This window comes from Budorcas taxicolor, chromosome 6, assembly GCF_023091745.1.
Source record: "Budorcas taxicolor isolate Tak-1 chromosome 6, Takin1.1, whole genome shotgun sequence".
NCBI lineage: Eukaryota > Metazoa > Chordata > Mammalia > Artiodactyla > Bovidae > Budorcas > Budorcas taxicolor.
This window is the reverse complement of record NC_068915.1, coordinates 65,862,293-65,984,188: the sequence shown is the minus strand read 5'-3', so window position 1 is coordinate 65,984,188 and position 121,896 is coordinate 65,862,293. Positions and strand designations below refer to the sequence as shown.

General features: G+C 37.8%; 1 protein-coding gene across 1 annotated transcript; it reads left to right on the top strand.

Moving 5' to 3' along the window:
- The first annotated feature begins 13,579 nt into the window (after positions 1-13,579).
- On the top strand, positions 13,580-89,760 carry GABRA4 (gamma-aminobutyric acid type A receptor subunit alpha4). The gene is made up of 9 exons (XM_052641946.1): positions 13,580-13,665; positions 14,052-14,170; positions 28,664-28,731; positions 29,650-29,870; positions 30,030-30,112; positions 32,448-32,591; positions 34,052-34,204; positions 44,533-44,792; positions 89,227-89,760. Exons 1-9 carry the CDS (start codon positions 13,580-13,582, stop codon positions 89,758-89,760), a joined length of 1,668 nt encoding a protein of 555 aa, XP_052497906.1.
- The last annotated feature ends 32,136 nt before the right edge of the window (positions 89,761-121,896 follow it).

Genomic DNA, 121,896 nt, shown 5'->3' with positions numbered 1-121,896 from the left:
TCAGTTTTTCCATGAACTATTTCAGGCCTAGAGGAAAGTATATATGACAGCTAGTCTTCAAAGATGGCCATTCAATGAACCATGCCTCCCATGGGTATCCTATTTGCATGATGTGGTTTGGTCCTGTAACTTGATTTGACCAACAGAATGCAATTGTGGTGACACTCTGTCTTCTAAGGCTTGTTTTTAAGTCTCACAGTAGACAATTGCCATGTAAAAAAGTTTGGCTGTCCTGAGACCATCATGTTGTGGGGAAATCCAAGCTAAGTAAGTAATGAAGCAAAAGATAGAGGAAGAGAGGGATCCAGTCAGCCCTCCAACTGCTTTAGGTATCCTGGATGTTGTGTCAGTGATGTGAAGCCATAAGTTATCTTCGTAGCCAGCTCAGTCAAACCTTTAGATATCCAGGGCCCCAGTTACCATCTAACTGCAGCCCCAGTTACTACAACAAGGTGAGGTACTTCCAGAGGTGCCAGATGTTCTGGGAGAACTGCCAGATGAGCCTGGTCATACCATGAACACTGAGAGATAGTCATAAATTTCTTGTTTCAAATCACCGAGTTTTGTAATGGTTTTTTATATAGCAATAGATGGTCAAAACAATACCTAAAAGTAATATTATGGAGGCTCAGGTCTTTACCACTGAATTTGTCAATATGTAACATTTTGCCATATGTGCTTCATTAGATAAATAAGTCAAGTAGCCAATGTTCTATTCTGTTCCTCTCTTCTCCACAGAGAGCCATTGTCTCTAATTTGGTGTTTATTTTGCCATGCAAGTTTATCACTACATGCATACTCATAAACAGCATACAACATATTCTTGGCATATATCTAAATTGATATATATATATATATGCACATGATTTTCTTAATTTTAATTTCTTTATAGTGCTTTATTTATACCACAATATAATGTATCCATTTCCCTGTTAAAGGACATTTAATTAGTTGGTATTTCATGGCTCAGATAGTAAAGAATCTGCCTTCAATACAGATCTGGGTTCCATCCCTGGGTCAGGAAGATCCCCTGGAGAAGGGAATGACTACCTACCTAAGTACTCTTTCTTAAAGAATTCCATGGACAGAGAAGCCTGGCGGGATATATAGTCCATGAGGTTGCAGAAGTCAGATACATCTGAACAACTAACATTTAACAGTCTTCATTGTTACAAATAATACACTGTTTTGTAGGTCTCCTTTGAGAGCTTCAGTTCAATTCAGTCTCTCAGTTGTGTCCGACTCTTTACGATTCCATGAACTGCAGCATGCCAGGCTTCTCTGTTCATCACCAACTCCCAGAGCCTGCTCAAACTCATGTCCATTGAGTCAGTGATGCCATCCAACCATCTCATCCTCTGTCGTCCCCTTCTCCTCCTGCCTTCATTCTTTCCCAGCATCAGGGTCTCTTCCAGTGAGTCGGTTCTTCATGTCAGGTGGCCAAATTATTGTAGCTTCAGCTTCAGCATCAGTCCTTCCAATGAATATTTAGGACTGATTTTTTTTTAGGATTGACTGGCTTGATCTCCCTGCAATCCAGGGGACTCTCAAGAGTCTTCTCCAACACCACAGTTCAAAAGCATCAATTCTTCAGCACTCAGCTTTTTTTACAGTTCAACTCTCAATACATGACTACTGGAAAAACCATAGTTTTGACTAGACGGACTTTGTCAGCAAAATAATGTCTCTGCTTTTTAATATGCTGTCTAGGTTGGTCATAACTTTTCTTCCAAGGAGCAAGCATTTTTAAATTTTATGGCTGCAGTCATCATCTGCAGTGATTTTTGAGCCCCCCAAAATAAAGTCTTTCACTGTTTCCATTGTTTCCCCATCTATTTACCATGAAGTGATGGGACTGTCTGCCATGATATTAGTTTTTTGAATGTTGAGTTTTAAGCCAACTTTTTCACTCTTCTCTTTCATTTCATCAAGAGGCGCTTCAGTTCCTCTTTGCTTTCTGCCATAAGGGTGGTGTCACCTGCATATCTGAAGTTATTGATATTTCTCCCAGCAATCTTGATTCCAGCTTGTGCTTCATCCAGCCTGGCATTTCACATGATATACTCTGCATGTAAATTAAGTAAGCAAGGTGACAATATACAGCCTTGATGTACTCTTTTCCCAATTTGGAACCAGTCCGTTGTTCCATGTGCTTCTTGACCTGCATACATATTTCTCAGGAATCAAGTAAGTGTTAGTCACTTAGTCCTGTCTGACTCTTTGCAGCCCCATGGACTATAGCCCTTCAGGTTCCTCTGTCCATGGAATTCTCTAGGCAAGAATACTACAGTGGGTTGCCATTCTCTTGTCCAGGGGATCTTCCTGACCCAAGGATTGAACCTGCATCTCCTACATTGATAGGCAGATTCTTTACCATCTGAGCTACCAGGGAAGCCCATCTCTTTAAGAATTGTCCAGTTTGTTGTGATACACACAGCTTCAGTGGGCTATAAAATAGGCATGGGATGGCCTGATCATACGTTATGATCATGTTCAACGTGTGTATATGGATCACTAAGTGACTTCCCAAATTTGTTGCATTAATCCTGTGTTACTCTTGAAACAAGATAATTCAGACAGAGAAAGACAAATACTGTATAATCTCACTTATATGTAAAATTTAAAAATTGAACTCATAGGAGCAAAGTGGATTAGTAACTGTCTGGGGCTGGGGGTGAGGGAAATGAGAAGGCATTGATCAAAGGGATTTCAAGCTTTAAATTAAAAATATAAGGTTTAAGGATCTAAAGTATAGTGTGATACTTATAATTAATAATGCTGTATTGTATAAATGAAATATGCTGAGAGTAGATCTTATCACACACACACACAAAAGGTAACTATGTGAGGTGATGGATGTGTTAACTAACATCATTGTGGTAATCATTTTACAATATACACATATATCAAATAAAACTACAAAAGTAAATTTTATTAAGTAGTTCCACAGACCTTCCCTGGTGGCTCAGAGGTTAAAGCCTCTGCCTGCAATGCAGGAGACCTGGGTTCGATCCCTGGGTCGGGAAGATCCCCTGGAGAAGGAAATGGCAACCCACTCCAGTATTCTTGCCTGGAGAATCCCACGGACGGAGGACGGAGGACAGAGGAGCCTGGAGGGCTACAGTCCACGGGGTCGCAAAGAGTCGGACACAGCTGAGCAACTTCACTTCACAAGGAAATAGAATAAAATCTTGACCTTTCCATTTTCTGGTCATGTAACTACAAGCAAAATTTTTTAGCATTTTTAAGCTTTGGTTTCCTTATCTATAAGATGTGGGAAGTAATACCTAACTATAAGAATTTTTTGGAAGATTCAAATGAGGTTAGCTATTAATAACTAATCGATACTATCATGGGCTTCCCAGGTCGCCCCAGTGATAAAGAACTCACCTGACAATGCAAGAGATATAAGAAACAAAAAAACTTAGGTTTGATCTCCCTGTGTTGGGAAGATCCCCTGGAGGAGGGCACCTCAACCCACTCCAGTATTCTTGCCAGGAGAATCCCATGGACAGAGAAGCCTAGCAAGCTCTAGTCCATAGGGTTGCAAAGAGTTGGACAGGTTTGAAGCAATTAGCATGCACGCATGCATGCATACTTTCTTCAATGTCCAACTTCATCATGGACAATCACAAAAATATTTAATCAATAATTTTATAATTTTAATATAATAGCTAACTTTCCAAATTTCACGTATAGAAATTATTCAGATAAGATACACATACTGCAAGTAATCACACTGAAACAACTAAATCTGCATTAACTATATGGCAAAGAAAAATAAATATTTTGGGAGAAATAATCAATTAATTTTATGATGTATTTGTTCAAATAGATTCTGTTAAGATGCCCCAGATTATGCCATTTTAAAAGTAATAACCATTAAAACAATAGACACAGTTTTGAGATGCCTCAAGAGCAGAGATACAAATCTACAGCTAGACAATAACAATAGGCCAGCATGCTGGTCAATTTTTGTAAAATCATTGTTTTAATACAAATAAGGAAAGACATGACCAAAGAGCATCAAACAATTCCTCTCGCCTATCCTAAATATTTAGTGCAGAGAAATGCATTAATGTAAAAATAGTCAATAGCTTTTACGTTCTCAGAACTGAAATGTTTCAGCTAGGTGGATATCCATTCCTTCAGAATTTACAGTAATTCACACCATTACCCTCTTCAAATAGTTTAAATTGGTTCAATATTTTACCAGAAATAATTAACAGAAAGAAAGAGAAACAGATTGAAACTTTTCAAATCATTCATTTTATTATTGCTCAAAATTCTGTGTGCCAATTAAGACCATTGAATAAATTGACAAAGATTGGGCCAAGCACCTTCAGTGTAGACTCAAAGTCTACATAACAGTCTATAGAAACTGGTTGTTGTTTATCAAATGAGGTAGAGATGTTTGTCACACATTACTTACAAATGGATATTCATTTCTTTGGTTGATTTTTCTATTATATATGCCATCTTTTATGTGAAAATATTAGTCCATACTGTAGTTGTTTACAGGCTTTCAGAATCTAATAAAAATTATGAAGAGCACACAGAAAAATGCACATATTTACATGAATACAAAATTTTGTATTAATTTTCTGGACTTTTTTTAGGCATCATAGACATAGGGTCCATCCTAAGACTTTAACAATAAGGTGATACGCATTGTTTGCATCCCTCCATACCAAATATAAACCTTTATGACACATTTATAATATGTTGCTGGCTTAATGTCATGATGTTTGGGGGGCAGTGCATTTGAATATAGCAATCAGAGACAGGTTAACGTTAAAGAAGGAAATTATGGGTATAATTTTAATTTCTTCATATTTCTACACAGCTTTTTATAGGAAAAATTTATTTAAAGCCTGGATCTTAATGAATAGGAACATTATATCATGTTCATAATATAGCACATAATATCATGTGCTGTGATGTTTTTAGTTCCTCAGTCATGTCTGACTGAGCATGGACTGTAGCCCTCCAGGCTCCTCTGTCCATGGGGATTCTCCAGGCAACCATACTGGAGTGGGTTGCCATGCCCTCCTCTAGCGGATCTTCTCAACTCAGGAATCAAACCCAGGTCTCCTACATTGCAGGCAGATTCTTTACTGTTTGAGCCACCAGGAAAGCCCAAGAATACTGAAGTGGGTAGCCTATCCTTTCTCCACGTAAACTTCCTGACCCAGGAATCAAACCAGGATCTCCTGCATTGCAAGAGGTTTCTTTACCAGCTGAGCTAACAGTTCAGTTCAGTTGCTAAGATGTGTCCGACTGTTTGCGACCCCATGAATCGCAGCACACCAGGCCTCCCTGTCCATCACCAACTCCCGGAATTCACTCAGACTCACTTCCATCGAGTCTGTGATACCATCCAGCCATCTCATCCTTTGTTGTCCCCTTCTCCTCCTGCCCCCAATCCCTCCCAGCATCAGAGTCTTTTCCAATGAGTCAACTCTTTACATGAGATGGCCAAAGTACTGGAGTTTCAGCTTTAGCATCATTCCTTCCAAATAAATCCCAGGGCTGATCTAACAGGAAAGCCCCAAATAATGGCATATTGAGTGATATTTGCAGGAGTAAATTGTAATTTTTGAATACTGGATTTATTTTAAAGTTCATAGTGACAAGATATATATGGGGACCCAAGGACGAAAGAGCAGATAAAACCAAGGAGGGGTCTTGGATGCAGGAACAGAAAAAATAGACCCAATCGTCCTTCCCTCCCCCATGTTGTCACTATTAACAGATTTCAGGTTCTCCTGAGCAGTATAACCTGTCTCCCTTCCTACCCCATAGGGAGAAGATATTTTCCTTACTCTTCCCCCACCCTCAACACAGGATATGTGCCTCATCCAATCAACAAATGACTCAGAAGACCCCTATCCCACTTCTTGTACCCTGGGCATAAAAGTGGATTAAGGACCCCTGTTCAACATTGGTTCTCCCTTGAGCTGGCCTGCTGTTCTAATAGTGTCTCCCACTGTAATAAACTTTATTTCTCTCTCATTCTGTCTATTGTCTAGAAATTCTTTTCCAACTTGCCCCTGGACCATGACAATATATATATCTAATGCCAGGCTGGTGAAGTACAAGCTGGAATCAAGATTGCTGGGAGAAGTATCAATAACCTCAGATATCAAATGACACCACCCTTATGGCAGAAAGCAAAGAACTAAAGAGCCTCCTGATGAAAGTGAAATAGGAGAGTGAAAAAGTTGGCATAAAATTCAACATTCAAACAACTAAGATCATGGCATCTGCTCCCATCACTTCATGGGAAATAGATGGGGAAACAATGAAAAGAGTGTCTGACTTTATTTTTTTGGTCTCCAAAATCACTGCAGATGGTGACTGCAGCCATGAAATTAAAAGACACTTGCACCTTGGAATAAAAGCTATGACCAACTTAAACAGCATATTAAAAAACAGAGACATGATTCTATCATGTATACTATCATGTAAGAATTGAATCGCCAGTCTATGTCTGACGCAGGATACAGCATGCTTGGGGCTGGTGCATGGGGATGACCCACAGAGATGTTATGGGGAGGGAGGTGGGAGGGGGGTTCATGTTTGGGAACACATGTAAGAATTAAAGATTTTAAAATTAAAAAAAATAAAATTAAAAAAAAAACAAAAACAGAGACATTACCAACAAAACTCCATCTAGTCAAAGATATGGTTTTTCCAGTAGTCATGTATGGGTAGGATAGTTGGACTGTAAAAAAAAGCTGAGTGCCGAAAAATTGATTTTTTTGAACTGTGGTGTTGGAGAAGACTCTTGAGAATCCCTTGGACAGCAAGGAGATTCAACCAGTCCATCCTAAAGGAAATCAGTCCTGGGTATTCATTGGAAGGACTGATGCTGAAGCTGAAGTTTCAGTAATTTGGCCACCTGATGTGAAGAACTGACTCATTGGAAAAGACTCTGATCCTGCTAAAGATTGAAGGTGAGAAGAGAAGGGGATGACAGAGGATGAGATGGTTGGATCGCATCACCAACTCAATGGACATGAGTTTAAGCAGACTCTGGGAGTTGGTGATGGACAGAGAAGCCGGGCATGCTGCAGTACATGGGATCGCAAAGAGCCAGACCCAACTGAGCGACTGAATTGATGATACATACAAGTGTACAGATATATATATATTTTAAACATTTTAGACTGTAAATCCAACATGCAACTTCTTTAATAATATATGAAAAAGGTGAAATTGAAAGTTGCTTGGTTGTGTCTGACTCCTGAGACTCCATGGACTGTAGCCTGCCAGGCTATTCTGTCCATCGAATTCTCCAGGCAAGAATACTTCAGTGGCTAATCTTTCCCTTCTCCAGGGGATTTCCCCAAATTTGGGATCCAACTGAGGTCTCCTGCACTGCAGACAGATTCCTCACCCTCTGAGCCAACAGGGAAGCCCTTCAGTTCAAGGGATGTTGGCAATTTGATCTCTGGTTCCTCTGGCTTTCCTAAAACCAGCTTGAACATCTGGAAGTTCATGGTTCACATATTGCTGAAGCCTGGCTTGGAGAATTTTGAGCATTGCTTGACTAGCGTGTGAGATGAGTACAATCGTGCAGTAGTTTGAGCATTTTTTGGCATTGCCTTTCTTTGGGATTGGAATGAAAATTGACCTTTTCCAGTCCTGTGGCCACTGCTGAGTTTTCCAAATTTGTTGGCATATTGAATGCAGCACTTTCACAACGTTATCTTTCAGGATTTGAAATAGCTCAACTGAAATTCTATCACCTCCATTAGCTTTGTTCGTAGTGATGCTTTCTAAGGCCCACTTGACTTTACATTCCAGGATGTCTGGCTCTAGGTGAGTGATCACACCATCGTGATTATCTTGGTCGTGAAGATCTTTTTTGTACAGTTCTTCTGTGTATCCTTGCTGTCTCTTCTTAATGTCTTCTGCTTCTGTTAGGTCCATACCATTTCTGTCCTTTATCGAGCCCATCTTTGCATGAAATGTTCCCTTGGTATCTCTAATTTTCTTGAAGAGATCTCTAGTCTTTCCCATTCTGTTGTTTTCCTCTATTTTTTTGCACTGATCGCTGAGGAAGGCTTTCTTATCTCTCCCTGCTATTCTTTGGAACTCTGCATTCAGATGCTTATATCTTTCCTTTTCTCCTTTGCTTTTCACTTTTCTCCTTTTCACAGCTATTTGTAAGGCCTCCTCAGACAGCATTTTGCTTTTTTGCATTTCTTTACCATGGGGATGGTCTTGATCCCCGTCTCCTGTACAATGTCACAAACCTCCGTCCACAGTTCATCAGGCACTCTGTCTATCAGATCTAGTTCCTTAAATCTATTTCTCACTTCCACTGTATAGTCATAAGGGATTTGATTTAGGTCATACCTGAATGGTCTAGTGGTTTTCCCCACTTTCTTCAATTTAAGTCTGAATTTGGTAATAAGAACTTCATGATCTGAGCCACAATCAGCTCCTGGTCTTGTTTTTGCTGACTGTATACAGCTTCTCCATCTTTGGCTGCAAAGAATATAATCAATCTGATTTCTGTATTGACCATCTGGTGATGTCCATGTGTAGAGTCTTCTCTTGTGTTGTTGGAAGAGGGTGTTTGCTATGACCAGTGCATTCTCTTGGCAGATCTCTATTAGCCTTTGCCCTGCTTCATTGTGTTCTCCAAGGCCAAATTTACCTGTTACTCCAGGTGTTTCTTGACTTCCTGGTTTTGCATTCCACTCCCCAATAGTGAAAAGGACATCTTTTGGGAGTGTTCGTTCTAGAAGCTCTTGTAGGTCTTCATAGAACTGTTCAACTTCAGCTTCTTCAGCATTACTGGTTGGGGCATAGACTTGGATCACTGTGATACTGAATGGTTTGCCTTGGAAATGAACAGAGATCATTCTGTCATTTTTGAGATTTCATCCAAGTACTGCGTTTTGGATTCTTTTGTTGACCATGGTGGCTACTCCATTTCTTCTAAGGGATTCCTGCCTGCAGTAGTAGATATAATGGTCATCTGAGTTAAATTCACCCATTCCAGTCCATTTTAGTTTACTGATTCCTAGAATGTTGACGTTCAGTCTTGCCATCTCCTGTTTGACCACTTCCAGTTTGCCTTGATTCACGGACCTGACATTCCAGGTTCCTATGCAATATTGCTCTTTACAGCATCACACCTTGCTTTTATCACCAGTCACGTCAGGGCGGTGGCCAAGAGGAGCAACCCCAAGTCTAAGGAGCGGTGGCTGCATAAGCTTAGGAGGGCTGAGAGGATCTACTCTACATTCAAGGTCAGAAGGGGTGGCCATGAGGAGATACCTCTCATCCAAGGTAAGGAGCAGTGGCTGCGCTTTGCTGGAGCAGGCTTGAAGAGATACCCCACGTCCAAGGTAAGAGAAACCCAAGTAAGATGGTAGGTGTTGCGAGAGGGCATCAGAGGGCAGACACACTGAAACCATAATCACAGAAAACTAGCCAATCTGATCACACGGACCACAGCCTTGTTTAACTCAATGAAACTAAGCCATGCCGTGTGAGGCCACCCAGGACAGGTGGGTCATGGGGGAGAGGTCTGACAGAATGTGGTCCACTGGAGAAGTGAATGGAAAACCACTTCAGTATTCTTGCCTTGAGAACCCCATGAACAGTATGAAAAGGCAAAATGGTAGGATACTGAAAGGGGAACTCCCCAGGTCGGTAGGTGCCCAATATGCTACTGGAGATCAGTGGAGAAATAACTCCAGAAAGAATGAAGGGATGAAGCCAAAGCAAAAACAATACCCAGTTATGGGAAGCCCTTAGATAGCATAAATAAAAGTCTGTGATGTAAAAAAAAAGAAATATAAATGTCTCTATTATTATCTTCAGTTGATTTTAAGTACTAGACGTCAGTTAGCAAAAATAAAATTGGAAATATCTATATGAAGGGAGAAATCTTCTTTTTATTCTTTGTGAGGTTTTAGTTTTACATACTTAATATTTTAAAGATAATTTGTTTTAACAATATGGAACTTCTTTTCCCCAAGGTCATAGTTTTCTATTCTTTATTTTATATATGAATAAGTAAGTGTTAGTCACTCAGTCATGCCCGACTCTTTGCGACCCCATGGACTGCAGCCCACCAGGCTCCTCTGTCCATGAGATTTTGCAGGCAAGGATACTGGAGTGGGTTGCCATTTCCTTCTCCAGGGGATCTTCCCAACCCAGGGATTGGACCCTGGTCTCCTGCACTGCAGGCAGATTCTTTCCCAAGTGAGCTACATGGCAAGGCCTGTAGTTTTGTATATGCATGCATCTGCTGCTGCTGCTAAGTCACTTCAGTCATGTCCGACTCTGTGCGACCCCATAGATGGCAGCCCACTAGGCTCCTCTGTCCCTGGGATTCTCCAGGGAGAATCCCTGCATATTTAATGGCAATTGTAAAGAAAAATAGAGAATTTTGACTTAGATTTTAGAAAGTGTAGGAAAGCACTAAGATTGGAGAAATAATATAGTTTGATATAATACTAATATAATGTATTAGCATCTTTTATGTAGATAATCTGAGGAGACAAATGTTTTCATGGCTTATTTGGGAAATACACTAGTATTTCCATTTTTTTTCCCCCAAGAGCTTGTTTGAACTTGATTTCATTCAAGTTAATTAAGATGGACTTGGAAACAAGCTATTCATTAATTTAATTGTTCATTCAATAAATATTTCTTGTCCTTGTATTAGGTGTCTTGCACTGTAATTAAAAAAAGAAGTAAACTCAGATAGGAAAAGTTAACCAGCTCAGGACCTCCAGGAGATTACAATCTTTAAGAGAAAGATAAAGACCGAATTAGAATAAGATATAATAAAAGCCAGTTAGGAAGTAGTACAGAATGTAGTGAGAGTGCATACCTCTGGCTCTTAGGCATTTTTGGCAATCAGGAAAGTCTTCCTCTTTGCAAGAAAAAATTGAACTAAGAGGCTGAAACAAACAAGTGTGGACTCAAAAATATAAACACAACCTGAAACTAGAGTTATTTTATTTGGTGGGAATGTTTAGGACTCTGAGCCCAGGAGACAGCATCTCAGTAGCCCTGAGAAAACTACTCCAAGGGGGCAGAGGGGAAGTCAGTCTACACACTAGTTTGTAACAAAAGGAGCAGGCAGTCTGAACATCAAAGACCACGTATTAAGGAATTTAGCATTCTACATATAGGAAGATGCAACCCTCTAGGCTCCCTGAATTCATTCCTTTCATATGCATCTCAACTATCTGGAGCCAATCCTGTTTTCTTAGGTCACCTTGCTTCTAGCATTCCCCCAGCTCCTCAGCAATCACCCTGGGGGTGGCAGCATCCAAAGGCTTGAAGCTAGGGAAGCTTGCATTCACATTTGGAGGCCAGAAGTCGCTGATGGCTGTGACATTTCTTGTTGATTAATATGGCAGGAGAAATTTGCATTTTACACACACACACAAAAACCCCAAACTCCCTTGCTTTGATCGTTTCCATATCAAATAAGTCTACCAGTCCTCAAATTTTGAACAAATCATCAAAGTTCTAAACAGGACATAATTATTGGTGGTTCTAGGGACCTATACATAAACTTACTTAGGTCATTGATTCAACATATAAGTATTTCCACAGGAATCACTATTAAGGTGAAAGACACCTTTCCTTCTTGGAATCAATAACTAAAGTTTTTAAAAGTTCTACTGAAAGTGTTTATCTCTGTTCAGTTCAGTTCAGTTGCTCAGTCGTGTCCAACTCTTTGCGACCCCATGAATCGCAGCACACCAGGCCTCCCTGTCCATCACCATCTCCCAGAGTTCACTCAGACTCACCTCCATCGAGCCCGTGATGCCATCCAGCCATCTCATCCTGAGTCGTCCCCTTCTCCTCCTGCCCCCAATCCCTCCCAGCATCAGAGTCTTTTCCAATGAGTCAACTCTTTACATGAGATGGCCAAAGTACTGGAGTTTCAGCTATAGCATCATTCCTTCCAAAGAAATCCCAGGGCTGATCTCCTTTAGAATGGGCTGGTTGGATCTCCTTGCAGTCCAAAGGACTCTCAGGAGTCTTCTCCAACGCCACAGTTCAAAAGCATCAATTCTTCGGCGCTCAGCTTTCTTCATAGTCCAACTCTCACATCCATACATGACCACTGGAAAAACCATAGCCTTGACTAGACGGACCTTTGTTGGCAAAGTAATGTCTCTGTTTCTCAATATGCTATCTAGGTTGGTCATAACTTTTCTTCTAAGGAGTAAGCGTCTTTTAATTTCATGGCTGCAGTCACCATCTGCAGTGATTTTGGAGCCCTCAAAAATAAAGTCTGACACTGTTTCCACTGTTTCCCCATCTATTTCCCATGAAGTGATGGGACCGGATGCCATGATCTTCGTTTTCTGAATGTTGAGCTTTAAGCCAACTTTTTCACTCTCCTCTTCACTTTCCTCAAGGATCTCTGTTCAATACAACACTAACGTTATACTGCTTAGTGTTTCCTTTCAAGTCATTAGTGAACGCTCAGGCGTCCCTTTCATTTTCGGCTCTCTCTCTCAGACACACATATACGTACACACACACACACACACACTCACACTCTTTTCCTGCTTTCTCCTCTCCCTTTCCCCAGACATTCTTTCCCTGCTCCCTGATGCCTTCTGGATGTGAAGTCAGCTCTGCTGTGAAAGAAAAAGTGTCAAGTGTCTCAAAAAGTGAAAGTGATTTTGACCTGCTGTCCCTTGTTTCCACTTCTCTTCCCTCCGGAGAAAGGATGGAGCAGCAAAGCAGGGGGCATGCGCGTGCCAGGCGGCGGCGGGTAGCATAAAGGAATTTGTTATCTTTGTAGCAACAGCTTGGCAAAGGAGTTGACAACACAATGAGGCTCAAGTCCACCTTCTAACAGTTTGGCGACAGAGCACCAGTGAGTTGCAATCCCTTTTACTAGGAAGATTTTTCTTTCCTCCGCCGCCCCACAACACCTGAAGGGGAGAGTCCCAGAGGTGGTTTCTGTCCAGACTTGGTTTCCTCCCCCTCATCAAGATCTCCCACCCCTTCGCCCAGAAAGCCCATCCATCTCGCCCTTTCTCCATCTCCAACCTTGAAAATGGGTACAGACAGGTCCTCGACAACCTAAAGAGACAAGAGCTTCAGGGGTTAAATCCAAATGCCACCGGAGGGAGAAGCGGAGGCTAAGCTTAGCCGTGGGCGGGGACACACTTGGCGCCGGGGCTCCAGAGCTCGAGAAGAGGCTGCAGCCCCTGTCTCAAGCCCAGGAGTTAAACGTCGGAAAGAACTCGGTTCAGCCTTTCGGTATCAGTGCTGCAGGTGTTAACTCTGGCCGCTTCGGGGTGCGGGCAAGAAAGAGTGTGAGCGGTATACACAGCTCTCCATACACTGGAGAGCTCGGCGAGAAAAGGAGGGGGCGAGGAAAGGCAGGATCCGCCTCCCCGGCCCGCGTGCACACACGCGCCCACCGCGGCTGGGGCTGGCTGAGCGCGGGCGAGTGTGAGCGCGAGTGTGCGCACGCCGCGGAGAGCCTCTGCCCTCGCCTCGCACCCTGCTCAGGGCATCTGGAGAGCCTGGAAACCTGAACAGGCTTAAAGTATGGCATGTTGCAAAGATGGTTTCTGCCAAGAAGGTACCCGCGATCGCGATGTCCTTCGGGGTCAGTTTCGCCCTCCTGCACTTCCTGTGCCTGGCGGCTTGGTGAGTTCCCCGAGGTGCTGCGGGTTAGGGGAAGATGAAGAAGGGGCCAGTTCTGCGTCTCCTCTGCCCCTCCCAAGGCGAACCAGACCCTCCGGTCTCCGCTGTAACGTCAGGGGCGCGAAGCCCGGCTTTGCTCTGACCGCGTAAACGCCAAGAGCAGCAGGGGCGCGGGGTCCGAGAAGAGTGTGGATACTGGCTGGGGTCCGTGTGCGCGGGCTGCGCCTCCCCGGGCCATTTCTCTCTCCCTCATCCCTCAGCCCTGACTCCTTTAGTTTGGAGCGAGAGACTTCCTAGAACATAAACCTGTTTCCACCTGTTCGTTGATCAATTCTTAAAATAACCCCTCCGCCTGTTTTTATTTTTTGTTTGTGTGTGTGCGTTTGCAGTTTAAACGAACCCCCAGGACAGAACCAAAAGGAGGAGAAATTATGCCCAGAAAATTTTACCCGCATCCTGGACAGTTTACTCGATGGTTATGACAACAGGCTGCGTCCTGGATTTGGGGGTATGAACGATTTCAAACGCGCAAGTGTGTCCTGTGTATGTCTCTGCGTCTGCCTGTCTGTCTGTGGGAATATCATTAGGTATGCCTGGAATGCAAAAATGAAAAATCTGTCTCTCTCTTTCTCCCCCTCCGCCCCCCCAGCCGCCTTTCCCTCTCCGTCTCCCTTCTCTCTCTCTCCCCTCGTTTGACAAGACCTCTGACAAGAAGACCGCCCCCACCGGTACTTTCCCATCTCCCTGCCCCCTCAGCAGCTTTGCGTCTCCCCCACACTAATTACCTCCTGGGACCTGACTGCTGGGCGGGGGAGGGTGAAGGGAAAGAGTCAAAAATGGGAACCTGGGGCTCAACTGGCCCGCTGCTCTGCGCCCTGAGAATGGACTTCTCCCAACTTGGCCACTTTGCTCAGAGCAGGTTGCACTTGGACAGCTGATTCTAAGTCCCCTGTCCTCCCACGTGGTGTTAGTTCCTCAGCCAAAACCTCGACCCTGTTCTACCTAGGACATGAATCTAGGGCACAAAGCTGTCTGCTCTCCTAGAGAACCCAGTCCTTGCCTATTGTTTTCTACCCTGGGATCAAATTTTACTTTATTTGGAGAGGGGGCTGTTTACGTCCCTCCTAAGACTTTGAAGTCAGGGATGTTTCTGCTTTATTTCTTCCTTAAGTAAATATGTATAAAGGGTCTGATAGAGGCACATCCATTCACAGCATCGTTGCTCTTTTTTTCGTATTCATAGTCCCTTTGCTTATGTAATGAGAATCTCAAGCATCGTGCTAGGCACCAGGTTCACAGAAATCTCAAGGTACTATTCTTAACCTCAAATACCCTCTCAGTCCAGTTCAGTGAGAACAGTCTTCACCTAAAGCCTCAGCCCATGTCTCCTGACCACCAAGTTCCTGTTCTTTCCACTACTCTGATCTAGTTACTTCTTGGGAAATGAGTCGAATAAGACTTAGGCTCTACCCTAAAGGATAAGGAACCTTACTGTTTAACCTTACAACAACCCCGAGAGAAAGGTATTACTATCTCTGTTTTACAGATGCAGAATTTGAGGCTTGGGAAGATAACCAACTGGTCCAACTTCACAGTTAATAAATGGCATGGGCAATATTGGAACCCAGATCAAGTTGTGTACTTAAAAGACAAACCCACAAAGATTGGGATGCTATCAGATACTCTGTGATGAATATCATAGTATTAGAAGCTCTGAGGCATTTGTGCTTCCTTTTGAGGGTTTTAGGAGATAAGAATGGGGAGTGTAGAAGGTAAATGGGAGCAGGATGTTCCTGGGAAAAAGAACAGAATTAGATATTATTCCAGAGGTGTTTGGTCCCAGCTTACAAAGAATTGTTGAAAATAAAAGAGAATTGTATGGGTTTTAGGAGTCTAACCAGTCTTGTTCTTCTCTTATAACAAAGGAGAATGTTTGAAAGAGAAAGTGATTTATACTGAGAAACAGAGCATATTAGGCTTCTCTGGTGGCTCAGGTGGTGAAGAATCTGCCTGAATACAAAGGGCACAGGAGACTCAGATTCGATCCCTGGGTTGGGAAGATCCTCTGGAGAAAGGGAATGGCAACCCACTGCAGAATTCTTGCCTGGAGAATTCCATAGACAGAGGAGCCTGGCAGGCTATAGTCCTTGGGTTCCTTAAGAGTCGAACACGACTGAATGACTAACATAGCATGTTAATGATAGACTGGAATCCAGTCTTCTGGAACAAGGAGCCCACTTTATTCCTTATTGCTGGATTTTGTTGAGAAGGTTACTGGTAGCCATTGAGGGACTTATTTTTTTTTTTTCATTTTGACAGTGATAAAGATGGGTGAGAGGATGAAAGATTCTCCCAGTTCTTCTCATGTTGCTTCTCTAGGGGTAGGATGCTTAGCCCTGCATTTGCCTTCATGGAAATCTGAAAAAAGGCTTTCTTACAGAAGTGAATCATTTGTCAATGCACGATCTTTCATAAGTGACTGGGAAATTATCACTTTAGATCAAAAATAACTGTGTGGAGAAGGTTTCAGATGATGTGATGCCATTTAAGGCTATATTATATCAATAAAAGAGGATTTATCTGCCCATAAAGTTTTTAAACTTGACATTTTAAGTAAAGGAAAAAAATAATAGAAGTATCAAATCACATGTAGTTTAAATATTCATTAGTGAATTGATGTCCCTGAACATAAATTAAAGCAAAAAATTATTGAAACTGTATGATTTTATTATTAAATGTGGAAAATTAAAACCACGTCTGCCCAGTTGGTTGTAATGCAAGTTGTAGTTCAAAAGGAAGAAGGGATCCATTGTAGATGCATCATTTTTTTTTACCAACTACCTTCTCCCATGATAGTATATAGACAATAAAATAAATGAAATCCACCTATAGAAACCTTTGCTGGAGTTTGGTTAGCTGCAGGGTTGCTAAAATGTTTCAGGGGCGTTAGTCATCTTGTTTGTCTCTGCCAAGTTATATTCATGGAGGTTATATCCACTTGGAGGTTCTCTTATAGCTTTATGGGAAGGGGTTGAATTCACATTATTTTAAGTGTTAGTAGTTGATTCATTATTAATAATTTACCATGTAGCACAATTTCGTGGGTTGTTGCTCATAAATATTTGTGGCAAATGTGATTCATTATTTAGAATGGGTCATTCTCTGTAAATATGTAGTATTCCAGATGTAACAGAGGAACAGTAATTCTCACCTGCAGAAAAATGTGTAATCTGTTTACGGGATGTTATAAATGAACATCACAGAAAATAATAAGAAAATTCATTGTTAGCAGAAACTCTTAAATGCCACAGGTTTGATGCCTTCCTTGACATTTTATATCTTGTGGAAAATTTGGCATTTTTGAAATGAAATGAAAATAATTCAGATTGTGACCATTGTGCTATAAATACAGATTTACTTCCTGGTTCCCTTAATCCTGCTTCTGCTCTTTGTAGATCGTTTACTTTATATCTGTTTATACAACTTAGCAGTGTTCCCTTTAAAATAAAGCTAAAAGCAAAGATCTGAATTGAAATGGGAGGGTTTGCGATTGCTCAGTAGGCCAGGCAAGGGTTGAAATAGACTTGGAAATGAAATTACATATTTTTAACTCAGCAGCACAGCTTGCAATGGGGAAGTAAAAGGGACTGAAATGGTTCTTTCTTTTCATCCCTTCAGGATTCCCTCTCCCCGTCTCTGTTGGAAGAGGAAAGGGGAAAGGTGAGAAGGGAAGGATGGAGGCAAAGTGAGGGCAACTAGATTGGGACATCTGAAAAGGCAGAGTTCTTCCAGCCTGCTACCATCTGGAAGGAGCCTGCACCAGCCTAGAAGTAACACACAGTAAACCATTCCACAAAGGAGCTAGAGAGCCATCCCCTGGGCTTCTAGCCACTTCACCACTGTTATACGCCTTCTTAAAAATGCGTAGCTAAGGTTCTAACCACCTGGAGATAGCCTAGGAAGCCAGCCCTTATCCACTTCCATTGATCAAAGGATTACACAATCTTTTTGTGCATCTCTACACAAAATCTGGAATAACTGAGGCACATGATCTGGAATCATCCAGAGACGTATAGATAGAGATAATTGCCTCGGCTCATCTTCCACAATCTCTCTGAAATGGCACTGGAGCACTAGGGTTTTGCAAGGTTGTTCACCAACACTGTAGGACTTCATGTAAGTAGGGTTTTCTGCAGTTTTGAAAACATTTTCACATACGATTTCTAATAAGATGATCAAAACAATGCAAAAAGATAAGCAGGGCATGCTTCTTTCTTCTCTTAGAGAGGAGGCTGGGAAAATTGCAATGAATTAGCCAAGAATCCTGCATCTTCTAATTGACAAGACAAGATCAGAACTCACACTTGACTCTTTAAAACCTTAGTCAGGCAGCTTGTCTTTTGCTTCAACCACTTCTAAGACATTTATTGCATCCTTCTGTTGACCAAGAGTCAAATTTTCATGAACGTACCTTCTTGTTACTAAGTAGGTCATTAGAGTAAGCAAAATGCCATTTCCCCCAGAGGAGTAAAATGAGAACTTTTATTTTAAAGACTTAATAACATTTTTAAATGGAAAAGCAAACATTGGGGGAATATATTGTTGTTCAGTCACTCAGTCATGTCCAACTCTTTGTGACCCCATGGACTGAAGCACTCCAGGGTTCCCTGTCCTTCACCATCTCCTGGAGCTTGCTCAAAGTCATGTCTATTGGTGATGCCATCCAACCATCTTGTCCTTTGTTTTCCCCTTCTCCTACCTTCAATCTTTCCCAGCATCAAGATCTTTTCTAATGAGTCGGCTCTTTGCTTCAGGTGGCCAAAGTATTGGAGCTTCAGCTTCAGCATCAGTCCTTCCAATCAATATTCAGGATTGATATCCTTTAGCATTGATATATACTAGGTAAATTTGGAATAATTTTCCCATAGAAATGCAATATCCTTAAAATGTTTTAAAGTGATCTATTGTTGGTCAGTCTCTAAGTCATGTCTGACTATTTGCAACCCCATATCTCAAGCTAAAAATTAAATTGATATATCATGGCAGCTTTATTGGAGAAGGCAATGGCAACCCACTCCAGTACTCTTGCCTGGAAAATCCCATGGATGGAGGAGCCTGGTAGGTTGCAGTCCATGGGGTCGCTCAGAGTCGGACACAACTGAGTGACTTCACTTTCACTTTTCCCTTTCATGCATTGGAGAAAGAAATGGCAACCCACTCCAGTGTTCTTGCCTGGAGAATCCCAGGGACGGGGGAGCCTGGTGGGCTGCCATCTCTGGGGTTGCACAGAGTCGGACACGACTGAAGAGACTTAGCAGCAGCAGCAGCAGCAGCAGCCAGCTTTATTAATTGAATGTTGACAGAGAATATATATTTTAAAATATATAAATGAACATTTGAAGTCCACAGGGCAACAGAAATATAAAGCTTCATTCTCTTCAAACTTGTCACTTTCATTCATTGGTTAAATCAATAGATAGTGAGAAATTGTTACATGGTAAGAACGATGTAAAGATGTAAAGATATAATTCTGAATCAGACACAGGCTAAGCAGTGTAGAGAGATAAAAATAACAGGGAAACAAATAATTAAAGATAGTGCTATGGAACAATCCAAATGCTAAGATAAAGAATAAATTGGGTGAGAAATCTATTTCAGATATGGTGGATAAGGTAGATGTTTAAGCTGAGAACTTAAAGGTGACAGACATGGGAAGAGTAAGTAAAACTTGTCTCAGGCAGAAAAAAAAAGAACCCAAAAAACAAATGCAAAGCTTCTAAGTTAGATAATAAATTAATGAGATTCCGACAGTGAAGGGTGTCCAGTGTGCCTGGAGTCAGAAAGCAAGAGGAAGAATCTCAGAGGCCTAGCTTAGTGTTGTTAAAGGAGGTTAGATTATGCAAAGTCTTTCATAAAGGAATTTTCTTTTATGAACCTGGATGCTATTGGAGTTTTTTAGGTAGAGGGAGTGACATGGTATGACTTAGATTGTAATATGATATCTCTGGCTGCTGCATAATAACGAAGTTGGGACAATATTAGAAGCAAGGAGACCAATGTGGGGGAAAAAAAAAACAACCTTTTATTCCCTGGTTGTCTCCTTTTAGTTAATGATGGCTTGGAATAAGATGGTGGATGCAAAAAAGATGAATATAAATAGATAAAGGTGAGATATATTTTGGAGGTATAATTCAACAAAAAATTGGTGATGGATTCCTATATTGGTGGTAAAGGAGAGGGAGAAATAAGAAATGAGTCCTGGATTTTTTATTTTGAGAAAATGGACAGGGAATAGTGTTATTTAAATTGGAGAGGATTGGAGGAGGAACAGTAAGGGGAGAAGAGTGAAATTTAGAGATCATGTGTGGATATTTGAACTATGCTCCTAAGGAGAAAAGAGCCTAAGTTGTCTTTAGATCAGTCTTCTGGTGAGAAGGAACTACGGATGCAGACTTGCTGAGAATGGAAATGTCACTGCATGAAGACAACATGGCTGAGAAGTAAGAAGGGGTCAGTGTGATACAAGAATGAGGTTTATAAAGCTTCACAGACTGGTGAGAGCTTTGCTTTTACTCTGAATCATATCAGAAGTAATTGGAAGGATTCCACTAGGGGTGAGACCTGAACTGGCTAATTTTCAAATTCTCACCTTGGTTGCTGGATTGAGAAGAGTAAGTCAGGGTCAAGGGCAGAAATGTTTTTATGACCAAGCAGGCAAAAACTGATGGCCATTTTGACCAAGTTGGTGGCAGAGAAGCCTGTAAAATTGTAAGAAATGGTTGGCTTTTGGCTATTTTTCAAAGTTCTAGTCTACTGGTGACACCTAGACTATGAGATGTGAAAAAAAAAGGGAGACATCAGATCTGACTCAACAGATCTTAGACTTGAACAGCTAGAAAAATGGAGCTGCCAAAACTGGCTGAAGCAGCTTGGGGATGTAGTTGAACAATTTGCATGTGGATATGTTACATTTGAGCTGCTTACTGGATGCAAAATGAAGATGGTCTTGGAATGCAGGGATACCAAGGAATTAATGACGATAGAGAAGAAGTACAAATATTGAGCTCCAAAAATCCCCAGTGTTAAGAGGTAGGGGAAGAGGAGGAAGAATTTCTGTTTCAGGAAGACTGAAAAAGAATGGCCTTTGAGGTTGAAAGAAAATATCCAAGAGAGTGTTTAGATAGGATGTACAGGGAAAAAAAGATTGATTAATTATGTCTAATGCTTCTGACAGATAAAGAAATATAGGAACATCAAGTGGACTGCTAGATTTAGCAGTATCTACATCTCCAGTGATTTTGACAAAGGCAGCTTCAGTGAAGTGATGAAGGTGAAGGTCTGAATGCGTGTGTTCTGGAAAGAATGAGAGGAGTTTCTTTCTGGGCATCTGTGCAGGGGAGCAGAGAAATGAGCTGGTAAACAGGAGAAGTAGCATCAACAGATCTTTTTTTAAAAATGAGAGAAATAAGATTATTTTAAAACTTTGAGGGAACGATGCTGTAGATAGGGAAAAAAAAAAAAAAAACTGACGATACTGACAAAAAGAATTTTAGTGGATCCTAAACATGAAAACTAGATTGTAATAGATGATGGAGTGAATAAAAAGAAAATTCCAGGCAGTCAGCATAGCCTTCTTTTCCCCTCAAAGTTTGCATATGAAAGAGAAGAGGAAGAGGGAAGGTTATCTTTTCCAGAGAATTAGAAATACCATAAGCTGTTTGTGTACCACTGGAAACAGACAAGGAGAGAATAATTTATTATTAGAGTGGAAGGAAGGGATAACTGAAAGAAAGATGCCCTTGAGACAGCAAGAGACTGTAGAATCCAAATCACAAACTTACTTTCTTATGCTTTTGATTTAACAAAAAAGATGTACTGGTGCTAATATATGCATAGGTTCCTTAGGACAAGAATATGCAAAATGTATTTTTTTGTTTCCTAAGATAGGCACTAAAAATCTGGTTATTAATAACTTGGTGGACATTTAGATGATATTTCACTGAGATGTTCGTTTTCTCTTAGATGAAAAATTGCATCAACTTGCATTTTGTATATCATTAAGCAAATAGCTGCTTTATTGTCTGGGCCTTTTTATGTATTTCTTATAAAAAGCTTCTGCTACACATAATTAGATTCTGGATTAATAATCCTTGGTTCATGACACATTTCCATTATGGGACCACAGATAGCCTTCTTTATATCTATCCATCTATTCATTCATTTGCTCTAATAAAGTAAACACCCACTTAAACAATTAAACAGCACAGCCTTGATAACTTACTCTGCTATATGGTCTCCCTCATCCTATTTGCCTGATTTACCCACCCAAAATAACCATGATTCCGAGGCCTTTTTAAGTTATTGCATAGCTTTATTTGAATATTGTTTTAGCTCAAATTTACTCTTTTAATAAAGACATTGAAATTTAAATTTTTTCATTTGTTTTGAACATGCTATTATCTTTTGATGCTTTTTCACTTGTGTATTTCTACAATCTATTCTTACTATCGTGTCTTGCTATAGATCATTCATTTTAACTGCTGTGTGATATTCCCATTGCTTAGGAACTAGCTGATTCATCTGCTGCTCTGTTGGCAGTAGGCATTTTGCTTGTTTCCAAGATTGTGTTTCTGTGAATATTCTGGCCCAAATTCCCTGCTGTAAATGTGCAAGAGTTGCTTTTGCATATATATCCAAGAGTGGATTTTTCTGGATCTTAGTGTAAGTGGGAGTTCAATTTGATGAGATAATGCCAAACTGTTTTCTGTGGTGGTTTTACAAATTCAAACCCATTTACAGTGAATATGAGATTCAGGATCCACAAACCTTTCAACACTTTAGAAAAGAAATGGTATTTTAATGTGAAATGACTTGTATTTTTCTGATTTCTACTCTGATTGAACATCTTTTCAAAATTTTATTGCTCACAAGAATTTTCCTTCTATGAATAGCATTTTCATCTTTTGCTCATATTTTTTGTTGTTTAGGTACTGTTCTTATTTGTTTATTTGATGGCTTTAATATTTAAAAGGTAGAGCTGGATTCATAGAAGGATCACAGCATAAATGAGGCACTAATCTTTAATGTCATCTAAGTAAAGCTCTATACTTGTTTGCTTTCTCAACAGTATCAAGAGACATCTGTTCCTTCTTTAATATGCAGGAAAGCTAGTTTTTCTATATTTTGTAGGTGACAGAGAGAATGAGATTTCTTTACATATTACACCAAGATTCATTGTTGTTATCATACATCTTAAATATTTTAAGTCTCTTGTTTTGGGGAGACATTAATAGTGTTTTATGAGATGTAGCTGGGTGCACGGATTTAGGTGACTGAAAACCCAGAAAACTTTCAAGTGCATAGCTCAGAAGGCAATTTGGAAAACAGGAGTTGACTCTTTACAGTATCTACAAAACAGCTTAAGTGTTTTTTCCTGGGTGTGACAGCAAGTTGGACACTTTTACTAAGGAAAAAATTAAAAAGTGATATTTTTGTCCAGGTCTCTAAAGCTATAATAAAGAGTGGGAAATTGTCTAAGACCTTGTTAATTGCTTTCTCACTTTCCAAGCAAGTTAGATTCATTAGTAAGATGGGAGTATTCCTATGAATTTGATCCTGGTGGTCTTGGTTCCTTTCAAAACTGTTGAAGATCCCTTTGTCCTAGGAATTGTCCACTATGTTGGGGGAATTAAAAACTATTTCCTTATTATCAAGGAAGCAAGATTTTAAAATAAAAGATTCCTTTATGTTACACAAATGCATATAAAATTATGAGAAGTCCTTCCAAGATCAAAATTATCTGGTTTCTATGTAATTATACTCTTAGGAAAGTTGATTTGAACATCCTAAACTGCAGTGTTAGAGGAAGCGTCTCTAAGAATTACTTTTAATTGCATAGCGACCGTTGTTCATTGAGAACTGATTTATTGAAAATCTGTTACTTTTAAGGCCTAAAATTTGTTCAGGAAGAGGATACAAATATAAATAAAACATGAATTCTACTTTAATCAGGAAATATTTTTAGCTTAGCTAATGTAACAAATGAATCCCAGAATTGTTTTCCTTTGGGGAGATTTTAAAGCCACTACTAGGGTGATAACTGGGAACACAATGAAACACAGTTATTCACCACCTAGTATGTGAAAAACACTGTGCTTGTTTGGGATTTCCAAGAGAAGTAAGATTCACCTTTGCTGTTAAGGAGAGAAAAGACTCAAGCAGGCTGTAATAAGAGCAAATGCATACAAAGAGCTGCAGGAATATAGTTTAGAAACTACTCATGAAACAAAACAAGAAGGATAGGCATGTTATGTACTAGATAGAAAATTGTATGTATGTTATTAACGGTGGATTTGCTATTTAATGACATTATTAACATAGTAAATCTAGAATACATCTTGTAGATCAACACAGGGAGGTTATAATTCTGGCTCTGGAATATAACATTTAACCTCTGTGAGCTCAGTTTCCATATCCATAAAATTCTCTTAAAATATCATTCCTGGAGAATATTATGAAGATTGAATGAAAGAGCATATGGGAAGAATTTAGTACCCTGCTTGGCACATGCAGGCATACCTGCTTAGTCGCTCATTTGTGTCCGACTCTTTGTGACCCCATGAACTATAGCCCATTAGGCTCCTCTGTCCATGGGATTCTCCAGGTAACAAATCTGGAGTGGGTTGCCATGCCTTCTTCCAGGGGTTTTCCCGACCTGGGGATCAAACCTGTATCTCTTGCATCTCTTGCATTGCAGGTGGATTCTTTACCATTGAGCCACCAGGGTAGCCCACTGGCACATAGTAGGCCTTAAATAAATACTAGTATGTTTGCTTATTGTTCTTTGGGAACAGCCCCATTGCTTGGGAGCCGTTCCACACATACATGCCCCTTGATTCATCCACTCTCCATCCCCACTGCCACTCTCCATCCCTACTGCCACATCCCTTGTCCAGGACACTGTCATCTGTCACCTGACTTAGTACAGCAGCCTCTTAGAAGAGATTTCTTCAGCTGGTTGTGTGTGTGTATGTTAGTCGCTCAGGTATGTCCAACTCTTTGTTATCCCATGGACTGTAGCCCTCCAGGCTCCTTTATCCATGAATTTCCCCAACAAGGTTACTAGAGTGGGTTGCCATTCCCTTCTCTAGGGGGATCTTCCCAACCCCAGGATTGAACATGGGTCTCCTGCACTGAAGGTAGATTCCTTACTGCCTGAGCCACCAGGGAAACCTTCTACTCTTGCTTCCCTATAATTCAGTGTCCATACAAATGCCAGAGTGATTCAGAGCATATATTTTCCTTACATCAAACTTTTCAATGGTCTCTCAGTGATTAAGGAATACAAATCAAACTTCTTACTATAGCCTATAAACAGAGGCAGAACTGGACTGCCTATCAGAGGGAGAAATCTTGGGGGAAAAAAACAGGACAAATGATTAACCTCTGTATTCATTTGCTCCGGCTGCCATAACAGAGTGCCACGGACAGAGTGGCTTCAATAACAGCAAATTCATTTTTTTCACAATTCCAGAAGCTAGAAACCCAAGATCAATGTGTCAGCAGGTTGATTCCTTCTAAGCTCTTTCCCCTTGGCTTGTACATGGCTGTCTTCTCTTTGTATCTTCACATAGTTTTTCTTCTGTGTGTTTCTGTGTTCTACTTCCTCTTCTTACAAGGACACCAGTCATATTAAATTCAGGCCCAGCCTAATGACCTCATTTTAAGTTTATTCCCCTTGTAAAGACCCTATCTCAAAATATAATCACATTCTGAAGTTCTAGATGCTCAACATATGATTTTAGGAGAATATACTTCAGCTCATAACAATCTCTTTCCCTGGGATTTCTACAAGTTTAAGACAGTGAACTTAACATATAAATAAGTTGCTTAAAAGATAACCACTTTCAGAATATGGATAGCGAAGGAGGTGTTCTGTCCGAGTTTTTCCCCTTGAAGTTCTCTTACCTGAAATGCATTTTCTCAGTTTTTCCAGTGTCTTGGGGTCATTCTTCAGCTCTGTTTGAAAGTCACTGCTTTGGAGATTGGGACGACATTGTAAATCAGCTATGTGCTGTGTGCTTAGTCGCTCAGTCATGTCTGACTCTTTGCGACTCCTCTGTCCGTGGGGATTCTCGAGGGAAGAATACTGGAGTGGGTTGCCATGTCCTCCTCCAGGGGATCCTCCCAACATGGATCGAACTCAGGTCTCCTGCACTGCAGGTGGATTCTTTACCATCTGAGCCCCCAGGCAAGCCCACTATACAGGAGATCAACTATACCTTAATAGAAAAATAGAATTTAGAAATTAAAAATAAGTCACTGCATTGAAAAGTGGCTAAAAAATCTACAGTGGCTTTCCCAGACTATTACCAGCCTGTTTTGTTGCTCTTATGAATGATAGCATTCTTTCATTTCATTCATTTCCTTATTATGTATTCTTTGACTCCCCCAATAGCATGTTAAGTACCCGAGGCAGGAAACTTCTGATTTACCACTGTAACACCAGAGCCTAGCATGGAATGGGGGTACATCAGGTGGTCACTCAATAAATGTTGAATGAATGGGTGTCCAAATGCAAATTTTTTACCAATTATATATTTTTAGGCTCTCATTCAATCTCAAAGACCTTTTCTATCGTGTAAAGCAAATACTCAATAATGTCAAATAATCAAGGTTGTAATTCTGAACATAAAGCATTTTTCAAGAATCACTGAAAAAGTAACAATGTTATGTCAGAATTTGAAAAGATTCGTTATCATGGACTCATTATAACTTGAAGAATTAGCATAAACCCACGCACCTTAAAATAAATGTATAAGGAAAAATATGATTGGCTTAATCCCTCCCTTTCCTACCTTTCCTGCATGTCAATAGAACACCTATAGTATTAATGTTTTACAGGACATAGTTAGCTAAATAAATACTGTTCTAGGAAACAGATAAACATTTTCTGCGAACTAAAGTGAATAGCGTCACCTAGGAACTTGTTAGAAATGTAAATTTTCAAGCCCTATTTTAGACCTACTTTACAGCAAGTCTGAGGTAGGCTCCAGCCATGTGTGCTTTAATAAACCTTCTGGGTGGTTCTGATCCAGTTCAAGTTTGAGAACCAGTTTCCTAAATTGATCTTCAAAGTAACTGAATTTCTCAAGATTCTCATCAAACAGTCTCATTGTCAAGATCTACTCAGCCTTAATTGTTCTGGGTAACTTACTCTTTGTCCTGACTTGCACTGAAGTAATGTTTTTAACACTTTAGCAATTGTCCTTAAGAAACTAGCGGAGTGATTTCTCTCACTTTTGAATTTTTTTGAATGAAATCTCCATCTACTAGGGTTTGACACACATTCTTTGCTTCCTGGATTACCTGTCTATTCCTGAAGCACTTTGGCTTTCATAAGCTTATTACTATCATATTTTTGTTGTTGCTGTTTTCAATTTCTCACACTTATTCTGTTTTTTTTTGTTACTTTTTAAAAAATGAAAAAAATTTTAAACATTTTAGAAAATGCTATTTTTACAAAATGAAAACTCGTGGCAGATCAGCGTGATTTATACTTTTTCTCTCACTGTACTTCCAAAAGATATATTTTTCTTAGGATACTTATTCAAGAAAGAATTTTCTTTCTCCTTCAGACTACTTTTCTTTCTGTGGTTCAGTTTTCACCATGTAGAGGGAGAAATGCTCTCACTTGTTTCATGAAGATAACTTTAGACCTAGAACATAAAGCTTTTCCAATTGCTCTGTGTCCTTTTTGGCATAAATCCACTTGCCTACCCAGTATTCAAGAGAAACAGTCCATCTTGATAACAGATGTTGTTCTTTCCAGTATGGAATAGGTAGCCCCTGGCCATCCAGTGTTATAAACTATCATATAAGAAATGATGTTCAAGAGTGCAGCAATTTAAAATTTTTATTAGTAATTAAAATTGCTACTATGTACAATAATAATTACTATCATTATTGAGCATGTTATGTTCTGGAGACTGGAACAAGTGATTTACATGTATTATTTCAGCTAATACCCATTAAAACCCCCTCTGTATCTGATGATATATGACTTGACCAAGATCATGCAATTAGAAACTATTAGAGCCGAATCTGAACTCCAGAATTTCTCATTTTAAGCAACATGCTAAACCTGGATTGCAGCAGTTTCCTCTGTCTATAATCTGTGTCAACCCTATTGTCATGATGCTCCCATATTTTGCTTCTGCCAAACACACCCATACACTTGTTCCTGAAACAGTCTTATTTAGATGTAGGAAAGAATCTCAGTAGCAAAGAAAAGCTAATACTTGATAAATACTTTCATGAAAGTGTAACTGTGTTCAGGGTCTCATAGGAGAAATTTCATCTGATCCCCATCAATAGTCTTGTCTGATAGGTAAGGTTGCTGTCATTGAGGAGTTAAGTAACATGCCCAATATCACAGAACAAGTAGATGGCAGAACATACATGGGTTTGACTTTTAGGAGAGCTTGTTTTTGATCCTAATTACGAGTGGATGATCTTCCTATTGTTAAAAGTCACCTCAATCATTTTTGTGTTTATTTACCAATATCCTCAACTCACTGAAAATGTGTTCCTTACAGCCATTATGGTTTTTCTCTACCTCACTCTTGTGGTTAAGTTCCCTCTTTTTAACAGCTCACTTCTTTACTAAAAGCCAATCAGATGATGGGCTATAAAAAAAATCACAAAGGCTAAAAGCTTTTGTTCCCTGCACTGCCTGTTGTAACAGTGCCCAGGGGTGATGTATCTTTGAAGAACGAAGAATCGCAGTAAGTAATTGGGGTTTCTTTTTGCCTGTAAGTAAATATTGCTTTCTGGTTTTGTTGTTCGTCTACATTTTTTTGGAGAGATACATAATCTTACTGAAAACATAAGATGCTTGTAAAAACATGATTTATCTGTCTTTACTTTTTAATAATCAAATCCTCCTTGCCTGTAGGATTGGTAATTATCCTTTCACACTTGTTTAATTCATGCCTACTAGGTCCTGTTACAGAAGTGAAAACTGACATATATGTCACTAGCTTTGGACCTGTTTCTGATGTTGAAATGGTAGGTATTTGGAAAATTAAATGTACTTTTTGAGGTTTGGAGAAAATATGCAGAAAAGAGGGCAATTAACATTTATCTTATAATAGATTACAGAGCTAAAGAACAGCCTAAAAAGTTTTAAAAAGTGAGACATTTAATTTGCATTTCAGCTGTAATATTTGAGGTTTTTTTCTGGTTTGGAGTCATTCTCAACAAAGAAAAGAACGTTCTGTCCCCACAATACAATGTTGTATGTAATATTTTTTCCCTTAGAAAATTATTGCGAAGGAGAAAATTAGAGAGTGTAATTAGTTTTGGTATGAAACTATATTGTAGTCCTAATTGCATTTAGAATTCCTTGTTGGCCCGCTTGCTCACCACCCCTCCTCCCACTGCCATAGAACATCAAGCCCTGGTCAGGATAAATTCAGTTTTGCTTTCTAATATTAAATATTTTCAGTTTTCAGGTCAAAGAAATGACCCTAGGTGAACGTTAATAAATTCTGTGGATATAAGATTTCTCTTTTACATACTTTACATACTTTACTTTGTCTTAAAGTGATGCCTACACTTTTATGATTAATTATGCAATGTTATTTGTTACATGTTAACTAATTTTGCCACTTGATTTAAAACAAAGTACAACTGTAATTACTGGTGGCTGGCAGTTTTACTAAATTAGAGTAATTATTCTTAAATCATTAATATGTATGATAATTTATTTATCTAACAAATGTAGAAGATTAACATATCAGATGGACATAACATGTTTTAACTGCTGACATTCCTTTTGCTCCATTGATTAAAAAAAAAATTTGCTTCTATTTGTTTTTATCTGGGGTAGTCTTTTCTGAGGGCCAATCTAGAATTTAATGCATTTTTCTGCATATTTATGTGTAATCATCTGTGATTGAATATGTCACAAACTAACTTCCCTAGGAATACACAATGGATGTGTTCTTCAGACAGACATGGATTGACAAAAGACTAAAATATGATGGCCCGATTGAAATTTTGAGATTGAACAATATGATGGTAACAAAAGTATGGACTCCTGATACTTTCTTCAGGAATGGAAAGAAATCTGTCTCACATAATATGACAGCTCCAAATAAACTTTTTAGAATTATGAGAAATGGCACAATTTTATACACAATGAGGTAGTCATTTTTTAAATTTTTTAAACTGTTTTTTCTTTCTTCCCTTCCTTCCTTCCTGTCTTTCTTTTTTCCTTCCTTTCTTCCTTCTTCCTCACTGAGGAATCTATAAAATTTTTTTTTAAGTTTTGATTTTATTTAATTGCCTTTTTTTGATCATAGACTCACCATAAGTGCAGAATGTCCCATGAGATTGGTGGACTTCCCCATGGATGGCCATGCCTGCCCTTTGAAATTTGGGAGTTGTAAGTTACAATCAGATTGTGGTTAGGATTTATGGTTACCTTATGCAAGCTGATGTTTTTGTATGTTCATGATTTTCCATAGTCTAACATTTAAATCATTGTCCATGACAATGATTTGTCCAAGGTTTGACTTTTAAGAGACAGTTTATTACCTAATACATTTAAATTAAGAGGTAAAAATAACCCCTTTTCCCTCACCAGAAGCAAAAATTATTTCTATTTGCTACCTAGATAGCCTTGGTAGATTGAGTCATAGTTACTAGGTTGGTGATCAGTGGTGAAATTTAGGGACCACTGAACTCCTTGTGTCGATAGTGTATCAGAGAAAGAGTAAATGATTTTTTTCATTTTTAAAATTGAACAGCTTCTGTTACAAGCAGAAACCTTAATGGCAGACTTGATAAAAGAAAAAGAAGGTTCAGGGCTTCCTGACATGACATGAGTTAGAATAACATAAGCAGCACTATTAGTATAAAAATGGCTGAAGCATGACCGACACAGATTAGGAGGGATGGTCTATATGTAGGCAGAACAAGAGAGTATAGTACCTTATGGACTACACTAATTAGTTTGGATATTGTTCTAAGTGCTATTGGATGCCTTTGGAAGGTTTTACTAAGGGTGGTTGAGAAAGGACTTTACCTAGATTAGAGCTATCTTGAGTGAAATTTAAATTATTATAGTACAAATAGTTTTCAGTTCTGGCCCCAGTAAGATCACGCTTTCTGTTCATTCTAGGGAGAATGGATTGTAGAAACACCGAAGAGCTGGAGGCTGTGTCTTAATAGATGGATGGTGGTGACATAGACTAGATTATAGTATCAGAGGAGGTGTAAGACACGTGGATTTGGGATATTTTGTGGTGGTGAAGGCAAAAGGATGAAACAAATGGGTAGGAACAGAATAAGGAATCTCTTACCCAAGCTACCCTCTCAGAGATGTCAGCAAAATGTGCTTGCCTCTTCTCACGTCTGCCTCAAATATTTGACTCAATCAGAATCTACCAAAAATAGATGCTGACTTTTACTATTGCTTCAGATTCTCAGTCACAATGATTGTGAAACTGTTGCCTGCTGTTATTATTGCTTATTGCTTAACTTAATGAGACTTGGCAGTCACCATTCTTTTTATAACCCTCAGTAATCACAATATTCAAGTCGGGTTAACTTGAAACTAGAGTGAGTCCTTTGCTCTCCAACCAGTGATTTGATGAGAAAAGATAAAAACAGAAAAATACACGGACAGAAAGGATACCTGACTTAAAATATCAGGGACAGGGTCTTAGCATTCTGAGGCTTTAAATGTATGATTTATTCATGAATATACTTCAGAAGATAAACCTTGAGACCTGATTGTACACTACTAAATGACAACACAAGCCTTATAGCTTGTTTTGCAAAGTCCTTTGTAGAGACAGTCTTGCTAGGTACTAACCCCTTTGCAGAATTAAACATTTTCACTGAGGGCCTACTGTGCTCTAGCCATTTTAGGAATCTTTGCAGAGGGCAGCACACAATTCATCTTGGTTCTTTTGAACTCATTTGTGTGTGAGCCAAGCTATCTGTTCTGGGTAGGCTGGTAAGCAAGCAGCTGGTCTCCATGTGCACTGAACACCAAATAATAGAAAATGGGCTTGAATTGCCGCTGGGAGGGATTTGCTGAAGATGGAAGGGAAAATGTTCTGATTGTGAGAGTTTAAAGGTAGAGGAGTTGGTTGTGTAAGTACGTTCCCTGGAGAGCTTTACAAACTGCATAGCCAGTTGTTACCCGCAGAATGGTTCCCGAACAGCATGGGTATTGCCCAGAGGCAGAGTCTGGAATAGGTGACCCATGGAGAGCACTTCCAAAGTAGGATTTGCTTTTTGTTTTTGTTGTTGTATTATTATAGGCAGCATCTGGTATGTTTCTAATTGAGAGAGCTGCATGAGGAAGGAAGATGTCAATATTGGTCAAGTATTAGAAGTGAGCTAGAAGGGAAAGGAATAGCAGTTGGACAGTACTTTGGGTAGGGGATATTCTGCTTTTCACCTGTTTATCCTATTAGTATGGAAACATATCCAAGGGCACTGATGCATAGATCTCATTTTAGTTGCCTTAGTTTTAGTCTCTTGTCCTGTAAACCTTTGGCATAAAAATGAGAAATATGCTCAGTTGCAAGACTGCTTATTTAATCTCTACAGTTTTCTCAATCTTAAACATGTTTGAAAAAATCATAATGATTCTTGTTTTCATTTATTCCATCTTTCTTGAACATGTGTAATATTCTTAATCACTGACTGTCAGTACAGATGGGAAAGGAGCCCTGACTCTAACCACCTTCTCTGCTGTCCTCCAGATGCCTATCCGAAGAGTGAGATGATTTATACCTGGACGAAAGGTCCTGAGAAATCAGTAGAAGTTCCAAAGGAGTCTTCCAGCTTAGTTCAGTATGACTTGATTGGGCAAACCGTATCAAGCGAAACTATCAAATCCATCACGGGTGAGACATTCAGTAATTTAAACCAATGTGCAACTTGGTACTAGTTTCTTCATTGAAATATCTTGTGTTTTCAGGGTCCAGCTAAAAGTTTCCAGAAATAGAGTTGATGCATAGCTCACAGTTGAGAATTCTCTTTCTTTATATTTAAATCTTGTTTTAGTTTAAAATAAATTCTGAGTTGGTGAGATGCAAGAAATGAGCTGGTTTTCTTTTTCAGAAAAAAAGTCAATGATCAAATATATCAAAACTATTTTCAACAGAATTCTCAGGTAGGAAATCTAATCATTGATTTTTTGAACACTGAATTTTCTGTTTTTTAGTACTTTCCCCAAATCTATTTTTTTCATCTAGAAAAAAAACAATTTTTGTGGTACTACTTACTCTATCCTTTTTTCAAAAGTAAAGGCAAAATATAAAATTTAATTATAAAATATTATAAGGGCTTATATTAAAGCTGTCATGTGAGTAGATGGATGATTATTATTGAGGATTCTTGGTCTATATTTGTTTTGGGGATGTGAATGGAAAGAATTATAGGACTTAGTTTTTGTCATATTCAGTGGGAGAAAAATAGCTGATTATTGCTTGTTCTTAAACTATTCCTTATGTATGTGTATCACCAGGAAAAATATTTTTTGAAAACATTTATTTTCCAGCCTGTAAGTGATATTAAAAACAAGTTTTGGGAAGATTTGAGTCTTCAGTCTGAGGATAAGGCTACTGCTTCCTGAGTTACTTTCTTAACATGTTACTTTCAGATGTAATATTAAAAATTTTATCAAGAGCTACAAGAAATCTTATATTTACTTGCTATCTTTTTTAGGTTTTTGTCTAAATGCTAATAAAACATACCTGAACTCAGGGATGTTATGGATGGGTCTATATTTTATTTATTTTCACATATATCACATTTAGAAAGAAAATTTTTTCCTGAAACTAAAACAGTAAGGAACCTTTCTCTAAGTGTATATGTATATACAATGTATAGCTGTGTATTACAATTCTTTCTAAAATGGGGCTTTATATTTTCATACAGGTGTGTGTATTTTCATGTTTTTTTTCTAGTGATTATCCATAAAATTAACTCTAAATTCTGCTCTTAAAAATGCTGAAAATGAAGTCTAATTGCTTTTGCAGTGTTAGATCTTTAAAATAGAAAGCACTAAAAAAAAAAAAAAAAAAAAGAAAGCACTGCAAGAATTTTTATAAAATTATAGCCCAACTTACTAAATTGCTTAATCATGATATAACAACAGAAATGTTTTTCTATGTAATGATGCTCAGTATTGTTTTCCCCTTGTTGGGAACTTAATATTTCTCAATGCTTGTACTGTCATGCAGAGCAAATACTTTCTTTGCCTAGAATACGGTTTGTTAGTCTGAAATATGGTTATAAAACCATTGAATATTTGCTCACAGAACATATTAATATAACCATTTTCCTCATGCTTCGTTCACAGGTGAATATATTGTTATGACAGTTTACTTTCACCTCAGACGGAAGATGGGTTATTTTATGATTCAAACATACATTCCCTGTATTATGACAGTAATTCTTTCTCAAGTTTCATTCTGGATAAATAAGGAATCAGTTCCAGCTAGGACTGTATTTGGTAATTATAATTCATTTCTTGGTTATTTTTGTCCATATTGCATTTTGATTGTGATTCATGGGACTAGCCTTTAGATATTATCTCTGAGAAAATATTAAACAGTAATATATCTGGCTGTGCTAAGTAAAGAATCACATAAGATTTCATTTTCATCAGTTAATACAAAGTAATAAAGCTTGAGAGGATAAGTGCATTCCATTCCTTCCTTTGGGTCCCCATCAGATTTCCTTTATTGTGAACTGGCAGGTGAAGACCAAGTGTAAATCTGGATATAATTTCACTGTGGGTGATATTCTTGGGTGCCTAGCTTAATGCTGTGTAATTGAATTAAAATCATGTCTAGGTGTTAAAATGAAATGCACTGGGAGCTTAAAATAAAAGTCATGGATGAATGCATATGAAAGCCTTAGAAATATTTGCCTTTTAATGAAGAGGAACAAAAGGTTTAAATGCATTGAATTGAAAGTATTATATGCTTAGTTTGTTAACTCATTGTTGTACTCTATCTACACAATATTTTCTGAATATGCCACGTTTTTTCTTTTTGTTTATATACTAGCTTCCTATATATCATTCGTCATTGTATCAAATCCAGAACACTTGAGTTTTAATTTTTTTAGCTGTTAATAAGCTTTTGCATATCAGCCATGCTTTTGGCTGATTGTAAAATATTACAATTAGTTATAATGATATTTAATTTAATATCTCTCTATTCTTTTTCTATTGATTGTGAGTGGAAAAGGCATTCAGTTGTAGGACAAAAAAGAAAATGATCAGAATTGCTCTGGAATGGAGGTATAGTCCCCATGAGAGATGCCAACTTCCCATTGCTTTTTTCTCTTTGGTAGAAAGTCAGACTGAAGCCATGATATAATATCCCTCATCACACAAAAGCTGAAAGAATGCTGGTAAGGAGTAACTGAAGAGTGTGGGAACTTCTTACCCGACCCCGATCCATTGAGATGCTGAGGGCCATCTTAGTGTTCTCAGGTGACCTGAATGTGGGGACATATTCCACGGACACCCTCACCGCTTTAAGCTTAGGTTCACTCAAGAAGGTTTTGGAATCCTACTGGGGAAACTCTTAGAGGAGTTTCTGCTCTGGGCAGAGTGTGAACCAAGAAGGCACTGAGCAGGTGTAGTGGGACTGTCTACTTCACAGAGTTGCGAGGGTTCAATTAAAGGATAACTGCACATTGCAAGTGTTGAAAAAGTTCAGCTATTGAAAACAGATGGGAAAATGAAAGAGAGAAAACAACGTAGTGAAGTTTATTTTCCAGTAGGTCAGGTTTTAAAACTCACTTCTGCCACTTATATTCTCCATCCATAAAATTGTGATAACACGTCTCTCCTTCCTAGACTAGTGAAGATTTAGAATAATGTGTGGTACTCAGGACAGGGTATATAGCACAGTAGGCACATATTGTTACTCCCGGATATTCTATTATACAGGGGAGAATAATTTTGCTTTGACTTTGTTGCCTTAATTATTAACTGTTTTTAAAAGAAAACATGCAACTTTCCATTATGTAATGCCATACACTCTGCTAAATTCTTTTTTTTAAATTGAAGTACAGTTGATTTGCAACATTGTGTTCAGTTCAGTTCAGTTGCTCAGTCGTGTCCGACTCTTTGTGACCCCATGAACCACAGCACGCTAGGATTCCCTGTCCATCACCAACTCCCAAAGTCTACCCAAACTCACGTCCATTGAGTCAGTGATGCCACCCAACCATCTCATCCTCTGTCGTCCCCTCCTCCTCTTGCCCTCAATCTTTCACAGCATCAGGGTCTTTTCAAATGAGTCAGCTCTTTGCATGAGGTAGCCAAAGTATAGGAGTTTCAGCTTCAACATCAGCCCTTCCAATGAACACTCAGGACTGATCTTCTTTAGGATGGACTAGTTGGATCTCCTTGCAGTCCAAGGGACTCTTAAGAGTCTTCTCCAACACCAGAGTTCAAAAGCATCAATTCTTTGGTTCTCAGCTTTCTTTATAGTTCAACTCTCACATACATACATGACTACTGGAAAAACCATAGCCTTGACTAAACAGACCTTGGTTGACAAAGTAATGTCTCTGCTTTTTAATATGCTATCTAGGTTGGTCATAACTTTTCTTCCAAGGAGTAAGCATCTTAATTTCATGGCTGCATCACCATCTGCATCTGTGATTTTGGAGCCCAGAAAAATAAAGTCAGCCACTGTTTCCACTGTTTCCCCATCTATTTGCGATGAAGTGATGGGACCAGATGCTATGATCTTTGTTTTCTGAATGTTGAGATTGAAGCCAACTTTTTAACTCTCCTCTTTCACTTTCATCAAGAGGCTCTTTAGTTCTTCTTTGCTTTCTTCCATAAGGGTGGTGTCATCTGCATATCTGAGGTTATTGATATTTCTCCCAGCAATCTTGATTCCAGCTTGTGCTTCTTCCAGCCCAGCATTTCTTATGATGTACTCTGCATAGAAACTAAATAAGCAGGGTGACTATACAGCCTTGATGTACTCCTTTTCCTATTTGGAACCAGTCTATTGTTCCATGTCCAGTTCTAACTATTGCTTCCTGACCTGCATACAGGTTTCTCAAGAGGCAGGTCAGGTGCTCTGATTCCCATCTCCTTCAGAATTTTCCGCAGTTTATTGTGATCCACACAGTCAAAAGCTTTGGCATAGTCAGTAAAGCAGAAATAGATGTTTTTCTGGAATGCTCTTGCTTTTTTGATGATCAAGCGGATGTTGGCAATTTGATCTCTGGTTCCTCTGGCTTTCCTAAAACCAGCTTGAACATCTGGAAGTTCACAGTTCACGTACTGCTGAAGCCTGGCTTGGAGAATTTTGAGCATTACTAGCGTGTGAGATGAGTGCTATTGTGTGGTAGTTTGAGCATTCTTTGGCATTGCCTTTCTTTGGGATTGGAATGAAAATTGACCTTTTCCAGTCCTGTGGCCATTGCTGAGTTTTCCAAATTTGCTGACATATTGAGTGTAGCACTTTTTCAAATCTTTTAGAATTTGAAATAGCTCAACTTGAATTTCATCACCTCCACTACCTTTGTTCATAGAGATGCTTCCTAAGACCCACTTGACTTCACATTTCAGGATGTCTGGCTCTAGGTGAGTGATTGTACCATCATGATTATCTGGGTCATGATCTTTTTGTACAGTTCTTTGTGTGTTCTTGCCACCTCTTCTTAATATCTTCTGCTTCTGTTAGGTCCATACCATTTCTGTCCTTTATTGAGCCCATCTTTGCATGAAATGTTCCCTTGGTGTCTCTAATTTTCTTGGAGAGATCTCTAGTCTTTCCCATCCTGTTGTTTTCCTCTATTTCCTTGCATTGATCTCTGAGGAAGGCTTTCTTATCTCTCCCTGCTATTCTTTGGAAATCTGCATTCAAATGGGTATATCTTTCTTTTTCTCCTTTGCTTTTCTCTTTTCTTCTCTTCACAGCTATTTGTAAGGCCTCTCCAGACAGCCATTTTCCTTTTTTGGATTTCTTTTTCTTGGAGATGGTCTTGATTCCTGTCTCCTGTACAATGTCAAGAACCTCCGTCCATAATTCACCAGGCACTCTGTCAGATATAGTCCCTTACATCTATTTCTTACTTCCACTGTATAGTCATAAGGGATTTGATTTAGGTCATACCTGAATGGTATAGTGGTTTTCCCCACTTTCTTCAATTTAAGTCTGAATTTGGCAATAAGGAGTTCATGATCTGAGCCACAGTCAGCTCCTGGTCTTGTTTTTGCTGACTGTATAGAGCTTCTCCATCTTTGGCTGCAAAGAATATAGTCAATCTGATTTCTGTATTGACCATCTGTTGATGTCAATGTGTAGAGTCTTCTCTTGTATTGTTGGAAGAGGGTGTTTGCTATGACCAGTGCATTCTCTTGGCAGATCTCTATTAGCCTTTGCCCTGCTTCATTGTGTTCTCCAAGGCCAAATTTACCTGTTACTCCAGGTGTTTCTTGACTTCCTGGTTTTGCATTCCACTCCCCAATAGTGAAAAGGACATCTTTTGGGAGTGTTCGTTCTAGAAGCTCTTGTAGGTCTTCATAGAACTGTTCAACTTCAGCTTCTTCAGCATTACTGGTTGGGGTACAGACTTGGATTACTGTGATATTTAGTGGTTTGCCTTGGAAACGAACAGAGGTCATTCTGTCGGTTTTGAGATTTCATCCAAGTACTGCATTTCGGACTCTTTTGTTGACCATGGTGGCTACTCCATTTCTTCTAAGGGATTTCTGCCCACAGTAGTAGATATAATGGTCATCTGTGTTAAATTTACCCATTCCAGTCCATCTTAGTTCTCTGATTCCTAGAATGTTGATGTTCACTCTGCCATCTCCTGTTTGACCACTTCCCATTTGCCTTGATTCATGGAGAAGGAAATGGCATCCCACTCCAGTATTCTTGCCTGGAAAATCCCATGGACGGAGGAGCCTGGTAGGCTGCAGCCCATGGGGTCACGAAGAGTTGGACATGACTGAGCGACTTCACTTTGACTTTTCACCTTCATGCATTGGAGAAGGAAATGGCAACCCACTCCAGTATTCTTGCCTAGAGAATCCCAGGGATGGGGGAGCCTGGTGGGCTGCTGTCTATGGGATCGCACAGAGTCGGACACGACTGAAACGACTTAGCAGCAGCAGCAGCATGGACCTAACATTCCACGTTCCTATTCAACATTGCTCTTTACAGCATTATTACAACATTATTAAAACATTGTGTTAGTTTCAGTCATATAGCACAGTTACTCAGATATATATATGTAGCTGCTGCTAAGTCGCTTCAGTTGTGTCCTACTCTGTGCGACCCCAGAGATGGCAGCCCACCAGGCTCCCCCGTCCCTGGGATTCTCCAGGCAAGAACACTGGAGTGAGTTGCCATTTCCTTCTCCAATGCATGAAAGTGAAAAGTGAAGTCACTGAGTCGTGTCCAACTCTCGGCAACCCCATGGACTGCAGCCTACCAGGCTCCTCCGTCCATGGGAGTTTCTAGGCAAGAGTAATGGAGTGGGGTGCCGTTGCTTTCTCTGATATATATGTAGACGTATATATAAATATATATGTACATTTTTTAAGATTCTTTTCCCTTATAGATTATTACAAAATACTGAGTATACAGTAAATCTTTTTTTTTAATCTATCTATTTTATGTATGTAGTGTGTATGTTAATCCCAAACTCTTAAGTTGTTCCTCCCACATCTTCTTCCCCCTTGGTAACCGTAAGTTTCTTTTCTGTCTGTATGCCTGTTTCTGTTTTATAAATAAGTTCATTTTTATCAGTGTTTAGATTCTACATGTAAGTGATATCCTATTAATATATAGTTTTCTTTCTCAGTCTGGTTTACTTCCACTCAGTATGATAATCTCTAGGTCTGTCTGTGTTCCTGACAAAAGATTAATTTGCTAAATGCTTGGTGTTTATTGTCTCATTAAGTGCAGTGATCACTCAGTTAACCTTGGCTGTATATATCATATATAAAGACAGCCTGACTGGGCAGCAAGTTAGGGGCTGAGAACCAGGTCAAAGTCCCTTAACTTTCCCTTGCACAAATAATATTAATGTTTCAGGAACTATCATCATTTAAAATAAAAATCATTTCCACATGTATTATCATCTTTATCCTATGCTCCTAAATAATTTTTGCAACAGAAAATATTGCCCCATTAATGCTGCCTTTGATTAAGAGGCATCCACGTCAAAAAGTGCAGACTCTGGAGCAAGATGGCCTAGGTTGTAACCTAAAGTCTACTATTTATTAGCTGTGAGCCTTCAGTGACTTATTTCTGCCTGTTTCCTCAAGTGTTACAACAGGGTGAATTGTCACTACTGCATAAGGTTGCTGTGAGGACTCGATGAGTTTATTTGGATACAAAGGCTACCACAGTGAATACTGTTTTTAGTGTCATTGACTATTATGACAGTCCATGCTGCTATCTCTCTCAATTTGAGACTCACTACTTGATACTATCATGTGAATGTTCTCTTTATTTTATAGTTATTGTGATTGGTTGATGAGCTTTGAATGCTTTCTTGGTTGATTACAAACTCATAGCCACTGTTCTGTCTCATTTGTCCCCCAATAATAGAATTTCCAGTGGTATGGTGTGGGGGGGGTGGCGCGGGGGAGGAGAGCATTAGTTATAGCTGTGTCCATCCAATATTTCCTATCCAGATGAGCTTGCGTAAGGACATTATGTATCATACAGTAAGGATATTGCTGCTGCTGCTGCTGCTAAGTCGCTTCAGTCATGTGTCCGACTGTGTGAGCCCATAGACGGCAGCTCTGGTAACACTAATAGTAATGATAATAAAATTTGCCATGCACTGATAGAGATCATCTTATTTACTCTTCAGAATAACTCAGCAAGTTAGGCATTAGTAATTTTATATGGATAAGGATATAGACACAAAGAGATTAAGAAACTTGTATAAAATCATATATTGAAGTGATAAACCCAAAACAATTTCTGCCTAACTTTGAGAACTCCCTCATGTCCACTCTGCCATTCTGTCCGTATGTGGTGGGGGTGGGGGTCGGGGAGACAGTCTGGGGACCTGGGAGCTTGTGGATGACTTCAGAGCTGCTGAGTGGATGTGTACGGCTATGCGCTCTGCATACTTCGTGGGAACTCTTCCATTTGCTTCTGATTGTGCTCAGGCACCAAGATACTGGTTTGGATTGACCAGGAAAATTATGCCCAATAATGAAGTCTTCTAAGACCTAAGATGTGCCAGAACAGTAACTATTTAATTGTTTGTTGAGATTTTTGATGGTATTTTTTTAAGGAAGTTAAGTTTTAAGTATGTGGGGAGGGGGAAGTGAACAGTCTATTTCATATGAGATTCAAATAAAAAGAAATAATTCTGGGCTAGCATTTATCTGTCCCAATTCTCATTTTTCTCTTTACTCAAGGAAGAATTTGCTGAGTAAGAGATGTCACTCGAGATCACGTAAAGAGAAAAACTAATAAAAATTAGTGTAAATATAAGTAGAGTGTGCCAAATTCTCTGGAAAGGTCTATCACTAAAGATGTACGCCTCTTAAGTTTTCTAATAATTCCAGTATAGTGAAACATGAAATCTGTGTAAATGCCAGCTGGCATATCTACATCATTACTAGTTCATTTTCTAGGAGTAGCTAGCCCAACATTCACTCCTGTGTATTGTCTTAGCCTACTCTTAAATGTCCTCTTCCAGCTCCTGGGCCAGCCAATATGGTGCATACTCAGCATTCTAAAAACGGGGCCTGGCATCAATATCGGAACTTGTTAAAAAAGTTCCACGGTTATTAGAGCATTTTCAGGGTAGATGTGGTGACCGATGTACTGTCTTCCTAGATGCAGAAGAAGCATGGCTTCTTATCTGAGAGGTTAGCGTCTGCTTGCTGTTTTGCTGGTGTCCATTTAACCAACTACTTCACCCAGACACAGGTGTACAAAGCCCATTCCTGTCATGCTAGTTCTTTCTTAAAATTGAACTCCAGACAGAGAAACTTTTTAATGTCTAAAGGGATGGTCATTTCAAACACTCAGCCAACTATTTATGCCAGTTACTTTCTTAATTTTGCCAACAGTCATAAAATAGGGACCACAATATCTGAAAGACCTTTGTGCAAACTTTTAAATCAAGTGTACTCTAGACAGTAAAAAAGGAATGCAAAGCAGCCACATAGCCATACATTGTTGGACATATTCATAAACTTGGTGATCTACCCTCCTTAACAATCAGAAAGTCATTTTTGGATTCACAACTCAATAATTGCATTAATATTCTGCTTAATGATGAAATTTCTTCTCATACTGCAGGAGAGAAAAAGACCATTACTGCTTATCCTCAGGAGAAATTGTTCTATTACCAAAAAAATGTTCAAAGCAACACAGATAATCTTAAGTTGTTTATATTTGAGTTTCAGATTCCTTTTTGATTACATTACGGTCTCTGTAAAACTTTCTGATTTCTGAGTAGTATTCTTACTTACATGGCACTGTTTATATTTTATTTTCAAGCTCTTTCAGTATAATTTCTATGCTATTAGAGGAAATATACCTAATAAAGTTGTAGAACAGTTTTGAATTCTTAATAGGCTACTTAACTTGCTATGAATAAGAAGAAAACCTTTGATTTATATTTAAATTTTGCAGCTAGAATTTTTCAGAATTAATTTAGGGTTTATTCACTATCTCTCAATGACCATAGGGAGGGTGCCATTTTCCAGGTCGCAGAGTTGGACACGACTGAGTGACTGAACGGAACTGAACCGAACTGAACTGAAAAATAAAAATAAAATAAAATAGGGGCCTAAAAGTCCTGAGGTCTCTTTCTGAAACAAAGTCTAATAAATTCACAATACTGCATTTTCATAGGCACTTAGGTATTTATATATTTGATTGAATAAACATATTTTAAGTCTGTTTTAAACTTATAAAATGTTAAAAATATCACAAACATTTGTTTTAAAAGAGAATACAACCAAATTCTCAACTTGTTCCCTCTGTATAGTTTATGGAATATTTTTGAAAGATCCATAGCTCAAAAGCTACACCATTGTTCTAATTTCTCATGTTTTAAAACTGACAATTCAAAAAGGATTAGAAGGAAAATGGATTTGTGAAGAGCTGAAAAATGTATTTTTATTTACTACACATTTATCATGTGCTCGGCATTATGTGAAATATGGTTAATTCCAAAGCGGTGTTAAATATTTCTGCCCCTAAGGAGTCAATGCTTAATGAAGTTGTGGAAACAAAGCTCACACAAATGGAACAATTAGGGAATAACACAAGGTAGAATATAATTAAGTGTCGAGTTGAAGAGACAATGTTATTTCTCCATGCATCAAAATATTTTTATTTCTTCATTATTGCATGGGGCTCACTGTCCCTTCAGTTTAACATGTGACTTTAGGCTAGGGATTGGCATGGATTGGAATAAACAGTTTATGCCTTCATCATTGTTATTGTCTTCCTCATCATCATTCCTAAACATCTGAGTGTATCAATTCAGATTTCCTAGGTATTACATAGAATGATTTAAATGGATATGGTAAATCTCCAAATAAATTTCCAAACTTAACTACTTAACATGGATTAGATCCACAGAGAAACAAAGATGCAGAAAGGGGCAATTGTGCAAATATTTAGCATTCTTAAATAATGAATTTCTCTATAGTTTCAGTGGCAAGTGGGTTTTTCCATTGAGAATGGGGATTAACATTTTTCCAGGCTCTGCAGAAAAGGGTTTTCTGGAGATGATATGCTTCAGAAGCTCATTGATGGGAGAGAAATACTGTTATTCTTGTTACCAGTATTTTCCTGCCAACCATAAACTGAAGGGCAGTAGATGTCCAATCAAAGGAAATCAGTCCTGAATATTTCTTGGAAGTACTGATGTTGAAGCTCCAATACTTTGGCCACCTAATTCGAAGAACTGACTCATTAGAAAAGACCCTTATGCTGGGAAAGATTGAAGGCAGAAAGAGAAGGGGACAACAGAGAATGAGATGGTTGGATGGCATCACCGACTCAATGGACATGAGTTTGAACAAGCTCCAGGAGTTGGTGATGGACAAGGAAGCCTGGCTTGCTGTAGTCCATGGGGTCACAAAGAGTTGGACATCACTGAGTGACTGAACTGAACTGAGGTGTCCAATATTTTTAAAACCAAATTGTTCTAGAAATCTATTTCTTGGGAGCATTCCTTCTGTTTTATATAAATTGAGATATTTTATAACTAGTACATTTATTATTTTAATTAAATAGGTAATATTCAGATAAAGATTTTGAGTGTCTATAACTTGTGGTTTTTCTGGTAGAGAGTTTCAATAACGTGGACCATGCCTACCCCAGACATGAAATTCTGATACTTTAATTTTCAGTGTTACCGTCTTCCCACCCCTGGTTGAGAATCAGTGCTTCAATGAGTCACACTTCCTGTTAGGTGTTGAGTTTCTCAGGTATATTGGCCTGGGTACTAATATCAACCCAACATATGTTAGTTGCCTTACATACTTTAAGTCTTCATAGTAAGCTCAGTAAGTGGGTATCAAGTGAAACCCAGTGTGTTTTCATAACTTAATCCAGCTCACACTGAGCCAGTGATTGGAGGAGTAGGTATTTGAACCACATCTGTCTCTCACTCCAAATCCTGTGCTAATTTCACTGAACCATTAGGATGGGAATCATATCAAAGATGGTTTGTTTTGAATTATTATAAACTTTGTTACTGCCACCCCACCAAATTTCCAGATCTTTTGGTTTGGTTGTTTTTTCTGCGTAGAAGTAACCATAAAGTATTTTGTCTCTTTGCTCTTTTCCTTTGAAGGAATAACCACAGTCCTGACCATGACCACACTGAGCATCAGTGCACGGCATTCCTTACCCAAAGTGTCCTATGCAACTGCCATGGATTGGTTCATAGCTGTCTGCTTTGCTTTTGTATTTTCGGCCCTTATTGAGTTTGCTGCCGTCAACTACTTTACCAATGTTCAAATGGAAAAAGCCAAAAGGAAGACATCAAAAGCCCCCCAGGAAATTTCAGCTGCTCCAGTGCTGAAAGAAAAGCATCTTGAAACACCTCTGCAGGTATTTGACTTAATATCCTTTAGCTCGAGATTTCAGCATCTTGGTCAAATTTCCATTGCCAGGGGAAAAGCTAGGAAGTTGAAAATCCCAACAACAATTTGTAACTCATTTAAAAATTCAAAAAAAATGTTAAAGGATAATCATAAATTTCAACTTTGAAACTATAATTAATGGCTTAAAAATTAAACAGCTCTGGATGAGATAGATGTACACAGAGCTGTTCAAATGGAAGTTGAGAGTTTAAAATTTTTTAATTTTTAGGGGGCAAAATCTTATGTATGCACTTAAGAGAAACCTGTGGATACCCTTAAGTAGGTCAGAAAAGCATCTTAGTAGAGTTCATAGAACAAAATAAAGCAGTGATTCTTAGCATAGCTCTGCATTAGAACTGCCCGCATGGGGCTGTGCCCTTGTACGAGAAAAGAAAAGAAAACCAATAAACTAGAAGACTCATAGGTGCAGGTGATATCCGTCCAAGATTGACAGTTCTTGTCCTAAAGAGACAGATCTAAAAGGATATGAAATTATATACGAGCTACTGTAATTTACAATGGGCACATAAGTGATTCTGCAAATTAAAAAAAGTTAAAAAGTGACTATTGGATACCAGTTCTACAAAAATAGCAAACCATCATGAAAATGAGAAAGCAAGCAATCATCACCTCCTCCTTCTCCTCCTCCATCTCTTCTTTCTCCCCCTCCTCCTCTGATACTCCACTATCTCTCTCTCGTTTTCTTTGCTGAACCAAAGAATTATCTATGGTCAGTTATACACAGCCTTATTGTAGTTGCCACAAATGAGTCTAAAGCTCCTTTTGTCTGCATGTACCCAAATCAAAGTGTATGTAAGTCACCGACTCTATTCTCTATAGGTAATAACTCATTCCCTTAATTATTCAAACATGCATTCATTCTTTTTTTCACTCATTCACCAAATACACATTTAGTATCAACTATGCACCAGACACTGTTGATGATCTGAAAAACAAGGGCATACAAAGCCCTCTGACAATTATCTTACTCTATGGACTTACATTTAAGTATGTAGGATAGGGGAGACAGAAAATTTACAAAAAAAATGTACATATATAGCAAAGCACGTACATTAGATGGTACATTGCTTTCATAGTGCTGAATCACTAAAGTGGGAAGGAAATGTTAGGGCCTTGTGACGATAGTAGAATTCAGTTCTGAGACCAAAAAGTCCTCCCAGAGAAGATGCCAGTAGAACAAATTAGGTTAGCTGTTTACCCTGGTAGGTATGAACTGTTATGGGGCCTTCAGTTTATACCTCTCCTTCCCAGTGCAGGGATATGGGGACTGGTTCTCTAAGAATGACATATGAGCTGATAGAAAAATTATTGTCCTTCCGTTAAAGTAAGTTTGGATAGCTTACATTTTCTTCTAAAGAAATCAGTTTCATCAAGATTTTCAAAATTATTAGAATGAATTTTGTTTACTATTGTCAGATAAAAAACTCATGAACAACAGTTTTATTCCCTTTTCCTTTCCCCATAAGTAATTTTGTGTCCTTTCTGCCTTTTATTGTTTTGTTGTGTTTGTTTTGTTTTGTTGTATTGAGGCCTTGGTAGAATAATTCTATCTACTGTTCCTTTAAAAAATTATCCTGTGTTTATTTATTTGCTTTTTATTCTTATTGTTGACTTAAGATTTATTTTAATTTCATCTTTCTGCGGGTTAATTTTGTTACTCTTTTTCTAGCATTTTGAGTTTAGTTCTTAATTTATTTTCCGTTTCTTATTTAATAATAAAGTTTCCTTTATTGCAATGAGATTTCCTTTGCATACAGCTTTGGCCATAATTCATAACTTTAATGATATATTATCATAATTATTTGCTAAATATTCTGCAATTATGCTGCTATTTTTCTATATAAGCTCATAATTATTTGGAAGATAATATTACAAGTTCCAAATGGGATATTGTTTGTTTATCTAGCTTCACTGTATTTTTAGTTGAACCACCTTATGTTCAGAAATGTTACCTGTATAGATTTGAATGTTATTGATATTTTCATTATACTAAAGCTTATAAGTGTTTGATGGAAATTAAGGAGTTGACTATTAGTTACTAATTCTACCTAAAACATTATTATGTCACCTCTTAATTACTTTATAAGTCACTTCTTGCTTTCTTGATCTTTCAAATACCAAAAAAGAAAAATTCTCCCAAAATGAGATTGTGTTAGTTTTGCATTTTAACTAGTTTTGTCTTATGCATCTTGATGCTGTGATACTCAACATGTAAAGATTTATAACAGCTCTATTTTCATTTAACTCTGTGAATTTGATCATAAGATAACCTCTATGGGGAGATTCCATATAATACCCCTTGAATTCTATTTGGTCTGATTTCGTTAACTTTTATATTCTTTCTTAATATTAACTTTTGTAATGCATTTTTATTGTTAACTTTTCACATTCTTTAGTTTTTCATACACTTTGAAAGCTATCTGTCCTATGATTATATAACCAGTGTTTAACTTTTAAAACAATGTATTTCAACTTATCATTTTCTAATATTGTAGAAGTTATTAAATATATTGACTTTTCCTTGTAGCTATTAACTCCCCCTGATCCCAGGATTGCTAAAGTCTAAAGAGTCTGCATTTGGAGACACTATATATATATGTAGTTTTATCTGTTTATAATGAGTTGATATGATTCTCTTTTCATTTTTGCAAGGTGATAAGACTCCTTGCATAGTGTTATTGTATATACTTGAAAGTACTGCTTAACTAGCATCAAACTATTCTGCAGAATTTCCAAAGGTGGGATGAGAACTAATACCTCCTTGAAACATATTTTTTGACTGTAACAGTTGTTATCACTGATGAATGCTAGGTTTGGTGCATCCAGTTGGCTAAGTCCGCTTGGATTCAGTAACTCCTCTTGGCAGCATGGGCCTCATGCTGTGTGCAAATGGCATAATAAGGAATAAGATGATGAAATTTGTTTGTGAAGGGCATCGAGTCATGGTCTTTACAGGTTTGTAAGGAGTTTATAATAAATTTCATCAAAATATATGTTTCACGTCTTCTACAGTGTGTAACCATGTATGTATTATAACTTAGATCTCCAGGGCAGTTTCCTTGAAGAATCTGTGTTCTAAGGACAGTAATTAATGAATTCCCATCCATCTTCCAGAGTACATATTGCTGCCAGAACACCCCTGGCTTTGGGGCTTCAGTTGTCATTGAATACTTTCAATATTAAGTTTAGCTTTGAAGGTTGAGAATGCATTAAAATTGAGGAAGGGAAGGAGACAGAGAAAAACTTAGATAAATAAGGAGAAGAAAGCAAGAAGGGGAAAGATGTGTTAAGAGCAAAATTTTAAAATATGTTGCTGGTAGGAAATATTCTAATCATCTTAGTAAGTTTGGATTTTCAGTATAGATTTTAATCAAATAGTTGAAATTTTGTTATTCTAATGTGTTCCAACTTGTGTAGCTATTTGCTTATTTGAATAATGCTGCCTTTGTTTAAAATGTGTTTAAACTCCTCATTTAAAATTGCCTTCAGTCTGCACAATATTTGATAGTTCACTGGTCCTTTGGGTAAGCTCAATAGTCGTTTGATTCATTGTCCCTATATGTGACCTATGGACTGTTAACAGCCTAGCAGAGTTTTATGGTTACCATTTTTATTTCTTGGGAATTGGAAAGCTTATGCTTTATGGAATATTCATGAAGCAAGGAGAAAAGGCCGATTGGCAGACTCTACGAGCAGCTACGGGCAGCCTGAATATGTTCTTAGGCACCTCAGGAGGGAAAGAGGATGTTTTGCTTCTGCAACATTATTATAATTCTGGCTTTGACTTTGCCCTTCCAGTATTTAAGCTGAGCTCTATTTTTGTGGTTCTATCTTTCCGTACCCCTACTGCTTCTTAGAGTACCTACCTGCTCACTGACACAGGTGATCTGGATTAATAGGATGGTTTGGAAAATAAGTAACTATAAAATGTGGAGATTTCTTAATAAAATCATATTTTAAAAATTATTTGAAAATATATTCCACAGTTCTTGTTCAGTCAGAAAGTATAGATTAATGTAAGCACATTGTATATTGTGAAAAAAACCCCATGATATAATGACTAAAATTGCTCAGACTTTTACATTGTGTCAGGTACTGTGTGATATACTTAATGTGTGCTAATTAATTGCAAGCTACAATAACTATTTTACAGATGAAGAAAGTGACCCTTGAAGCTGTTAAGTGATGTGTTCAAGATAACACAACTAGAAAATGGTAGACGCAATATTTAGCTTAATTTAGTTGTGTCTGAGTGTAGGGTTTGTTCTCTTAAATTCTGTTTTATAGTATTTAATCTATAATATAGCTATACAGATAGACATTAGAATGTATGTGTGTGTGTATATATATATGTATATATAATACAAGTGTATAAAATGATGAGCCTAACACAGAGTCTTTTGTTTGTATTTCTATGGTTAAATAACAACAGCAAAATATTCCAAATGCTTTTAATAAGAACTTTTACAGACATTGTAGATACACTTTAATTCTAACAACTTATAAAATACATTCTATTTTTGTCCATGTTTTACCAATGAGGATATTGCTAGTTAGGGATCAAGCAATCTGCCCAGAGTTATTTATCTGGTAAGTGGCAGGGCTGGGCTTGCAAACCTCAAACTTCTCATTTCACATCTTAATGACTGATTAGATGCTGGGACAGGGAAATGAAGGATGAGATAGATGGTGGTGGCATCATTCATTAGAACAGAGAGCAGTGAAGCATGTTTAATGAAGAAGATAATTAGTTCAAGTTTAGACAGGTGGACTTTTCCATAGCGGGACATTTTCTCCTATCCCATGATAGGATGGAGTGTCAATGGATACTTTTCTGAATACAAGTGCATACATCTCCACTGTACACCTTTCCTGTCCCATCTACCTAATTGCTTTTGTCTGTTTACATTTCACTGTAGCTATTCTTCATGGACGTTTCACTGTTAAAGTGCTCATAGATTCTTACAAGGATATTTGTAAATTAAATAGCTATTTGCTCCGCTTAGAATCTTTAAGAAAAACATGATATTAAAAGAGTATATAAATAATTCAAGATGCACCTTGAATTTAGTAATTCAAGTGCATTCTTGAAAATCTCCTTCTTTACTATCTATTCTTCAAAGTCAAACTCTAGCCCTATTTCCCAGATGAGGGTCATTTTGACCAACCTTAAGGATCTCAGGAACATGGTGGCAAGAGTCCACATCTACAAAACGTGGGTAATAACAGAATAAGAGAAAAAAGAATAGAAAAATAGGAACTATTTGTCTTTCTCTGTATGACTTATTTCACTAAGAATACCCTCCAGATCCAGCCATGTTATAGCAAATAGCAACATTCTTTTGATGGTTAAGTAATGTTTCATTGTGTGTGTGTGTGTATGTATATATATGTGTGTATATATATACATTGTGTGTGTATATATTTGCTGCCGCTAAGTCGCTCAGTCGTGTCCGACTCTTCGTGACACCATGGACGGCAGCCTACCAGGCTCCTCCATTCATGGGATTTTGCAGGCAAGAGTACTGGAGTGGGGTGCCATTGCCTTCTCCTATATATATATATATAAACATACACATATATACTACATCTTTTTAATCCATTAATCTATTGATGGACACTTAAGTTGCTTCCATATCATGACAACTGTAAATAGAGCTGCAATGAACATGGGGGTACATATAGTTTTTCAAATTAGTGTTTTTGTTTTCTTTGGAAATATACTCAAGAGTGGAATTACTGGATCATATGGTAGTTCTATTTTTAGTTTCTTGAGAAACCTTCTTGTTCTCCATAGTGGCTATACCAATTTACATCCCTCCAATGGTGTACAGGGCCCCTCACTGTACAGGGTCTCCACACCTTCTCCAGCATTTGTTATTTGTGGTCTCTATGATGATAGCCATCTGACAAGTGTGAGGTGCTATCTCAGATGGTTTTGATTTGCATTTCCCTGATGGTCACAATAGCTGTGATCATTATCATTGTTTATTTCCTTGAAGCATCTTTGACATCTAAGGCATGCACCACACATAAGTTATCATCTATAATATTCTAAAGTATTTTGAATAAATTATTTCATATGTGATTACTCTGTTTACCTACATGGATGGTGAACTCCTTAATAAAATTGATTATGGCTTCATTCTATCTTCCCATACAGCACATAGCACAGTGTCTAATAGTCACAGTTGTTTATTATAATCAGCCAACTATAGTAATCAGACAATAGGAAATGTGGTGCCTTTAGAAACCAATACATTTATCACCAGTTTCCAAAAGCACTTGCATATTTATGTAAAATTCCTCCTTACTACAGTTAAGTGTGAACTTTAGGTGGATATTAAGTGGTGAGCCATAACCAGGTCACTGTGAGGATCAGAAATAGCAGACAGTCATTCTGAGACATGCATGTCAACAGTTGGACTTAGCTAGTGGACAAAAACAGGGAACTGAGGAGGACGCTTTGAAAACAAAATCAAGCAAAATGAAAAGTCTCTGTAAATCTATAAGCGCAGCCATGCATTATGAGGAGAGTACAGTTTGTTGTCCTTGGATCATTTTTGTCATCTCTTTCACTGAAAGTGAAAGTCACTCAGTCTTATCCGATTCTTTGCGACTCCATGGAGTATACCATCCATGGAATTCTCCAGGCCAGAATGCTGGAGTAGGTAGCCTTTCCCTTCTCCAGGGGATCTTCCCAACCCAGGGATCAAAGCCAGGTCTCCTGCATTGCAGGTGGATTCTTTACCTGCTGAGCCACCAGGGAAGCCCAAGAATATCGGAGTGCATAGCCTATCCCTTCTCCAGAGGACATTCCCAACCCAGGAATTGAACTGGGGTCTCCTGCATCACAGGTGGATTCTTTACCAGCTGAGCTATCAGGGAAGCCCACACAGATATTGGTTTCTGTGAGCAACACCAGTGTTAAGTACGATAATTTCCCAGCGGTTGGTAATACACAAGCCTCATTGCATTCTAACAGGCTCTATAAACTAGGCCAGTTTCAGATTTTCCTCTCAATCATTCTCAAAATTCCTCTTAGAAATGCTGTGCTTTAAATAGTTTAAGCTAACATGCAAAAAAAAAAAAAAAAAAAAAAAAAACCACACACCTCGTTTTCTGGTTTATCCTTCTTTCACTTCTTAACTTAGCTTGAAACCTATTTCTGTGGCAGTTTGAACAATGATGTGAAGAGGTACTGTCATTCCACCTGACATTTTGATTTGTTGGTGACAGTAGTAGTTTAATGACTTCTTTAAGTCTTATATAAATTGTACCTGAAGCCATACTTTTTTCTGTACTGAATGTTCTGTAGTTAGTAATGCTCTTTAGGCAATGAGTAATTGTTTAATTGCACAATCATTAAACTGGATGATTTAAGTGTCATGAGTATCAGAATTATGTTTAATTTCCAATCATGTTTTTCATCTGTTACTTTTATTATGTGTCACGTGCTGACTTATGAGAAATTGTCATTTTGCTAAAGCAAGAGAGCCAAATCTCAGTTAGCAATTTAACAAGTGTTTCCAGAGCAATACTATGCGCTAGTCATCATGCAAGGTGCTGGGAAGTCAAAGAATAGAAAACCTGGGAGCATAGTCTTAAAGTGAAGGAGACAGGATATTATTCTTATAATTGACTATATATATGTAGTATATAGAATCTTGGTTTAAGAATAATTCAAGTATGTTTGTAGTAGTATAAGCTTACTCTCAAATATTCACTGCTACCTTAGACCTATGTGCTGGAATATGGATCTATGAATTCAATTACCTACTGGGAACCTATTTATTTATGGCTATATTAATGGAACACTTGTTAAGTGTAGTAGTTTGGAAATACTCTGAGGGTAGTGTCGGGGGTGAAATTCAACACTTAACTTCAAATATTTAAATAATGATATGTATGTGAATGTGAATAAATGAATGTGAACATGAATGAATAAATGTGAAAAATGCTTTGAAGGATGTTTGAGAGGGTGATGATTATATCAGAGAGAGTTAAGCTGAGACTTCAAATTAGCCTTTGAAATGCAAAAAGTGACAAGGTAAGAGACATTATTCAAAATGACAAAGGGAGGAGAAGTGATCAGTTTTAGTAGCTTATTGAAGTATTACTGTGCATATCTTGGTGATTATTTGTAATAACATCACGTGGGAAGAAAAATGCCAACATTAGCATCATAATTGAAAATTTAGGCTATTTTCTCCTCCAGAATGCCATAATTTCAATGCCACATCAGGAAGGCTAGATATTAATATGTTACTAGTATTTAAGGAAGTATTAAGGCATCTTGTAAACCTAGTATAATACAGTGTAGGAGTGTGTGTATGTGGTATGGATATAGATGACTAGTAAACTTGTTCATTTATTTTCATGTATTCTATGTTTGCAAATATGACAAAGGAAGAAGCTGGAAGTGTATTTATGTAGTATGTAGAATTTGGGGATTCAGTAAGTAGCTTGTCGCCATCATAATCATCATTGTTATTTTTTAAATTTTTCTTTTTTTAAATTTTATTTATTTTTGGTGTGTCAGGTTTTAATTGTGGCACATGGGTTCAGTCACCCCTTGGTATGTGGGATCTTTAGTTCCCTGACCAAGGATCAAAGCCACATCCTGTGTATTGGGAAGTGGATTCTTAACCGCTGGACCACCAGGGAAGTCCCCATCATTGTTACTTCTATGTGCCACATAGGGCTTCCCAGGTGGCCATAGTGGTAAAGAACCCACCTACCAATGCAGGAGACATAAGAGATGCATCCATGGAGTTGCAAAGAGTCGAACACAACTGAAACGACTTAGCACACGCACACATGTGCCATATATATATATTGTGCTAGTTACTTAACGTGTGTTATCTCTGATTTCCACAAACACCCTAAGATAAGTCGTGTTGTTACATATACAGTTTTATGGTTGAGGACACTGAGCCTTGGTGAAATGTTTGGGATGCTTTCTGATGCACTGTGCTGACTCTCAACTAGAGAAAACAGGCAGGTATTGAGGGATTTTTGTCTCTACTCTCAGTTTTCCGGTTTTTCTTTGATCACACAACCTAATATCTGAGCGTACATTTCTCTGTCTGTTACTTGATGATGTTAACCAAGATTACATCCAAGTTCCCTTCTAATTTAAAAACCTGTTACTACAAACTCATCCATATCTATAACTAATGCTGCTAAGTCACTTCAGTCGTGTTCGACTCTCTGCGACCCCATAGACGGCAGCCCACCAGGCTCCCCCGTCCCTGGGATTCTCCAGGCAAGAACACTGGAGTGGGTTGCCATTTCCTTCTCCAACGCTGGAAAGTGAAAAGTGAAAGTGAAGTCGCTCAGTCGTGTCCGACCTTCAGCGACCCCATGGACTGCAGCCTTCCAGGCTCCTCCGTCCGTGGGATTTTCCAGGCAAGAGTACTGGAGTGGGGTGCCATTGCCTTAACTAATGCTAGCTTGCTTTATACTCTTTAACATATGTTTACTTTCATAAGCATGGCTACAAAGAAGGATGGCTCTTTTTGGGTTCACTGAGTCAGGTCAAACTAAATATTCAGGTTATTTTATATATTCTTACATAGCAAAAGTCCACACTGTTCCAACAGCAATAAGAACATCAACTGATCCTGTGTTTAGTAGCACCAGAGAGTATTTTAAATATTTTACATATATTCACTTATATAATTGGCATAGCAATCCTGTTCTAGTTTCATCCTCTTTTATAGATGACTAACTGAGACACAGAGAGGTGTAAGTGATTCGTTCAAGCACACACCTCCTAAATAATTGAGCCAGGATTTAAACCCAATAGTCTAGCTCCAAAGTCTAGATTTACAACCTGTATTAATTGTTTCCCCTCTCTTATAACCAAATACCACGACTGGTGACTCTTTCCTATGCTTACCCCCACATCCTCACTCCCCACCCCATTCCTCATTTTTCTGAAGGTTGTTAATGTTTATATTGTTGAAAGTGTAAGCCGGACTATAAAATTCTATCCCATTTATAACGAAGCCCAAGCAGTTCAGGGCTGGCAGTTCAGTTTACATAGAAGCTAAAGTCTTAGAAAATTAGCCACACTCTCCAAATTTCTAGCTTTGCATAAAATATATGTGGCTTTCCTCAGTGCTAAAAATCACCAGTTGATTTAGCTCGGTCATTTTGACTATAGACCAATCCATAGTTTTCCCAATATTTTGAAATTTTAAACATCTAAAAAATGTTAAAAGGTATGTCTTTGAATTTTCAGTTTGAAATAACCTGCCTGATATGTACTACTAGATTCAATTAACAATATTTACTTATAATATATTTCAAAAGAATTCTATTGTAAAGGTGGAGAGGAAAATTTTAAAGGATCTTAAAAGAGAGTTTTTACACTCACTGAATTTATACTATGTCAGGTGACAGCATAGGTATTCTGTAGGGGCCAAGAGATGAAAAAAATGTGGTGAATTTTGGGAGGGGCTAGTGAGAGAACCTAGCCTGGCAGTGAGGTGTATTTTACTGATGGTCAGCAGATAAAGGAGAGTATCAAGGAAATGAGCCATCTCATTACTCTAAATATCATTAGTTTGATTTGTGATTTTTATGCCTTAGCTTAAGGATCGCTGTAGAATTGCTCTATAATTAGTAAACTTCTGTCACGTTGTTGATATTTTTATTACTTCTCCATTTACTCCGTTCCTTCTCCAGTACATCTGGCACAGATTTGCTAAGAATCTAGCAGGTGCTCAAGAAACAGCTACTGATTAATTTCACTCCTCATGTAACTGAGATAGGTGCTCAGTTGTCAGGGAGAGCAATACATGAAGGTACTATCCATTTCCCCAGGTGAAATTTTTGCTATCAGTTTTTTTCTTAATGGTGTTTCCCATTATTATTAACTTGGTGAATCTTTTTCTGTGTTACTACATGAGTGGGCCAACACTTCTTTTTAGGGGGGAACATTGTCAGCTTCAAAAATATGCAGATGCTTGAAACAAATTCCCTCAATATTTGGCTATATTATCCAGCAAGTTTTCTTCCCTCAGCTACTGAGTAAGAGTATTCATTCCTTCTGGTTTATTTGGCTAAGCTGCCAATTTCCCTTCTGCTATTTTGAGGGGCTAATTTTCCCACAACACAATATACATCACTAAATCTCCAGCTTTTCTCTCAGCCTCTGATAATTTAGAAGTTTCAAGATGCATCAGTTTGGGTATTACTTGTTTCATTTCATTTAAATAAATCAGAGGATATTATGCATATAAATGTCTTTGGTAGAGGAAAATTGTTATGTATTTTGGCCAATTAAAGGAGAGGGCATTTTCTATTCAGATTGTGTGGCATGGTCTGTTTTTCTTAATATTTGCTACTATCTCATCTTCCAGGAGACTCTTACCCTACCTAACTTCTTTGAATAATGTGTTACATTCTTTCCCAATGTCTTTTTTGCTGCTTTTATTAGTGAGCCTGAATTTTCACATTCCTCTTGCTTAATTATTCTGTAGAACTATTCTTTCCCCTCCATTTGCTCTATCTTTAATTTTTTAGTTTTTTAGTTTTATTTTAGTTTTTAATTTTTACTGAATTATAGCTGATTTACCATGCTGTGTTAGTTTCAGGTATACAGCAGAGTTAATCAGATATATCCATATATATATATGTCTTCTTTTTTAGATTCTTTTCCCATATAGGCCATTACAGAGTATTGAGTAGAGCTCTCTGTACTATACAGTAGGTTCTTATTAGTTATCTATTTTATATACAGTAGTGTATATGTATCAATTCCAAACTCTCCATTTATCCCTTCCCCTGCTTATCTCCTGGTAACCTAAGTTTGTTTGGTACATCTGTGATTTTACTTCTGTTCTGTAAATAAGTTCATTTCTACACTTTTTTTTAGATTCCACATATAAGCAATATCATATATATTTGTTTTCCTGTGTCTGATTTACTTCACTCAGTATAATAGTCTTTAGTTTCTTCCATGAAGTAAATTGAATTATTTTGTTCTTTTTTATGACTTGAATAATTTTAAAAAATCTAATGTTTTCATGTAGACAACTAACTTGGGCATTTCTTTATCCCCTCCAGTCTCATGACTCCCTAACAATGTGGTCCAGTGAATTTTGCTTCTTTCTCAAACTCTCTCCCTCTTTTGGGAGTAGTTTGGCTGAAGCCAACTTTTTGACTTACTATTTGTTTGGCTAATTGAAAACAGTTGTATATTCCATAGTCAGAGAAAAACCTGCCTATAAGGAATTCAAAAAGAATGTTCAATTCGTTTCGGTTCGGTTCATTTCAGTCGCTCAGTCGTGTCCAGCTCTTTGCGACCCCATGAATCACAGCATGCCAGGCTTCCCTGTCCATCACCAACTCCCAGAGTTCACCCAAACTCATGTCCATCGAGTCAGTGATGCCATCCAGCCATCTCATCCTCTGTTGTCCCCTTCTCCTCCTGCCCGCTATCCCTCCCAGCAACAGGGTCTTTTCCAATGAGTCACCTCTTCGCATGAGGTGGCCAAAGTACTGGAGTTTCATCTTCAGCATCAGTCCTTCCAATGAACACCCAAGACTGATCTCCTTTAGAATGGATTGGTTGGATCTCCTTGCAGTCCAAGGAACTCTCAAGATACTTCTCCAACACCATAGTTCAAAAGCATCAATTCTTCGGTGCTCAGCTTTCTTCACAGTCCAACTCTCACATCCATACATGACTACTGGAAAAACTATAGCCTTGACTAGACGGACCTTTGTTGGCAAAGTAATGTCTCTGCTTTTTAATATGCTATCTAAATTGGTCATAACTTTCCTTCCAAGAAGTGAGCATCTTTTAAATTCATGGCTGCAGTCACCATCTGCAGTGATTTTGGAGCCCCCCAAAAATCAAGTCTGACACTGTTTCCACTGTTTCCCCATCTATTTCCCATGAAGTGATGGAACCAGATGCCATGACCTTAGTTTTCTGAATGTTGAGCTTTAAGCCAACTTTTTCACTCTCCTCTTTAACTTTCATCAAGAAGGTTCAGTTCAATTCAGTTCAGTCACTCAGTCGTGTCTGACTCCCTGCGACTCCATGAATTGCAGCACGCCAGGCCTCCCTGTCCATCACCAACTCCCGGAGTTCACCCAAACTCATGTTCATTGAGTCAGTGATGCCATCCAGCCATCTCATCCTCTGTCATCCCCTTCTCCTCCTGCCCCCAATCCCTCCCAGCATCAGAGTCTTTTTCCAATGAGTCAACTCTTCGCATGAGGTGGCCAAAGTACTGGAGTTTCAGCTTTAGCATCATTCCTTCCAAAGAATTCCCAGGGCTGATCTCCTTTAGAAGGGGCTGGTTGGATCTCCTTGCAGTCCAAGGGACTCTCAAGAGTCTTCTCCAACACCACAGTTCAAAAGCATCAATTCTTTGGCACTCAGCTTTCTTCACAGTCCAATTCTCACATCCATACATGACCAATGGCAAAATCATAGCCTTGACTAGATGGACCTTTGTTGGCCAAGTAATGTCTCTGCTTTTCAAGAAGGTTAGGGGTTTGTAAATGAGGATGGGGGTTAGTTTCTCTGAGAGTGCTTCTATCTTTGCCTCCCTAAAAATTTTTTACTGAGTCCAGGCAGTTCAGTATGGATATCAAGGGATCACTTGAAAGTAGAAAATCTCGTAGCATGAAAATATTAGACACAGGGAAGAGGGAGGGAATACTCCACCGTTTAGGACATCTGCATTTCCTCTTTGGCCTGTTTGTTGGCATATGTGGGAGCCTAGTTCTGTTCAATTCTTTGAGATCCCATGGACTGTAGACCTCCAGACTCCTCTGTCCATGGAATTTTCCATGGAATAACACTGGAGGGGATTGTCATTTCCTACTCCAGGGGATCTTCCCCACAAAAGGATTGAACTCACATCTGTTGCACTGGCAGGCAGATTCTTTGCTACAAGTGCCACCTGGGGAGCCCACAGTTTGTTGGCACCTGAGGATTAACATTCCTCAAGAGGACTTAGCCAAAGGTGGTGAGACCTCTGTAGCCAAGGAGCAGAAATTCAATTCTTCATATATAAAACAAGTGTGTTATCCTTTCCAGCTTATCAAACTGTGGACATTTGTGTACATCTGGGATTAGTGTATTAAACAGATTTTCTTTTAAAGAAGCAATTTGAAGAATACAAATCATAAGACAAATGCTTAGCAGAGGGCCTGGCACCCAGTAAATGACCCTCCAACATTTGTATACTGAGTTAATGAATGAAAGAATGAATGCAATATAGTCTCTAGGAAATATTGTTACTACTAGCAATGATAGGAAAGAGAAGTCCTAGCTGATAACAATAATAGAGAAAAATCCCATAAACCCATCCCAGCATTGCTTTGTTTATTTTTTGAGGTTCACACAGAGCTTTGGGATTACTGAAGGAAATCTGGATATCACTTGACCTCAAACTACCTGATTTCTTTGGAACTCTTCCCTGTGAGGAGCTGCTTATCCCTGCCTTTTAATTGTCCATGCATTTGATTCTTAGTTTTGTTGTTGGGTTTTCTTTGTGTCCTAATGTAGATGGGCTACTAGAGGGGAAATGAGAATCGTGCTCAACTCTGCTGTTTAGGCTATATTAGGCATGTTCTCTGGTTGCCTATGGAAAAAGGGATTAATCAATACTCTCTTGAGAACTGATTTAAATGGAGAAGCTCTGGGAAGAGCATCTTGCTTGGAAACTGATGAAAAGAAGCCTCTGTGGAGCTTGGAAGGTACTTCCCTGGAAAGTGAGCAAGGGTCTAACAACCATTTAGAAACTTGCTAGCTATAGTCTCAAGAGCTGATCCTTAACTAAAGGAGCATTAACAGCAGCAATGAGTTGACAGCTGGGCACTTGACCTTCCCTGGCTGTCTCTTCCGTGAAGCAATGAGCCTGTGGTTTGTTTTGAGAAAAGCCAGGTTTTATTTGTTTGAACCATGTAAAAGCACCATTTTTGTTTGGTTTAAAAATGATTTTTAATACTGAGCGATGTTGAGTATCTTTTCATGTGTTTATTGACCATCCGTATGTCCTTTTTGGAGAAATGTCTTTTTAGGTCTTCCTCCCACTTTGTGATTGGGTTGTTTGCTTTTCTAGTATTGAGCTGCATGAGCTGCTAGTATATTTTGAAGATTAATCCTTTGTCAGTTCTTTAATTTGCAATCATTTTCTCCCATTCTGAGGGTTGTCTTTTCATTTTGTTTATAGTTTCCTTTGCTGTGCAAAAGCCTTTAAATTTAATTAGGTCCCACTTGTTTAGTTTTTTTTTTTTAATTTCCATTCTCTAGGAGTTGGATCAAAGAGGATATTGCTGTGATTTATGTCAAAGAATGTTCTATGTTTTCCTCTAAGAATTTTATAGTTTCTGGTCATACATTTAGGTCTTTGATCCATTTTGAGTTTATTTTTGTGTATGGTGTTAAGAAATGTTCTAATTTCATTCTTTTTAAAAAATATTTATTTTTTAATTGAAGGATAATTGTTTTACAGAATTTTGCCATTTTCTGTCAAACATCAACATGAATCAGCCATAGGTGTACATATGTTCCCCCCCTCCCCGTGTTGAACCTCCCTCCCATCTCCCTCCCCATTCTACCCCTCTAGGTTGATACAGAGCCCCTCTTTGAGTTTCCTGAGCCATACAGCAATTCCCATTGGCTATCTATTTTACATGTGGTAATGTAAGTTTCCATGTTACTCTCTCCATACATCTCACCCTCTCCTCCCCTCTCCCTGTGTCCATAAGTCTGTTCTCTACGTCTGTTTCTCCATTGCTGCCTTGCAAATAAATTTCATTGTACCATCTTTCTAGATTCCATATATATGTATTAGTATACAATATATATCTTTCTCTTTCTGACTTACTTCACTCTGTATAACATGTTCTAGGTTCATCCACCTCATTAGAACTGACTCAAATGCATTCCTTTTTATGGCTGAGTTATATTCCACTGTGTATATGTACCACAACTTCTTTATCCATTCATCTATTGATGGGCATCTAAGCTGCTTCCATGTTATAGCTATTATAAAGAGTGTTGCAATGAACATTGGGATACATGTGTTTTTTCAGTTTTGGGTTCCTCAGGGTATATGCCTAGGAGTGGGATTGCTGGGTCATATGGTGGTTTTATTCCTAGTTTTTTAAGGAATCTCAATACCATCTTCCATAGTGGCTGTGTCAATTTACATTCCCACCAACAGTGCAAGAGCATTTCCTTTTCTCCACACCCTCTCCAGCATTTATTGCTTGTAGACTTTTTAATGATAGCCATTCTGACTGGTATGAGGTGATATCTCATTGTTGTTTTGATTTGCATTTCTCTAATAATGAGCGATGTTGAGTATTCTGTGTCTTCTTTGGAGAGATGTCTGTTTAGGTCTTTTCCCCAGTTTTTGATGGGTTGTTTGTGTTTCTGGCATTGAGTTGTATGAGCTGCTTGTATATTTTGGAAATTAATCCTTTGTCAGTTGTTTCATTTGCTATTATTTTCTCCCACTCTGAGGGTTGTCTTTTCACCTTGCTTGTAGGTGTGCAAGGTTTTTAAAAGCTTAAAAGCTGTGCAAAAGCTTTTAAGTTTAATTAGGTCCCACTTGTTTAGTTTTGTTTTTATTTCCATTACTCTAGGAGATGGGTGATAGAGGATCTTGCTTTGATTTTTGTCTTCAAGTGTTCTGCCTCTGTTTTCCTCTAAGAGTTTTATAGCTTCTGGTGTTACATTTAGATCTTTAATCCATTTTGAGTTTATCTTTCTGTATGGTGTTAAGAAGTGTTCTGACTTCATTCTTTTACATGTAGCTGTCCAGTTTTCCCAGCGCCACTTATTGAAGAGGTTATCTTTTCTCCATTGTATATTTGTGCCTCCTTTGTCAAAAATAAGGTACCCATAGGTGTATGGGTTTATCTCTGGGCTTTTTGACTTGTTCCATTGATCTATAGTTCTGTTTTTGTGCCAGAAGCATACTGTCTTGATTGCTATAGCTTTCAAAACGACATTAAGATTCACCTCATACCAGTCAGAATAGTCATCATCAAAAAAATTCTACAAACAATAAATGCTAGAGAGTGTGTGGAGAAAAGCGGGTCCTCTTGGTGGGAATGGAACAGTATGGAGAATCTTTTAAAAACTAGGAATAAAAAAAAATAAAAAATAAAAATAAAAACTAGGAATAAAACTGCCATGTGACCCAGCAATTTCACTATCGGCATATACCCTGGGAAAACCATACTTGAGATAAGACACAGGTACTCCAATGTTCATAGCAGCACTATTTACAATAGCTAGGACATCTAGGAAGCCACCTAGATGTCCATTGATGGATGATGAATGGATGAAGAAGCTATGGATCCATGCATACAATGGGATATTACTCATAGCCATAAAAAGGGATACATTTGGGTCAGTTCTCATAAGTGGATGAACCTAGAGCCTGTTATACAGAGTGAAGTAAGTGAGAAAGAGAGAAACAAATTTCCTATATTCATGCATATATATGGAATCTAGGAAAATGGCACTGATGAACCTATTTGCAGGGTACAAATAGAGATGCAGACACAGAGAAAAAACTTTGGAGGCAGCTGGGGAAGGAAAGGGTGGGACTAATTAAGAGAGTAATATTGAAACATATGCATTACCATGTGTGGAGTGGATAGCTGATGGGAGGATGCTGTATAGTATAGGAAGCTCAACCTGGGGCTCAGTGATAACTTAGAGGGGTAAGATTGGTTGAGGGGTTGGGGGAAGCTCAAGAGGGAGGGGATGTGTGTATACTTATGGCTGATTCACATTGTTGTATAGAGGACGCCAACACAATATTGTAAAGCAATTATCCTTCAATTAAAAAGAAATAAAAAACAAAACAAAATGATTTTTAGCAAGTCAAAAATGATCTTTTGAAGTGAAGATGAGGCCAAGATCTGACTTTTAATTTCCTTTACCAGCTGTCTCTTTCTGACAGCAAAACAGGTAATTAATAAGAAATTGTGCTGGTGATTAGCATTTTAAAATTTATTAGTTTGTTTTCAAGACAAAGCTTGAGTTTGGAGCTAAGGATGTCAAAACCCTGGAGCTGTATTCGGTGTGCCTGGGGCTGATGGGGACACATCCTCTGTGAGCATCTTAATGCTCTCAGGAGGATTGTTTTGTTGGTTTGTTTATTTGATTTTGACTTGAAGCTGTTCAGGCTTGTGCAGAGGAGGAGCTTCAACAGTCACTTTCCCCTGTGCTGAACTCACTCTGGCTGCTTCTGCAAGCAAGAAACCACTTTGCTAAAGCCTTAGCTGATCCTGAAAAATGTTAACATGCTTTCTGCTTAATATTTGCCAATGGGCTGATCTAAAAATGGCACCAAGGAGGTTACCTATTATCCACAGAACAAGAATACATTTCAGGACTTAAATAGATTATGGTCAATGGAGACTTGATCTGCTGACAGGAAGTTATATTAGTATCCCTGAGCAATTCATAAAAATAGGAAGAGATTTTTAGGTGGTGAATCTTGTTTTTTTTTTTTTTTTTTTAATTAAACAGACTCTTTCCTTTAGTAGCTTTCAATATTTAAGTTTTTTCTTATTTTTTCAATTTTCTTTATTGAATTGCATTCATCCTTCAAACTCCATAAATCATTCATTGTTGCACATGTGTGATGGGTTTGTACTATAGCCACCTTTATTTGATCAAATTCATTATTACATATACTTTAAAGATGTGTACAGAAGCACCAAATTTGATAAAATTTGGGATGATTTAAAAATAACTTTTTAAGTGAAACTTGCAATTATTTCCTGTGTGACCTTCAAGTTCCTGTGTGACAGACTGAAATTTTTGATTATTTTTTGCAGTTAACCTATGATGGATAGACTGTCTTTGCTTTATCTGGTCCCATCACTTCATGGGAAATAGATGGGGAAACAGTGTCAAACTTTATTGTTTTGCGATCCAAAATCACTGCAGATGGTGACTGCAGCCATGAAATTAAAAGACGCTTACTCCTTGGAAGAAAAGTTATGACCAACCTAGATAGCATATTCAAAAGCAGAAACATTACTTTGCTAACAAGGGTCCGTCTAGTCAAGGCTATGGTTTTTCCAGTAGTCATGTATGGATGTGAGAGTTGGACTGTGAAGAAAGCTGAGCACCAAAGAATTGATGCTTTTGAACTGTGGTGTTGGAGAAGACTCTTGAGAGTCCCTTGGGCTGCAAGGAGATCCAACCAGTCCATTCTGAAGGAGATCAGCCCTGGGATTTCTTTGAAGGGAATGATGCTGAAGCTGAAGCTCCAGTACTTTGGCCACCTTATGCGAAGAGTTGACTCATTGGAAAAGACTCTGATGCTGGGAGGGATTGGGGGCAGGAGGAGAAGGGGACGACCGAGGATGAGATGGCTGGATGGCATCACTGACTCGATGGACGTGAATCTGAGTGAACTCCGGGAGTTGGTGATGGACAGGGAGGCCTGGCGTGCTGCGATTCATGGGGTCACAAAGAGTTGGACACGACTGAGCGACCGAACTGAACTGAACTGAACTGAACCCAAGTTTATACCTTTTAACCTACCAGCTAACATTTGTTTAGGACAGAAGTATCCTTCCTGGCTTTTGTCCAATAGAGTGGATAGTTACCCTAATGATAGAGCAAATATAAAAAGCAGTCTTACTCTAGCATTGAAGACTTGTAAAGTATTTCAGTTAAATGTTTCCAAGCGGCAACCTTAGCATATATGACATATGTTGACTAAGTATTTTGTTGTTGTTCAGTCGCTAAGTCGTGTCTGACTCTTAGAGACCCCATGGACTGCAGCAAACCAGGCTTCCCTGTCCTTCACTGTCTCCCGAAGTTTGCTCAAATTCATATCCACTGAATCAGTGATACCATCCAACCATCTTGTCCTCTGTCGCCCTCTTTTCCTTTTGCCTTCAATCTTTCCCAGTATCAGGGTCTTTTTCAATGAGTCAGCTCTTCACATCAGGTGGCCAAAGTATTGGAGCTTCAGCTTCAGCCTCAACTGTTCCAATGAATATTCAGGATTAATTTCCTTTAGGATTGACTGGTTTAATCTTGCAGTATAACAAGTATAATAGGCATGCTAAAATGGAGTTAAAGGTTAAAGTTACAACCCGTACGGAATTTCAGAATCTGATGAGACAGTTTGAGATAATCATTGGCTACAGTTAACTTCTTGGTTACTATCCAGTCATTCTAAAGCCATTAAGTGGAACTAGCTACTCACAGTATTAGAAATTATAGCATCTAAGTGACGTAAATTCTTAGTTCTATGTTCCAAGAACTAAGAATTGAAGAAAACAGAGGAAAAAAGTCTCAAATCTTTGTTGTTGGTCCAAGGTGGGTAACAATTGTCCTAAAAGGTACTGTGGCTTTATTCTCAGGGATTTTGTTATCAGTGTATATTCCTCGTTTTAGGGGGAAAAAAGATGGAGAAAGATGTAAAATTTGGAGCTGAAATATGTGGGGTGAAACCAGAAGTATGAAAGTTAGAAGAGAAATACTGAATATTTCTTCTGTGTCACTTGCTGGGCTCTGCAGCCCATATATTACCTAAAGTGAAAGTGAAGTCGCTCAGTTGTGTCCACCTCTTTGCTACCCCATGAACTGTAGCCTATCAGGCTTCTCTGTCCATGGGATTTTCCAGGCAAGGGTACTGGAGTGGGTTGCCATTTCCTTCTCCAGGGCATCTTCTTAACCCAGGGATTGAACCCAGGTCTCCTGCATTACAGACAGATGCTTTACCCTCTGAGCACTTCAATTTTTAGTTTTTGGGTTTTTTTTTTTCCCCTTGAAGCACTAACTGAGGAAATCCTAAAGTTTCAGCATGTGTGTTGACCTGAATGAGAATGGAATGCTGGACTTGTACTGGGAAGAGAGAGATACAGATCCAGTTGTCATGTTCTGGATAGAACACTGCTGTTATTTGGGATTCTGGGATTCTGTCAGATAGACCTGAGTTTGCACTGAGTAGTATAGCCTGATTAGTTATAGAGCTGCTTATCTTAGCAATAACTGTATTAAATATGAACATTGTATATTTTTTTTCAGCCAATCTACGAGCGCAGTAAAGCAAGCACAATCATACACTCTCAGCAAGACAAGCAATGATACAGAATTTGTTGTTGTTTTTTCACTAGCTTGCCATATTGTACTTCTCCAATTTGAATGCTTTGTGCAATCTGGTTATTGTGTTTACTCCATGGTGTTCATTCTTGGTGTCATTAATATCCTACTTTTTGGCTGAGATTCTCTTTATTTATGATAATAGTTTGTTACATTTCTAAAGGATAAACACATGTGAATACTTTAATGGTTCAAGCACAAATTGGTGTTGAGTGGCAGTCTTATGGCTGTTTCAGATCAGCTGGATATGTTCATGGCCTAAACCCAGCTAGGTTCACTATTAGAGTAATGTTAAAGAGTGCTGAAAAGATAAAGACATTAGCTAGAAGCCTCTTGATATATTGATGGTAGATGATAGATTAAGATGACAAGAATAAATGACCAAGTGGACTGTGTTATCCTTTGTAACAATTTGTTTGGTGATACCGTTTCCGTGTATGCACTCCCAAGCTCAGCAGTGCACGCATACTCAGTCGCTCAGTGGTGTCTGATCCTTTGCATCCCCATGAAGCATAACCCATCAGGATCCTTTGCCCATGACATTTTCCAGGCATGAATACTGGAGTAGGTTGTCATGCCCTCCTCCAGGGGATCTTCCTGGCCTAGGGATGGAACTTGTATCTCTTGTGTCTCCTGCATTGGCAGGAGGATTCTTTACCATTGTGCCACCAGGACAGCCCTATGCCAAGCAGGTATACCCGTAATTCATGTAGTAAACTCACATCTATTCAGATACCAAAATGCCCAAAAAGCTAAATTAGGTAAAAGCAACTTTTTGGTAATGTCGTAGAGTGTATATAAATATGCCACAATATAATTTTAGTGCAGTTAGTGTTTATATCCAAATGCTTTGAAAGTTGACAATGCATGAGCAAAAAGACTCTCTGTTAAGAACAAAAAAATTAATCAGAAACTCATTCCAAAGTTTAATTTCAATGTTCAGCTTTTTTCCCCCCATAGTTCATCAAGATGGCATTAAAAGTTGTTCCATTCCTCTTTTTAGACTGATCATTTTAACTGTTCCATCCTTAATTACTCCACCATGCAGACAAAAAGAGCCTGTGAAGCCTCACTCCCAGGCTTTTTGAGACATTAATGAATATTGCAAAAATTGTGTTGGGCCAGAAATCATTTTTCAAGATGGTTGTAATGAGACACCCATTCCCCACCCCCACTACTGGCCATCCATCCCACATGCATTTCTTACAATGTATGGTGGACTCTTTGTTCCCTCACCCTTAAAACCTGGATGGCTGTGGCCACAGTAGAAATGGTGCTTTATGGCTCTGAGGCTGGCTGTCTTGGGACTGCTTTCTTGGATCCAGCAAACATGCTGTGCTCTAAGGAAATCCAGGCCACATGCAGAGAGCACAGGTAGGGCCTGCCAGCTGACCATCCCAGCATCAGTGGTCAGACATGTGAGGAAGGAGACTCCAGTACCAGCTGCTTTGACTGAAACCGGTGAGCGGTGCTGAATGACAGAGAGCAGCCTGAGTCCAGCCAACCTCCAAACCTGTAAAAGACGGTGTTAAGATGATTGCCGTTGTTTAAAGAAAGACATGGTCATTTGGAATGATTTGTTATGCAGCACTAGATGGCTAAAAAACACATGCTTTTAAGTCAGACCTACTCAAGTTTGAATATTGACCCTACTTCCTGCTAGTGAGATGCATCAGCCAAGATCTCAAGTTTTTCTGATTCTTTTTGTTCCTGTTACAGATGTTTAATCTGGAATACTGCAGGTGTTCAATGAACATGAGTTTCCTCCCCACCTCCGCCTTCTGGTTTTTCTCCCTTCCTTCCCTTCCTTCTTCCTTCCCTCCCTCTCTCCCTCCTTCCCTTCCTTCTTTCTTTTCTTCCATCTTTTCCTTTTTGCTTGCTTACTCCTTTTCTTCCCTTCCTTCCCATGTAAATTTAACGGAGTGCAGCTGCTTTGGTGGTAGGCCATTTTAGATTGGAATATCTTGGTGCCAGGTGTGGATTTAATTGGACCCTAACTTAAAACGCAAGCAGACAGAATTCAGGATTCTTTTTCTTTTTGGTGAAAACTGCTGAATCACTGGTTCCAAAATTAGCAGAAAATATGCTCAGACCTTCCACAGACAGTATGTGTGGTATGATCAAGTGTCTTGGGGGAGTGGGGTAAACACATTTTTTAAAAAAGAAATGTTTCCATCAGTTCACAGTGAACATTATCTGAATTCAGTTCAGGCGAAGAATATCTTAAAAAGCTAGATAAAGGAAATGAAGGCATGAGCAACATGTTATTTGTAGGAATGACATACATTATCTCCTTGGCAACTGCAGGGTGGCATGCAATTTGGCACTCTATGTTGTGTCATCTCGGATGCCTGGAAGTCACTGTTTCCTATGGAAACAAAGGAAAGAACAACATGAAAAAAAGAGTTCTGATTTTAGTATGCTGAGAAAGTATTTTAAAATTGAGGGACCAGCAGGCTTCCACAGCAGAACCAGAACTCAAAATGGCATTAAATTTTCATTTATTAATTCCTTGGTGCTTTAGAATATGAGTGAGATCCAAATTTGTTTTGACCGCACTGAACTTTTTATTTATGCTTTGTGATCAAATGATGACTCCAAACATTTGTGTGGAACTTTCAATGCCCTGGTGTGTAGTAAGTCTTTCATAAACATTAGGATGTCAGCATTATTCATGTTCATTTATCTATTCATTCAATAAATATCTGTGGAGTGTCTAATTGGTGCCAGGCATTGTGCTGGGTACTGAGGCTCCATAAACTCCTTGTCTTACGTCTTATGACATTATTCTGCCATAGTCATGGGATATTGTGGTAGTTCTTTGTTTGAAGTGACTCAGTAATTTAGCCAGCATTCATTTAGCCTCAGCCTGGAGAGCTTATTATTACATAGGCGCTAGGAGATAGCAGAAATGAACCACATGGCCTCACACTATTGATGGGATCTCATCACGGCTCTTCTTTGGTCAGTGATTCCGGGGAAGTTTCCTAGGTGCGGTCAGCTTGTTTTCATCACCAACTTCAAAGTGAATGGCTCCAAAATATTTATGGTAGTGACTCATGCTCAATATGATTTCATTTGGTAGGTAATTTGATGAAATTGAATGTCTTAAATGAAGGAAATTCAGATTGCAATATAGCTAGCTAGAGTCGTAGTTTCCACCTTGATGAAATTCAAAGAGGTATCAACATTATAGAATGCTACAGGGGCAGCCAACATAGTTGTAGTAGACTGCTTGATCACTGCAGCAGAATGATACACCAGGGACATGAGGTTAAAGCCTGACGTCGATGCGGCCAGGATCACCAAGGTGCTCCTAGGAATCTGTCCACAATGGTGCTGGAGAGAAGGCCTGTGGAACAGACACCTGGATTCCAGAGTCAGTTCTTTCCAAGGATGATCTTGCTTTTCATTAATCTATCCAGTATCTCCAGAACATGGCCTTTCCTGCTAATTCTATATTCACTCCCTATCTCATCACAGCAGAAGGTGAGGCATTTATTCACATTTCTGAGACCTATTAAAGAATGACTATGAAATAGGACAGCTAATGTCCACCAAAGAATCTCACAAGAAAAGCCTTCTAGGATGACTATACAAAATAGTGATTTCAGGTGTTCTTTTAGCTCTAAGGAGTTGAAGCCATAAGGCTGATTTTATAATTTCAGCATTAAAATTAAAAACCAGATTTCACTTCCTGGATTCTTCTTCCCTAGGGTCTTATTTTACTATGTCCCTCTCTAAGAGCAATATTTTAGCTTAGAATTTTCTTGGATTTGTGGATATATTCATGGAAGATTTAAATAGCATTGCAGCTGTACAGAAAAGCTGTTCTCGTGTGTGCTTTGAAAATCAGCTTTTCAATAACTGATAGCTTTAGAACCGTGATTGAGAGGAAAAATCCAGTCCTTGTTAAACAAGCTATTTCAGCTACTGGATGCATGCTTTAAACCGTTTGAAGAAAGAGAGGCTCACATACCTCATCACTTTGCTCCCAGAGAGGCAGGTTGGTGCCCATGGCCCTCATGCATTTTCTGTGTGGCAACAGAAGGCAAGAAGAGGGTGGGGCTGGATCTGGGAGATGACTCTGCTCCTCCATAGCAATCACTCAGCCATACTTTTAAACAGGTAAATTCATGAAATGGGAGAGGAAAAGCATTTAATTCTGGTTATCAGTTAATATTCCAGGATTGACTCATTAAGCAGTCCATTAACTACTGTAGTGGTCCAGGAAGTATAATCTGGATAGAATAAATGACTGTCATCTGGTTTTCAAGTGGATTTAAATGGGCTGCTTTTGGCTATATAGCATTGCCAACTACTTATCTCTCAAGACATATTGTATGAGACTCATTTTTGCTGTTTTGAGTGTACAGGAGGGAATGATTGTGTTGTTGATTTATTTCAATACAGCTTATTCATTATTTATCATTTCTTCATTGGACTTATTTTATTGAATATTCATAGTGCTTGGTACTGTGCTAGTCACTGGGGGGAAGAAAATGATAAGACAGTATTGCAACCCCAAAGAAACAGTAGAGATGGGCTCTCATACAGCATGCTGCATTGCTAGGCTGGGAAGAAGCATCAAATGCTGTGTGAAGATGTCACAGCCCAGATGAGCCATCTCTGTGGTGGGAGATTCTGAAGAGGGTAGTAGGGCTGTCAGGTTAAATTTCTCAGAGGAAGCAATGACTAAGAATGATATCAGAAAATACAGAATGGAGGCAAAGGAGATGAGGAAGCAGGGTGAGAAGAAAACGTGCCAAGACCCAGAAGCAAGACAATACAGCTCATCCTTGTAGAACTAAATGAAGACACCCTGGCTAGAACCCAGGTGTTTTAATTGGGTTTTCCCCAAAGCAGGCTCTGTTTCAAGAATTTGTGTGCAAGCAATTCATATTTGAGGTGATCCCAAGAATTACTGTAAGGAAAGTGAGATGGCAAGGAAGACAATCCAATAAAGTATGACTAATGAACAGATTTACCACTGTGTGTTCATCACACCAGAGGCTCTCCCAGAATATGTGTGGAACACACCTCAGAATTGTCCTGTTGGGTGGCAGAGAAGTTGAGGTACTTATTTATCAGCTCTTGCCTCTTGTTCATTAAGTTTATTCAGGAGATGTTAACTTTCTTCTACTTCTGGTCAAACTCTCTCTCCCATTCCAGTCAAGCTCCTGTAAATAGAGCATTACTTAGAGCAGAAGAAGGTAGTAAGGCATCAGTGATGTCTGGGTAAACCAAACGAATATAGACCAGGCACTCATAGCCTGTGCTACACCAGGATTCCTGGAATGGGTCCAGAGGAGGGTTTGGGAATAAATGGGGAGATGTACCTGGACTTGGAGGCAGGACCAGGTCAGGGAGAATGTTATGTTATATAAGTGTGCATGTTTCAGGAAAACAATAGGTTCATAAGGATATTAGTTCTGAGAACTTTAATAGCCTGTGTGAGCTAGTGAGAGATGTAGCCATTCTGTGGCTTTGAAGAAGAATAGGCAGATTGGAAAAATCCTGAGGAAGTTGGATGGAAAGGAATAACACCGAGAGAGGCAAAAATCAAAGTTTTGTGGCTTGCAAAGTTAACTGGATTGTATGCTAGTCCCTAAGATCTAGCATAGAGTAGGAAGGTTGTGTTTGTTTGGATAAATATACTGGACTCATTGGATATGAATAAATTTGTGCCTAGGTTTAACTTTTGTCAAGAGGGTTTCTTAAGGGAAAGAATTCAGGGCTTTTCTCCAACTATCATATCACCAGAGTCAGAACAGTGCCTGATGTATAAGTAGGCACTTAAATATTTGTTGACTAATGCCTCTTGTGTTCCATAAGCCTCTTATCCTTCTCCATCAGAGGGCAGACAGACTGAAAACCACAAACACAGAAAACAATCCAATCTGATCACATGGACCACAGCTTTTTCTAACTCAATGAAACTGAGAGCCATGCCGTGTAGGGCCACCCAAGACAGATGGATCATGGTGGAGAGTTCTGACAAAGTGTGGTCCACTGGAGAAGGGAGTGGCAAACCACTTCAAGTATTCTTGCCTTTAGAACCCCATGAACAGTATGAAAAGGCAAAAAGATATGACACCAAAAGATGAACTCCCCAGGTCAGTAGGTGCCCAAAATGCTACTGGAGATCAGTGGAGAAATAACTCCATAAAGAATGAAGGGATGGAGCCAAAGCAAAAACAATACCCAGCTGTGGATGTGACTGGTGATAGAAGCAAAGTCTGATGCTGTAAAGAGCAATATTGCATAGGAAACTGGAATGTTAGGTCCATGAATCAAGGCAAATTGAAAGTGGTCAAATGGGATGGCAAGAGTGAACGTCGACATTTTAGGAATCAGAAAACAAACATGGACTGGAATGGATGAATTTAACTCAGATGACCATTATATCTACCACTGTGGGCAAGAATCCCTTAGAAGAAATGGAGTAGCAACCATGGTCAACAAAAGAGTCTGATACACAGTACTTGGATGCAATCTCAAAAATGACAGAATGATCTCTGTTCATTTCCAAGGCAAACAATTCAATATCACGGTAATCCAAGTCTATGCCTCGACCAGTAACACTGAAGAAGCTGAAGTTGAATGGTTCTATGAAGACCTACAAGACCTAGAACTAACACCCAAAAAAGATGTCCTTTTCATGTTAGGGGACAGGAATGCAAAAGTAGGAAGTCAAGAAACACCTGGAGTAACAGGCAAATTTGGCCATGGAGTACCGAATGAAGCAGGGCAAAGGCTAGTAGAGTTCTGCCAAGAGAATGCACTGATCATAGAAACACCCTCTTCCAACAATACAAGAGAAGACTCTACACATGGACATCACCAGATGGTCAATAAAGAAATCAGATTGATTATATTCTTTGCAGTGAAAGATGGAGAAGCTCTATATAGTCAGCAAAAACAAGACTGGGAGCTGACTGTGGCTCAGATCATGAATTCCTTATTGCCAAATTCAGACTTAAATTGGAGAAAGTGGAGAAAACCATTAGACCATTCATTTATGGCCTAAATCAAATCCCTTACGATTATACAGTGGAAGTGAGAAATAGATTCAAGGGATTAGATCTGATAGACAGAGTGCCTGATAAACTATGGATGGAGGTTTGTGACACTGTACAGGAGACAGGGATCAAGATCATCCCAAGAAAAAAAAAAGCGAAAAGGCAAAATGGCTGTCTGAGGAGGCCTTACAAATAGCTGTGAAAAGAAGAGAAGCAAAATGCAAAAGGGAAAAGGAAAGATATACCCACTTTAATGCAGATCAGAAAGCCTTCCTCGGTGATCAGTGCAAAGAAATAGAGGAAAACAATAGAATGGGAAAGACTAGAGATCTCTTCAAGAACATTAGACATACCAAGGGAACATTTCATGCAAAGATGGGCTCAATAAAGGACAGAAATGGTATGGACCTAACAGAAGCAGAAGATATTAAGAAGAGGTGGCAAGAATACATAGAAGAACTGTACAAAAAAGATCTTCACGACCCAGATAATCATGATGGTATGATCACTCACCTAGAGCCAGACATCCTGGAATGCGAGGTCAAGTGGGCCTTGGGAAGGATCACTATGAACAAAGCTAGTGCAGGTGATGAAATTCCAGTTGAGCTATTTCGAATCCTGAAAATGATGCTGTGAAAGTGCTGCACTCAATATGCCAGCAAATTTGGAAAACTCAGCAGTGGCCACAGGACTGGAAAAGGTCAGTTTCCATTGCAATCCTAAAAAAAGGCAATGCCAAAGAATGCTCAAACTACTGCACAACTGCACTCATCTCACATGCTAGTAAAGTAATGCTCAAAATTCTCCAAGCCAGGATTCAGCAATACGTGAACCGTGAACTTCCAGATATTCAAGCTGGTTTTAGAAAAGGCAAGATAACCAGAGATCAAATTGCCAACATCTGCTGGATCATCAAAAAAGCAAGAGAGTTCCAGAAAAACATCTATTTCTGCTTTATTGACTATGCCAAAGCCTTTGACTGTGTGGATCACAATAAACTTTGGAAAATTCTGAAAGAGATGGGAATACCAGACCACCTGACCTGCCTCTTGAGAAACCTGTATGCAGCTCAGGAAGCAACAGTTAGAACTGGACATGAAACAACAGACTGGTTCCAAATACGAAAAGGAGTACATCAAGGCTGTATATTGTCTCCTTGCTTATTTAATTTCTTTGCAGAGTACATCATGAGAAACACTGGGCTGGATGAAGCACAAGCTGGAGTCAAGATTGCCAGGAGAAATATCAAACACCCCAGATATGCAGATGACACCACCCTTATGGTAGAAAGTGAAGAAGAACTAAAGAGCCTCTTGATAAAAATGAAAGGAGAGTGAAAAAGTTGGCTTAAAACTCAACATTCAGAAAACTAAGATCATAGCATCCGGTCTCTTCATTTCATGGCAAATAGATGGGGGAACAATGGAAATAGAACAGACTTTATTTTGGGGGGCTCCAAAATCGCTGCAGATGGTTACTGCAGGCATGAAATTAAGATACACTTGCTTCTTGGAATAAAAGTTATGACAACATAGATGGCATATTAAAAAGCAGAGACATCACTTTGTCAACAAAGTTCCATCTAGTCAAAGCCATGTTTTTTCCAGTAGTCATGTATGGATGTGAGAGTTGGACTTAAAAAAAGCTGAGCACCAAATAACTGATGCTTTTGAACTGTGGTGTTGTAGAAGACTCTTGAGAGTCCTTGGACAGTGAAGAGGTCCAACCAGTCCATCTTAAAGGAAGTCAGTCCTGAATATCATTGGAAGGACTGATGTTGAAGCTGAAACTGCAATACTTTGGCCACCTGATGTGAAGAAATGACTCATTTGAAAAGACTCTGATGCTGGGAAAGATTGAAGGTGGGAGAAGGGGACAACAGAGGATGAGAAGGTTGGATGGCATCACTGACTCAATAGACATGAGTTTTGTAAACTCCAGGAGTTGGTTATGGACAGGGAGGCCTGGCGTGCTGCAGTCCGTGGGGTCGCAAAAAGTTGGGCATGACTGAGTGATTGAACTGAACTGAATTGAGTGAATACATAAATGAATAAATTAAAACTTTGTTATGCTCCTGGTTCCTGTCTGCTGTATAGATGGGTCTTCAAGTTGGAGAAAAATTTGAGAAGTAAACTTTGATTTTATGATACAGATATAAAGATGGTAATCTAAGCCCCTGGACAAGTTGATTCATTTACCTAAAGACTGAAAGAACTGAAATGTCTGAGGGTTGAGCCCTGTGGAAATGTAACATTTTAGGATTCGGTAGAGGAAGAGTATTCCACACTGAAGAGAGTAAGTAAATGGAACATGCCTGGATTGTGGAATTTATTGGACCCATTTAATGGAGGAAGAAATAATCAGCAGTGTTAGATGTTGCCAAGACAGTATGTAAGATGCAGATTTTTTAAAGTTTTATTGGATTAAAACACAAAAAGTTGCAAGGGAAAGATGGGAAGGGAAATAAATAAACAGTGGGTTGAAGACTAAATGACCACGGAGAGGTGGAAACATTAAGTGTAGACGATGTTTCCCTAAACTGGCAATGATAGAGTGGAAGCTGGAAGGGATCAAAGGTTAAGGAGTTGTGGGACTTGATATTTTCATCCCCTTCTTTGTAACATGAGAGAAATTTTAGTATGTTATATGTTGAGAAAGTGCAAATATTTTTTAATTGCTAGCATGATTAAGTCAAACAATATTCCCAGGATTGTTGATTTTATGTTCTCCTCAAACATCCATCAGCCCAGAAGGAAAACTTTTAAATGGGAGTCCTTACTTATCTCTTCCTACAACTGTCAGATGAAGGCAAGTTGGGTTTTAGCTGATTCTTCGCATTGCTCCAAGGAATGGAGGCGATTGTCTTCACCGAGGAATAGGAAATAAAATTACTTTTGAAAAGAACACCCAATGTAATGTTCCCATATATTTCCAACATTTTCTGAGGTAGATATTTACAGTATTCATTCAACATTTAGTTCTATTGAAAAAAAATACAATGAATATCTGAGTATAGAAACAATGGAAACTTCTATTATAATAATTTATCTCACAGGGACTATCTACATTTTTTGTTCTAGAATATGAACAGCAATATCAAAATGATATTTCACAAGTATTGATCACTTACCTACTTCAGATAAAGTGTTAAGCACTTTATGAATACTACTCCTTCAATAACTCTAAGAAGTTATCATTATTATCTTCATTTTACCCAGGAAAAATATGTAGCACAGAGAAGCTAAATAGTTTCCCCAAGGTAACACAGCTAGTATTTAACAGAGTCCAAAACTTGAATCTACCTGAGTTTAGAACCTACAGTTCTGACGTTGGTTTTTAACTTTCAATAAACTGCCAACAAAGATAAAAATGAAGATAGATATTTGGCAGCTTTCAGTTTTAGAATTTATTTTATAGATGTCTGTAGAGGGCAAGGGCTTCCCTGGAGGCTCAGTGGTAAAGAATCTGCCTGCTAATGCAGGTGATGTGGGTTCCAACTCTGGGTCAGGAAGATCCCTTGGAGAAGTATACAGCAACCGACTCTAGTATTCTTGCCTGGGAAATCCCATGGACAGAGGAATCTCGTGGGCTACAGTCCATGGGGACCCAAAAGAGTTGGACACGTCTTAGCAATGAAGCAACAACAAGTAAAGGGCACATTTCCCTTGCTGCATACCAGATATTTGTGTCTTTTAGTTTCTGGCCTGCTAGACTGAAGTGGTTATGTTAGTGATATACATTAATGTGCTGATGAGCCATTTACCATAAATTGCAACTCAGCTACTGGTTTAATTCCTGCTAAATTTGCAATCTGCCTTTACTGAAGTGCAAAATTGGCTTTCTTGTCATAAAGTGGTAGAACATGCAAAAGAGTCTAATACCTTATCTTCTAGCTCAAGTAAGATTATCTAGGCTCAGAGAAAGTTTTAAAATTTTCACTTTGGATGAACAGCTGTTTCAACATGAGAGCTTTATTAAACATCAAATGGTCTTGCTAATGCCTCATTGAAAACTAAATAGGTAATAGCATGGCACTTCCTCCTCAGGACAAGTCACATTATTTCCTGGAGAAAGTCAAAGTGGCGTCAGCGATTTGTGGGGTTATCTGTTTGACAACTGGTGTTGTGGTAGAATATCAATTTGTTCTGCTGACTGAATATGCTGTTTTACTATAGATGGAGATTTGTAATGAATTGTGTTAAAAAGGTAATTCAACATATGCTTTATGACCAATTGACTGTGCTTCCATTCGTAAAGTCTAGGGAATGGGATTGATGTTTAAAATACAAGAGCATATGCAATAGGTACTTAATGAGTCCCTTTCCGCTACATACACATGTGTGCACACATTTACTTTATATATAATTTGGCACATGCATTGTTGAACTTCATTTACCTTAATTATTTGCAGATAATTACATGTTCTCTTCCCTGGTGGCTCAGACGGTAGAGATTTTTCTTGCAACGTGGGAGACCTGGGTTTGGGAAGATCCCCTGGAGGAGGGCATGGCAACCCACTCTAGTATTCTTGCCTAGAGAATCCCATGGACAGAGGAGCCTGGCAGGCTACAGTCCATGGGATCACAAAGAGTTGGACACGACTGAGCAACTAAACATAGTTTGAAGAATCATTTTCAAGTCAGAAACTAGAACTAGTGTTTATGTTGATATCTTCCCTGGATTACAATTAAAGTTAAATTGCATTGTCCTATGAACCTGAGGGGGAGATGTTTTAGTTTTTCCATAATTTTGAGTAGCAATTTTATAAGCATCTTTCAAAAATTATATATTCAAACTGAAGGTAAAGTCTGTGGAAAGAAGTTGGAACACAGCTTCCTTTTTGCAGAAGAACTTCATAAGGATGGTTCATCATACAGAAGATGTGTATTTTGAATGATGGTGATCGTTCATTTTTCACACAACCCAAAGGGAAGTTTTCTTCAATTAAAAAGAAATTTTTCACTGCTAGTTTACCTTTGTGGTTAAGATAGAATTTTCTATACAGTAAATCATCTAAATGTGGATGTATTTGTAAATATTTATTTAGGTCTGACTGTAAAGGTCTGTCTAGTCAAGGCTATGGTTTTTCCTGTGGTCATGTATGGATGTGAGAGTTGGACTGTGAAGAAGGCTGAGCACCAAAAAATTGATGCTTTTGAACTGTGGTGTTGGAGAAGACTCTTGAGAGTCCCTTGGACTGCAAGGAGATCCAACCAGTCCATTCTAAAGGAGATCAGCCCTGGGATTTCTTTGGAAGGAATGATGCTAAAGCTGAAGCTCCAGTACTTTGGCCACCTCATGCAAAGAGTTGACTCATTGGAAAAGACTCTGATGCTGGGAGGGATTGCGGGGAGGAGGAGAAGGGGACGACAGAGGATGAGATGGCTGGAAGGCATCACCGACTCGATGGAAGTGAGTCTGATTGAACTCCAGGAGTTGGTGATGGACAGGGAGGCCTGGTGTGCTGCGATTCATAAGGTCACAAAGAGTCGGACGCGACTGAACTGAACTGTAGACTGTAGAAGGTATATAAGTAATATCTGTAAACATATTATGACAACTAAGCACCAAAGAAGTAGGGCAAATATTAGGAAGAACAGAAATATTCATAAGAATTTTACAATTTTTACACATACTGGAAAGGAAGGATTAATCAGAGGAAGCTTTTTTTATGGGATAATGTGGGTCAAACATTAGTACAGTAGTTACCTTATAATAGAAACTGGATTAATGTAACTAAAATCCAAATCTGAAAAACCAAGCTGTTTATAAATGTTGCTTAACCTGGTTTGGATTGTGTGCACATATTTCAGGTAAGTTATGCTTTCTTTCAACTCCATTAGGGTAGCTTTCTAACATGACAACTTAACATATATGCTGTAAGCAACTTCCTGAAGTGGCTAAAATTGTTGGTTTGGAATGCAAACTATGACTGTAGCTCCTTTTGACTGTCTGGTCTTAGAAGTAACCAACTTTCCAAGGCTTCAGTGTCCTTATTGGGAAAATAAGAATATTAATACTATTGGGTGGTTGTAGATAATGTGTTAGGTTATTAGTGTAGGGCTTGGTCCATAGTAAGTGCTCAATACATGGTAGAGATGTTGATAAAGATTCAAGACTTCTGTTTGTCAAGTGCTAATATCAGACATTAATTATTTACAGTAGCCCGCGAATGTGAAGCATTGCTTTAACAGTTTACTTCAAGAAAATACAAGGGTAAAAAAGAAAAGGAAGATTTTAGAACATCCTCAAGGGATTTCAAATTTTAATTGACAAAGAAGGTTATTGGCCTTTATCCTTACACCATAGAGAGAAATCTTTGAAAGTTGTCCTCCTGCCAGCAGACACTTTGTTCCTTCCTCTAGCAGCCCTCTTCCCTATGGTTAATACTTGTGCGTGTGCACGTGTTCAGTCTTGTCCAACTCTTTGCGACCCCATGGACTGTAGCCCGCCAAGCTCCTCTGTCCATGGGATTTCCCAGGCAAGAATACTGGAGTGGGTTGCCATTTCCTTCTCCAGGAGATTTTCCCAACCCAGGGGTTGAGCTTGTGTCTCCTGCATTGACAGGTAGATTGTTTACCAAAGTTTACCAAGTCTTAACTGCCATCTAGGAATATGATTAAGACTTACTCATCCCTAAATTTCAGCTTATGTGTTACTTTCACAAAAAGACTTTCCCAGCAGTCAGGATATGTCATGTACTCCCTAATTAAAAAAATTTTTTTTGATAGCATTTATTGCTTATTATAACTTCTTAATAATTCCTGGTAGAAGTTGTAAGGCCCGTGCCTTTTCACCTCTGTACCCCCCATGCCCAACAAGATACTTGAAAAATTAGACACTCAATACATATTGTTCAATCAATGAATGAATTGGGTAAATCAGTGCCTTTAATAAGTCCTTCATTGCTTTTCAACTTAAATGTGGATATGCTATTACTCATTTCCAACAAGAGAGGAAGCGTGCAACCTGAGCCTTTTTTCCTAAAAATAAATCTGTTAAAGTCATCATGAATGTTTAGATGCAGTGGGTAAACATTATCTAATGTTCCAAAGAAAGTCAGCTTGCTTTAGGTAAGGCTCTTGGCTCATCAAAGGCTTCCTTAATGCAAAATAGCTGTGATTTTACTAAATGACTTGGCTGCTAATTCTTCAGCTTTAGAACTTTCTCCCCAAGCAGAAGTATTTGCAGATCTAGTCCTGATAAATTATTTCTTTTTAGACATTGCCCCTGTTGCCTTTGCTGATGCAGATAAAATTGTGACTCAGACTGCTTGCTATGCCAGCCTCCTATAGGGTTGGCAGGGATCTGAATTTTTCTGCATGGCTATTTATTATAGCACAATTTCATTTTGATCAAATCATATGAAGTCTATATTAAGAAAAGCACTGTCCAAATGTTTTCTAGTTCAAATACAATTTTCTGAATATTTTCAAGCTGAAAAAAATCATTTTCATAAGATGATGTGGTTTATTTAAAAAATGAATTTGTTTGGACACCCAAGTTAGAAATTAAAGAACATGGTAAGATTTCTTTTGCAATATTTTATCAGGCATCTACATATATTACCTTTACTTTTAAGGATTAAAAATGCCCTTAATGTAAAATATTAGCAAAAGTTATAAATTATTTTAATGACATTTTTCAATATTTAAACACATGTATGTTTTAAAATCCATGATACATGTACATACATTTTCACATGAAAATCAATCTGAAAGGAAAACAAAAATATTTAAGGAAAAATATTGAGTAGTTAAAGAAGGACCTGGAGCTAAGTCCAAATTAGAAGCTTAAATGAAAATCCTGGTTGACTCAAGCCTCTGATTAGGATTAAGGAAAACTGAAAGGAACTCAAGAGATATTGTGGAGAACTCATATCTAAGCAACTTCGATGGTTTAGAAAGATGATGTAGATGCCTCCCTGGTGGATATATGGAAGTGTTTTCATTCGTTAAGGACAAAATTAAAAATGTTACAAAGAAATCGATGCTTAATTCCTGTTAAAAGCATCTCAATTTCTCTACATATCTTATCTTAACTCAACTTAGGATTTGGGGGGTTATCAAAAGAGGATACTCACTCAGTGGTGAAGAGAGAACAGACTAGAAACAAAATACCTGAGAAGAGAGAATTGTTTAGGTTTTGTTTATTTTTTTTTTCCTATGAGAAAGTGAACATTATTTTAAAATATTAAGATGTATGTCTTAAATTTATTAAAGTTAGATGATTGTCTTAGATTCCTGAGGTTGCCATAGCCAAATAACATGATCAGTTGGCTTAAATAACAGAGATTTATTTTCATATTTCTAAGGACTAGATAATCCAAGATCAAGGTTCTGGCCATTCAGGTTTCTGATGAGAGCTCTTTTTCTGTTTGCAGACGACTGCCTTCCTGCTGTGTCCTCATATGACACAGAAAGGGTTTTCTGGTGTCTCTTTCTCTTTTGTAAGGACATTAGTTCTATCTGATCAGGGCTTTGTTCTTATGACCTCATTTAATATCACATCTTTAAAGATCCTATCTCCAGTATAGGACCTTGAGGAGTTAGGACTCCAACATATCAATTTTGAGGGGCCATAATTCAGTCCATAGCAATGATTAAAACTTTTTAATATTTCACTCTTTATCTTTTTGGACATTTGTTGCCTTCTGCTATCCCCAGTTTGGTGTCTTTCATTGTCTCATTTCTTCTAATTTAAACGTGGAAAAAAGTCCTTTGGCTACTGTCATTGAAATTTTAAATAAATAAAAAGAGTGATACTATAATGCCAGACCAGTATTTCCACAGATAAAACTCTTTAATATTCCATTTTATTGAGAAAGTGGGCCAGCCAAACTGAGTTGCCAAAGTTCTAATTGTGAGCCAACATTCTGGGTATGTCTTTTCATAGCATAAGTGTGAATAGCATCCTATAGGTTGGATTATAACAGTTCCTCCAGTCTTTTTCCCTGGTTACCAGTTTCTAGACTTTACTGGTAATTGGAATGTTCCAGAAAGAGATCAGTGAACTGATAGGTTGATACATGAGATGCTTTTAAAAAAAATATAATTCACATCTTTTCTGGACATTGAAATACTTGTGGCTATAGTTTTTCTTACACATAGCTTTGACATATGGCTGCTGTTGTGGTTGTTCAGTCACTAAATCATTTTCGACTCTTTGCAACCCCAAGGACTATAGCATGCCAGGCTTCCCTGTCCCTCACCATCTCCCAGAGTTTGCTCAAACTCATGTCCATCGAGTCGGTGATGCCATTCAACCAACTCATCCTCTGTCGCTCCCTTTTCCTCCTGCCTTCAATCTTTCCCAGCATGAGGGTCTTTTCCAATGAGCTGGCTCTTTGCATCAGGTGGCTAAAGTATTGGAGCTTCATCTTCCACATCAGTCCTTCCAATGAATATTCAGGGTTGATTTCCTTTAGGATTGGTTGTGTAAGTGTGAGTCACTCAGTTGTGTCCAACTCTGTGACTTCATGGACTGTAGGCCACCAGGGTCCTCTGTCCATGGGATTTCTCAGGCAAGAATACTGGAGTGGGTTGCCATTCCCTTCTCCAGGGGAATCTTCCTGACTCAGGGGTCAAACCCAGGTCTCCTGCGTTACAGTCAGATTCTTTACTGTCTGAGCCACCAGGGAAGCCCAGGATTGATTGTGGTAGTTGGTTAATTAAAAGTATGTTAGCTAAGTGTCAGGTGCAGAAGAATCACTCAGTAAAAATTAAGCATTATTACTGCCGTTGCTATTTTCCTAGATGAGCTTTTTATATTTGTCTTATACCATAGGATTTACTCTAGTGTTAATTCTTACCTTTATTATGTCTAAAATGTGTTTTAATTTCATTATTGCATTTTATATTTCCTTGTATTTATTCTTATTTTTGCCAGCAACATCCTTTTCATGGCTGACTTCATCACAGACTGTCTTTAGCTCCCTCTACCTTTCTGATTATTCAAAGCAGGCACATTATTTTTATAGAAACATAGAAAAAATTTTCTAAAATCTTGTTGTCTGTAATGATTTGTTCATGAATGACGTATCTTTTTATTTCAGGGACAGGATCTTGTTATCTGTCTTCTGGATTATTTCTATACAATATCCTTTGATGCCTACTAGGTACTGAGTGCCTTGCTTGCATTATCTTATTTATTCCTTATGAGGAAGTACCATTATTACTTCTGTTTTAATAAGAACTTTGAGGTTTCAAGAGATTTAGTAAGTTGTCAAATATCCCACAGCTGATAAATGGCAAATTCATTATTCGAGTCCAGGACAGTCTGATCTGATGGCTCACAATTCAGTTTAGCCAGTGTTTCCCATTTTCTGATCCCTGATGACTGGCAGTAGCATAACTAATAAATAACATGCCCTCTAAATAGGGCCTAATGCTGAGTTCTTATCTAGATCCCAGGTTATTCCTATGAACAGTTGGAGTGATTTTAATGCTGTTTTCATCATTGAGCAAGAGAAGATCTATCCTGTTCAGTGTCTGCATTTGGAAAAAGTGAGCGGATGATTCTTTGCCCTCTACCCTCTCCACTTTTATGTTGGCAGTATTGATGAACACATCTCCTGGAGCAATTCCAGGTAGCATTCTGGTCAAGTCCAAGACTACCTGATCAAGCAGAGAACTTCTGCTCTGATTGGTGAAGTGTCTGACTAAGAAATTTCCTCTCCTACAGCCATCTATTTAACCTACCAAGTCTTGGCAAATAAAAAGAAGCACTAGAAATCACTGTGAAATAAAACTAACCAAAGATCACTTATCTTCAAGAAACCCTACTTCTTTCAACTTCTAAATATGCTAGACAAAATGAATGAATTCTGTAAGACCGTGTTCTCTGGTAATTCCAAATTGAAGGCATAAATTTCTTATCCCAGTGCCTGATATTGAAAGTAATATTTCTACAGCTTATGGAAATGCAAACACTGAATTAAAAGTTAACATTGGGAGGAAATGAAATACAATAAATAGAGAACTCGGCATTTTCATTTCTACATTTTGTTGTTCAGTGTGTGTTGGAATCCCCTGGTAACAACTGATGAAATATTTAGCATGTTTATTTGTAGGGAATGTTTTTTATTTCTATTCGGTAACATTTAAAAAAAAACACTACTGAAGGTCTTCCATGAATCATTACCTTGGGATTTAGTTTTTCATCTGCTCTTACCATCATTGTTTATTTTCTTATTAAATAAGATGTGTGTCTAACCCCTGAAGGCCTGTCAGAACAGGCCTTGAATAAATGTCTTTGCATTATTGGATTTTTTTTTTTTTGGTATGTGACTCATTGATATTCTAGAAGATAAACCTGTTCATTATTAGCCTTGTTTGTTTTTAATTTAGAAGGGTTAAATTACATTTTATTAAACTTCATTAGCTTTTCAAATAAGCAAGATGAATGTGGCTTGCGTTCTGCACAGTCACTTTATCTCATTGCTGCTAGAGTAATAAGTTGAGATGAATTTTCTCTTTGCAGTTGATAATACTTCTTTAGAAATCGTGTCAGATCACAGTTATGATTGACGAATTGCTTGGATTTGCTCTTGTTTGCCTGTTGCTGCTTTAATTTGTTGGTAATGTTTAAATCTGCCACCTCACATCTCTATCCGACAGTTTCCCTTGCTTCAGGCTATTGTGACTAATGACAAAATGATCTCAAACTAAATCATTTTTTAAAATTCAAATGAAGCTTAGGTGCTTTTCTTGTTTGTAACCACTGTACATCTGCTGAATACTGATAGAGATACTCAACCCTGTGTATGAAACATAACCTCACTCTGACTGACACATTAGCGGCTCCAATACTTGAAGGCTGTGTGGATATTATTCCTAGCGAGTCCTGTGCCAGTTAGGTCAGCAGATTTCTCAATCCTTTTAGAGTTTGTCATCAGGGAAAATGACAACTACTTTTTACATCGAGGACCTTGAGACCTCAATGCAAAATAACTTCAGTATCATTTGACTGCCTGGCAAAGAGCAAAGATTTAAGCCTTGAATCAGTCTAGTTCTTCTCTGCTTTTGTAGGTTATGATATTTAGAGTATTGAGATTTCCTAGGCATTCTTAGTCAGACCTGGGTTCAAGTCCAGATAATTTATACACCTTAGGTGTTACCGCAATATTATGGACATATGTCCATAAACAAAGAGATAGTCATCTGCAGGTCAGATAGAAAGTTTCTGAAACTTGCTCTTTAATCTGAAATAGAATCTTAACTCTGTATTATGTCCTTTTCAGTGAAATTTATTAAAAAATGAAGTAGATGCCTGCTATGTGCATTAGCCTACTATGATTAATAAGATAGCTTTCTATCCTAGAAGTTCACTAATACTGTAAAACTGGGAATAAAAAGACTTGATTTTTTTTTTTCAGATGATAATCCTGGTGGCATACTTCATACTGCTTCCTCTACTTTCATGAAGTCTCATGCTTCATTGATTCTTTTTTCCAATCACAGACTGATCCTGCCTCTTTGACTTGAAGTCACTGTTTTCTCCAGACATATTCTTCAAGTCTGTGCTTATATTACTTTGATATTTAAAACTTGCCTAGTAGTGGATAGTGTCAATATAATTTTCAAAATGTCAAAAACATGAGTCATACAAATATGGAATGAATCTATGTCAAGGTTTTGTCTAATTCATTAATTAATGAGGATACTACTTATTAGTAAAACTGGCTCAAAATCTTTTTTGGGGGAATGCCTATAAGTAACCATTATTATTGTTATTTGAAAAGAATACTAGAATGATACTGCTAGATTAGATACAGAAGTAGTTAATATCCTTCAGGGAGTCAAAACCATAACCTTTGGTGCTCCTTTCTGCTGAACAGTAATCTATAAATTTATATGTAACTCACAGTGTTTGGGGTCAAATCCAATATCAAATAGCAAAATCAAACTCAAGTATACTCTCCAAGAGACTTGATAATCCTTGGATGGACTTTTTAAGCCATGCTCCACAATGACATTGCAAGGACATGCTGTATTCCTTTCTGATTTCCAAGTCTTGAATAATTTTTAAACAATATACTTGACTGTTACAAATACTTGACTAACTCCTGTAGGTGTAGTTTATGAAGCTCTTTAATGTCTCCCCCATATTTGAGTATCCAGAGGCTGGACAACATGGCAGAACACTCAGTCACGCACTCTGTGACTTCCATCCACGTAACCCCGCTGCTGTGAGCTGCATGCATGCTCGGTTGTGTCCCATGGACTGGGGCCCGCCAAGCAATTCTGTGTATGTGATTTCCCAGCAGTAATACTGGAGTGGGTTACCATTTACTCCCCCAGGGGTCTTCCCAACCCAGGAAATGAATCCACATCTCTTCCATCTCCTGCATTGGCAGGCGGGTTCTTTACAACAAGTGCCACGTGGGAAGCAATCAGCTATATTAGAACCTAACTCACAGTTGGTATTTCAGAATATTTCAGAAGGATTCTAATCTGGAAGAAAGGAAGACAGGGTCCTGCAAATGTTCTTGTGCTTCCTTCTGAGGCACAGTTAAGTCACTTATAGTTTCGTCTTTTAAGGTCTCACTTTTAAAATTCATTAGGCAGGATTGGAACAGTCTGTGGAGCTAACTATTCCGTACTACTGAGGCAAGGCTCTTCTGAGGACTCCACCGAAAGCTACATAAATGGCGAGATTTTCCACTGTGCCTGGAGGGAGCATGCGCTCTTCCTGGTTTGGTATGTGCTGCGCACCGTTTTTTCTAATCCTGTCAGGTGGTTCTTTTTGCCTTGGGTAGTTAACTCATACTCAAAAGTGGATCTGTGCATAGCAGAATTCTCACTGGGGACCTTTTAGGACTTTTGGCTTTTTTTTTTCCAGTATCAAATTCTCTGCTATTTTTTCCTGTGAATTCTAGCCACCTTGATTTCATCACGTTCTCAGCCTCATCTCCTCAATTTAGGGGGTCTATCAGATTGCTTGTGTATTCTCCGTTCCTCCACCACAGCATGCACGCTGAGTTTTGTTTTTTCTCTCTCAGTGATTGTGTCCTGTGTTCTCTAATGCTCAATCTCTTAAAAAACAGTTGTTTTACAAATGTTTTCCTTTTTTTTTTTTTTTGTCATTTCCTATGAGATAGTAAATTCAGTTCCTGTTGCTCCATTTTGGCCAGAAGCAGAAATCTCCAATTCTTAGACTTTAGTCTGAGGGAAAATAGGAGTTTCTAAAGATTATGGGCAACCCAACTTTTGGTGGAAGGAGGCAGTATGCAAATATCAAGCTGTATTTGAAAAGATGTATTTCTCTCTTGCTTCTCTAATCAGCCCTTTATTACTTTCTTCCCTTCTTTTCTTAGTATATTTAATATTTTGCCACAGCTTGACCCTTCATTCTATTTTACTTTTTCTTATATTTTTTGATTGCATCATGTGTGTGGGAGCGCATATTATCTTCCCAATGATAGTGTAAACTCTTTAAATGTTGTGGCTATACCTTATCATTCTCTATATTTTTCATCTTGAATGTAACATCTTAAAATTAATTCTGTAAAGAGGGATTCAAAATCTGAGGATTAATCAGGTGATGTTTATAATGTATTTTGTATAGGAAAAGTACAAGGCAAATAATGATACCTTTAGCTTTTAGGTTGATGTTAATTTTGGTTTCACTTGTTTCCACTCAAATTATGTGACATATGTGAGACTACAGTTTCTCATGAGTTCAGCTGCAACCAGTTTCGAAGAGTACTCCAGGCTGACATGAAAAATACTTTCTAAACCTTTTCAGATCCTGCTTTGGCTCTGCATGTTGCAAGGCTTTTTCTTCTCTCTCTACTCAGGGAACTTGAGGCTGTAATTCACAAGTCTATGAGATATGTATGGACTGAATCCTTTCAACTTGTTCAATAAGTGTAGTATTGGAAAAATATTTTACGTGTAAAATAAATATTTCTCTGTAAAGGGAGCTCACAAGTAATTTTGTATAATATTATCCATAAAGTTCCTTGCAAGTTGGCTCCTTCTAATCATCCACTTGTGAGCTTTTCTTAATCATGTCTCTCTCTCGTCTGTACTTCTCCATCTCCTTACCCACCATTTATTTCGTAAAATGGTGGGAAAAGAGGATGGAAAAAGCGATTACAATATACCCTTAGTATAACTTAGAATAAACATAATTAAAGAGGAAAGATTGTTGCAAAAAGTCACAGTATCTTCTAAAGATAGACATGATTAGACATGATTAGTTTGGGAATTGTTTGAGCAATTGCTTTCCTTCATTAGTATGGACAATCTATAGTTGGCTCTATGGTTATTTATCATGCCTGTCAAAATATAAGAATTTTAATGCTTACCATCTGTATTCAGATACAGTCTTGTTCTACACATAAAATCATTTTATGGAAAATGGTGAATTCCATTTTGATTTAAATACTATTGGTAAATAGTTTGAACTCAGATATTTATGCAATGATATGGTGATGATATTTATATTATAATACAACAGTTTATTTAAAAATGATTTTCCTTTCTATTCACATTATTAATTGTGGTGAAAAACTAAAATGCATTAGGACTTCTGCTGCTGCTGCTGCTGCTGCTGCTGCTGCTGCTAAGTCGCTTCAGTCGTGTCCGACTCTGTGTGACCCCATAGACGGCAGCCCACCATGCACCCCCGTCCCTGGGATTCTCCAGGCAAGAAAACTGGAGTGGGTTGCCATTAGGACTTCTAGATTTTATATAATAATGTCAATGTAAGATTATGAAAATAATTCCCAGGGATTTAGAAATTAAGGTTTTGGAGTTCTTGTCTTTTAAAAGGAATATTATACACATATAGATGGCTATTGTTTTTATTCTGTGCACAAAAATAGATATCATTCTTGTTTATAAAGTGAACATTTACTAAACTCATTGAAATGTATATAGTGTATCAGTAAAACTGGAGAAAGATATTGTACAGTTATCATCATGAACCCTTAAAGTAAAATCAAGTATAACTCTAGTTAAAAGTTCTAAAAGCCTGATCTTTCCATAGATTTAAATTCTAATCATTCATAAGTATGGAAAATATTTTGAAATAAAAGATGCTTCATTCAGAGTTTCAAATATATATGTGTCCTTTTTAAGTTAGATATTCTTAAGCTTTCACAAGAAGCTGAATGACTGTAGCACATTAATAAAGGAGCTAATTTGTAAGTATTTGATCCATTTAAATTTTGTATAATTGCATAAAATTATGTAACCAATATAATTTTTAATATACCTTTTCAGAACACAAATGCCAATTTGAGCATGAGAAAAAGAGCCAACGCCTTGGTTCACTCTGAATCTGATGTTGGCAGCAGAACTGATGTGGGAAACCATTCTAGCAAGTCTTCCACGGTTGTTCAAGGATCTTCTGAAGCCACACCACAGTCTTACTTAGCTTCCAGTCCAAACCCATTTAGCCGTGCAAACGCAGCTGAAACTATATCTGCCGCAAGAGCAATTCCATCTGCTCTTCCTTCTACTCCTAGTAGAACTGGGTATGTGCCCCGACAAGTCCCAGTTGGATCTGCTTCTACCCAGCATGTGTTTGGATCAAGACTGCAGCGAATTAAGACCACAGTTAATAGCATAGGGACTTCTGGAAAGCTGTCAGCCACTACTCCTCCCTCTGCTCCACCACCTTCTGGATCTGGCACAAGTAAAATAGACAAATATGCCCGCATTCTCTTTCCAGTAACATTTGGGGCATTTAATATGGTCTATTGGGTTGTTTACTTATCTAAGGACACTATGGAGAAATCAGAAAGTCTAATGTAATTTTGTTGCTATAGTAGTTTCCTAAAAGATGATGAACTTAACACAGAATGTCTTTTTAAATGTTTTTAAAGATAAACAACTGTTCTTTACTAAAATAAAAATTCCATGTAATTTTTCCATTTAAAAAATTCAGCCAGTCATTGGGAGAGTTAATTAATTCCTTAGTGAAGGGAAAGTGAGCTATCTTTCATTTCAGAAAGATGATTTAAATAGAATCAATTCAGCATTCAAATTAGATGGAATACAGACTATCCTGAAAAGTTGGGACAAGCGAAACAGGGCTATTAGAGATCCATGGTGCATATTTATGCATTGAATTTTGAAAACAGTCTATGATATTTTCTAATACACACTATGAATATCAACCAACCACCCTAAATTTCCCAGTGGCACTGCTCTTAATCAGAATCTTTGGATATGATATGCCACAGTAACTTTTGGAGATCCTCTTAGTATCTTCAAGAAAAGGACTTTTCCTCTTATATGAAACATTTTTAAAAGGAAAATGGAACACAACAAATACTGACCAATAGAGTGAAACTTCTGCTGCAACAAAGACAGGGACCAGGAGAAATGTGTTCCTGCCATGTGTTGGCCAAATAACAGTTGACTAGAAAATTTGTACTTTGAGCCAAAGTTTAACTTACGGTATGAATTCCTTTTGATAATAGTTCATTCAGTTATATATCCTTTCAACATATAGTTATTCAGAGCCTACCACGTTCCAGGCACTATGTTAGACACTGTCTCTCTAGAAAAGCTCTTTCACCTTTACCTGCACTTTTACTCAAATAGGAGAGTGAGTGCATGCTAATGAACCACCAACTAGCAGAAGACATTGCATTCTTTAGTGTAGGAGGTTTATTTAGAGTCTGATGACATAATATTTGTTTCTGCTATATTGATAGAGGATAACAAGTGTATTATTCACATAGCCACTTTTGAGATTAGTACACATTAACGCAACTTCAGCAAGTGACTTCAGTGTATAACGAAAATGTGGTAAAGATTGTTCTCTTAGTGAAAAGCACTGTGTACCTCAAAGTAGTAATCTGGGCACTATAAGACCTTATAGATTACTTGTCTCAAACTTGATCAGAATCACATATAGAATTTGAATAGAATTTGAATAGATTCAGAATAGAATTTGATTAGAATCACAGAATCATCAGAATCAGGAATTCAATACAAAGCCTTTTAGATATTTTTCCCAACATAGAGCTATATCAGCTGGTGAAATACTAAGCTTCTAGGGAGTTTGTGTGTCCATAGTTCATATTTCTGGGCAGTTTTATGTTTATTTGGGGGGGAGTTTTTATACAGTTTCATAACGAAGGTGAGTATTTTAAAATTATAAGAACAGTAAACGAATGGAGTAAAGGAAAAAAAAATCATGACTGGTGGTAGGATGCTACTGAAGCTGTTATGTGGTTTATCAGGACTTTCATGTGCTGATTTTTCTTTTTTTTATTAGGTAGGCTTAACAGCTTAATTAATTTTCTTTCAGCAGTCCTATGCCTCTAAATCTAGGCCTACTTTTTTTGGTTGTGTTACTTCCAAGATTTTTCTTCTGTACTTCTCTCTTCCTGATCTGGGGTATGTGAATGAATGTGTTCTGGATGTTTGGGGAATATTTTGATAGAAATGGCCACCTTGTCAACAGTATTTCTTATTTTTTTAGAAAAAATATATATTAATTTGCATTAGTTTTTTAGTTGTTGAATTGTCTTGAAATGGTTGTATATGAGACCTATAAAACGTGCAAATACTAAATTTTAATTTGAATCATATCTAAGAATTCCTTCTTGGCTATGTCTCTAGCTGTTTCTTAGAATCATCAATAATTTTAAGGCTGAAAAATATTTTAGAAATCATCCAATCCAAACTCCTTATTTACAAATTGATGCCAATAGTATGAAGCCCAGTAAAATTTGTATATGTGTATATATTTAATAAAGAATACTGATAACAAAAAAGCTGATAATAAATTATTTCATGAATGTGAATAGATTTATAGCCTTCAGGATGATGTTTGAAATTGTGGTCAGAAGCTATGACTGTTTCTTTATTCCAACAAAATGACCTTATTTCTTTGGTGAGGAAAATGCTCCTTGCTTGTCTGTTCGCCTATTCTTAAGAATAGTTCATTGGCTTTCTTTTTTTTTTAAGAAATTCTTCTCCTATAAATTCTTGCAGATTTTTAGGGAATAAAAAGAAACGATTTTAGATTTGTAGATCAGTGATACAGATGGATTCATAATTTTGTCTTTACCTTTATATGTGAAGAAGATTTTTAAAATAATTCAGGTAGCCAAGCAAAGAGAAAGGACAAAACTAACCAAGGATTCTTAGTTGTTAAATGGAAGAATAAATTGATCAGAATGTTTAATCATTCTTGTGAAAAGGAATTATTTCTATTGCCCACATGTTAGTAGTAAAAATACACAGTTTGTTTTCCTTAACTCAATTCCATCAAATTAATTCAAAGCTAACTTTTTAAAATGATCTTTTCTATCTTTTCAATAACTCAGAGCTGCATTAATGGAACACTTTTGTGAAGAGCCAGTCACGTTTTACCATGAGAAAATATCACAAGAGTTTATTAGGAGAGCCCAAATCTTGTCAGTTTGTGCAAAAGAATGGCTATAAATGGTACCTTTTTATGTCTCTATCTTTTTTTTTTTTTTTTTGGCTGCATCTTAGTTGCAGCACTCAGGATCCTCATTGCATTGTGCAGGAACTTTTGTTGCAATGCATAGACTATACATTTGTAGCAAACAGGCTTCAATGCACTGCAGGCTGTGGGATCTTAGTTCCCTGACCAGGAATCAAACCCACGTCCTCTGCATTGCAAGGAAGATTCTTAACCACTGGACCACCAAGGAAGTACCTGTCTCTATCACTTAAAGATAAAATTCAGAATTGTTTCCTTCAGTACCAGGATCTATATTCACTGCTGCTATGTAATTACTTCCAACTTCCAGGTATGACTAGGGATGATAATATACTTACATGATTAATCCACAGTTGAAAAGGGCTTGCATTTTGTGTATATACAGAGTATTTGAATAATGTATACTTTAAATTGAACCTCACAAACCTTGAATTTGAGTTGGCAGAGAGTAGAATCACCCTCTTTTACAAATGGACATGAATCATAGAGAAGTTAGTGACCAAGATAAAAGTAAAGAGCTGGAAAGAACTTTGAAAGGTCATTTTTCCATCATTTAAAATCAAAATTAATGCAAAAATTGATGATGAACAAAATGCCTAAATTTTAAATAAATATGGGATTGGTATTAATAACTTATCCTTTTGCATCAGCATCTAATATTGCTTGGCATGGCACTGGTATAGATGGTGAGGAAAGAATGCATGTAATTGTATGACTGTTGATGGGGAGAAAAAAAGAGTGATGGCAGGGAAGGCTTCACAGAGATCTTAAACTCAATTTTGTAGAATAATTGGGAGTTCTTATCCCCCTGCCTACTCCCACAAACAACAAAAGCATATTTTCACCACCCTCTGAAGCATGAAGAGATACAGATTTTGAACTTCAAGAGGAAACTCTTCACGGTATTGGGAAGCAAGGTAAACATGAGGAAGTGAGAGCTGCCGATGTTGGAAAGACCTGCTGGGACAGAGAGAATTTTGTGTAAATTACTAAAGAGAATAGATATGATCCTGGATTAGTGGCAGTTTAATGAAAATATTGCAGGATAATAAGATGAAAACGAACATGCTATGCTTCTGTTTCAGAGAAATTATCTGATTGCTGTAAGAGCTATGAAATAGACGGCCATAAATCTAGAATTAGTAACAGAATGGTGATATCTCATTTTTCTTTTCTCTCAATCTTTGTCTTCTATTCTGTTTTTTTTACCCCAATAATTTCATTGTCATTCATAAAAATATGTGATTAAAAAAATAAATATAGGTATCACAGAAAATTATGAACCCTCTCAAAATCCTACTGCAGAGAAATTGTTAATATTTCATGAATATTGTGCCAGATACTTTTGTACAAGTGTTTGTATTGAAGAATAGATTGACTGATTAAAAGACAGAATTCTGTAAATTTGAGCCAAATGTTCCATAAATGAATACTCTTAAATAATTTTAAAAACATTCCATTTATCTTTATCTCAACTTAAGATAGAAATATAAGGACAAAACTGAAGAAATTATTGAAGTTTAGATAGTCAAAGTAAAAGATTTGAAAGATACCATATCTTTTTACTCCAGATTTCAGAATTTATTTCAGGATTTTTCCCCTATTATGTGTCTAAATCGCATTTTTTCAAAGTGTTTGTTTCTCTAAAAGTGTTTAGTTTTGTTTGTGTTTGTTTTTTAACCCTCTGTTGTAGTTTTCAACTTCATAATAGTTTTGGTTTTCTTCTTTTCCCTTCCTTTCCCACTCTGTGTCAATTCATTTTTACATTTCTCTTTTTGTTTTTATAGTCTCTGTTAATTTTTTCTTTTTTTTTGAGCTTCTGACTCTCTTAATGAGATCATGCCTATAATTTATTTGAGGCTATAGAGAATTATTTATATAAACTTTTCCTTCATTTCCACCCCAAAAATGTTTTCTCTAGTATGAACTTTATCTGCATTTTCATTGTGCTTTTGTTCTTTGCCTTCTGGGTGATTTCTGTTAATCACTGGATGAAGTCAGGTATTTACCAAACTATAGAGTGGGAAGTGGAAGGAGAATGAATCAGATTAGCCCACAGCAGCTTTTTAAATCTCAGGTTTCAAGCCCATCTCCCGAGATTTGTTTTATCTTCTGCCTAAAGACCATATTATTTCTCTGCTGTTGACATTTGGGTGGTCAGTGTGACTCATAGTGTAGAACTCTCAGTTTTACTTTCTCCTTGTTGTTAGTATTTTAGTGGTTATTGCTGCTTTCCCCAGCTTTCCCACTGTGATGCCAGTGGTCCGTATTATGCTGCAGTCTGTGTCACAGCTATCAGAGTCTAGAGCAATTTTGTCTTTACCCCCATATTCTACCATCTGGGAATAAACAACTGGAAACTCATGAAGACAGGATTGTTTTTCTCTTACCTTTTCATACTCCATATTATGGTGACTTCAGTCTTTGGAGGACAGTGTAAGACTGTAACATTCAGTGAAATCCACATCCTGTCAAGATATGTGTGCTAGTCAATATTCTTTCTCCTGTGAGTACAAATGTCTTTCCACTTGAAAGCTATTTATTATAGTTTATGGTCAATTACTTGTAATTATAGATGTGTTTTTCATCCAAATTTTTAATTATTATATTTTTGGAAGGATTTCTTAGGAGCAAAGTGCATTATAAATGTCTGTATTTCACCCGTTTAAATTGAATCCATCTATCATTTTTATTTCCATTAGATGAAGGTTGACCAGATTATCGTTTGCTGATATCATTTACTGACAACCAGAGCTACCTGGTTTTCCCTTCTGCTTATCAGGTGTCATTGGAATCAGGTATTCAACCTAGATTAAATCTGTTATGCCAGTGTTGATAGAAAACACTTCCCTTTGGGGGAAGGAAAAAAACTATAATACTAGAAAATAAATATTATTGCAGTTAACCATTGACTGACATAGTCTTTCTCAGCCACCTATATTTGTGAACAGTAGTCTGCATTACAGCTTTGCAGGTGTTTGTTGATATAATGGAACATGTTTATTGTCATTCTACTGATTCCATATACTGTTTTCCAGTTTAATATACAATAAACCAGAGCTTTCATTTTTTAACATATATATAAATTAGTATTGGTCGATGAGGTAAGGGTCTATGATTTTAAGGAAGGATCTATGATTTTAAATTGAATTAAAATCCAAAGTGTTCATGCCAAACTGTACTCTGTGTTATAAGACATTGAATGGCCATAGTAAATAAGAAGCTAAATTTTCCACTGTTTTATCCTTAATGATGAAAACCTCTTAACAATTAACTGAAGAAGAAATTAAGTATTCTGTCTGGTTTTTCAATTGGAATGTTGCACAAATTGAGGAATAAAAGCTTATCTGCTTATCCTCTGAATGATTTTGTTTCCTTAATTGTACAATTGAAAATATTCCTTATCATGAAAGTAAATAAGAGTAATAAGACATATTTTATTTGTATCATAAAAAACTAAATTTGTCCTCCTTTGAGCTTTATTATTCTTTTTTAATCAGAATAGCAGATAGTTAAGTGTGGTATTTAAAACAGCTCAAAATTCTATAGTAGATACACATGTTTTGATTTCATGGGGATGCAGTTTTCTTACAAAGTACGCAGTTCAGGAGCTTATAGCAACCACATTTGCCCCTGTGAAACTGATGATTTTATTCCTGTAAGTGTATTATATATTTTAATGAGTACAATACAAGGAAGAGCACATAGTCATTATGATTTTGCTTGGGCAGATTTCTTTTGAAAAAGGGATATCAAATATTGGTTTAGTTTTTTAAATAATTCATCAGGAGATAAGTTTTTAAAACTCTCTTTAAGCAAACTTCCCTTGCTTCTCAAGTTTAACTTGTTACTAGTGGCACTTTTTCCTTTGCTTCTTAAAAACAATATACTTGATCATGGCATGGAGAACAATGCAGTTTTCAATTTCCACTGGAGAGTGAGTATTTAAAATACTAAGGATTAAAATTTCCATAAAATTTGATCACAGATACTTATATCTTAAGAGACATATTTTGGAGTTGAACTCTGGAATCATTAAAATACAAACATATCTCTCTAATGCAGTTTTCTATTTAAAACAATAAATATAAATAGCTTTGGAATATTTGGGGGGTGCTTAAGAACCTTTCTTCTGTTTGTAAATATGTTTTCTTTAAATTGGTCAGTATTGTTAGTGACAAGATATGTCACTTTTGAAGCCCTGCCCGTATCATGAGTAGTTCTAGTTTTTCCTACTTTTAATTCCTTGCATAACCCATACCATCATCTAGGTTGTAATTTTGCCAAGCTCTCATAATTGGGGAATTTCTTTGTGGGTGATGTGGTTGAAGATAATTTATAAGGCCCATGAGATCTGATATAGTACAATAAAAGCCTGTAACTAGCTGGTTTTGATTAAAGAGGTATCAAATTTTCTGATAAGTCAAAATAAAGTATAGCTCTCCATGGATTAATCCTAACTTGTGAAAACAAAATAAAATTCTGAGAAACTAAACAATGCTAACTTATAAAAATATGTGTGTTTATCTTTTTAAATATCTAGCTTAGAATAATAGTGTAATTATTTTGATGAGATGAAGCACTTTGAACGTTCTGATGGTCTTTAACGAAATTTTTAAAAATATAATGTATTTTGAAGCACTTTTTATGTAACCCTTCTTGCTCTAAAGCAACTGTTTTCTGAAGAAAAATTCAGCTTTCTGAAATATACCTTTTAAAAGGAGAACACACCTGAGAGATAAAAAATTGACCACAGATTTTCCGTGATGTACATGCACATGTGCATATCTGAATGCATACTAATAAATTACATAGTATTTTTGTTTCGGTTGTTCACTTTTCAGTTCAATTCAGTTCAGTCGCTCAGTCGTGTCCGACTCTTTGCGACCCCATGAATTACAGCATGCCGGGCCTCCCTGTCCATCACCAACTCCCAGAGTTCACTCAAACTCAGGTCCATCGAGTTACTGATGCCATCCAGCCATCTCATCCTCTGTCGTCCCCTTCTCCTCCTGCCCCCAATCCCTCCCAGCATCAGGGTCTTTTCCAATGAGTCAACTCTTCGCATGAGGTGGCCAAAGTACTGGAGTTTCAGCTTCAGCATCATTCCTTCCAAAGAACACCCAGGACTGATCTTTAAGATGGACTGGTTGGACCTCCTTCACTTTTACAAGATATTAATTTAGTCCCCTCATACTTACCTGTATTTATTCAGTTAAACGTGATTCTTGTTGTGGACTGAATATTTGTGTCTCCCAAGATGCATATGTTGAACCTTGACCTTCCATGTGATGGTGTTAGGAGATGGGGTTATGGAGAAAGAATTTGGCTTAGATGAGGTTGTAAGAGTGGAACAGTTATGAATGGGATTAGTGGCCTTAAAAGAGTCAGATGAGTTTGCTTCCTCTCTCTGCTGTTACAGGAAGGTACATTAAGAATTTGGCAGTCTGTTGGATTATGTGGGCACCTGATCATGGACTCCCAGCCTCTGTAAGTGTGAGGAATACATCTCTGTTGTTTAAGCTACCAAGTCTATCATGTATTAGTCCTTCAATCATGTCCAACTCTTGTGACCCCCATGGACTACAGCCCGCCAGGCTCCTCTGTCCATGGAACTCTCCAGGCAAGAATTTTGGCTGCTGCTGCTAAGTCACTTCAGTCGTGTCCGACTTGTGTGATCGCATAGACAGCAGCCAACCAGGCTCCCCTGTCCCTGGGACTCTCCAGGCAAGAATTCTGGAGTGGGTAGCTATTCCCTTCTCCTGGGGATCCAGGGATGAAACCCGGGTCTCCTGCATTGTATACAGATTCTTTACACAGTCTATGTTATTCTTTTATGGCTGTCTAAGGCAATTCCTTACTCTTGGGAGAATATTTCTATTAAATTTTTAATATTTAGGTATGTGTAAGTGAATGTTCAGTCTCTCCTTCATGTCAGACTCTTTGTAACCCCATGGACTGTAACCCTCTAGGCTCCTCTGTCCATGGGATTTTCCAGGCAAGAATACTGGAGTGGGTTGCCATTTCCTTCTCCAGGGTAGCTTCCCCACCCAGGGATGGAGCACACACATGTTTCCTGCATCTCCTGCATTGGCAGGTGGATCCTTCACTACTGAGCCACCTGAGAAGCCCAATATTTAAATATGTAGCCCCTTTATTGTGTAGTGATTTGTGTTCTGCTTTAAAAAAAAAATTGAAAGTGGTATTGATCACCAGTTCTGATTTCCAATTGAAATGAATGTTCATTAGAAAATACCTGCCTTTTATAGTTAATATTGATCATAGAGAAGTACAGCTAATGTAAAAAAAGTCAAAGTCAAAATCAAACAAACAAAGCTATTCTGAAACACAAGGTGATAATGCCACATATAAAGTTTATGACTTTTCAATTGTCATGGCATCAATTGTTTAAATGATACCAGTTTTGTTTGTTTGAATCTTCTATGAATAATTTCTACATAGCTTACATTTAAAGGTTAATTTTCTTTCTGACTAATTGGAAGCAGAAGCTCAGTGCTGGCCACGTGGATATGAAAATGCACCCCGGGGCAATTCAGTAATTGTGAGCTTGTTTACAATATTACCTAATCTGTATTATCATTCTCTGTGCATTTTGAAAATTAATCTCTCTCCTGAGGAAAATTATATTAAATTCTTGCTATTATATTCTCATATGTTTTCTTGATGTCAAATATGCATCCATCATGTGAGTTCTTAAATGTTATCCCTCTCATTTTATTCCAGAGGATGTAAAATAATGTCATTCATTTAATGTTGCTTTGGATTATGTTCTCATTTAAAAACTCTTCAGGGTAACATTCATCAAATTTGTATTCTAAGCAAATGAATTCAGGAATCTGTATCATTAGCATTAAGATAAATGCTAATCACTGGTATCATTTATTAAGTAAGACCCCTATGTCTGCTTTTGAAATAATAATATTGTTAAAGTGCCCACATGCATCTATCAGCTGAAAACTAAACAGACTGACACATGGGTACTTTTAATAGAAGGAAATATCTGAATTGGCATTTACTCCAACATTCTGATACATTTCCATTTCTTCCTTCTGTCTCCTACATTTTGCCTCCTTGCTCATTACTGTAAACTTATGGTACCCAAACTCCTTCCCTTGAGTTTATGGTGTCCCTACTAGTGTCATAAAGAGAAGAGATTTTAAAAAATATCTTTTTCTCCTGAATGCAAAATGGAAAGAGTATAGGCATCATTCTATTTTTGTGTCCATAATTGTTTACGAATACATCATATAATACTCCCCCATAAATGACAACAATACATTCTTACTCAGAAGTAAAACTTGGTTTAATATTTCTTTTAGCAGAAAAGCAAATGTGAGGGGGAAAGCTATTGCTTTTTATTTTGGAAAAAGTTGCATTGTGAGTAGAATAATACCTTCTGGCCACTCTAAGAATAAACCATAGAATTGAAAATGCCCTGTAGAGACTTGTGCTAACTGAATTATTCAAATACATCCTTTAAAGAGCAGATCTAAAATGCTGGCATTCATCATAAAAGTTGAGTGATACGTAATCCATTTCTCATTACACAATTACTCCTTGCATTTCTGCCTAACTGATGGCCTTATTTAAGCTCCTTGATCTTGATGTCTGTATAGTCTGTAATGTCTGTATAGTCTCACCCTTCTACATGCTGATGTCAGAATATTTCAGCTCGTTTTACACTTACCTCTGGCTTCCCTGGTAGCTCAGCTGGTAAGAATCTGCCTGCAATATGGGAGACCTGGGTTCAATTCCTGGGTTGGGAAGATCCCTTGGAGAAGGAAAAGGCTACTCACTTCAGTATTCTGCCCTGGAGAATTCCGTGGACTGTAAAGTCTATGGGGTCGCAAAGAGTCAGACATGACTGAGTGACTTTCACTTCACTTCACTTTAAGTTTCTATTGGTTGGCTCATCACCTATGTGATAAAATATTAATCCTGACCCTGATATTCAGGTTCCAGTTCTGATGTCGCATTTATCCTCTCCTTCTACCTATTCTACCATCCAGCCACCCAGGACAACATGGAATTCTCTGGACATATATGCACTGGTGTCTTTTCAACCTAAATCCTTTGTTTTGATTGCCTTTCTTATGCTCTTGTCTTGTTGATGACCTCTTATAAGTAATAGCTCTAACATCAAAAATAGATGTAGGAAACACAAAGAAGTCCATTTCTCATTCTCATTAGTAGAATTAATTCATGGCACTTCCCCGTATTTCCTACATCTATTTTTGTAGTAACTTTCATATGGAATTATGATTATTTGATAATATTTGCTTTTAATTTCTGTGTTTAATTTATAAAGTAACTATATTTAGATAATGGTGCGAAGGGGCTCAGCTCCTTGATCACAAGTTCAATCTTATCTCATCAGTGTAACAGGATTAAAATTAATGCGTATATTGCCTTATGGACTTCCCATGTGGCACTAGTGGTAAAGAATCGACTGGCCAATGTAGGAGGCATAAGAGATGCAGGTTCAACCCCTGGGTTGGGAAGATCCCTTGGAGGAGGGCACAGCAATCCACTCCAGTATTCTTGCTTGGAGAATCCATGTACAAAGGAGCCTGCAAAGAGTCCATGGGGTAGCCAAGAGTCAGACAAGACTGAAGCAACTTAGCATGCACACATGCTTATTGCCTTATAACAAACAGGATCATAGCATACTGCTTGGTAATTCATAGGGTTTTTTTTTTTTTTTTCCTTTTAACTTATCTTTTAATTGAGGGATAATTGCTTTACAGAATTTTGTTGTTTTCTGTCAAATCGCAACATGAATCAGCCATAGGCATACTTATATCCCCTCCCTCTTGAACCTCCCTCCTATCTCCCTCCCCATCCCACCCCTCTAGGTTGATATGGAGCCCTTCTGAGTTTCTTGATCCATACAGCAAATTCCCATTGGCTATCTATTTTACATATGGTAATGTAAGTTTCCATGTTACTCTTTCCATACATCTCACCCTCTCCTCCCCTCTCCCCACGTCCATAAATTTATTCTCAATGTCTGTTTCTCCATTGCTTCGCTGTAAATAAATTCTTTAGTACCATTTTCTAGATTCCATATATGTGTGTTAGAATACGATATTTATCTTTCTCTTTCGACTCACTTCACTCTGTATAATAGGTTCTAGTTTTATCCACCTCATTAGAACTGACTCGGATATGTTCCTTTTTATGGCTGAGTTATATTCCATTGTGTGTATGCACCACAACTTCTTTATCCATTCATCTGTCAATGGGCATCTAGGTTGCTTCCATGTTCTAGCTATTGGAAATAGTGCTGCAGTGAACAATGGATACATGTGTCTTTTTCAGTTTTGGTTTCCTCAGGGTATATGCCTAGAAGTGGGATTGCTGGGTCATATGGTGGTTTTATTCCTAGTTTTTTAAGGAATCTCAATACCGTCTTCCATAGTTGGTGTATCAGTTTACATTCCCACCAACAGTGCAAGAGCATTCCCTTTTCTCCACACCCTCTCCAGCATTTATTGTTTGTAGACTTTTTGATGATGGCTATTCTGACTGGTGTGAGGTCATATCTCGTTTTGATTTGCATTTCTCTAACAATGAGTGATGTTGAACATCTTTTCATGTGTTTGTTAGCCATCTGTATGTCTTCTTTGGAGAAATGTCTTTTTCCAAGTTTTTGATGGGTTGTTTGTGTTTCTGGCATTGAGTTGTATGAGCTGCTTATATATTTTGGAAATTAATCCTTTGTCAGTTGTTTCATTTGCTATTATTTTCTCCCATTCTGAGGGTTGTCTTTTCACCTTACTTGTAGGTGTGCAAGGTTTTTAAAAGCTTAAAAGCTGTGCAAAAGCTTTTAAGTTTAATTAGATCCCACTTGTTTACTTTTGTTTTTATTTCTGTTACTCTAGGAGGTGGGTCATAGAGGAACTTGCTTTGATTTATGTCTTCAAGTATTCTGCCTCTCTTTTCCTCTAAGCGTTTTATAGTTCCTGGTCTTACATTTAGGTCTTTAATCCACTTTTGAGTTTATCTTTCTTTATGGTGTTAGGAAGTGTTCTAATTTCATCCTTTACCATGTAGCTGTCCAGTTTTCCCAGCACCATTTATTGAAGAGGTTGTCTTTGCCCCATTGTATAGTCTTGCCTCCTTTGTCAAAAACAAGGTACCGATAGATGCATGGGTTTATTTCTGGGCTCTCTGTCTTGTTTCATTGGTCTATATTTGAATTTTTGTGCCAGTACCATACTGTCTTGATGACTGTAGCTTTGTAGTATAATCTAAAGTCACGAAAGTTGATTCCTCCAGCTCCATTCTTCTTTCTCAAGACTGTTTGGCTATTTGGGGTCATTTGTGTTTCCATATGACTTGTGAAATTTTTTGTTGTAGTTCTGTGAAAATTGCCATTGGTAATTTGATAGAGATCACATTGAATCTGTGTATTATAGTCATTTTCACAATATTGATTCATCCTACCCAGAAACACGGAATATTTCTCCTTATGTTTATGTAGTCTTTGATTCTTTCATTAGTGTCATATAATTTTCTGTGTACAGTTTGTCTTCTTAGGTAAGTTTCTTCCTATATATTTAATTTTTTTTTTTTTGCAATGGTGAATGGGATTGATTCCTTGATTTCTCTTTCTGATTTTTCATTGTTAGTATATAGAAATGCAGATGATTTCTGTGTATTGATTTTGTATCATGCAACTTTTGCTAAATTCACCAATTAGCTCTAGTAATTTTCTGATACTATCTTTAGGGTCATCTATGTACAGAATCATGTCATCTACAAACAGTGAGAGATTTACTTCTTTTCTGATCTGGATTTCTTTTATTTCTTTTTATTCTGATTGCCAAAGCTAGGACTTTCAGAACTATGTTGAATAATAGTGGTGAAGGTGGACACCCTTCTCTGGTTCTTGATTTAGGGGGAATGCTTTCAGTGTTTCACCACTGAGAATAATGTTTGCTGTAGGCTTATCATTTATGAGACTTCCTTGGTGGCTCAGATGGTAAAGCGTCTGCCTACAATATGGGAGACCCAGGTTCAAACCCTGGGTTGGGAAGATCTCCTAGAGAAGGAAATGGTAACCCATTCCAGTATTCTTGCCTGGAAAATCCCATGGATGGAGGAGCCTGGTAGGCTACAGTCCATGGGGTCACAAAGAGTCGGACACGACTGAACGACTTCACTTTCTTTCTTTCTATCATATATAGTCTTTACTATGTTGAAGTAGGTTCCTTCTATGCCCATCTTTTGAATAGTTTTAGTCATAAATGGGTGCTGATTTTGTCAAAGGCTTTTTCTGCATCTATTGAGATGCTCATATGGTTTTTATCTTTCAATATGTTAATATGGTGTATCACATTGATTGATTTGCATATATTGAAGAATCCTTGCATTGCTGGAACAAACCCAAATTGGTCATGGTGTTGGAGCTTTTTGACGTGTTGCTGAATTTAGTTTGTTAAAATTTTGTTGAGGATTTTTGCATCTATGTTCCTCAGTGATATTGGCCTATAGTTTTCTTTTTCTATGTTGTCTTTGTCTGGTTTTGGGATCAGGGTGATGGTGATCCTGTAGAATGAGTGTGTTTGGAAGTGTTCCTTCCTCTGCAATTTTTGAAAGAGTTTTAGACAAATAGGCATTTGCTCTTCTCTACATGTTTGATAGAATTCTCCTGTGAAGCCATCTGGTCCTGGGCTTTTGTTTTTCGGGACAGTTTTGATCACAGCTTCAATTTCAGTGCTTGCAATTGGGTTGTTCATGATTTCTATATCTTCCTGGTTCAGTCTTGCAACACTGAACTTTTCTAAGAATCTGTCCATTTCTTCCAGGTTATCCATTTTATTGCCATATAGCTGTTCATAATATTCTCTTATAATCTTTCGTATTTCTGTACTGTCTGTTGTAAACTCTCCTTTCTCATTTCTAATTTTATTGATTTGATTCTTCTCTCTTTTTCCTTGATTAGTCTGGCCAAAGGTTTGTCAATTTTGTTTATCTTCTTGAAGAACCAGTTTTTAGTTTTATTAATCTTTACTTTTGTTTCATTTCTTTTTCAGATGTTTAGGCTCAGATCTTTATGATTTCTTTATTTTTACTAATTTCAGGGTTATTTTTGTTGTTCTTCTTCTTTTTCCAGTTGTTTTAGGTATAAAGTTAGGTTGTCTATTTGATGTTTTTCTTGTTTCTTTAGGTAGGATTGTATTGCTATAAGCTTCCCTCTTAGAACTGCTTTTGCTGCATCCCATAGGTTTCGAGTCGTTGTGTTTTCATTGTCATTTGTTTCTAGAAATTTTTTTATTTCCCTTTCGATTTCTTCAGTAACCTTTTAGTTATTTTAAAATGTATTGTTTAATCTCATGTGTTTGTGTTTCTTACAGTTTTTTCTTATAATTGATATCTAGTCTCATAGCATTTTGGTCATGTTGCATGTTGTAATGCATGTTATGATTTCAATTTTCTTAAATTTACTAAGGTTTGATTTGTGACCCAAGACGTGGTCTATCTTGGAGAATATTCCATGTGCACTTGAGAAGGTGTATTCTTCCGCTCTGGATGGAATCTCCTGAAGATATCAGTGAGATGCATCTCATCTAATGTGTCATTTAAGACTGTGTTTCCTTATTAATTTTCTGTTTTGATGATCTGTCTATTGGTGTGAGTGGGATGTTAAATTCTCCTACTATTATTGTGTTCCTGTCAATTTCTCCTATGTCTGTTAGTGTTTGTCTTATGGATTGAGCTGCTCCTATGTTGGGTGCATAGATATTTACAATTGTTATGTCTTCCTCTTAGTGTCCTTCCTTATCTCTTGTAATCCTCTTTAAGGTCTGTTTTGTCTGATATGAGGATTGCTACTCCAGCTTTCTTTTGCTTCCCATTTGCATGGAATATATTTTTCCATCCTCTCACTTTCAGTCTGTATGTGTCTTGAGGTCTGAAGTGGGGTTTCTTGTAGACAGTGTATATATGGGTCTTGTTTTTGTATCCATTCAGCCAGTCTGTGTCTTTTGGTTGGAGCATTTAATCCATTTACATTTAAAGTAATTATTGATATATCTGTTCCTATTGTCATTTTCTTAATTGGGGTTGATTTGTAGATCTTTTTTCTTCTCTTGTATTTCTTGGCTATATAAGTCCCTTTAACACTTGTTGTAAAGTTGATTTGGTGGTACTGAATTCTCTTAACTTTTGCTTGTTTGATAAGCTTTTGATTTCTCCATCAATTTTGAATGAGATCTTTGCCAGGTACAGTAATCTTGGTTGTAGATTTTCCCCCTTTGGTACTTTAAATATATCCTGCCATTCCCTTCTGGCCTGCAATTTCTGCTGAAAGATCAGCTGTTAAGCATATGGGATTTCCCTTGTATGTTACTTGTTGCTTTTTCCTTGCTGCTTTTAATATTCTTTCTTTGTGTTTAGTCTTTGTTAGTTTGATTAGTATATGTCTTGGTGTGTTTCTCCTTGGGTTTATCCTTTATGGGACTCTTTGTGCCTGTTGGACTTGATTGACTATTTCCTTTTCCATGTTGGGGAAATTTACAACTATAATCTCTTTAAAAATTTTCTCATACCCTTTCTTTTTCTCTTCTTCCTCTGAGACCTCTATAATTCAAATGTTGCTGCATTTGATATTGTCCCAGAGGTCTCTGAGACTATCCTCAGTTCCTTTCATTCTTTTACTTTATTCTGCTCTTCAGAAGTTATTTCCACCAGTTTATCTTCCAGCTCACTGATTTGTTCCACTGCTTCTGATATTCTGCTATTGATTCCTTCTAGAGTATTTTTAATTTCAATAGTTGTCTTGTTTGTCTCTGTATGTTTATTCTTTAATTCTTTTAGGTCTTTGTTAATTGATTCTTGCATTTAATCCATTTTGTTTTCAATGTTTTTAATCATTTTTACTATCATTATTCTGAATTCTTTTTCAGGGAGTTTGCCTATTTCCTCTTCATTTATTTGGACTTCTGTGTTTCTAGTTTGTTTCTTTATTTGTGTAGTATTTCTCTGCCTTTTCATTATTTTTTGAAACTTATTGTGTTTGACGTCTCTTTATCTGAAGCTTCAAAGTTCAAGTCTTTCTTCCTTTTGGTTTCTGCCCTCCTAAGGTTTGTCCAGTGATTTGTGTAAGGTTCACATAGGGTGAATTTGTGCTGAGTTTTTGTTTGTTTTTCTTCTGATGGGCAAGACTGAGTGAGGTGGTAATCTTGTCTGCTGGTGATTGGATTTGTATTTTTGTTTTGTTTGTTGTTTAGGTGAGGAGTCCTTCACAGGGTGCTACTGTTGGTTGGGTGATGCCTGGTCTTGATTGAAGTAGTTTCCTTTGTGTGAGTTCTCACTATATGGGCTTCCCTGGTAGCTCAGAGGTTAAAGCATCTGCCTGCAATGTGGGAGACCCAGGTTTGATCCCTGGGTTGGGAAGATTCCCCTGGAGAAGGAAATGGCAACCCACTCCAGTATTCTTGCCTGGAGAATCCCATGGACAGAGGATCCTGGTGGGCTACAGTCCACGGGGTCTCAAAGAGTCGGACTTGACTGAGCAACTTCACTTTCACTTTCAGGGTTAGTTATGGAGAAGGCAATGGCAGCCCACTCCAGTACTCTTGCCTGGAAAATCCCATGGATGGAGGAGCCTGGTAGTCTGCAGTCCATGGGGTCGCGAAGAGTCAGACACGACTGAGCAACTTCACTTTCACTTTTCACTTTTCACTTTCATGCATTGGAGAAGGAAATAGCAACCCCCTCCAGTGTTCTTGCCTGGAGAATCCCAGGGACGGGGGAGCCTGGTGGGCTGCAGTCTATGGGGTTGCACAGAGTCGGACACGACTGAAGTGACTTAGCAGCAGCAGCAGCAGCAGCAGGGTTAGTTCTCTGGTAGTCTAGGGTCTTGGAATCAGTGCTCCCACTCCAAAGGCTCAGGGCTTGATTCAAGATAGACCATATTCTGGGCCATAAAACACACCTCACTCTCAAGTCTTTGAGGCTGCAGTTGCCATAGCACTCAAACAACTTAAGAGATGAAAGGAGCTTTTCTCTGGTGTCTGCCAAACTCCTCAAACTTCAGAGGCTGAAGTCATTCTAAACCCTTGGGATTTGCCAATGCTCCTCTCAGCAACTGATAGGTTTTTTTCATTCAATAATTTTAAATAGTTGATTGCCAAAGAAGACAGTAAGCCAACAATAGATTTCACTTTTTATATTAGTTCAGTTCAGTTCAGTCGCTCAGTCATGTCCGACTCTTTGCGACCCCATGAATCATAGCACACCAGGTCTCCCTGTCCATCAGCAACTCCCGGAGTTCACTCAGACTCACGTCCATCGAGTCCGTGATGCCATCCAGCCATCTCATCCTGTGTCATTCCCTTTTCCTCCTGCCCCCAATCCCTCCCAGCATCAGAGTCTTTTCCAATGAGTCAACTCTTCACATGAGATGGCCAAAGTACTGGAGTTTCAGCTTTAGCATCATTCCTTCCAAAGAAATCCCAGGGCTGATCTCCTTCAGAATGGACTGGTTGGATCTCCTTGCAGTCCAAGGGACTCTCAAGAGTCTTCTCCAACACCACAGTTCAAAAGCATCAATTCTTCGGCGCTCAGCCTTCTTCACAGTCCAACTCTCACATCCATACGTGACCACAGGAAAAACCATAGCCTTGACACTTTTTATATACATAATGATAAAATATTGAATTATCTAAAAAAAGTAGAATAAAACAAATTCCTTCATATAATTCCAACTTAAGGTTGTGTACTATGATGAAAACACCCGTTTTTAATGTTGAAAATTTCTCCCCCAGTTTTATTGAAATATAATTGATGTACAGGACTGTATAAATTTAAGGTGTACAGTATAATGATTTGACTTACATACACCATTAAATGATTACCACAAAATTTTAGTCAATAGCCATTATCTCATAAAGACACAAATCTGAAGAAATAGAAAAGGCATTTTTACTTGTGATGAGAACTCTTAACAACGTTGATCTACAACAAATAGCAGTGTTGTTCAGTCTCTCAGTCATGTCCGACTTTTGCCATCCCATTGACTGCAGCATGCTAGTCTCCCCGTCCTTCACCATCTCCCAGAGCTTGCTCAAACTCACGTCCGTTGAGTCGGTGATGCCATCTAACCATCTCGTCCACTGTCATCCCCTTCTCCTCCTGCCTTCTATCTCTCCCACCATCAGGGTCTTTTCTAAATAGTTGGCTCTTTGCATCAGGTGGCCAAAGTATTGGCGCTTCAGCTAAAGCATCAATTCTTCCAATGAATATTCAAGATTGATTTCCTTTAGGGTTGACTGGTTTGATCTCCTTGCAGTCCAAGGGAGTCTCAAGAGTCTTCTCCAATGTCACAGTTCAAAGGCATCAATTCTTCAGCACTCAGCCTTCTGTATGGTCCAACTTTCACATCCATACATGACTACTGAAAAAATCATAGCTTTGTCTAAACAGACCTTTGTTGGCAAAGTAATGACTATGCTTTTAAATATGCTGTCTAGGTTTGTCATAGCTTTTCTTCCAAGGAGCAAACATCTTTTAATTTCATGGCTGCAGTCATCATCTGCATTGATTTTGGAGCCTAGGAAAATAAAGTCTGTCACTGTTTCCATTGTTCCCCATCTATTTGCCATGAAGTGATGGGACTGGATGCCATGATCTTAGTTTTTTGAATGGTGAGTTTTAAGCCAGGTTTTTCACTCTCCTCTTTCACTTTCATTAAGAGTCTCTTTAATTTTTGTTCACCTTCTGCCATAAAGGTGGTGTCATCTGCATATGAGGTTATTGATATTTCTCCTGGCAATCTTGATTCCAGCTTGGGCTTCATCCATCCTGCATTTTGCATGATGTACTATGCATATAATTTAAATAAGCAGGGTGACAATATACAGCCTTGACATACCCCTTTCTCAATTTGGAACCAGTCTGTTGTTCCATGTCTAGTTCTAACTGTTGCTTCTTGACCTGCATACAGGTTTCTCAGGGGAAGGTAAGGTGGTCTGGTATTCCCATCTCTTTAAGAATTTTCTTTAAATATAATGAATTAACAGGAGTGTTAATTATATTTATTATGTTCTACATTATATCCTTAGTACTTATTTATTTTATTTATATTGTAATGTACCTAGTTTGTACCTTTTGAATGCTTTCATCCAATTCTCACTCCACCACACTCTCCACTCCTGGTGCCACAAACGTGACCCCTTTTTCTGCCTTCTTTTGATCTTGTTTCTCAGTCTTGTTTTGAAGTATAATTGACCTGAAACATGTTAATTTCTATTATACAACATAGTGATTTGATATTTCTATACATTTCAAAATAATCACCATGAAAAGTGTGGTTATGTCACCGTATAAAGATATTACAAAGTTATTGACTATATTTCCCATACTGTGTATTTTATAACCTGACTCATTTATTTTGCAACTGGAAATTTGTACCTTTCTCCTCATGTTTCTCTCCTCTGACAGTCACCTTTTTTTTCTCTGTATGTACAACTTTTTTTCTCTTTTATGTTTTTTCATTTGCTTTGTCATTCAGAATCTACATATAAATTAAGTCATATAGTATTTGTCTTTCTCTGTCTGAGTTACTTCACTTATTGTAATATCTTCTGGATCCATACATGTTGTCACCAAATGCAAGATTTCATTCTTTTTTATGGTTTATGGCTGAGTTATATTCCATTGTGTGTGGATTGATATATATATCTATATATAACTACATATCTCATATCTTCTAAATCCATTTGTTTGTTGACAAGCATTTAGGCTGCTTCCATGTCTTGGCTATTATAAACTGTGGTATAATGAACAGAGGAGTGTGTATGTCTTTTCTAATTTTTGTTTTCATGTCTTTGGATAAATACCCATGTGTGGAATTGCTGGATCATATGGTCATTCTATTTTTACTTTTTTGAGGAGTCTCCATACTGTTTTCCATGGTGGCTGCACCAATATATGTTCCTACCAATAGAGCAAGAGGACTCCCTTTTCTCTACATCTTGGTCAACACTTTTTATTTGTTTGTTTGTTTGTTTTACAATAGTCAATCTAAGAGGTATGAGGTGGTATCTCATTGCAGTTTTGATTTGGATTTCCCTGGTGATTAGTAATGTTGAGCATCTTTTCATGTGCCTGTTGGGCATGTGTATATCTTGTTTGAAACAATGTTCAGATCCTCTGCCCATTTTTAATTGAATTATTTGCTTTCTTGATGTTAATTTGTAGTAGTTCTTTGTATATTTTGGATATTAACCACTTATTAGATATATTACATGCATTAGATTTCCTTCCATTCAGTAAGTGGCCTTATTGTTGGTTACTTTCACTGTGCTAAACTTTTTTCTGTGATTTAGTCACATTTGTTTCTCTTTTCATTTGTTTCCCTTGCCTGAGGATACAAAAAAGCCCCTAAAAACCTATTACTAAGACTGATGTCATAGATCTGACTGTCTATATTTTCTTCCAAATGTTTCATGGTTTCAGGCCTTACATTTAAGTCTTTAATGCTGTTTGAATTTATTTTTGTGCATAATGTAAGAGAGTAGTCCACTTTGGACAGATACATACAAAAGAGTCTAAACAACCATTTTTAATGCTCTTAACTAAAGGTATTATCACGACTCTATAATTATCAATGTAATTCTGACATGTAGTTGATAGAAACTGGGCTGAGATTCAGACCTATATATTTCAAAATTGTTGTTGGGTTGTATATTTTTGTTAAATAATAAATACAGCTTTACTGTTCTTGACTGTTGTTTTCTCCACTTGCCGCTTTAAAATAATAGGTATAGAAAATACAAAGGATCAGCTTCACACTCATTTCTTAGTTGTAAACTTTTAATGGGATTTCCTGTGGCACAGGGGCAAAGAATCCACCTGCAATGCACGAGACTAGGGTGCATATCTGAGTGGGGAAGATTCCCTGGAGAAGGAAATGGCCATCCACTCCAGTATACTTGTCTGGGAAATCCCATGGACAGAGGGGCCTGGGAGCCTACAGTCCACGGAGTCACAAAGAGTTGGATATGACTGAGCAACTGAGCATGCACACACATAAATGTTCTATTAACTAATAGTAGAATAGGTTGATTCCTCTGGTTTTAGAAGTAGAACACTGACATACATTGTCATTCTATGAAAACCTTACTTTAGTGCACTACTTATTGAGTGTACCAAATTCCTTCCTATAATGAGAATAGGATGAGAAAAGTGGTATCAAAGAGATAAGAGAGTAAAAAAATTTAGAAACACTGGTAAGAAGCATCTGAAAGAAGTTCAACAATAGTTTGTAAAATTGGCCAGGAGCAGAATGAAATACTGTACAAAGCAGGGATGCCATTTCTACTACTTTTAGATCAGTTTTCAAATCTTACAAAATTAAAAGTTAACCTTGGGCCACAGCAATAAGTTGGAGAAGATAAAATGAGAAGAGTCTTTTTCAGTTAATATAACATGATGTATATTCAAGCTTGCTGATGTTCTTATTTCTGAACTGTTTGCACAGAGACATAGATGTTTTGTAGTGTGGAAAAATCAAATTGTTGCTGATGTAGCTACCTGTATTGGGTGGTGTTGGCTTTGTGGATATAAATGGAAAACTAATTCAATCGTTTTTCCAACCTGTTTCCTGATTGGCAAGAAATTACTTTGTAAGAACACAAATTGATTTTTATATTATTATGTAATAACAATTTAAAGATAGAAAACTGGGCTTCCCCTGTGGCTCAGTGGTAAAGAATCTGACTACAATGCAGGAGTCACAAGAGACACAGGTTTGATCCTTGGGTTGGGTAGATCCCTTGGAGAAGGAAATGGCAACTTGCTCCATTATTCTTGCCAGGATAATCCCAGGGACAGGAGCCTGGCAGGCTCCAGTCCATGGTGTCACAAAAAGTCAGACGTGACTGAGCACACACAAAGATAGAAAAGAAGCTGGAAATAAAGACAGAGTAAGGGCAGAGAAGAAAATAAAATGAAATGTTTGTTTCCCAGTCATGTCTGACTCTGTGTGACTCCATGAACTGTAGCATGCCAGGCTGATCCAGTATTTTACTTTCAATGTGTTAATATTACTTTTAAGTCTACATGACATATGGATGGATGGGCACTTATATACCGTGATTTTTATTCACTTTACTCATTTGAGGAAAGAAACGTGTCTGGTACTATGTAAGTAATAGAAACATTTGTGTACAATATAAATATATTTTTGTATCAATACTATTGATTTTACTTCTAAATTTAAGGTTTACAGTGTCTTCAGAGTTTATATATGTCTTGTCATCTGATATGATGAAGTTGAAAATATTTTCAATTAAGTCAATGCATGCTGGTACAAATTATTAAGCAGGAACACACATATACATACAAACACAATATTGTAAATGAGAGACAACAAACTAAGATATTTAAGGTGACAATCTACTACCTAGAAGCAGGTTAATATAGTGCTAGTTCAGGGGCTCTAGGTTCGTAGATCACTTAGTAGTGTGTGACATTAGACATATTATTTAATCTCATCGCTGTTTAGTTTCCTCGTCAGTCAAATAAGAATAATCACCTGAAGAGTGATTTTGATGTGAATCAACTCACCTCATGAGTTGATTCACGTGAATATGTTTTGAAAAATACCTGGCTCATAGTTAAAAGCTCAATAAATGATGGGTTTTATTCTGTTATCAATTGAGCCTAACAAACTTCCTTGACATTTGGTGGCTTAAAAACATCAACTTATTATTTTCCTTTGTTGTTCTTTTGGCTCAACTGAGTGGTTCTCCCTTGCAGTCTCAGATACAGTTGCAGTCAAACAGCAGGTGAAGATGGGGCCATAGGAAAGTTTTTATACTCACAGACCTAATGCCTTGGACTGAGGCCCACAATTATGGTGGTTATTTGAGGATTCCTCTCTGTATGTGGCCATTTTGCATGACAAAGTAGTTTCATAAATCAGACTTTATATAGGGCAGCTAGCTTTCCCTGGAGCAAGCATTCCAAGAGATAGGCAGTAGAAGCAGCAAGTCTATCAATGTCCATCTACAAACTGGCACAAATATGGTGCTTGTGCCATATTCTCTAGGTCAAAATGGAGTCCTTTCAGATTCAAGAAGAGGGGACTCAAACCTTACCTCTCAGTGGGAGGTGTGTCAAAGGATTACAGCCATCTTTGATCTGTCACATATATTAACATTATTCAGTGGCCTATTTAATGAATACCAACATTTCGTGACTTCTTGGCAGTTGATGACCTCTGTGGAATTTAGATACATTTGCCCTAGATTCTCAATATTACAATGTTAAAAAAAAATGGTATTTGAACAATTAGCATTATAATCACTGGAGAATTCCAACCTGTGAAAAAGACAACCCCAGCTTTATCCCCCATTGGCTTGCATCATTTGGAGTGCTGTTGTGTATACCACCATTACCTAATAGTTAAAGATCAATTCAGAGAGGACATGGAGGAAGAAACATTTGTTCTTCCATAAAATCCATCGAGGATACATATCTCTGTTTTAAACCATGAAACAAGATTGTGAGAGAATTGGGTCACATATGTTGCTCTCAACAGGGTATAAAAATCAGAGGTCATTCAGGTTCCAGGGAAAAGAATTACTGGGGCAGGGTGGCTTCTTCCTAAACCTTAGCTAAAAATGGCAGCACAGATAAGTAAAGGGACTTCAAAGTTTGGGATTGTTACAGTGGAGATATGTTTTTCTACTCCTGTTGCACCAGCCCCTTAACCATCCCTTTATTTAGCTAATTGACTCCAGACCTTAGTGAACTGGCACTTGAGCCAGTTCAAATGGCAACTTGAAACAAAGAAATTTTAAAATTAGTTTCGGAGGTTCAGTTCAGTTCAGTTCAGTCACTAAGTCATGTCAGACCCTTTGCGACCCCATGGACTGCAGCAGCCAGGCTATCTGTTCATCACCAACTCCCAGAGCATACTCAAACTCATGTCAATCAAATTAGTGATGCCATCCAACCATCTCATCCTCTGTGGTCCACTTCTCCTCCTGCCTTCTATTTCTCCTAGCATCAGGGTCTTTTCCAATGAGTCAGTTCTTCCCATCAGGTATTGGAGTATTGGAGTTTCAGCTTCAGCATCAGTCCTTCCAGTGAACACTCAGGAATGATTTCCTTTAGGATTGACTGGTTAGATCTCCTTGCAGTCCAAGGGACTCATAAGATTCTTTTCCAACACCACAGTTCAAAAGCTTCAATTCTTTGGTGCTCAGCTTTATGGTCCAACTCTCACATCCATACATGACTACTGGAAAAACCCTAGCTTTGACTAGATGGACCTTTGTTATCAAAATAATGTCTCTGCTTTTTATATGCTAAGTTGGTCATAGCTTTTCTTCCAAGGAGCAAGCATCTTTTAATTTCATGGCTGCAGTCACCATCTGCAGTGATTTTGGAACCCAAGAAAATAAAGTCTGTCACTGTTTCCATTGTTGCCCCATCTATTTGCCATGAAGTGATGGGACCGGATGCCATGCCATGATCTTTTTTTGAATGTAGAGATTTAAGCTTTTTCACTCTCTTCTTTCACTTTTATCAAAAGGTTCTTTAGTTCCTCTTTGCTTTCTGCCATAAGGGTGGTGTCATCTGCATATGAGGTTATTGATATTTCTTCCTGCAATCTTGATTCCAGGTTGTGCTTCATCCAGCCCAGCATTTTGCATAATGTCCTCTGCATATAAGTTAAATAAACAAGATGACAATATACAGCCTTGACGTACTCCTTTCCCTGTTTGGAACCAGTCTGTTGTTCCATGTTTTGAGGTTCAGTATCACAAATTTAGACAGGCGGTTCAAATGACCTAAATAAATGGAGATGTCATTTCTGTCAAATATCCTGCACAGTATTAGCTATAAAGAAAATAAAAATAAAAACTTGCCAAGAAATATAGTCTCTCAAGCATTCATGTGGTACTAATATAGTTGGATATTTATTTTTAATTTGAATCACTTCTTGACCAAGATATATTATTTTATGACATCTCCTACTAAATTCCATTATTTTTTTCATTAAAAAAAAACTTTTGAAATCATATACTTGCAGTAGAGTGGTTGTAGAATCATGCACAGCAATCAAAAATCAATTTCCAAGTAAATTAATTTATTCACTTGGATTTCTGAAACACCTTGAAGTGTATGCATATAATAAAAATGAACACTTAAAATCTCTTATGTCCTATCCCTTTCCTCATATTCCACAGTCATTCCCATATCCCTGCCTCCAAAAGTCTTCATAAATGCCTCCTTAAACTACCGCACAATTGCACTCATCTCACACGCTAGTAAAGTAATGCTCAAAATTCTCCAAGCCAGACTTCAGCAATATGTGAACCGTGAACTCCCTGATGTTCAAGCTGGTTTTAGAAAAGGCAGAGGAACCAGAGATCAAATTGCCAACATCCACTGGATCATGGAAAAAGCAAGAGAGTTCCAGAAAAACATCTATTTCTGCTTTCTTGACTATGCCAAAGCCTTTGACTGTGTGGATCACAATCAACTGTGGAAAATTCTGAAAGAGATGGGAATACCAGACCACCTAACCTGCCTCTTGAGAAATCTGTATGCAGGTCAGGAAGCAACAGTTAGAACTGGACATGGAACAACAGACTGGTTCCAAATAGGAAAAGGAGTATGTCAAGGCTGTATATTGTCACCCTGCTTATTTAACTTCTATGCAGAGTACATCATGAGACATGCTGGGCTGGAAGAAGCATAAGCTGGAATCAACATTGCCAGAAGAAATATAAATAACCTCAGATATGCAGATGACACCACCCTTATGGCAGAAAGTGAAGAGGAGCTAAAAAGCCTCTTGATGAAAGTGAAAGAGGAGAGTGAAAAAGTTGGCTTAAAGCTCAACATTCAGAAAACGAAGATCATGGCATCTGGTCCCATCACTTCATGGGAAATAGATGGGGAAACAGTGGAAACAGTGTCAGACTTTATTTTGGGGGGCTCCAAAATCACTGCAGATGGTGACTGCAGCCATGAAATTAAAAGATGCTTCCTCCTTGGAAGAAAAGTTGTGAACCTAGATAGTATATTCAAAAGCAGAGACATAACTTTGCCGACTAAGGTCCATCGAGTAAAGGCTATGGTTTTTCCAGTGGTCACGTATGGATGTGAGAGTTGGGCTGTGAAGAAGGCTGAGTGCCGAAGAATTGATGCGTTTGAACTGTGGTGTTGGAGAAGACTCTTGAGAGTCCCTGGACTGCAAGGAGATCCAACCAATCCATTCTGAAGGAGATCAGTCCTGGGATTTCTTTGCAAGGAATGATGCTAAAGCTGAAGCTCCAGTACTTTGGCCATCTCATGTGAAGAGTTGACTCATTGGAAAAGACTCTGATGCTGGGAGGGATTCGGGGCGGGAGAAGGGGACGACCCAGGATGAGATGGCTGGATGGCGTCATGGACTCAATGGATGTGAGTCTGAGTGAACTCCGGGAGATGGTGATGGACAGGGAGGCCTGGCGTGCTGTGATTCATGGGGTCCCAAAGAGTCGGACACAACTGAGCGACTGAACTGATCTGAACTGAAGGACGTATATCATTCACCTCTCATTTTTTACAGCTTTCTGCCTAACTCTCTAGTTTGCTTCTTCTTCGTATTGCATTGTTTAAAACAAAGCATCAGACTTTACTTTCACCACCAGACACATGCACAACTGGTCATCGTTTCTGCCTTCGCTCAGCCTCTTCACACTTTCTGGAGCTATTTCTCTGCTCTTCCACAGTAACATATTGGACACCTACTGACCTGGGGCCTTATCTTCCAGTGTCATATCTTTTTGTCTCTTCTTACTGTTTATGGTGTTCTCAAGGCAAGAATACTGAAGTGATTTACCACTCCCTTCTCCAGTGGACTACGTTTTGTCCTTGAATATTCATTGGAAGGACTGATGCTGAAGCTGAAGCTCCAATACTTTGGCCACCTGACGTGAAGAGCCAACTCACTGGAAAAGACCCTGAAGTTGGGAAAGAGTGAGGGCATGAGGAGAAGGAGCAACAAAAGATGAGATGGTTGGATGGCATCATCGCTTCAGTGGACATGAGTTTGAGAAAACTCTGGGAGGTATTGAAGGACAGGGAAGTATGGTGTACTGCAGTCCCTTGGGTCACAAAGAATTGGACACGACTGAGTGACTGAACAACAACAACAACATATTCCACTATGAACAAAATAACCAATCAGGCAATTGACAAAATTTTCTTTAGAGAATTCTGATCATTCCTTCTCGCCAACTTGGATTCTGAATGGATCTAAATTTAGAAGCAGGAGTACTGTGATCAGTTTTCAGAGATAGAGAAAAGAAAAATGTAGGAAAAGAAGAGAGGTAATACAAGGTGCCAATTTTCACTTCTGAAGTTAAGCTCTATGATGGAACAACAACAGCAAAAATCTACATGGTTAGAAATAACTATAAAGGGAGGAAAGTACACAAAATACATGTAGTTGAGTTGGAGAAGATCTTTTCAAAAGGGATTGCTTCCACACCTTTTCTGAAGACTTTCTGAAAGTGTCAGGCTCACAGAAGTGCGACACACAAAAGACTGTATATCCCATTTCTTGGCATCTTGTCCAAAATAGTATTTATCCCAGATTTTTAATTTTTGATTAAAAATTAGTCTTTATGTTTGTACTAAAATAAGTCAGCTATTTGTTAGATCTTAGCCTTATTCTTCTGACTTCTACCATGGTCTCATTTAGAAATGTGAAACATGTATAATAAACAAAATTCTGATTTTGTTTGTTATGCATGATCAAACCTCAGAAACAACCAACAGTAGATTGTCTCTGGTTCTTGTCTTTCCAGACCCAATATAACCAACATCTTTCCATTAAGAATATTAGATAAGATACTAATAAAGCAACATGATCTGGGACACTAGCAGCTCAGGGCAGCTAAAAGAACTAACTTCTGCTGGTCTTGGGTCATGGTGAGCAAGCTTTCTGATGCTGTTCTCCTTACTGTCCTGTTGGGGTACCATCCTGCTGTGACCTGGTTCAACAGGCCTTTGAGAGACAGAGGTCCTCCCTTAGATGCCAAAGGATGTCCTCAATGAAACATTGCAGATAAGGTACACAAAACAAGCCTGGGCAACTGAGGCTAACTTATACTACTCTTGAGCTCATGTATAATCAGCTGAATTTTCTTGTTAGAGTTGTTTTGTCATTTATTATATATTATAACAAAGTACTTTATTATTTAGTAAAATTTTAACTTGCAATAAGCCTTTTCATAAACAATGAGACTTAAAAAAAGAAAGTGCATATTAAATGAGATTTTAAATATTAAATTTCCGTTTTTAAGAAAGTTCATAAATACTAAGTACACAAAAAAGTTGTCATCATTTATCATCCATAATGAGAACATTAGTGATATCACTACCAAAGCCAGAAGTGATAGATTTGCAAAGAATCATCAGCATTTACTTCAAAGGTTAGTAGTTATTTTAAGAAGACTGTACTGGAAGATAAGAAATTAACCCACACATGGCTACAGAAGGTGCATGTACACACTTCATTGTGAAATAGATATTTTCCTTTAGAGCAAATGACTATTTATCTAGTTAGTTTTTATTATACTTTTAATCCCAAAATTTTAGTGCATGAAGTTTGATATATTGGCTATTACATAAGGCCGGTTTTGTATTATATTGCTATCTGGTGCTTCAAGTAGAAAACAAGTAAATTCCCATGCTTTTTCTTTACTATTCAGCTTGTGGAATCACATTAAAACCTGAAAATTCATTCCTCAGAAGTAAAACATCTGCTATTTTTGTGAATGTTATCTTATATTAAGTTAAAAGGATTATATTTAAAATAAAATTATCTGCAGTGATATGAATTTAAAATGGGCAGGTCATAAGATCATAGTAAAAGATAAAAATTCTTACTGAGAAATATATGCAATGACTATATCCTCAGAATTGGTGGTGGTATGTACATAATTCATAAATGCATCTGAACTGCAATTGACTTGTAAGCTGTTAATTGTCAAACTTCACAAATATTGTTAGGTACAGATATACCTTAGTTTTCTTTGTGTGTGTGTGTGCTTCATGTCATTGTGTTTTGTAGATGCTGAGTTTTTTACAAATTGGAGGTTTGTGACAACTCTCCTTTGGGTAAATCTATTAGAGACATTTTTCCAACAACATTTGATCACCTCGTGTCTCTGTGTCACATTTCAGGAATTCTTGGAATACGTCAAACTTCTTCATTTTATTATATTTGCTATAGTGATCTGGATTAGTGATCTTTGATGTTACTACTATAACTTGCTGAAGGCTCAGGTGATGGCTAGCATATTTTAGCAATAAAATATTTCTTAATTAAGGTATATCTTTAAATTTTAATTAAGGTATATACATTGTCTTTTTTAGATAAAATGCTATTGTACATTTAATAGACTACAACATACTTAAACACAAATTTTATATGTGCTGGGAAGACAAAATGTGTGTAACTTGATTTATTTGGTATTTGCTTTGTTCTGGTGGTCTTGAGCTGAATTTACAATATCTCTGAGATATGTTTGTATATAGTTGACTGACCTTCAGTATCTGCAGATTCCACATCCGCAGATTCCACATCCACAGATTCAACCAACCAAAGATTGAAAATATTTGAAAAAAAAATTTCAGAAATTTATGAAAAGCAAAACTAAAATTTGTGGTACACAGGTAACTATATAGCATTTACATTGCTTCAAACATTGTAAGTAATCTAGAGGTGATTTAAAGTAAATGGGAGAATGTATATAGGTTATATGCATATACTATGGGATTTTATATGAGGAACTAGAGTATCCATGAATTACTACTGTATATAACAGTTTGATGAATTAAACTACAAAACATTTTGTGATAAAACCAGAATTGGTTACCCCCCAAAAAAAACCCAACAACACTCAAACATAATAGCATATGTTTTCTCTCTTTAGTTTCTCCTTAATAAGATTTTATGAAGTTAATTCTTTAAAAATACATTTTAAAATAAATTTAATTATCTAAAAAGCTACTCAATTTTTTATAAACCAAAGTTAAAAAATTTTGTTGCATTGTTTAAAATTCATTTGGAAATTTTAAATAGTTCAAAAGGTGTGCTAATGGAATTCAGATTTTGAAGATATTACAGTTATTGAAAAAGAGCTTGTGACACAAGAAAGACATTTATATTTACCTCTCCAAAATAAATAACCTAATCAAGTTCACATGAATTTTAAATGATGCACAATATAAGATTTAATTTTGACATTCTATAATTATTTCTTGAGATATTTTAACTCATATGAAGAATCTTTTGATGGAGTGCTTATTAAAACAGGATAAATTTGCATTCTTAGAGAAAGTAAATGAAAGTTAAGAGGCTCTCCAATTTGCAGCATCTAAGTTTGGCAAAACCTTCAAAAAGATCACAAATAATGGGAAACTTATTTTATGAAACTTGTGTCATACAAATGTTTGCTGAAGATTGTTACTTTGAGACAAAAAAGACAGTACATGGGAAAATATTTGGACTGAAAATTATATATTTTAAGAAAAACTGGAAATGAGATTTTCTGTTTAGCATAATTTCTGTTTATTGTCTAAATTTAAAATATTATCTACAGTGAGGAGTAAATTAAAGATGTCAAAATTTCCCATATATCAATCATAAGATACATATTTGACAAGACTGTAGGCAATTAAAAATTTTTAAAACAGTAACACCATATTGGAAAGGCAATGGCAACTCACTCAAGTAGTCTTGCCTGGAAAATCCCATGGAGGAGGAGCCTGGTAGGCTGCAGTCCATGGGGTCGCGAAGAGTCGGACACGACTGAGTGACTTCACTTTCACTTTTCACTTTCATGCATTGGAGAAGGAAATGGCAACCCACTCGTGTTCTTGCCTGGAGAATCCCAGGGACGCGGGAGCCTGGTGGGGTGCTGTCTACAGGGTTGCACAGAGTTGGACACGACTGAAGCGACTTAGCTGCAGCAACAGCAGCAGCAACACCATATTAAAAATATATTCTTCAGGAAAATATTAGTGACACAGTATTACAGACAATAAAGGCTGAAACTAATTAAAATACATTAAGATTTGCCCAAAATTACCATTTTGCTGTTTTTTAATATTCATATTATAATGAAGACATCTTAAAGTTTTTGCTTAAATATAGTTTCTTTAACTTTGAGAAATAATTTTATTTTAAAAAATGAATTTTGAATTGCTCTCTATACTAAATTCACCAATATAAAAATCTCAAAAATTTATAAACTTTTTTGTCCCCTTTCACTTTCAGGGGTCCTAGCTTGGAAAACATATGGTCACCATAATTAATAAAGTGGCATGCTTAGGAGAGGTCAGATACACTGCAAGACTTGTAGCTCATTCTCTGATTACAGGCACTTTCAAATTTCTCTCACGGCCAGGTGGGA

Coding starts and splice junctions, on each gene's coding strand:
- GABRA4 (XM_052641946.1), top strand. CDS start 13,580: ATGGTTTCTGCCAAGAAGGTACCCGCGATCGCGATGTCCTTCGGGGTC. Junction 13,666..14,051: donor TTCCTGTGCCTGGCGGCTTG/GTGAGTTCCCCG, acceptor GTGCGTTTGCAG/TTTAAACGAACCCCCAGGAC. Junction 34,205..44,532: donor TCCAGCTAGGACTGTATTTG/GTAATTATAATT, acceptor TTTCCTTTGAAG/GAATAACCACAGTCCTGACC.